The following is a 144,179-nucleotide window of genomic DNA, read 5'->3' on the forward strand; positions in this document are numbered from 1 at the left end:
TATTAAGATTTAAGAATATATTTGTCTTACATTTTTACAGAAACACGAGCGCAGCTGTGAAAAGGGAAATGTTATTATTGATATTATTGTGGCTGCGACATTGTGTTTTCTTAATCTCGTTATATGCACTCAAAACGATAATCAGTATTAACTTAATTACCTCTATCCATAATCTAATATTTGGCTTGCAGCGCTGTTCGCGTCTCATACACTAGAGGGCACTGTTCAGCATATTTGGTGAAAACTGCTCTGCTCTCAAACTGGTGTCATCGCGGGACTGAATTTTAATCGGATTTTCCACGTTGTTTCTTTATCAATTTTACTATGAGCCCCATTCACATAAAATACTATATAAAAAATGTTGATATTTTACACAATTTCTGCCTCACCAGTTCAGAGCCAAATCTAAAGTGGACTTCTTCTTCATGGGCGCGCGACGCTGTGGTCAAATCCTGACGCAATCTTAATTTAAGCCAACGTGATAGAGGTCAAAATCTTTGCTTACTTACTAATAATGGGTACATACTGTTTTAATACATTTGAAGGTGAACTATCCATTGACTTCCCCTTAATGCTGTTCTATTAGAAGACATTTTGCGGTGTCCATCATACCATTGCATTTAGTGCGTTGCCAACACTTCAATACTTCTACGAGACTTTTGTTCTTGCATGAAATCGAGACACGGTTCTCCTACCTCATGTTGTGATATGGAAAAAGATGTTTTTTAAAAAGCAAAATACGCTGCATCTGTACGTGTTTCTCATCATTCATGTTCACTATAAAGATGACATACTTGTAAATGCTTTTAGCTAATACCTCAGTTGTAAAACTAGTGTTTGTTTTTTTCTGTTTACCTTCCCTCTCCCCGATTTCAAGATCCTGTAAATAAAAAACCCTGTATAGAGACAATGAACTTGGATCAAATTCAAGTAAACTTCTGTAGTGTCAAAAAAAATCACACGTGTGGCTCGTCATTTTCTTATTTAAAGGGTATAATTCAGCATTTATTAAAGTGCATATGACACATTAGGCACAATGTTTGCTAAAACATAGTTAACACAATTATATTTAAGGTTTTGCTAAACATTTTACCCAGGTTTCTTTAGTTCGACCATTTTTGTGATGTTTAAAGTTTCACTTCCTTATTGGACACTGACAGGAAGTGATATAGATAGAGGCAAACAATTTTAAACTGTTTCCATGACAACCAAGCTGCTTTATCTATATCTGTGTCACTTCCTGTCAGTAGTTTAAACACACAAATAAAGATCACTTTTCTGCCCCAACATTTCTTCATTAAATTGCTGTGCACTGAAAGGAAATGATAATTATTACTTACAACAGATGTTATCTATACATGTGTTTCCAATGACATCACGCATATTTCATGCAGGTAACAATATCTCTACTCAGGATGAAAATGAGAGACAACTGACTGACAGTGGCATTTTTATGAGCTCGCAATCATTGCTCAAGAAGAAAACAGTTAAAACATGGCTCCAGAGACGCACGTTTATGTGATATGACCAGCAAATGTGGCACAGACGTAGCAGCGCTGTCTGTCGAGCTACAACAGGATTTACTAAAGATCTGCTTCTCTCCTCAGACTAAACACATCAAAGAGGAAACAGAAAACCTTTCTCTGTTAGTTTTACAGTTTGTCATGTCAGTCTCAGTCTGAGTCAGTGTTTAAACTGCTCAAGACGTTGGCATGCTACCGGTTAGCATTTATATTCAACCATTCGCTGGTGGCACAGATGGTAGAGAGGGTCGTCTCATGATCGGAAGGTCGGGGGTTCGAATCCCACCTCCTGAAAGTGCACATTGTCGTTGTGTCCTTGGGCAAGACACTTCACCCCAGTGTCTGCGTACATTGATGTATGAATGAGAGTATGAATGGGTGAGTGGATCCTTGCTGTAAAACGCTTTGAGTGCCTAATGTAGGTGGAAAAATGCTATATAAGTTGAGACCATTTACCATTCACAGCTGATTCAATCAACTGTCGATTCTTCAGCACGATAAACACGTGTGTGGCTCACATCTATGAACACAGGAAATAGTACAGTAACAGCTCAGCTCTGACCTCTCACATGTTGTAGCCAAGGTTTGGAGTTTGGTTCAGGGCTTTCTCTTGGAGAGGTCAGAGCTGAGCTGTTGAAGCTACATGCTAACCGGTAGCATGCTAACGTCTTGAGCATCTTAAACACTGACTCACTGGTTTCTTCACATAAACATGCGTCTCTGGGGCCGTGTTTTAACTGTTATCTTCTTGAGCAATGATTACAAGTACATTGAATATAGATATTGTTATTTGTTGTAGTACTGCATAATTCTACTTCGGTATTCAAAATGGCTGCCAAAACAACAATGAACTAATATCACGTTCAGCCCAAATTTATTCCTGGGTCATTCGTCCAGTTTCACTGACATGGATAGAAAGGTTTTTTGTATAAGAGACATATCACACTTTTTCCACATACGTACGTGTCTTTTTAAAGATACTGAACGACAAAACATACCTTTTGTTCTGGTGCGGTGGGTATTCAAATCTGTCATTGCACTTTCAGGCAAATGTCCGTGAGATTTGAATACATTTGACTTGGTTTGGAAATGAAGGGGTTTTGCACTGGACAAAAACTAAGATAAATAAAAGAAAATAAATGGGGAATTCCATTTGTGTCAGTGGTTGATGAGTTTTCACAATCTACCATCAGTTGTGGTTACTTTGAAAATGGCATCATACGCAAATTGTTCATGAAGTTCTCTTAGTTTGTGTGAAACCATAAAATAATATTTGCATTCACCTCCTGAAAATGAAAACAAACAGAGAGAGCTGGATTACTGCGCTCGCCACACTTGTAATAACCACCTCAGTGTGATATCGTGCACAGGAAATGAGGTTAGTAAATGTAAGACTATGGGCCAATATGTGACCACATCCTTATAATTTAAACACAAACTGAACTGAAAACAGCAGAGCAGGCGGCACGAGTCAAAACCTTTTACACAAAATTATATGACACAGCAATTGTAGCTTCTTTCCTTTAAGTCAGCGGTGAGGGGGCAAAATGCCGCCCCCTCAGTCTTCTTGCTGAACTGGCACACATCGCCAAAGATGGTACGTTTAACTGCAGATCTAATAATTCCGAGCTAAAATGCATTGTGAGACAGAGCTGGGATCATGAAGGTGTGGGGAATGGTAGAACCTTTCCGAAATGCACCCAGTTGAATGTTTGAATGCATTGACCACCGATCTGTGGCCCTTCATGCCCTCAATGAAAATAGTTTGGACACCCCTGCTTTAAGTGTAACAACATTAAACTGGAATGTTGAAGCATTCAAGGGGACAAAAATGGTTCACGATTAAAGACTAACCAAGTCCAAAGCCAAAGCACCAGGTTGAAAAGCACTTTTACTCAATATCAACAGGGCATTCAAGGAAAAGCTGTTGTGACAGTCTTAAAGGATTGTCTTTGCCGTGTTATTCTGTTAAATTCTCACGGTCAAAAAGACACAGTTGGATGATTGTTGAAACGTTTTAGTTGATACAACGACAAATCAAAATAAAGTCCAGTTGAAATATGTATATATTTGTAAGCACACTAAAAAAAAGAAACTAAAAAAAGATTTAAAAAAAAAAAATCTTCAAAACAAAACAAAAAAAAGAAAAGTGGGCAGTGATATTCTGTAGTGCTAAAAAGCCACAATACCCCCATTCAGATTTTAGGTAGTTTGGACAAATGTGTAACACAAAGTTTTATGCAAAGAGTTTTTAATCAAAATGTGCCATTCTTAGATATATAAACAATTATTTTGGTTTCAAAAAAAAAATATCTATGAATGACAATTGAAATGAACGGCTCCTAAAGATTTGGCTCCCATAAAAGAGCCACAAATCCCATCACTGAAAAAGACCAGCGCTAAACTGTCTAATGTGTTCTTAATGATCAGCTGACGATCTAATGTATTTAAAGGGACACTGTGTAACATTTTGGACTAAACTGCTGCCATTAGTAAAATAAAACATGCTCCTCATGACCAGCTCAAAGAAAATGCTGTTACTGCAGTGTGTAATCAAAGAATGGATTTGGATGAGGACCTAACCTACATAAATCTCAAAGTCGGCTGCCTTTAGTCACATCACCATGGAGACGAGCTGGAGACACACCCACTCCTGGTAAAGTTACAGTCATGTCTTAGGAGAGCTGAGACGCTCACAGCAAAGGCACAAGTTTGTTTGTACATTCATGGTGTTTTTCAATGATGAAAATGATCTGTCATAAAACCAATGCTTGCGGTGTAGCTTTAAGGAGGGGGTATTATGCTTTTTGCAGGTATTTGGTAATACTGTCACATCTAACACATCTTTATCACTATAAAGGAAGACTCAAAGATCACTAAAACATGGCACAAGTGGGTCGAAACACTGACCCAGTATGTTTTTAATGAGAGAAGAACATTGTAACATTTGAACACTTTGAACTCATACTTGGCTACCAAAAACGTAAAGGTCTGGGGAGATGGCAAAAGGTTGAATTAAAGGAGCTATACCTGATTTTACTTCTGGAAATGGAATGAAATTTATTTTGTACTCCTTTAGTAAAGGGCTGAAAGGGCTGAACGATATATCGTCATCGTATCGATATCGAGATATGAACATTGAAGATATCAATATTGCAAAAGAAAAATATATCATTATCGTGTTTATATCGAGATATTTCAAAATATTAAAATCGAAAAAGCAAGATATAAACAATACAGATTTTCATCAATAAAACTGCACTCTTTTGTATTATGATTTTATGTTTCTGAAAAATGCTTAGTTTTCACCTAACCCAAAGTTATATCGTGTCATATCGATATCGAGATATCTGGCACGAATAGCAAGATGTGAAATTTTGTCCATATTGTTCAGCCCTACTTTAGTACATTATAAACGGAAATGTTTGTGGGGAAAACAGCGTGCATCAAATGATAAAACATTTATATACATTTTATGAACTTTCAGGCTGGTTTTCTAGCATTTTTGTGAAAGTGACCCTGAAAAGTGACCCCGCAAGTTGTGAAATGTGCCTATAAACGTGTCTCTGTAAAGAATTTGGAATCTACATTAGGAAAGTGACGAATGGGTTTTGACCACAACTAACATTTTTATTAAATGGCTTCCCCTTTCATTTTTTGCAATAAAAAAATCAGGCATAGGGCCTTTAAATGTCTCCATTGTCTTTTAACTGTGATAGCTCCAGCCCACTTCTACAAACTAAAATAGCTGTATCTTCTTTTCCTTTCTATACACGTACTTATTAAGTCACTTTCAAGGCTAAACTCCGTCTTCCAGTCACAAAAGCTATCGGGAGGGACGGCAGCCAAGCCCTGTCCAAGCTCCGGGGCCGGACTCACCACACACAGAGCCACTGCTATTAAGAAGCTGTTCAGGAAGCACAGCCATGCGCAGTTCAGCCCCAGGTGTAAGGGCATCTTCATGGGTATTACAACGTGGGAAAGTAGGAATAATAAGAAGAGCGCCCACGTGTTGAAAAATATCCTCGCGACTTTGCTGATGAACATCACCCTTGGCCGAACGTGGCTTATCAGAGTCATTGAGTTATTTGAATGTGGGTTTCTGGCCATCTGTATGAGGTATTTCAGTGAATGGCAAAGTATCAAGGGAAGACACAAACAGACGGTAAGGATTGCAAGTTCGGAGATTACAGAAGAGCTTGAGGTCCAGCAGTGATGGATTTGAAAATGGGCAACATCTTCCAAATAGGGTCGTACGTTTGAAAGCTTAAAAACATAAAATATGGAGTAAAACCATGTAAAAATCGACAAAAATAGTTGAGAAATCCAAGTTGGCTTCCATATGTTGCGTCGCAATCGCCGCGAAATGACAGAGAGGTGTTCCAGTACGGTTATAATGAGGATGCCAAAATGCTGCGCGCTGTAGATGTATCCAAGGATTTGAACCAGCAAACACACGTGATACCGAGTCAGTCTGCAGCCCAGGACGTTTGAGTCCCCCTGCAGGTGAATGAACGTCACTGCAAGGGTCAAGGCGGTGTCGACGATGGCCAGAGAAAGGCTAAAAAAGCACACGAAGCTCCTGCAGATGTGGTCCCTCTGGAGCAGCACCAGAGCCCAGTTGAGGATGCACTTGGCCCCCAGCCCGAAGAGCACGGAGAGGATGGGGATGCTCATGTCCATATCCATATCCATCCAGAGACTACAGGAGAACACCATGCATGCTGAAGACTCTGGAAACAAAGAGAAATATGTTTTTATTCAGTATATAAATATACTAAAAATTCCAAAACATAGACGACATGCAAATAGTCAAATATAAAGAACTGCATAAATAAAGTGTTGATGATTCTGGGTTGATGAGTCACTGTGGAATGAATAATGAATAATTAATGAATAATACTAACAAAACAACAAGACAAGACAATTATGTATGTTCCTTTTTGTTAATCAAAGTTTAAACTCCAAACAGTGACTTGAAGACGGGGCGTGGCTTTGTCAAGTAGGAAAGTAGAAACTTTTGAGAAACACAATTTTCCACTCTTTTCTGCCATTTTCTGATGGAATATAAACTTAATTATTTATTATATATTTTCTCAAAGCAAATTGTTCAGAAGTGAAAAAACGGCAGTCGTAGCTAGCGCTAGCACGATGCTAACATGTAGCATCATGTTAGCATTCTCCATACGTATGTATTTATGGGCTGATGAACCACTTTGCTCCTCCCCATGTCTTTGTATCTTTATTTAGTTGAAAACTTTGTTTAAAAGTTTAAAAGTTTAAAAATGTTATAATTATGTATTTTCCTCCCCCTACATGTTCCAACAATGTCCTATGGTGTAGAATGAGTCCAGACCTGTTCACCACAACTGCCTCTGAAATCCCGCACTTTCACTCAAAAATGTGTTAATTCGGGTCTGAAGTGCCGTCATGCACATAACTCTAGTATTTTAACTTTTAACATCTCCATTAGTTTACAATTGCTGCTAATACCATAATGCTAAGCGATATGACGTCACATTCCCGAACTCTATACCACAATCAATATTTCTGAAACTCAACAGAGAGTTACTGAACATACTTATTTATCAGGCTCATTAGCCAAAAATGCTGTACCTACTGCTATAAAAGTAACATTTACCAAAATCGGTACATCCGGGTTAGCGGAGAAAAATCCTAACGGTGCAGCAGCTACGCTGTTGTGGTGTCTTGGTATTTATCAATCACAGAGAGTTGTAGTATCAACTGTCCCATTTTTCCAACTTTTATTACAAAGGTTGTTGACATCAACAAAGGTGCATTTTAAAAACAGACTTATAAAAGAATTTATGCTGAACTGACACTTTCAAAATGATCTAATGTGGCATTTTCTTTGAGTTAACAAATGAATGATGTAAAGTCACTGTTGGCACTGCAGATACAGGTGTTGTTGTTGTTTACATTTTGCACTATATTACTAATTATTGATTTTGTTGTACTAAAACTTGGCTAAATTAAATACAATACACATATATTTATAAGATATATTTTTAGTTCACAGTTATTTTGTTTTAAATTGGGGGGGAAAAATAAATAAAAAGGAATCGTGAATCGAGTGGGGAAAAAATTGGTCTACACCGAAGTAGAAGTATCAAAGCAATTCATGAAGCATTTTTCTGTCCTTGGAGCCCAGTAAAGAACTTTTTTTTAATTATCATTATTATTAATATTGGCCACATCAGCAAATCCATCCAATACAACATATTTCTTGAAGTGCCTGTATCGGCTGATCATTTTGGGGTGAAACCTACCCTATATCTGCTACACACTAGCAGAGTGTTAGAATGTCACTCCACCTGCCTGCACTGCTGTTCATATAAAAAGACACTGCTCTTACCTCATTGTTGCAGATGTAAGTGCCGGTAACTGTTTGGTTGAAAGCTTTTGGAGCATTTGTATTGATGAGAAGTATCATTTTCTCTAGGTTCCCTGTTGTGCTTCCCTACTTGCCCTTCTGGCTCAACCTGCTCCACCAGCAATATTGTACACCTGAAATAATCTCGGCGTGCAGTCACACATCCTATTGGACAGCAGTCGGTCCTGTTTTAATACTGAGTAAACTCGACTTCTGGATTCGTCTGTCAACTGTCAGCTGTTTATATGTAAACATAAGATAAACTAAGACAATCCTTTATTGATCTCACAACGGAGAAATTCACTTGTTACAATCTGCATTCAATAAGATCACTCAGGCTGTGCAAAACAGACAGGAAATGTGCAAACAGTTAAATAGTAGAAAAACGAGTACAAGCAAAAATCTTAAGGAGCGGAATTAAAACAATAAGGAAAAAAGAATAAATAAAAATAGGTTAAAAATTAGGACAGAGAGACACATACCTAGTTTATTTGATGAAGGCTGATTAACAATAGATTATGATTAAACGAATTATAAGGGGATGCAAACAAAAAATAAGCTAAGAAAAAACCCAAGATATAGTAAGTTACAGACACAACCTTCACTCTCATACAGTGGTGGAAAGTAACAAAGTAAAAAGTACAAATTATAGATACTTTTACTTTACTACAGTTTAGAGCCTGTATCTGTACTTTCTACAACACTACATTTTTAAATTGGGTTAAAAGTAAAAGGTTTTTTTTTCAAAGTCACCGCTTTACGACGAACTGGTTTAGTCCCAGTTTAGACTTGGTTTAGTGGTTTACTCCTTTAGACCTTGCTTAGATCTGGTTTAGACCCAGTCTAAACCTGTAACTGCAGGTTTAGTCCCAGTTTAGACTTGGTTTAGTGGTTTACTCCTTTAGACCTTGCTTAGATCTGGTTTAGACCCAGTTTGGTCCAGGTTTAGACCAGGTTTAGTTCCTGTTTTTGACCTGAGTTAGTGGGTTACTTGTTTAGACCTGGTTTTATTCAAATGATTAAAAAAAAATCTTTTAGAACATTTTATAATCCATACTTTTATACTTTTACCTAAAGGGGCTAGATGCAAGTTGGTCATTTTATACTCACTACTGCCACCTCAGGTCTTATGTGTAACTGCAGCTTCTATATTAAGCTCGTGCATGACGGCACATGGGACCCGAATTAACACCTTTTTGAGTGACAGTGCAGGATTATAGAGGCAGGTGTGGCGAACAGGTCTGGACTCATTCTACACATTAGGACATTGTTGGAACATAGGGGGAGGAATATACATAAATTGGACATTTTTAAACTCTGCACAGTCCCTTTAAGTAACATTTGTGTTAGATACTTTTACTTTTTGGGCCTGTATCTTAAGTAAGAATGTTGCTCTCATATTTGTTAAATCATCAATTGAAAATGTGTGCACTGCTCACCAATAGAATCTAACATTTTTACTTTTGCCTATTGTCAATCCATCAACGAGGGCTGAGCAATTAGTTGGAATTCAATTACAATTATGATTATTACAATAGTGAATTACTAAAGTATATACGTAAAAAATAATACTAACGTTGAGTCGTCCACATTGACACGGGCTTGTGAAATCATATCTGCTCCTTCTCATGTGCTCAATAGTCAGTGCGAGCTCAGCTACAGTTGGGAGGAAGTTTAGGATTTCCCTCTGCACACACAACCACAATACAAACGGCTCTGTACCACACCCCATCCCATCTCATTAAAGAACAAGAACAACTAATGTGATGTGCCAAGTGGTTATTTTTTTTTTTTATATATCTGTTATCAAATTTCTCCCTCGGGTGACAAAATAACAATAGTGAACGAAACATTGCCCAAGCAAGATCCCTGCCCCTCCTAAAACCTGCCCTCACTTTATGGTGATCTTGATGGTTACGCAACTTGTGCTCTACGGTGTATGCAGACATGGCATTGTCAAGATGTGGATTTAATTTGCACTTTAACAATGTCTGTTGTTGTTAAGGAAAGAATAAATGTGTGAAAGGGGTAAGCGTTATCAAGTTTTATACTTCAGCTTACTCCTTTTGAGCTTTTCTGTGTGCCCTGCTTAAAGGAGCTACACCTGATTGTACAAAGAAACAGGGTCAAATTTCAAATGGCTATTTTCTGGACCAAACTCATCACAAACTTTCCTAATGCATTTACAACATCAAAATTCATCACAGGGACTGAGTTTAAACCAGGTTTCACAACTTTCAGGGAGGAAAACTGTCACTTCACTGTAAAAAATGCCTACAAGCCTGACATTTTATGACTGTTTAAAAGGCTTTAAAACCAGTGTTTTTTGGATAAATGTCTGCTTTTACCATATACTAAAGGACAAAACAAATTTTATTCCAATAACAGAAAATTAAAAAATCAAGGATAGCTCCTTTAATCCTTGTATATTATTATATATATTGTAAATTATGCCTGTTTATTTTTTACAGAAATATCTCAAATAAACTAAATTAAACGTTAGTTCATTTGCAGGGCACAGCATTTGTTAAAAAAAGTTAACATTCTTGAAATAATTGTCCTTTTTATTTTTTATATTCATTCAAACAGCATTGTTATGTAAAAAACAACAACAACCCAGTCACCAACATCATAAAACATAAATCAACACCATATCCAGTTACCAGGTGTTTTCACCAAATGCATTTCTTATTTGAGTAGTTCATTCAAGTTCTCAGAAGTCGACAATATTGACAAGTACAAACAAGTCCAAACAAGTAATTTGAAAGGAGCGTTAAAAACCTGAGTGAAGTCTGAAATATGAAATGTTAAACTAACGCAAGGATAACATTAATTTCAGAAGATGTGTGCAGAGATGTAAACTACAGTGTTAGCAGGTTTAATACAAGCCTGCTCCATCTCTGCACGTGTGACTTACCTTTGCTCGAACATAAGCCTCATGGTCTTGCACCGTCTGGTTTCACCTGAGCTTTTCCTTCATCCTCTCTCTTTAAAGGTGTGGTTTACCCAAAGGAAGTACAAGCACTGCCGGAATAAATCATTTGCATTATTGAAGGCTAATCGTCGTAAACAAATGCATACAACCTTAAGCAATAGTATTAGTGAAGAATTCATTATAGTTTTACAACCGTGAAGTGAAATTATGTCAAGTTATTTAATGCATTTGCACTACTTTTTGAGCGTACTTGTGTGTCCTGGATAAGACAGCATGAAAACATCCCCTATATCGGCAGTTTGGCTAGAGAAAAAATAGGTCTGTGGAAAAGTAAACAAAGGCAAATATAAAACCTATAAAAGCAATCGTGCACACACAAAGCCACGGGTCCATGTACTTTTGAGTTCATTGTATTTTCGATTTTAAAAGCAATATGTAAAATCCAAAATTGAGTTTTTACATATTGTGTACTGTTGAAATATAAAAAATGCGGACTGTTTTGTTTTTTCATTTGTCTATATAAGACATTCACTTGATAGACACTGCCAAAACAGAAAATAAAACAATGAACCTTTATTGATTTTTAGCTGACGCAGAAAATGACGCAGAATCATTTTCTGCGTCAGCTAAAAAACCCGGAAATGAAACTTGCTCGTTGAGGAAAACAGCACAAATAAAAGTTTAGTGCATCTCATAATACATCCATGATCAAAGTACATCAATAAAAGCGTATTATTGTATTTTCCTTTTTTGCATACTCGATTATGAAGTATTTGTCTGATACAGTGAAATAAAAAAACACAATGTTTATTTTCTCTATATTGCAACAGTGCAAAATACGTAAAACGCGCAATTCTTCATTTTGCATTTTCCTTTAAAAATCGGAAATATTATAAATGCAAAAGTACACGAACCGCCATGCAGTCAATTTGACAACTTCTAATTAAAGTAAACAACCAGTCTGTTATACGCACTGTCGTATTTTAAAATAAATATCGTTAAAATAGTTTGATAAACGGGGCTGACCTTTTCCAAAGAACTGCTGCTTGTTCTGTTCTGACCGCTAAGGGGGAAAAGTGCGCTGCTGTAAACGGAGGCGGGGTCCACGTAAATAGTGACGTAAACACGTTCATCCCGGAAGTGTCCGCTTTGCCGGTGGTCAGTCAGGGCTACGGTTATGTATATCTGTTTCGAAATCTCAGCCCCAAAGTCAGACCGTGACGTGTGCCTCTTTGAGGGTTGGAAGGTCTAAAGAAAACTGAAATAACTGTGCCTTTTGAATACAGCGAAAGTGTAAATGTAATAATTTTGTATGCTTTTTGGGCCGGGTGCTAATGCTAAGCTATTGCTAGGTAACGCTAGCTGTCAACATATGATCAGGTTTTATGGCAGTGAAATGACTGAGACATATGACATGGGCTTGAAAATATTTGTTTGGGGATGTGTCTTATTAATCTTTAGGTCATGCATTATCGTGTGCTTTTTATGCATGTATTATGTACTAACTCAATACTTACACTTACATACTTACACAAACTGTTAACTAAATCTTTTCAGTGCACAGTTTTTTTGTTTGTTTAAATTTTAATTGAAAGGCTGGTTACAAAAAGCATAATGATATATCACACATAGTGAAGAATAGAGTATGTAATATATATATACGAATAAATAATATCATTTTACCTAATCCAAGAGATTTTGCTAAATTACTACTTAACACACAATAGGAGTATGCGCTTATTTCTCACTCAGGCCTGTTTTTTTTTATTAACATCTTTGTACACTGACACACTTGTATAAAGTAACAGTTACTATTAAATATTATGGAAATAGGGCTACAGTCTTCAAAAATAAACCAAGGAAGATTTTAAACTGTAAACAGTTTAACAGTTAAGAGTTATTTTGTGGCTCTTTTCTCTATTTTTAGTTCCCCCTACATTTACATACTTCTATGTTAACATGTTTTATAACATTCGATCCTGAACTATGCAGTACACACTACACACACCATGTGCATTGTAAAAGTGGCTATACTGTAACTCCGTGTGTTGTCTCTCTCTTTCCACATAGCATGGATGATACTGCTAGCACGCCATCTCCCTCAACCCTGACCTCTGCAGACAGTGGGATGACCCAGCCTTTAGGCTCCTCTGGTCCTGTGTTGGAGTTGGACGGGTGCCCCGCACTCAGAGATGGTGCGGCCCGGTCTCCACGGCGACGGCGTGAAGGGAAGAGGACACAGCGACAGGGGGCTGGTCACCAGCAGCTGCTCCGTGAAGGCCGCAGGTTACCGGGCCAACATGAGCACTTGAAGGCCTGCGGGTCAGGGAGCGACGCAGCGGAAAGTTCTCCTAAAAGGTTTGCACAGAACCAGTCACAGGAAGATGCCACTAGTTCTGCTGCCATGGGCATGAGCTAACACCTCTGTCTCTGTCCTCACAGAAGAGCGCACTTTCTTCATGGACCATACCCTGCCACTCACTTTGGACCCAAAGCGTGCATACTTCCCAACCCAACTTCAATCATGTAAGCATAAGGATTTTACTTGCATTACACGGAATGGTTTTCACCCAACACATTGGTAACTTTTAATTTCTCGCAGACTCAAAATGATAAAAATGAAACACAATGCCAACTGATCTAACACCACAACTACTGCACCCATTTGAAGCATTTAGATACGTTTAAATTCCCCCATGTTTTTATTCTCTTTTGTTCTAATTGCGTAACTGTTTTTTTTGTCTTTATAGCCAATAAAATAATAATTAAATACAAGTTATACAAGTATTCTTGAATATCCAATATGATGGGCTGGACAGGACAAATAAATTGCATGTATTTTTACTTATAAAGGTTATATATTTAGCGTATTTACCCACATTGAAATGTTTAATACGTCTAATAGAAACATTGGGCTGTTTGAAGCAAGTATCGTATTTTTTATGAGGTGTTTTGACTTCAGTTTTTTTTTTTTGTTATATACGTATCTCTTCAAGGCTCTTTTCAGCCAATACAAATGCATCTGTACAAAAACATTTATTTTTATCTCTTCTACATCCCAACTGTACAACTCCTATGCAATATTTGGAGTTTGTCCCTCATGTGGTTAATCAGTGACACGCCTGGAATCACTGATCGTCCATTCCGGCAGAAGAGATTTAGAGCTTCTTGAAACTTCCAAATCTCTGTAATTAGATATCAGCTCACAGATGAAGATCGACTGGTTTGTTGTGCCCTTTATGTTTTCACTGTGGTAAGTATCTTTAGGTATTTGCACTAATGTGGCTCTACTTTACAGGCACATCCAGGACCCAGCCAGTCAGCGGCTCACATGGAACAAGCCTCCAGTTAATGTTCTTGTAATCAGAAAAATCCGAGATGAAATCCTTTTGGAGCCATTCAAGGAGCTCTGTCGGTTTCTGGTGGAGGTAAAGACTGTAAACTTTACTTTTGGATAGAAACTACTACTTCACTTTGCTTTTGTTTGGGATTCTTAGATGCAGTTTTACAGTTTACATGGTTTTACTTTGAAAAAAAAACATTAAGGTAATTAATATATTATTGCATTTCATATATTACACTTATTATATTGATTTAAACTGAAAATTATTATTATTTGCCTGATCACTTATCAAAATAATCCTCAGCTCAAATAACAAATCAATGCTTTCCACTCGCTGTATTCCTCAAGGTCCAGACTCCAAACAATGAGCTGTTACTGCCACAATCCTGTCCATAAAAAACTCCATGACGATAATGGAGCGTGACCATAGTTTCAATGACTACTTGATAATATTCTGATTACTCCCATAGCCTTAAACGGGCCTGAGTGTAAGTCTGGCTTGAAGTCCATATTCACCACAATAAATGTTATCCCACATCTGAGAGCTCGAACTGTATTTGATGAAGCAACGTCATCCACTACTATTTTATCAGGCCCATCTCAGTCTGGTAATAATCACGGCTTTGTTTTGGCTGGACGAGACGGGCCTAAGAACAGATTTTTTTGTTAAGTTTGACAGAGTGAACGTCAAATCAAACAAAACAAAAAAGTTGAGGAAGTGGAGGGGCCAAAGTTTAGTCTGGTTTCACTTGCGTCTTGTGATGTGTTTTATCAATTTGCTGTGTTTTGTTTGAGACAGCTCCTAAAGTTTTCCCCCCCTGCCATTTTTGTAGCATTTGCAGCTCAGAATATAATCATGATGAAATAATTTTAGAAGTAGCATTCACAGAGATAAAATGGTCCTAAATTGGGGGGAAAAAGCCAGTTTGCCATTAATCTTGAACATGACAGTTGTTCAGACCTCTCAAAACATGGTCTATTTTTTCTACTTAGTTAGCAGCTTCTAGTTATATATTTATATATTTATATATTTATATATTTATAGGGCAGCACAGTAGTACAGCAGTTAGTGCTTGTGCTTCACAGCTAGAAGGTCGGGGCCTTTCTGTGTGGAGTTTGCATGTTCTCCCCGTGTCTGCTTAGGTTTCCTCTGGGTACTCCGGTTTCCCCTACCACTAAAAACATGTACAATAGGCCAGGATGAACGAGAGTGTGTTTGAGTGTGCGTGTGTGAGACGATGGATGAAAATTGTGGCTTGTTCATTAACATGCACTGTCCCTACCAAATAAATCAATAAACAATTTCATTCAACTCTCACAACTCTCTCTGTATAGTCCCTTTAATAAATCCTTTTCGTTGTCCTTCTGGGGGTAATACAAGTGTTGATGGGATGTTTGAGGCGTCTTTCATCTCCCCCTCGTGTCTCTGGTCAGAAAACCAGTATTGCAACTTCGCTGCACCGGGTTGGAGGCGCAATAAACACCAACACAATCTCGATGAAGAAGCTAACAGGCTAATGGGCAAAGCTAACTGCGGGCTAGCACCACTTAAACAATATTTACAGCCAAGTTTGAGTGGAAAAAAATGATCTCCATTGTGTTTTTGGATGTATAATATCCCTTTGTCTTTTCTGTCAGCATAGTATTTACTCTCACGGACAATTAATGAGTAAAAAAACGCAACACGCTACAACACATGCAGTGGTGCTTATGGCCTCTAGGGGCATGAGTTACTTAGTTCTGCTTTATTTCTCCTGGGAGTGTTTAAAATGTATCCCGTTAGCTGAAAGTAGATTATAATATTGTTTAGCCCAAGCCACTAACCCAACAACAAATCAAATAAATAACTGTATTAAAATAAACCAGGATTTCACTTGCTGTTCGCCTGACCAGTTGTTCCTGCACCACAGTTTAGGCACCTCTGGCAGACTACACTATGGTTTTTTAGTATTATATTACATTGTGTTTACTCTCATGCATATGTTGTGGTTATCAGGCAAGGCAAGGCATAAAAAAACACTGTACTTCTTTGACCTTTTCTACATATTAGTTTTTGAACTTTGTGCCTTTGATCAAGTAAAAATGTGTGTAGATTATGTCTTCAGTCCTTGACGTCCTTGTATGTCTAACAGTCATATTTAATGATGTCCTTTTTAGGAGAAGCAGATGATGGTGTATGTGGAGCGCAGAGCGGCAGACGACGCTACACTGGCAAATGATGAGACTTTCGGGTCAATACGGAATCAGCTGTGCACCTTCAGAGAGGGTCAGACTTTCCCTGTTAATTATTCATTGTATGGGTTTAATCGGCTTCTGATCGAAAATATGTACCACATAAGTGTGTTTATGTAGATTAAAGTCACTTGGCAATTTTCACTATACATTTTGTAAGGATGGTACATGTTAATAGTTGTAGTTGATACTTTTTCACACTCACAAACACATTCACACAAACAATGGAGGCCTGGTGGGAGTCTTTACACAGTATGTTTTCCCACAAGTTTCTTCAAGTGCCTTTAATGTGTAAATATGTGGACACTTTTCAAAGTTGTGGTCCTGGTGTTGCCCTGTAGGTTATGATGATATCTCTGACTGCATCGACCTGATCATTTGTCTGGGAGGAGATGGGACGTTGCTCTACGCCTCTTCTCTTTTCCAGGTATAAGCGTTGGATAATCACTTAAATTGTTGCATTGTTTCTGAAATAACAGCCTTGTTTTAAGTTAAACGGACCACAAACATTTGAGCCAGCTAAAGAGTTGGAGTTTACTTTTTCAGCCTTATATCCTTGTGCTTGTTTAGGGCAGTGTGCCGCCTGTCATGGCGTTCCATCTGGGCTCTTTGGGTTTCCTTACGCCGTTCAAATTTGAATCCTATAAGACAGAAGTTGCCAAAGTCTTTGAAGGTACATAAAGAGGCTTTGTCTAACTTTCTCCAGACTGTTTGGCCATGATAATCACTGTTTGTTTTCATTCAGGAAACGCTGCCATCACTCTGCGCAGCCGTTTGAAGGTGAAAGTGGTGAAGGACATGCTGCAGAGGACGGGGAGAGACCAGTCCACGCCGTCCCACAACGGGCTCCTGTCCCAAAAACACGCCAGCACCGACACGGGCAAAGTGTCTCTGCAGCTACAGGTGAGACTTTAAACAAGACGCAGTGAATCAAATGGAAGCTTTTGTCCAATGACAAAAATAGAAATCTTTTGTCCAAGGACTAAAGTTTTCCATTTGTCGTTGGAGGTCGGGGAAAGCTGTTTTATCAGTTTGTGAGTTGCAGTTGTCGGAAAATGTACTGACAGTGAGACAAATACAGATAAAATGAGCTTGAAGCTGGTAAAAGTCATATGTATTTGTATGGATACACCTGATTAACTATTGTTCCAACGATGTAAATATTGTGACACAAGTCATTTGGTGAACAGAGTTACAGCGCGTTGTCATTTAAAAGTCATTAAATTAATTGTGCAGAAATTAAAAGGGCTAGATGCAAGTTAGCCATTTTATGCTCACTACTGCCGCCTCAGGTCATACGTGTAACTGCAGCTTCTATGTTAGACTCGTGCATGACGGCACTTCAGACCCGAATTAACACCTTTCTGAGTGACAGTGCAGGACTATAGAGGCAGTCGCGGTGAACAGGTCCGAGCTCATTCTACACCTTAGGACATGGCTGGAAAATGTAGGGGGAGGAAAATACTTAATTTGAACTTTTTGAAACTCTGCATAGTCCCTTTAAGGCCTTAAATGTTATTGAAATTAAAAGCATTAAATTATATTAAAACTGGCTTTAAATATACATTTATTGGAAAATAAAGACATTGCTCGACCAATTTTTCTGCATAAGTTCATCAGAAAGACAGAAATTATGATCCAAAGCACTTTCAGGCTCAATTCTTCCTTTTTCAATATACTTGTGTTTTACACAAGTATATTGAGATTTCCGTATCTCATTGAATGCAGTCAGAGCAGCTTGTGGTCTATGGTGTGAAGGGGAGTGAGGGGGTGGCGATGGGTGAAAGCCCGGGGTGGGGAGGGGGTGGTGCTGCAGCAGAGCAGAGTTCACTACTCCACCTTCTGACGAAAAAATTCAAAAGACATCGCTTAGGGCAGCTTATTTTGTGTGCGTTTGTGGCATTAAAAATGTAGTAGTTGGGCATTAAAATGGCATGAAAAAGCAACCATTAAACATGACTTGCTGCTGGATTGAGGACAAGCAGCAGTGAATAAGTAAAAGGGTTAGTTTAACAATATTTACATCTCATCGTCAAGTGTTATTATTTACTATTGCACCGCCCTTTGATTCTCATAGCTCGACCGTTAGAGATTCAGAGCAGGAAAACAGTCGTCCATTTGAAAGGTATAGCTGAAGCTCGGAAAACGTGACCTCTGGAGACAAGAGGAATGATTGCAGTGTTTTATTTTATTATTCCGGATTTGCTTTGAATCATTTCTCCTCTTGTTTGTTGATATGAAATTGTGCTGGTTTTAAAATGATTCAGTTCTGTGTGCACATTTTAAACGTCTCCAGGAGGGTTGATGTTCGAGGGAAGACTGAAACATGAACTAAAGCAAGGATCACATACATTTCAGAACATGCTTGTATATGTTTGTATATAATGAGACCACAGGGAGAAATGAGATCGTGCTGTTAGCAAAGGATATTGTACAGCTGAATAATTACTTTGTGTCTTTGTGATTTGTTGAATTGCATTTTGATTTGTTTGAGAAAATGCTAAATGGACTTGCATTGCTGCCATCGACTGAAGAAGATGCAACGACCAAATGTTTGCATCTGGTCGGATCTATTTGCATAAGTAATGTGGCATAAATGAGCCATAGAATAAGATTAATTAATCCCACTGTGGAGGATGGTTTATGCGCTGCAGCTGCGCTCACAGGTGAAGGCATGTGCGCACCTACAGAATAATGAGGAATTTCCCAAAGTGGATCGTCCTTTTCGCTGTTTAAAAGCTGTGTGCAGAAGGGGGAAGTACCGTGGCCTTCTGCTGTCGACACACTCTCTGATGCGGTCACTGTCTGGACATTCAGATGAATTGTCAGTTCGTAACGCACACCTGGACTGAGCCGCTGAGCTGAAACATGTGTGAGCAGCGGTGGCTCATGAGTCGGGTCGAGCTGCGCCTGGATCACGTCCCAGAGACGACACAGGGAAACGGCGCATGTTGGGGGATCATTTACAAAGCGTGGATCAGCAGCGGAGTGGATTTCCCGTTTTTTAAAAATTCGCACAGCATTCTCTTACTTACTGATTTGAGGGTTTCCGTGGGGCATTTAAAAGCAGAGAAGTCATTGAATTAATTGTATAAAAATCAAGAGCATCAAAAAGAAGAGCATGCAGGCCCTGACAGTGACATACAACACTACAAAAAGTAAATATCAAGCATTGTCTTAAATGACTTGAATTGAGGAAATGTATCTTGTTTTGAGCGGTTTTCACTCATTTAGACACTTTTACTGATCGGACCAAGTTTACTTTGCTTGTTTGTGGACATTTCAGACCAGTTCTAGGGTAAATCTCACTTGAAATAAGAAAGTAAAATTGCCAATGTGATAAGACCAATTTTCTTACCCCACTGGCAAAGAAAATGACCTGAAATAAGGACGAAATGTATCGAAACGAGTCAGAAACATCTCAGAACAAGTGAAATAATCCAGGACAAATACCTAAGAACTTCTTAACTAGTCAAAACAACTAAAATTTGGATTATTGTGCTCAAATTGAGATGTTTATACTGATCTAGTTCAATACTTTTTGCAGTGAATGACTCTTTGAGAATATTGAAAGTACCAAGGCACAGCAGTGCGAGTGCGTTGTTTGCTAACTGTGGAATAAGATCTGGTGCAGCTGCATAAGGCATTGTATCTATACGTTGATGTGTAGAGTCCAGAATCAGCCTAACTGTATTATACAAGCTTTGGTCTGTCCGAGGAAAAGCTTGGTTCAGGTTTACTTCAAGAATTGGCGCTCCTGCCTCTATGTGTAACGATGATGTAACTGTCTCTTATTTTTATTAGCATAATTCTTTTTCTTTGAATACTCTGGACCAGGATTCTGTGTCCTTAATAAAGCTTGATTGATTGATTGGAGGCCTTAAAGGGACTATACGGAGTTTAAAAATGTTTAAACTAAGCATTTTCCTCCCTCTACATGTTCCAGCCATGTCCTGACAGACCTGTTCACCACAACTGCCTCTAAAATCCTGCACTGTCCCTCCAAAAGTGCCGTCATGCATGACTTTAATATAGAAGCTGCAGTTACGCACAAGACCTGAGGTGGCAGTAGTGAGCATAAAATGACCAATCTAGTCTTAAAGGTTTTGCTAAAGACTGCACCAGCTTTCTTTAGTTTGGTCATTTTTGTGATGTTTATGACTTCCTTATTGGACACAGACAGGAAGTGACATAGATGAAGGATGACAATTATAAAGCATCAAATTTGACTCAAACTGGCATTACATCTAAGTTTCATTGATGACATGTTTTTACTGTACAAGTTGAATTTATTATTTTATTATTTATTATTAAATGATGGCCTAAAACATATTCAGTTGCAGTTTTGGCTGAAATTGTCCACATTTTTGGCCCAAACGTTTGCAGTTTTGTCCAATTCTCTTTCCTCTGTTCACAAATCACAAGAAATTACCAAAGCACCTTTTTCTTCTGCATTTGCGACATTAAAATATAGTATTTGAACATTAAAGTTGCATTAAATTTGACTTGCTTCTGCCTGTGTAAACCCTGCACAAGCACAAAATGTTTTCAAAATGGCGCCTTGGCTTTGCCCGATCCCGTCAGACCTCCGAAGCTGAGCAGGGAAGAGACCGGCAGGGTGAATGTAGTGAGTGAGTGGTGGTTGGAGAAGCCGATGGCACAGACTGGTTGCCTTGCTTCCGTCAGTCTACCCCAGGGCAGCTGTGTAAGGCAATACAAGTGTAAGGCATTATTATTATTCAGATGTTAATTAGGTGCAACATGCGCATGTAAAATATGCAATTTTCCAGCTTGCACTCGCTATTTAGCACCTCTCTTGATTAAAGACGCTCTTTGATTAATAAAGAAGTTATTTTTCTTCTCATAATTTGTCAGTGCACATACAGAGAGAGGAGAGAAGCCACAAATTAAAGCTTAAAAAAAAAAAAAGCTCCAGCAGTTTGAACCTGATGAGAATCAAAGAACAGCATTTTTCACACACATTTCTGTTGATTCAAGAATAATCATGAGTCTGACCATCAAAAACTACTATAACAACTACCTTTGAATCCTCTGAAACCTTTGGCTGATCTGACTTTCCTATTCATTTTGTTTTTGCCTTACTTATACATTGAACAGCTATTAAAAAGCCAGTCCGCTAACGTGAAACAACAGGTGGCCTCTTTGTGAGATTAAATGACTGACAGAATAATGATGACAGATTAAACAACTCTTCTTTTCTTCTCCTTTTTATTTTTTTTAAAGCCAAGTGAATTGTAACAGGTGGCATCTCACCGGGAGTAGATTTAACAGTCACCAGTTGCGGAGACACTGTCGAGGCTGTGCAAAACATCTGTGCTCTTTTTTTTTGTGCGTTTTTGAGTAAATTTTTAATGGACTGCTAAAAAAGTCCAGGTGTTGTTGGAAACGCGGAGACGGTGATGCTGGTGTGAGGCTGCGGGAGGATTACGTCTGTTCCTCTGTGACTGATGACGCACCACTCCTGGATCGTGTCTCCTTCTTGTTTGGGCTGCTCTGGTCTGGCTCTGTCCCGGGCGTGTTTATAACGGCGCAGGCAGTGAACATCAGCCGGTTGCCGTGGAGACAGTCATAATAAAGGTAACAGCGAGAGAGAGCGGCGGCTGCGTTCAGGATGGCAGGACTTTTGAGGTTTCGAGATAATTGTGGCTTCAATGAGAGCGTTTTCAACAGTTCAGCTTTACCCAAATCTAAAAGCTTCTGGACTGGAGTTTACAGCCTATAGATACAGACGACATCTCGTCATAGAAGGGGGCGTGGCTTCGCCGAGGGGGGAAATAGAATCTTCAGAGAAACACAATATTTCACTCTTTTTAGCCATTTTTTGGTGGAATATGAACTTATTTATCCCATAAATAAAATCAAGTGTAGTTCGGGTCCATATGGATATTTCCTCACAGCAGATTGTTCAGTAGAAGCGAAAAAAAAAAAAAAAACGGCAGTTGTAGCAAGCGCTAGCTAACAGTAAGCATTAGCCCGATGCTAACATGTAGCATCAAGTTAGCATTCTCCGTTATTTATGCATGTATGGACTGTTGAACCACTTTGCTCCTCTCCATGTCTTTGTATCTTTATTTAGTAAAAAACTATATTCATAATTCAGCGTTTGTTAAAGTAGTTTTTGAATAACTAGAGAAAGTTTACATTTTTGTTAAATTGTTTTCCCCCTTAACTGTTTTCAAACATGACCATATATGGGCGATTCCAGAGATGCCGAATACACAAATCAGAGTTAACTGTTAACTATTATAAACAAGTAGAAAATACTGTACATCCTGTTAATTCCCTTGCTTTACATTGGACTTGGATCAGGGCTCTTCACATTGGCTTTTAATTCAAACTGAGCAAGACATTTGGATTATGCTGCAGTTTTTTGGGGCTGGAAAGCACTTTGGGGCTGTACTGTTTTTAAATGTGCTATATAGATAAACCTTGACCGTGACTGGTTTCAAAAACAGGTACGGAATAAAAGCATTTCTTTAGATTAGAAGTTTAGATGCCTGTTGGGTTGTTTCAGCTCAAGCAAGTTATAAACATTTAAAAGAAATTTAATAGGACGGCTTATTGGCATCCCAAAAATATTATTGTTCAGGTGCTGATTGAAGTTCTTTATTCGAGAAAAAATAATAAATAATGGTACCCTGCTCTAGCTATAATTGTGAGATTAGTCACTAGGTGTTTTAAAGATTAAGAAAACCACTGCTCTAGGCCTGTGGTTCTCAACTGGTGGGTCGGGGCCAAAAGTTGGATCATGGAACCGTTTTCAGTGGGTCGCGAGCCTTTCCAGAAAACCAGAAAACGTTTCTTTTACAGTTTATGTATATATTTAAGTATAGAGTCACCACTTGAGTCTGTTGGCTGCATCAGGTTCATACATTATGTTTAGCGAGTCTGAGTTGTGGTTTGTCATCAAGCGAAAAGGGCCCATTGTATTAAGTCGTCATTCAGGCTCTACAACTGAACCGTAATTGCAATCTCAACTTTGGTCAGTCTTAGTTATAGTCATGGGTCAGGTCTGCAGCTCGAGCTGGATACTGTTAAACAAAACCAGTCTGGCATCGGAAAAAAGTTTAGGTGCTCCCAGTATCAAAGAAATCTGTTTAGATCCAAGCTTTGATGCTGTTGGTCCAGGGACAGCATTAAAGGAAGTGACTTGGTTGTTTCAGCTCAAATAAATGATCTTTTCCCAATTTTTTTTTCTTATTATTTTTTAGTTATTTTTTGTCAATTGTTTTTTGTGTAATTGCCCCAATTTTTGCCCCGTTTACAATTTTTTTTCCTAATTTTTGCCACCATTTCTCTCAATTTTCCACATTTTTTTCCAAAATTATTTTCTTATTTTCTTGACACTGGAAGATCTGAAAATGTACAACATCGGGTTCATCTCCAAATATTATTGTTCTGTTTCCTGGTTCTAGATGACATTGTTCAGGTATCTGAAGTTATGTATTGGTTAAGTAGTGGTAAAAAAATGTGACCGTAACAAACACCACGTTTGGAGTTTGGAGGAGATCATGGAGGATTTTTGGTTTGCTAGTTGATTCTGGAGTTTGGAAAAGTATAAATCTTTTTGGTTTGAGCTGAGGTTGATGCAAAAGGTCTGTTTGTCAAGTATGTTCATGAACCGTATTATTTTCTAACCTGGTTCAAGCTCGTCTCTTGACTTTCCGAGGACATCACTGGCCACAGGACGAAAATATCGGAGAAACAAAGTGAAGTCTGTTGTGAAGTTTGTGGAGCCAGTTGCCGAGGAAACCGTGCGTCAGGTCTTTAATGATGGGAGACTTTTTTTTTTCCCTTTTCACAAAGCACATACGCATGGAACGAAGAGAAGACGGCACTTTTGTAATACTAGGCAGGATCTCAAGTCTCTGGAGGGGGTGCAGAAGTTCGCCCGATCAGTGAAACGCACAGACAGATTGTTGTGGACCGGAGGGTGACCCCCGCGTTACGTCACATCTCTCTCCCGCCGCCGGGGGGGACGTTTACGCGCGGCTGACGTCAGTGCATCTGCCCGCGTACCCAGCACCGCAGTATACGCAAACGAAGGAGAAGGACGGAGGGGGAGAGAGAGAGAGGGGGAGAGAGGGAAGGAACAAAATCTGTATGCAGCCCGTGCCTCGCTGCAAAACGTGAGGAGCAGACAGAAGCAGAGTTCAAAAATAAGTGTATATGGGCAACACAGTATAGAACTGATGACATTTTATTATGAAAATCCTGTTGTTCTTTCCATAAAACACTGGAGCGGAATTCAGTGTTTGTTGTGTGAAACTTTGGTGAAGCATAAGTGTTTTATATTTCATGATCTTCCACAAACCATTAAAAGAAACGTGACTTTGTACTGCTTTAACATGTGACGTCAAGCCTTGAGTTTACTGATTGCTGTGTCCACAAACTCAATCTTTCAAGAGGACACTCTGTTCTGGCAAAAGTGTTGGGGATTATGTGTGGACACTGCCCTCCTGTGGCTGTTAAATGATCTACTTTGATGAACCTTGTATAACTTTTTGTGTGGTTTGTGCAGGTTTTGAATGAGGTGGTGGTGGACCGAGGCCCCTCCTCTTACCTCTCCAACGTGGACTTGTACCTGGACGGGCGCCTCATCACCTCGGTGCAGGGAGATGGTACGTCAAACACACAACTTACGTGCTTTTCTTAAATTGTAAAGCTCAATGTCTTTCTCTTAAAGTTAACCAGAAGCTTCTCCTCCTGTATCCATCGTGCCTTCTGTGTTTCTCAGGCCTGATCGTTTCCACGCCGACGGGCAGCACAGCCTACGCAGCGGCAGCCGGAGCCTCCATGATCCACCCCAACGTCCCGGCCATCATGGTCACCCCCATCTGCCCCCACTCACTCTCATTCAGGCCCATCGTGGTACCAGCCGGAGTGGAGCTCATGGTGAGGAGGCATCTATGAATCTGGTGTGTGTGACTGGTGGCGGAGCAGCTTTGGCACAGATGGCTGCTACGTTTCAGAGGGTGAAGCGGCCCAGTGTAGTAACATATACTTAAATCTAAGCCAAGTACAAAGCCAGACAGTCAGACGTTCAGTTTGTGATCATTTTTGCATGTTACAGACAACAGTTTTCACACAAAAGAAGAGTTTAACATAGTATTTTGACAGCCATTTATTTAAAGGGGGAGTATTATGCAAAATCGACCTTTTTCAAGCTTTACATCATGTTATTAAGTCATTCCCTCATTAAAAACATGCCTGAAGTGTTGCCTTGGCACATTCACGTATTTTTGAGTAATCTGTAAAAACTCTGATGGCGGCCATTTTAGGGATAGTTTTGCCTGAGTCCTCCTAGGAACGCCCCCACCTCCTGGAGACGCCTCCGACCTTTCGTCACCAGTCGAGTAACCAACCACTGCTCCTCAGCAGAACCCCCTCCCCACTGATGCCACAGACAGCGTGTGGAGGGGGCGTGTCGGAAAGGGTCAGAGGTTCTTAAAGAGACTGAGGCCTATTTCAAGACATTCACTACAGCCATTTTGAGAGAGCAATTTTATACAAGGCAGTTATTCTAATTTACTGCATTTACAGATTTGGTCATCATTGTAGTGTGATATAGACTGGTGCTATGTGATTGAAAAAAGCATAATACCCCCTCTTTAAAGCAGAACCAAGTAACTCATGCCCCTAGAGGCCATAAGTGCCACTGCAGGTGTCGTAGCATGTTGTGTGTGTTTTTTTTTAGTGCAGTTACATGTATGACCTGAGGTGGCAGTAGTGAGTATAAAATGGCTAACTTGCATCTAGTCTCTTTAATGAAGAAATGTTGGGCAGAAAAGTTGTTTTTTAAATTATTTTTTAAGCTGCTGATGGGAAGTGACATAGATAAAGGTAAAGTTTCATAGCAGTTTGACTCATTTCCCATTGACCTAACATGGTCGGCACGGCAACAGTTTAAAATTGTTTACCTACTTCTATGTCACTTCCTGTCAGTGTCGAATAAGGAAGTGAAACTATAAACATCACAAAAATGGCCAAACTAAAGAAATCTGGGGACAAAGTTTAGCAAAAAGTATGATTGTGTTAACTATGTTTTAGCAAAGAATTGTGTCTAATGTGTCATACGCACTTTAACCGACACTTTATTATCTCCCAAACCAGATCACCTTGTCTCCCGATGCCAGAAACACGGCCTGGGTTTCCTTCGACGGTCGGAAGAGGCAAGAAATCCAGCACGGCGACTGGTAACCATAAACTCAAGCGTATTTTGTTTGTTTCTGTCAAGTCGCTGATCCACATATTGTCCCCCTCTCTGTAGCATAAAGATCACCACCTCCTGTTACCCCGTCCCGTCCATCTGCTGCCATGACCTGGTGTACGACTGGTTTGAGAGTCTCGCTCAGTGTCTCCACTGGAACGTGAGAAAAAGACAGGCCCGGCTGACCGACATATCCGACTCCTCCGACACCGAAAACTGAGAACACTTCACGCAAGTTATGAAAAATATAGGGACAGCCAAGAGAGATTTCAACAGTCTCATTACTGACAGCATGATTTATCAACTGGCTTCAGAACAGAAGTGCCCTTGTTAAGCTAACAACACGTCCTATTTCCCAAAAGCATGTTGCACCTTATTAAAATGAAATCTAGAGAAGTTAAAATAAATCTTCTGCAATAATTATTTTGTTATACTGACTGAATAAAAGCAACCTTGTGTAGCTCGCGGCATAAGAAAGCCTGGCAGTTACAGTTTGTGCGAAGGTCCCAACTCTTTATATCATGGATTATTTCACGACCAAACCCCCGAAAAACAAGTTACAACATTAACAAGATAATGAAGTTTTTGTTTCTGTAGCCAGTGGTCTCCAAAGTGAGGTCCCTCTGATGGGCCTCAGAGGCACTGCAGAGCGGCCTTCCAAGGTCGACACAACAGGTACCCAGAAATAAATACGGTGCGATACGGTAAGCTGTTACAGCCACACTGCGTAGCACTTCACCCAGTACGTAGAGTAAAATCCAATTGTTTTTATTTGTGAAAAATACTTTATGAAGCATTGGCCTTGGACTCATCTTCCCTCAGACCACGGGACAGCACCAGACTACAGACTACATTTAGCCCAACAGGAGGAATAAACAATAATTCACTCTCTAAATAGCCATGTCAGTGTCTCGCTGACCATTAGGAGCATGTTAAGTATCGCTGGCATGTTTACGCTTTGGGTTTATGGCAGTTTAGTTGCTCTTGAGGTGTAGCAACATTTAAAAAAATAAAATTAATATACGCAGTGTGGCTTTAAACTCGTCACCCCTTTCCAATCCACTTTATGTATACAGCACGTTTCATAAACATAAAACATTTCCAAAGTGCTGCACATGGGCTTCATATCAAGCATTAAAACAACAAAGTTGCCTTACAATCAAATAATAGTTGCATTTCAATTAAATAATTTAGACACACTACAACTCCAAATAATGTTACATTTATTTCCAGTTGTCTTAAGCCACTGATGTTTCACTGATAGTTTGATGTTTTCTGAGCCTTAAAATGTGACTGAGCCCGTTACGGTGTTGTATATTATTCTATTTATTTATGCGTTTCCAGATAATGTGTTTTGTTTATGTGTTGAGTTTTAGTGATACATAATCATCAAGGTTCAATTGTAATTTCAGTTCTATGTGTTTTTGCTGATGATCTGGTCTGGTCAGTGGTTCTCAAACTGTGGTGCAGGCGGCGCTGGAGGTGCACGGCCTTGTTGTTGTTGATGTGGTGCATTTGTCTCGGTCATGAGGCGACAGCGGGTCCCGAGATATATTTATATATACATACTGAAAAAGTTAGATCCCAGCTTTAACCAGTACATACTGACATATTTGTGTCCTTGTGCAATAGTTGAATAAAAATGTAGAATTAAGTGCGTTATGTGGTAAAACTACAAATTAACTTTAAAACGTTACTGGAGCCTCTGGATTTGATTTGGTTTGATGATCAGTGATTGGTTACACTCTATTTTGCATTACTGTTACATGGTACCTACCAAATTTAGTACAATGTAATGTGCTCTGTAACAATGTGTAATAACATCATGGCTGTCCAAACTTTTTTTCATTGAGGGCTGCATTTTGAAGTTTGAACGGCATTGAGGGCCACAAACACAGTGAACAATTTTAGAGAGCTGCTAACTGTCTCACACCTTTATTTAGACTTGGAAGCTTCAAGGGATATTTCAGGATTTTTGACATAGGGCCTCATTTCCTAGTTATCCAGGGTGTTGCTGATTTCTGGAGATATGTTTTTTGTAATTCAAGCAGTTCTTATATTCGAAGAGTTTCGTGGCGCTAGGCTAATGCAAGGCTAGTGCATTTCTATGGTATCAGCTAGCCTGCATTAAAAACAGTCTGACCCGCTCCACAGAGCACCTGAGGCAAATCACTTATAACGCCAGACTAACCATATAAATGTCTGTGTCGATAAAGAATTATAAAAAAAAATATCTCCAGAAATCAGCAACACTCTGGATAACTAGAATAATGACGCCTTATGTCAAAAATCCTGAAATATCCCTTGAATGCAACTCTGTCTCTCAGAAAAGAAAAACTTTTTGTGGCTGTAAGTGTGTAGTATGATTAAATTTGCAGTAAAAACTACCATTTGATATGGCAAATTCAGCAAGAAGCCAAATACGCCCCGGGCCGTGCTTTGCGTCGGGCACCTCTGGGTTACATGCACAATGGAATAATATGTATTGGATTTTTTGTTTTGGTTGAAGGTACATAATGTAAACAGATATAAGACTCTAACTCTAACACTAACCCTCACCCTCCAAAACACTAAATCACATTATTCCATTGTGTCTGCACTACATTTGTACAACTTATCTGGTTAGGCACAATATATCAAGGTAGAGGGAAATAAAGTGTAACCTGAGGCAATGGCTTGTGTTCAGCTGAGTCTCAAATCCATGCATTTTATTCATGAAGTTCTTGAGGGGTCCCAGTACCTTTGGGAAAACGCTGATCTAAAGCAATGGTTCTCAGACTGTGGGATGTGTTCCCCTGGTCATCTGCAATTTTACACTTTATTTAAGCTGGTCAGGCATGGTTTTCACACGTTTATGTAATTTAAGACCTGGTTTAGGCCTGATATTGAGGTGATACATGTGCAACGTTTGAGAAACACTGACAAAAGCCAACATTTCCAATTTCTATCTCACACGTTGGAGAATCGCTAGTCTGCATTTCAGTCAATAAAGATTTCACAGAGAGTGGACAAGACCTGTGTGCTTTGTATATTTTTATTGCAATGATAAGATACATATATATTTCCAGACATCCAATCTTCATTAAATTATACTCTAATATTGCATTACAGTCTTCAGAAGGACAGAGAGAGATCGAGACCCAATTGTGAACAACTAGGTGATCGAAAGGACTCACAACATTAGTATTTTTTTGTATTTTTTCTCTTAAATTTCTCCCAGAAGTGTGCAGTGACAGCAGCAGCATAAAGAGTAATACCAAGAACAGACGTACAACGGACTGATACTGTGCAACATACAACCCAGTTTTGTCTATTGTGACAAAGCGCACACGAGTTTGACGGAACGATGACTGGCAACTTGTAGAAAGTGGCAAACGCGGACGCTGCCTTTAGATAAAAAAAAAAAAAAAGTTAATTAAAAACACGAGAGAATAAATTATAAAGGATGGTTGACGTGGCGTTGTCGGTCGATGGAGGATGGAAGAAGGCAAAGGTGCAGAAGGAAAAGTTTGGAAACATTTTTAAAGATGTGTGACTGAGAGACAGTTGTAAACATATTTCTGTACATAAACCCCGCATAACATGATGACCACTATATTCACTTAACTTGAGGGAAAAAAAACGTATAAATATCCAACTTTTAGTCTAAGAAAGCTGCCATATTTAGCGGCAGATTTAGCCCTTCTTATGCTAAATGTTGCCTTGGACTTTGCGTCAACGTTCAACGAAGGCGCCATTTTAGATACAGACGGCATCGCGTTAGAGAAGGGGGCGTGGCTTCGCCGAGGGGGAAAATATAATCTTTAGAGAAACACATTTTTCCACTCTTTTTAGCAATTTTCTGGTGGAATATGAACTTATTTATCACACATACATAAAGTGAAGTGTAAATCGGGCCCATATGAACGTTTTCTCACAGCAGATTGTTCAATAGAAGTGAAAAAACGACAGTCGTAGCTAACGCTAGCTAACCGTTAGCATTAGCCCGATGCTAACATGAAGCATCAAGTTAGCATTCTCCGTTATTTATGTATTTATGAGCTGTTGAACCACTTTGCTCCTCTCCATGTCTTTGTATCTTTATTTAGTAGAAAACTACATCCATATTTCAGCGTTTGTTAAAGTAGATTTTGAATAAATTAAGAAAGTTTAGATTTTTCACCAAATCGTTTTCCCCTGTTTTCAAACATGACCATATACGGCCAATTCCAGAGATGCCATCTGTATCTTATTGTTTATCATCTTTTGTTTGTTTTGTTTGTTGGGCCAGCAAACTATTTCATGAGTCGTTCCCTTCATCTCCTGAAAACAACTTCCTGGGCAATTTGGTCCCATGATCCGATCACCATTTTTCCTTCTTGCCAATTATCTTAAAATGTTGACGAGATGCCTGAACTAATACCACAGGCCACCATGATGTGATTTTCCGTGTTAATTTAGCAGTGGTCATAATGTTATTGAATGGATTTATTGTAATTGCACCTTTGTAGGTCCAGACGCGTTTTAGCCGGTGGGAAACGGGCAGTTGTGGTCACCGTTATGAAAGCAGATGGCAACAAGTTAAATATTGACCACGAGATGACAAGCAGTGACGGCGGAAAAAAACAAAACGCACATATAAGTAATAATACAAAAGAATCCCACTAAATCTAAGGTTTACATAGAAATTCATGACACTGAACGTTACAAAACAAAATTAAAGTCTGGGGGAATATAATGGTAGCTGTTAATGCATAGAAAAGAAAGATTTGTCAAAACTAAGCAGTGTAAATAGTTTTTCTCTCAATAGAGTTCATATATAAATGATCATATCTATGTTCATTAAATAGACTCATTAGTTACTAAAACCTTAGTCACTACTCGGACAAAAAGTGGAATTTGCTAACCTTCAAAAGTTAAATGTGTTGGGCAGGTGCAAAGAAATGAACAAAAACAAACAAATTAAACAAGAAAAGCACTGTGCTAAAAGCTTATCTGGTAGAATTGGCAGCACTTCTGTCTATAAACCCATTAATAATAAAATAAAGCATTTACGTAGTACAGCTTTTCTTCAAACCTGCCCAAAACCTTTAGCAAAGATTGTCAGTGAGTGAATATAAAATGAACTTCCATGATAATATGTTTGGCACGAGAGTTTGGTTAACCAGTCTGAAGGGGGGAAAAAAAGAAAACATAATTTTGCCTTTTTTCTTTTTGAATATAGATTAAAAAAAAAAGATCAGCTGTATCCCATTTATTCCTTGGAGACTTCGACTTGACGCCAAACACGAGACTGAGCAGAGATCGACTAAAACATTCACCGAAACTGCACCTCTAACTTTTGAGCGAGGGGGTTCAGGGGTTTTGGTCCGTGTGGTTTGGTTTGTGAAGCGCTGGTCCACGTGAGGAGCGCGGCCCGAGGGGGAATTCAGGCTCCACAGCTGTTTGACAAAGCGAGGGTTACGCGACTGTTGTGACCAAAGAAGACCGTAAAGACTGACTGCAAAATGGCCCCCTTCACACCAAACGTCATGTGGCATTGAAGTCCTTCAGCTTAGTAATAGCACAGTAACAGAAGCAGCTCTTGGACGATTATGATCCATTTTAAAAACGTATAAACTTAAACAGTGGCATCAGTTGGTTTTACAAACTGGGAAAACCCATAACCATTCATCGTACCATTGCCTGCCCATTTAAGCTTAGACGAGAGGTGGTATTGGGAAGGTCTGCAAAGTGAGAGACTTTCATCTTGACTAAATACACAATAGACTTCATGCCCTACAATAGATTGAATTTAGTGAACCGTTGTATTATTCTATGTAAAGTCGGAATAATATAGGGTTTGTCTTACATTGGCATCTACTGAGGAAATGCCTATGCAAGAGGTTATGATCCATAAAGATAATCAAGTTCATGTAGTTGTAGTAGTAGTAGTAGTAGTAGTAGTAGTAGTAGTAGTAGTAGTACAACTAGTAGTAGTGCACACAGCCCAACAGGTGAAGCAGAACAAAATTCTAAAAAGTGATTTGAACCATTTGCAAACTTGCCACCACTGTGTTAACCTATTTTTTGACTATACTTCAATAAGTGATGTAAAAAAAAACATTGCGGTGGCGCCATGTTATTTTGGTCCTAGCTCTTCATCTCCCGTGTGTGTGTACATTTTCCAGCGCCCTCTGGTGGTATTTTTTTGATAACGCATGCTGGACATTATAAATGTGTAGAAGCATAAACGCAATGACAGTAACTACTCTTGGAACGCAGGATGTATTTACGTACAAAAGAAGCTTAAACCATAGCACATGCTAATACCTCTTTCTTAAATCTTTAGTGGCAGATTTAAGATGGATGTCCTAGTGGCACAGCGGGACCGTGGTTAGCGCTCTTGCCTTACGGCAAAACGTCATGTCTTGGAATTGGTGCCTCTATGTGCAGTTTGCATGTTCTCTCCATGTCTGTGCATGTTTCCTCCCGCTGCTCAAGGTTCCCGTCCCGCCCAAGAACTCTGAATCTGGATCTCAGTGAGAAAAAAAACCCCTAGCTACTTCAATTTTAAAAATAAAGATATCACATGAACCCAATCCATCTCTGGTCTGAAGGGGGCCGTCGTCTGTGTCGTTTTACTGATCGCTATCCCACACCTCGACTCTTGCGCCTACATGAACGAGTTTTAAAAACAAAACACCACATTTTGGAGCTGAGTTTCATGTGTATAGTCTTCCTGGGGCGAACAGACAGGTGCCCAGTGGCAGTTTTAAATAACATTTGGGTGTCTAATCCACCATTATAAGGCTTATTCTTCTTTTCGTTTTCCACCATTTTGTCCTTATGGCATTGACTTTACACTTGCGGGTTGGTCTGGCGCGTTGGTCGAGTTTAGTGAAACATCTAAACACTTGCAAATGTCGTGAGGGGCTAGTGACGGCGAACTGGATTTACTTATTTTTCTTTTAAAGTTTATTATTGACAAGTTTTCGTTTCGCTCCCACTGCCCTCCCGCTCCTCTCCGTCCTCGTCTTCGTCCTCGTCTTCCTCCGTGTGCTGCTCCAGCTCCTCTCTGGTGATCATTTCAAAGTCGTTGCCGTTGCTGTGCTGCGATCCCTCGTCCTCCCGCCGGTCGCTGTCCGTGTCCGACTGCCGCTCCGGCTCCGCCCCTTCCTCCTCCGGCTCCGCCCCTTCCTCCTCCAGCCCCGCCCCATCTTCATCCTCGTCTTCGTCTTCCTCGTCCTTTTTCTCGCTGTCCGATTTGTCGCTGTCGGCTTTTACGGCGGCCGCTGAGGAGTCCGGCTGGTCGTCGCGCTTGTCCTGCAAGCTCTTCTTGTTGGATTTGGGGCCCTTGTACTCGTGCGTGTAGAGGGGCCTGAAGGAGTCGATGAAGCCCACGTCCGCCGTGAGGTTGGGCAGGAACCAGAAGTGGTGGCGCCCACCGGTGACCAGCCAGATGAGCAGGAACAGGATACAGCGGGCTAAGGGAGAGACAATTAAGATTCATATTTTAGAAATAGTTCAGTAGAAAACTGTACATACAATTTAAGGATATGATGTGCACGGTTTGCTGCAGTTTGATTGTAGCGACTTATAATAATGCAAAGGAAACTTTTGAATCAGCTCACTGTAACAATATCCAGGAAACAGATCAAAGCAGGTAGAAGAAGAAACAACCAAAGTGAGTACTCAAAACTGTCGGGATTGAAGTGAAATATTACCACAAGTCTGTTTTAAACTTTTTGGTGAGAGAGTATCATTATGACATAGTTAAAAGAGTGGATTTTGCACTTTAGACCCAGTGACTCCATTGATACATTGACTAAAAGGGTGATCAACACCACTGTTCCCACAGACAAAATGTAATAAAGAACTGCCACTGTTTTGTTTCATGTAAAGTCTCCAAGAGTTATTGATCAAAAATGTATTTTTAAATGTAAAGTACTTTGTGATGCACTTGTGTATGAAAAGCACTTCATAAATAAAGTTGATTGATTGAAAACATACTGAATAAATAAGTAAGAATGCAGAAGGGCCAACAACAGCATTAAATTGTAGTTCCAGAGGTAGCATGACCCACTTCCCAGTTTAACAATTATTTTAATGTGTAAAAAACATGCTAAATTCCACTGAAGTCTTTAGTTTTGCTAAAAGCTACATTGCAGTTTATTCCCCAGTCCTTGATTTGTTATCATTCACAGACGACCTGTGACATTGTGTGATAAACTGAATATTTTCAACGACTTTTAAAGCAAAGAATACACCTAGTCATCGAGTATCACTTCTAAACTGGCCAACGTGACCTTGAAGATATAAGAAACAATCAAAAACCTAAATGTTTGTGAAATAAACATAATTCGAGGCATGTGCTACATGATAATCGTGTGCCGTTGACTCACACACGCAAAAAAAGGTTTCATGAAAGTTGTTTTTGTCAGTTTGCGTTTGCCCTTTAAACAAGTTAGTTTAGTTTATTAGTTTATTTGAGCAGCAAACAAGGTACAGACGACAGATGTTTTCACAGGAAAAAGGAGAGCATTTGAGCACTCAAAGGAGTAGGTTGAAGTTTACAGAACTTATGTAAAACCTACCCTTGACTTATTTGTGACATTTTCACAAACTGCAAAACATCATGTTGTGACTACAGGCTGCCTCTATGTCCTATTTCTGTGATTTTCTCAAAACGTTTCCCAACTTCAGTTCATAAATCTAGTTTTTGAAGCAGCCGTTTTAAAAAGTTAACTTTTACAGCATAAACTCTGTAGTGTCTGTGCATTCCTTTGTTGTTTTAAGTATTGTTGTTGTGAGCAGATTCCTAACCACCTCCACAGCTGCACCTTTAACATCGGAACAGTTACACACTATCAGACACATAAAAAAAGAGCTCATAAACATCCCACAGAGAACATGAGAAGCAGCGTTAATCGGAGGTGAAAGTTATAAAGTTGGCTCTGAATGATACAGGGACATTTTAGAGGAAGAGAGAAGCGCGCGTACTGAACGACCATGACCCTGCATCGACACCAAACTTTCTAACAAACTCGAGGGGAAATGAGAATCTGAGAATATTTTGAAAGCCATTCGTTTGTATAGAAACAGTGTAGAAATTCAAACACGAGGGAGATTCATTTGTTCTTACCGACAGCGAGCAATAATATACTGGCCACAAAGCATCCCGCCGCCACACTGAGGTAATACACTCCCACTCTCATCTCGGCCGGCCACAGGGGGAACAGAGTGGCCGCTATCACCGCTATTACTGTCAGACACAAACATAAAAACAAGTGAGGACAGAACTATTTAATCCAGCAGAAACAGTGCAAATAAACCACAGTGGGGAGTGCTATTATGCTGAATTCATTTCTGTATCTGGGGCCAGTGAACCCCAAAACTCACCCAGTATGAGTCCCATGGCGAAGGTCTTAAAATGCACAGGATCGTAAATCCACACATACACCTAAAGGAGACGAGACCGCACGTGATATAGTTGTGTTTTTTTATACAAGTGATGGATAATAAGCAGCAGTTCTCACCTCGTTCCCGTCCAGAAACAGCTGGTCTTCATGAGGCTCGAGTTTGAACTTCTTCTTGGTTTCCTTTTTCTTTTTAGGCGTCCCAGGACTGTCCTCCTGTGCACATAAGAATTACATCGTATTAACACTACTGTATATGCACTTCACATTTTCAAGCTTTTGCCTCAAATTGTTTCTAGCTCACACAATGCCTTTCACAACTCAACATTAGTACATAAGCTATATATTAGCTCTGACCAATACAATGACAATAGTAGCAGTAGTTGTTGTAGAAGTAGTAGTAGTAGTGACATACGCTCTTCTCTTTCTTGTCTTTCTCCTCTGCCTCTTTCTTCTTGTCCTTCTTTTTCCGCTCGTCCTCTTTGCCGCTGTCTCCTTTCGTCTTCTCTTTGTCCTTTTCCTTCTTCACGTCTTTCTCCGGCTTTTTCTTCATCACTTTGAGAGCTCGGTGAAAGAACTGCTTCTTCAGGAGTCTGCACCACAGAAACCACAGAAAATACTTCAAAAACATTCTTTGTAAACACGGGGCCAGCTCACATGAGGCCAGTCATGTGTATAAAACCGCAGCGATTCATCTACCAGGCCTGTGTGTGGCGCTGCGACACTACCACAGATAATAGAACAAGATGTAGATGCAGTAAACTTTTGTGGAATGTAAACTGTGACAATGAAATTGATTCATGGATTAACGATGTACAGAAGAGACGAGGAGATGAGTTTATTCTTCAGACGTAACGGGACTAAAGCAGCTGTCAGTGACCGGACTTTAACTCTCAGTCCAAAAACACAGACTGAATGGAGGCTTTCACCTGTGGCTTGCAGACTGCGATGGCGTGTAGAACAGCGGAGTAAAGCTCATCATAAGGTCAGTAGATTATGGATAACAGACACAAAGCTGGCAGTGTCATGTCATCGTTTTAGTATTTGTTGCGGACATAACAATGGAGCCTCGTAGACGCCGCTCTGAGATCTTTCCACTCTGGGACCTGGTTTGGAAAATGTTCATTTACAGACCCCTAAAAGACCGGTTTTGCAAGGACGACACACTGGATTGATAAAATATTTTTGCGTTTAGTCCTGAGTGTGACTTTGTGTGGACAGCCTTAACCTTTATCGAAAAGCTTCATTCTGATAAAATCATTCCAAAAGTAGCTTTATCATGTAGCCCAGAACGTTCCGCAGTTCGACCCTACACATTTAGGGCAGCACGATATTGTAAAACCTTGCAATATGTGATACGGGTGTGAAATACTGCGATTAACGAGTAATTTGCTTTCAAAACAAGACTTTGAAAAACTAAAATCTAATCCAACTTCCGCAATATTGCACTTTAAAAACAACACTGTTGAGCAAAGTGCAGTACACAGCAGGACAAACAGTAACAAAATCATTGTGGAGGTCAATGTTTTTCAACCTTGTTTGAGCCAAGGCACATTTTTTTCATTGAACACACCACCAGGAGAAAATGTAAAGAAAAGGAAACTCTGACTGTAGCCTATATTCACCAGATAAAGTTGTTCTCATCAGAGTGTGAACACCGTATAGTCTCCCTCGCCTCACTGTCACCGCCACCTGTTGCATCCATGCTTCACTAATTCTCTTGTCTCAAAGAAATTAGCTGCCTGCGGCCACTTACTGATATGGTCAGAGTATTACATAGTTACTCGATCATTAGACAGCACAGTCTCTCGACAACAGCACATTATTTGTGTATAATAATCCATTTGATTTCAAAAAATATTTTTATACCAACTAGGTGAAATTGGATAATTTCCCACCAGACAGCATCTGACGGCACACACTAGTGTGCCCCGGCACAGTGGTTGAAAACACTGGTGTAGGTTGCACCCACCTGTTGCAGTAGTCGACCACAGACTCCCTGGTGGTGAACAGAGCCTCCTCCCCCTTTTTGGCCTTGGCCCATTTGGAGTCCATCAAACAGTCCACAGCTTTAGAGGCTACAGGACGAGAGAGAGAGAGACGGACTGCTTATCCACCCAAAACATAACAACACTGGAGTTCTGACATAGATACAACTTTTGCTTGAATATAGTTGACACTGTTAAACTAAATCCTTCCAAGAAAGAGCAGAAACCTTGAATATATTGTATGAAAAGCTTTGTTCTTTTGACCCGATGGCCAGAAAATAGTGCATACACGTTGCAGTCTGGATTATGAAGAGACAATACTTTGGCATATTTTAAGTGTTCCTTCCAGCCTCTGTGGGGGTAGAGACAGCAGACAGACAAACATGGCTGCCGTACGGTACAGTAGTAACGTGTGGGTGTAATGAGTGCTTCAGTTCCTCCCACGGCTCTTCCCTGAGTAAACAACAGCCTCCACAAACTCAAACAGATCATCCACCGCCACAGGGACATAGTTGTTTGTTAAACTGTGTGGGAGTGTTACCGATGAAGTAGTCGACTCTGTGGCCCATCATGTTGGTGGACTTGGTGGGGCAGTTGAAGCGGAGGTACTTGGCCACGGCCTTCTCCTCCTTGGTCGGCTCGCTCACCTCCTGAAAGGGTGTTGAACAGTCACAATAAAATCGCTTTCAGCAAACTAGAAAGGCTGGGGTAATAAATGAATGTCTCCATGGGGCTGTACAAAAGATCACAGCTGTTTCTGTTGTAACACGATCTAGGGCCATATTGAAGAACATTATGGTAATCACAAAAAGGTTTGAAATGTCAAGAGGTAAAATCAGGTGCAATGCAATCAAAGTCCCTTACAAATGTGGAGATTTCTTAGAACACATTATATAGCAGCTAGCTCTGGATGTTATCATTATTAACATCTGACCACAAGATTTTCTCATCAAAACTACACGAACAAGCTTAAATCCTTAATTGCGAGAGCACAGTGAAGTCTTAGTGAGTCCCCAAAGTTTATTAGTGACCCTGTCCAGCAACATGAGGAGGATGAAGCAATCAAAAAAGCCTTTGTTTAACATCGGGGTCCACAGTTCTACCAGATCAGGACAATGTGAGGCCTGTTAGAACAGACCATATGATACACCTGCCAACTCACACCAGGATCAGCCTCTGGGAGTCACACACTGGGGCAGTGTGTCCAAAACATAATTCCATTCAAAATGGTCTCTGAAATGGAGGAACTGTGCTTTCAGGTTTGAGGTACCAAAGAGCAGCATGTGTCGTTATGTAACGCAGCAGAACATAGTGTGCATCATCTTTGACTGATAGTGTTGAGGTAATTGTAGGGTCTGTGCTGTTCCACATGAAGGCCTTTGCGTAATACAAGAATTAAATGGCGTTACATTCCAAGTATTACCTGCAACCTGGTCTGCCTGTGCTGAAGACTCACGTTACCGCAACTTCAAACGCAGTAAACTTAGTAACGCAGCCTGACTTTAACTTAAAGTTCCAGTTAGTCCGGGCACCATCTGTTGCTGATGGGAGTGTAAAGGCCCCGCTGTGATCACAATGAACACACGCACCGTAAACAACGTGCGCACTGTTTTCAAACTAATCTAATTGATGAAAATACTTGTAAATGGTGCATGTTATGTAAACAGGTCTGGACCTGACGCAGCTTAGCAAACATTTATAGGCTGATTGTTGTGAATTAACCCACAAGGGCTTATGAAGCTCCGACTCAGCAACACTGTAAACCAGGCAGCGAGGAACAGACTGTTCTGAGCCGAGCACATCTTTCAAAGCCAAACACAGACATTTGTTGTTGCCCGGAGCTAACCGTTAGCCTCCGCTAACAGCATCAGTTCATGTGGATCAGGAGGACTGTCCCGGGACTCTGTGGGACACAGTCCGCTCGCAGCACCTCCCTGTCGGGCTCAGATCACCCTAATGTCCCATGGACACAAGGCAACGGCGGTTTATCTGGTTTAAAAGGTGTTACCTGGACCCGTTTCTTGTGCCTCCTGCGCTCCGCCATGATCCTCCAACTCAGCTCTGCACTACAAAGTATCGCGAGACTTGCGCCACAGACGACGTGTGGATGAAACATGAATGAATTTATTTTCTTTTGTTGATGAATGAATGCTCCCTGCTCCACACATATTTATGTATATATGTGTGTATATATGTATATGGGATTATTGGACCATGAAGTAGTTTATGGTGTTTTAACTTTTTAAAGACCATACACAAAAAACTTTTACACACACCTGCTGCAGCCTATTATAATGGTTTCAGGCTGCCATTTGGTGATTCAACAATGGAGGAATTTTCTTTCGCTTTCTCTTTAGCGTGTCAGCGTGTGAATGTAGGGAATTTTCCAGTCTCTAAAAATTGACATGGCAAGTCATAAAGGAGGCAAATGTGTATTAAAAATATAAATACAAAAAAATACAAGCAAATACTATTTATTTTATTTAGTTATAAAATTATTTATTATCAATCACATCATTTTAAAACATACAGTTGTATAAAGACGGCTGATGTAGCTTTGAATTGTAATAAATAGAACACGAAAAAGCAAAAAATATTTTACGCTTTGTCAATGCTGCAATATAAAAATAGCTCTAGTAAAGAACAAATTAATTCAATTCAACTTGGATCATTGGCTTGCACATTACTTTGGAGCACAGTAATATCATGGCAAGGGTAAGGCGTTTGATTGATTATATTACCATGACAAGTTTTTACACTTTACTAATGTATTTCTACCCTATTACCATACTATTACTGTGCTCTAAAGGAAAGTGATACCAATCATTGAACTTGCAATTCATAAATGTCCAGTGCACTGTCCTCCACCTCGCCCCCACATCTGCAAATATATTGATGTAGATAGTATACATTTTAAGCTGTCTCGCTGCTGTTTGAGGGGGGCGAGTGGTTCTCGGTCTCGTGAGGGTCTGAGGACTTGAGCAGGTCGGGATCTCGTGGACTGGCCACCATCTCGTCGCTGTTACAGTTCACAGGGGAGCCTATCTCAGAGGATCGGTCCCCGGCTTTCTCTGGAGGGCCCTGGATCCCCGCGGCGGGCAGAGGCATGTTCATGAGGTACAGGAGACTGCCCATGCGCCTGGACACCTGCAAGAACAGCAATAGATTTGGTTCCTGTTCTTCTTATATGTGCACTATTAAGCATTTGTAAATACTTAAATCATCATTCATAAAAAGCTTAGTTATTTTTTGTTGAAAGACGCTAAACTTTGTGCTGTGTATTAACAGAGATATTAAAAAAAACATATTAAAACATCTGCATTAGATGGACCATGTCAAGTAAGTACCTACCAAGAAAACTTCTGTTTTATTGGGTAATCTAGGATATACGTAGACCACAGGGCACACAATGCAAACTCTACTAGTCTGTTTTGCTCAGGCAAGGTCACACTGTGGTAAGAAAACTGTAAAGAACAGTCTCCTACGAAATAAATTCAGTCTGTATGTTTTTCATTCATGTATTCATGTTCCCACAGCTGCACAATGTGCTATTCTGCTGTGAATATAATGGATGAGGTGGATTTTAAATTGTGTGTTTTGAGGACGTTGTGATCCAAGGTGAGCGTGTTTTACCTGTGAGCGGATCTTGAGAGCTGGCCCCAGTTTCAGCCCCAGTGTGTCCAGTAAATGTTCCTCCGAGAGCAGAGGCAGCGTCTCTCCATCGATCATGTGCTCTTTGAACGTCTGCAAAGTCACACAGAGAGCAAATTAAGAAACTTTCAAACAAATGCAGCATATGTACAAGGAAAAGGAAGGTCGAGGTCAATGCTATCAAATGTTTGCATTTATGCCAACAGAAAAGACATTGCACTGAAAGTTGTTTCAAATGAATATCCTCAACAATTACAAAAATATGATAGAAACCAGAAGACTTACAAATTCTAGCAGAGAATTATAATGTATGAAAAGGTAAGGTTAAGACAAGCTACACTTAATGTCCTTGTAGGAAAATGTCCTCTGCACTTGACCCATCCTCCAGTGCCATGGGGCAACCTGCCAGGAGCAGTGGGCAGCTGCAATACAGTGAACCCACCCACTGAGCTGCAGGTTTATGGCCAGAAGTATCAAGGTTGTATGTTATGTCGCATGATTCATTTGACTGACCTGAGCGTATTCAGAGCAGGTGGGAATGCCGTTGATGAAGTTGTACACGTCATTCACAGTCCACTTTCTGATGTCCTCAGACACTTCATCCCCGTTCAGGAAGAGGTTAGAGTGCCCTGAGGAGAGAGAGCAAGTTAAAACCTGACCAAATATGTCTGAGTCTTTGCAAACAGTCCAGCTTCAGCACATTCTGGCGCCTTGTCCTTTCTTACAGTGAGTTTGAACACACATTTGGCCAGACAATTGCAGAATGAAATGGTGTTTGTCCCAATACAAAATAATCTGATGTGTCTAAAGTGAATGGGTTGATTAAGCAGTTAAGTACTGATATACCCAGGCTGAATATCCCGCGGTCTGGGCAGGTAGTGCATAATGTAGATATTCCGTAAAAAATGTTAGTATGTCATGTCCCTATGGAACCGTTACTGCTTTTAGGAATGCATACTTAAGGGTCTCATTTATAGTCCTTTTGTACACACCTGGTGGAAGGAAGCCATTGCCCATCATCGGGACCATGTAGGGCATCCCGGCGGCAGAGGGGTACATGAACTTGTCCTGAAACGCTGAGCTGGAAAGGTCTTTGTCGTTGGCGCTGCCGTTGGTCCCATCTCCATCCTGATTATTGACTTTCCTCAGCCCGTTCTCCCCATCTTTGTAAGTCTTCCTGCCTCCCGCCGCGAGCTCAGTGTCTATTTTCGCCTGATGGTGCGGCTTGTCTCCCTCCAGCTCTCCTTTCGCCTCCGCTTCCTTCTCCTCCCCGGAAGTCGCCCCGGGACTTTGCTCCACGTTTTTATCCTCCGCGGGACCTTTGATATTGACCGCTTGATTCTCTGACGACTTGTGCACAGCGGGGCGCCTGCCTGCCCGCCGGCCCCTCTCCCGGTGCAGCGTGCTGATCGGCGGGTACGGGCTGGCCGACATCAGGATGCTGTTCGAATGCAGGTCGTCTAAAGTGGGACGGTGCACGAAGACGTCGTGGCCCTCGGGGATTCGCTGGCGTCCCCTGTAGGCCATGGCGTTCGGGGGGTAGGCCATGGGGTTGTCGATGCCGATGAGCCCCTTCTGGTGGGCGTTCTCCAGCTCCTTCTGATGCAGGATGGCGTTCATCTCCATTCTACACAGGAAAGAAAGCAGTATCTCTGTCAGTTCCAACCTCCGTCTCCCAACCTCCTAACCCTATTGTCAAGTACCTGAGCAGATACTTGGGAAGTACATTCATTTTTGGTCAGATGAGGCTAAACAATAAGCTTCGAGGGGCCCTAGAAAATGGTAGGGTTCAGTATTCATGCCTTTCAGTCATGTGACCTTTGTTGTTATGGTGGCCATTTTGAATACCGAAGTAGAATTATGCAGGTACAACATGCAACAATATCTCTTCTCACAATGAAAATGAAAGACACCTGATTGACATTGGCATTTTTATGTACTGTGAAGAACCAGTGCGTCAGTGTTCAAGCTACTCAAGACGTTAGCATGCTACCGGTGAGCATTTAGCTTCAACATGATAAACACATGTGCACTGATAGTAACAGCTCAGATCTATTACTGCAGTATTTCCTCAGTGTTCATAGATGTGAGCCACACATGCGTTTATCGTGTTGAAGCCATTGACAGTTGATGAAAGTTGCTACCGGTAGCATGCTAACGTATTGAGCAGCTGAAACATTCACTCAGACTGAGACTCTGTTGACATGACAAACTGTAAAACTCACAGAGAAAGGTTTTCTGTTTTCTCTTTGATGTGTTAATTTAGTCTAAGGAGTGAAGCAGATCTTTAGTAAATCCTGTTGTAGCTCGACAGACAGAACTGCTACGTCTGTGCCACATTTGCTGGTTATATCACATAAACGTGTGTCTCTGGGGCCGTGTTTTAACTATTATCTTCTTGAGCAATGATTACGAGTCATAAAAATGCCACTGTTAATCACTTGTCTTTCATTGTCATCCTGAGTAGAGATATTGTTACATGTTGTAGTACTGCATAATGCTACTTCGGTATTCAAAACTGCTGCTGGAACTATGTGTGATGTCATTGGAAATGCATGTATAAAGTACTATATGTTATATATTATGTTATATTTCTGAGGCTGCAGCGAGAAATTGTTCCCTGATGCACAGATTGTAAATGCTATGTGTCTTTTCCGAAGAAAAGGAAGGAAATGGAGTTCATCAGCTGCATATGTTAGTCACACATAAAAGCAACATATTAAAAACTTTTAAAAATGGCTGGACTTAAAAGACAGTCAATAAATAGGGCAACGCAGACACTCTTTTATTAATAATATTCAGGAAATGTAACTCTATGGACGTTACTACCTGCTCCATGGTTGAAGTTGCCCATAACATTCATGTTGTGTGATCTCTATTCCACTATGCATATACATAAATTGCACAACATTGCTGGCCTCATCACTCCCTATCTAACCTGCTCGCCTCCTCACTACTTTTGTTCCCTCTGCAGCTGAATGGCCTTTGCTAATTTCACATTATTGCCAGTGAGATGTGAACTTTACCTGGCAATATTTTGCTTGTGAATCAGCTCCTGTCGCCGGGCAACTGTTTCCATGGGCTCAGAGGGCATGAAACCGTAACCAGCTGCGAAAAAGATGAATAAAACATGATTTTTTTTTAGCAAGGCTTGACATTAATTATTTTGTCCACTGACATCTACGGTTAGGCTTTATCTAAATTAGGGCACAATTAATCGCAATCACTTCAAAAGGAATCACTAGATCACAGTTATTATTTAGGCAGAACAGTATCCTTTGCCAGTTCTAACATTTTCCATCTCCAGCTTGACTAAATATCTTAGCTAGTTTTAAACCATTAGTATTATTTTCTTTTTCTCCTCCTCACGAGCTCTAACACTTATTGCTCACTTGAGGATGAGTCTACATTTCTTTTTCTCTTCCCCCAAATACATTATGTTAAGTTATAAAACCTGCAATACCAATGGAGGTGAATAGAGATAAGCTTTTAAATACTCACCAGCCCCAGGGAAGCCTCTCCCAGGCAGGACGTTGGCGTGTGGGGGTAGAGGAGGTCCTAGGTGAGGCGCCATGTGCATCTGTCTTGCCTCTGAAGACACCATTTCTGTGGGAGGAACCAGCTCTCTGGAGAAAGCACACAATAAAGCTTAGTATCATCATAAATATTTTTAATCTAAATTGTAATCACATTAAAGGTATTCACTATCTGTTATAATAATCTTTCATCTCGGTTTCCCCTCGGTCCCCTTACTAGTTTGCTTCCAGAGAAATTAGTCTCGTCTACTGTACATTAAGGGACAGACCTCTCCATAAATCGTGGCTCAAACTGCGTGGGGACGCCTTGTAGTCTCTGCTGCCCCTGGGCCAAGATCTGCGGAGCCATGGACATCTGGTTCCTCATGAGCAGTTCCTGCCTCTGACGCAGCTCTGCACAGACAACATTTCATTCAACTCAGAATAACCCGGCAAAACAGCAAATGGTAGGCTATATAACTGGCCACATTATGAGTTATGTTGTGTAAAGCAGAGATGTCTGGGTATTTTACAAGCCTCTTCTTGTGACTTGACATGAACTGGACTCAAACTTGACTGATTTTTGCTCTCAAGTCACCTCTGATTATACTCTTTAATAGATAAGACTTATATAACCAGAAAATAACATGTGACTGAAACCATAGTCGACCAAATTTAAGCAGGATGACACTCTTTGACTATAATAGATCAGTGGTTCCTTAACGTGGGGTCTGGGTGCCTCAGAAGCATATATATATGAGAAAATCATTACATATTCTTTAAAAAGAGGGGCTTTATACTGTTGGGGGCCATGTGGGACCTTTGCATCCCACGCACCAATCACACACTCTCTTCAATGTTCTGCCCTCAGGGATGAACAATAAAACTGGCAATAGAGTTTGCAATAAAATGTTTTTCTCATGCCCCGTCTTCCTATAGGGGGGGATGACAAGCTGGAATGATGGAACTTGTCATAACCCTTTTATTAACACTTGCAAATCTCCATAACTGCTTCTGTATCCCTGTATGCATGTGGTTGTGTGGGCTGGCATCTATATGCATGAGAAAAGGAGCAATCTCTTTGTATGAGAAGTTCATGCCTCAAATACAACTTAAACAAAAACATACTGTACAATTGGATGTGGATGATGCACTTTTGTTTTTAACTAACTTTTACGAACTGCAACTTCACCCTGAATTAATTGAGTAAGAAGCACAAGTTGAGTTTTCAAAGGTTATATTAAAGATAAATCAGTCCGACATTTTGAAAACAGCAAATGGCTCACGTATGGTATAGCACTGTGGTTAGCGCTCGTGCTTCACAGCTAGAAGATCTGGGTTCGATTCCCTGGACGGGGCCTTTCTATGCGGAGTGTGCATGTTCTCCCCGTGTCTGCGTAGGTTTCCCCTATCACTATAAACATGTACAATAGGCCAGTGTGTGGCCTATTGTAGAGTGTGTGTGAGAGTGCGCGTGGGGGATGACGAATGGAAATTGGCCCAAGCCTACAATCCAGTGTGGCTTGTTCATTAACATGCACTGTCCCTGCCAAATAAATAAACCAATAAACATTTTTTTAAAGTATCCTCTTTTTGTTTTTCAGCACCAAAATAGGTATTAAAGGAACAGGCCACCGTTTTTCCATACTGAGATATGTTCTTGCCTGAGATTAGACAAGTTGATATGTACCCCCACTGGTCTGTGCGTGCCCATGGAAGAGCTTGGTCGCTTCTTACTATACCACGTTTGGAGCTATAGGAACATACTGGGAGAGGCCAAATACTAACAACATCTTCGGTCGTTTTGCGTGACGGCACAAAGACAAGACAGGTACGTATCAACTTGTCTAGGCTCAGGTAAGAACATATTTCAGTGTGAAAAAACGGTGGCCTGTTCCTTTAATCAACTTAAAGTATTGGTTTGGCTTTCGATGTGATACGTATTGCAATATAGTGCTGTTCCAGCCCTACTGTATAATGTACCTGCTACATTGTACCTGCGCATTAATGCCAGTTTTAATGTATTTATTATTATTATTATTATTATTATTTATTTTTATTTGATTTGATTTGATTTGATTTGATTTGATTTGATTTGATTTGATTTGATTTGATTTGATTTGATTTGATTTGATTTGATTTTATTTTATTTTTAATTTTAATTTTAATTTTTATTGTATTTTATTTAATTTTAATTTTAATTTTATTTTTATTTTTATTTTTATTTTTATTTTTATTTTTATTTTTATTTTTATTTTTATTTTTATTTTTATTTTTATTTTTATTTTTATTTTTAATTTTAATTTTAATTTTAATTTTAATTATGTCGGTTTTTTGTTTTTGTTTTTATATATATATCAACAGCCAACAGAGGGCACTATAGCTGCGTGTTAAAACTCGCCAGTCTCCTCATCATTTGCGTCACGTCACCTGCCCAGGGCTCACCTCCTGCGGACATGCCGTTGACCAGCCGGTACCAGTGCTTCTCGTCCAGCGCGCCCTGCTCTCCCAGGGACGTCATCTTCCTCAGCTGCTCCCGCGGGGTCATCACCTCGCACCTTCCCTGACCACCTGGTGAAGAGCAAAGACACGTTATTAGTGAGTCTGCTGTAGCCGACACGCCTTGTACCGCTATCAAATTGCGTTTGTGCAGAACTGAGACACTTTCTGGTCCACGTGTCTCCAAAAGTGAAGAGTTTCAAATGTGAAGCCACTGATTGATTTCGGTCCTGCAATATCGAAGTACGTCCACTAAGCGGCAGCATTTCTCTACAGGCTACTTCATGCCAAATCACCTTCATTAGTGGCCAGTATTATCTTCTGTATTAATTAGCCTATGTGCAGTTTGGTTATATTCTGTTCAAAATTGATGGACTAATTGTATTGCATTGGAAATATTTCATAAACTTTCAAATGTTCCCATAATTGACAGGCAATGGGCAAGCTTAAAAAACCCCGATTGAATTATAAACCTGCAGTTTTATCATATAAGGCAGCTGGAAATGTCCTGTTTCACCACCGGATATCGCCAGTTACCAGGCCCTTCACCTTGAACCTTCAACTCCCATAAGTCTGTAATAACAATTGCACTAAACCTAATCCTGCTTACATTTGACCCTTAAATCCTTTCTGTGCCTTTGAAGTCTGTTGAAACAAATCAATTTGCATGAATTTCTTAGCTTTAACGCCATACGGGCTTTTAGTATTCACACCGCATCTCCGAATGCTCACAGTCTTTCAGCTGAGCCAGCAGACAATCGACTCAGACACTGCCAATTAGCTTTTAACACTGCAGAAATCCCATTACAGATATGATACTGTAAGTGCAATAATCCTTTGGGTTTAATCCAAGGGAGGCCCATGGGAAGCTTCGAGAAATCTCAAGACTGTCACTACTTCAGACTAACATAACAACTTTAACTTTATCTAGACAAATTTGTATCTTGAGACCCATGTTTACTCGAAACTAGGCTAAAATGAGCATTACTAATGAAAGGCCAAACAAAGAGTAAAGCAAGACGAAGCCAGGACTGGGAGCCAATTAAGACTAATTTAGCGAAACCAGGTCATAGTCAGGACTTAACCAGGTCTAAACTAAATGAGGATAAACAATGAGGCGTGCATGTCCAAAGCTAAATCGATTCCTGGTTCAAAAAGTTCAAAAAAAATTGTGTAAACTATAAGCCATACGTAGAGTTATGATCGTATATGGACTTAAAGTGATAGTCTGTAAGATTGCAAAATGAGGAGAGGGAGAGATATAAGAAAACAAGCTCACTACTCCTCCCCTCGTGATTGGACCTGAAAGCCGCCCCTCGTTCCCTGTGTCCGTGATTGACTGACAGGTTCACCGGAAAACTCGTCTCATTCGTCAAAGTGATGGAAACGGGCAATCTGATTAGTTGCATGTAATTTAATATTACTAGAGCTGACTTAACATTACATTTAATTGCAAGTCCATGTAAACGCTTTTTAAAGCTTAATATTAATTTTTTTTTAAAAGTCTGTGGGAAATACTAATGGGAAACTTGACCTGCAGACCCAGAAGTCCCACCCACTCTCATGGTCTAGCCTCAGGACCCACCTTTAACCTTTAACCCCTTAACCCCCGCCAAAAATTAGTTGTGTCTTAAGGTGCAAGAACAAGAGGAATGACATTAGAGACGATAAAATATAGCCCCGGGAATGTTTACAAGCAATTAAAGGGTCTATACCTGGATAATAATTGGAGAAACTGTGTTTGGTTAAGGTGAGGGTTAAAAGGTTAATGCATGCTAACCAGCTACCCAAATAAAAACATAAATTTTCTCTTTTTCTCTCATTCTGTGACCCAATGAAAATGACGCCCCAATCGACTAAACTACATACCAGATATGTTTTGTTTTATATCAAATGTATAATTTAGGACATGATTCATATTCTGTTAGGCCTAATCTAAGAACTCTCGTGTCCGCAGCCTGCGCTCCACACCTGTGACTCACACCCGCACCCCATCTTGAGAGGCTCCAGACATGTAAGCACCCTGGAGCTTTGCCCTGCAGCCCTCGCACCTTATCCCCAGTCTCTGCAGTTCCCTGGAGGACTAATCTGAGGTGTGTAATCCCTTAGCCTGCCTCAGTCTGTTAGCCACATCTGCTAACTGACCCGCTAACCTCCCCTCCCCCAGGCCACACCACCGGTCGCTCCACCTCCGGATCCTATTAGCTTAGTCCTGGCTATACAGCACTTTAAAGGGATGTGTTGGCGGTAATCCTCACGTTTAGAGTTTTACCCTCAACAAACCTTGCCTGTTAAGCATCCCGGACAATGCGACCTAAGTACTAAGCCTATTTGCCACCGTTAGCTCTGGGGAGGGGGGGGCATGTCCTAAAAACACCTTAGGTTTTACGCCTAATAGGAATTCGGGGGGATGAAATTGAGTTGGAAGATGCAGGAGGGCTTGCAGGGGGAGCATGAAGCAGATCTTGCATCAGCAAAAACTTAAAAATTTGTTATGGCATCTACAACTTCCGAGAGGCCACTGAGACTAAGGTCACTTATAACATAAGCCTGATTATAGTCCTAACAAGTGACTTACACTTCACCTCCACGTGTAAGATTTCACTCAGTAAAGAGCAGAATTTACAAACATTCATTACCTATAATAGATACAGACGGCATCTCTGGAATCGGCCATATATGGTCATGTTTGAAAACAGTTAAGGGGGAAAACAATTTTGAGAAAAAATATTCTCTAATTATTCAAAAACTACTGCTGAATTATGAAAATGGTTTTCTACTAAATAAAGATACAAGGACATTGAGAGGAGCCAAGTGGTTCAACAGCCCATAAATACATAAAATGAAATGGAGAATCCTATATGATGCTACATGTTAGCATCGTGCTAATGCTAGCTAGCGCTTGCTATGACTGCCGTTTTTCGCTTCTACTGAAAAATCTGCTTTGAATAAATATCCATATGGACCCGATTTAGATTTGACTTTATTTGTATGTGATAAATGAGTTTATATTTTGCTAGAAAATGGCTAAATGGCCAATAACCAGTTTCAGTGAAAAACTGTGTTTCCCAAAAGGTTCTATTTTCCCCTCGGCGAAGCCACGCCCCCTTCTAGTACGAGATAGATACAAACAACATGTTGTCATAGAAGGGGGCGTGGCTTTGCGGAGGGGGAAAATAGAATCTTTTGGGAAACACAATTTTCCACTCTTTTTAGACATTTTCTGGTAGAATATGAACTTATTTATCATACATAAAGTCAAGTGTAAATCAGGCCCATATGGATATTTTCTCACAGCAGATTGTTTAGTAGAAGCGAAAAAACGTCAGTTGTAGCAAGCGCTAGCTAACTGTTAGCAATAGCCCCATGCTAACATGAAGCATCAAGTTAGCATTCTCCGTTTTTTATGTATTTTTGGGCTGTTGGATCACTTTGCTCCTCCCCATTTCTTTGTATCTTTATTTAGTAGAAAACTATATTCATAATTCAGCGTTTGTTAAAGTAGTTTTTGAATAATTAAAGAAAGTTTAGATTTTTCTCCAAATTGTTTTCCCCCTTAACTGTTTTCAAATATGACCATATAAGGGCGAGTCCAGAGATGCCGCCTGTATCACGTGACAATGAACAACTGAAAATTCTCTGGTGGTAACTATGGTAACTGGCGAACAGCAGAATTTTTGTCTTTTTGGAGAATCCACATGAAAAACTGTCTTAAAGTTCATCGTCTTTTCTGTCAGCGCATATAAACTAATATCCAATTATTTTCTCTGAAAGGTCTCCAAAAGTCAATATTCAAAAACATGAGCGTGATGTTGGCCAGAAGAATGGACTTTCATTCATTCAATAATATGGCAGGTTTGCGAATCCAATCACTTTCAAACATTTGACAATTTTCATTCTGAAGATTTCTTTAAAAAAATGTATTTCTCCCATAGAGCTGTATTGGCCCTGAACGCCACCTATCTTTACTGAGTGAGCTCACCTCCTCAGATCTGACTTCAACCATATTTCCTGGGGATAAAAATGACCAAAGGACATTGTTAAATCTGAAATTGCCCCAGGACGTTGATGATTTTAATGAACATTGCACTGGATCTGCAATGTCGGTAATTTACTCAGTTTTACCTTTTTTTTTTCCAGGAACGACAGACAGATAATAGTAAAACTGACTGATGACTGTTATAGTGAGGGCTGTCACAAGGCTAACTAATACCTAACAATAACTATAGCATATCGACTTAGCGTTCAATAAATGACAGATACAAACAATAGGCTACATTTTGGGCCCAATATATATCGTTTTTCCAATTTTTCTAATGTAATACTGTATTTTTACCCAAAGTATGTCTGATTGTGTTTCATGTTTAGCGTGGGATATTTTACGATCAAGTACTTTACGAACAGAGCTTTACTGTCATCTTTAAGCTTTAGAGCTAGTTTCTGTTGCATTATATGTTCTTCAATAATATCCTTTATTGTGATAGTTTCCTACCTCAATATATCCAGCTCTAGATTTTGTTACCGTGACAGGCATACTGATGGTCACAGTCCTTTCATTCATTCGTGTTGCTCGCTCTACATCTACCTTTCGAATTACCAACATGGCAGATTTGCACAGGCATAGAAACTCCGTGGACATCAGTGTAAATACAAACGATCATTACTTTTATGACCCATTCCAAAAAAAAGCATTAGCTGACCATGTTCAATTGAAAACCTATTGATGACTACTTTCTAGAACCCTTACTATTTTGGCTGTACATCGGTTCCTCTGTCTACGGGTCTGGTCGGCAATGAGGGAATTCAGTTACAGTTGTTTGGTCTGGAAAAAATAAAATGGTGATGTACCTTTAAATATTTCATGTAGTAACAGCCAACACATTCCTATACATGCAATAAGCCAAAGCAAAGTACATTACAAAAAGTGAATATCAAGCATTGGCTTAAATTACTTGAATTGAGGAAATGTATCTTGTTTTGAGCGGTTTTCACTCATTTAGACACTTTTCCTGATCGGACCAAGTTTACTTTGCTTGTTTGAGGACATTTCAGACCAGTTCTAGGGTAAATCTCGCTTGAAATAAGAAAGTAAAATTGCCAATGTGATAAGACCAATTTTCTTACCCCATTGGCAAAGAAAATTACTTGAAATAAGGGACGAAATGTATCGAAACGAGTCAGAAACATCTCAGAACAAGTGAAATAATCTAGGACAAATACCCAAGAACTTCTTAACTAGTCAAAACAACTAAAATTTGGATTATTGTGCTCAAATTGAGATGTTTATACTGATCTAGTTAATTACTTTTTGCAGCGTAAATATGTGCCTGAATGCATCGTCGCTCTCAATGTAGCTGGTGCTTGAATGTGAATGGAAGTTACAAGTAGCTTATATAGAATTAATCTATTAAGAAATCCGATGTGTAAATAAAGTCTCTAATTACTGCAGCATTTTAAAGCGCACACATGAATAAGAAGGTTAAGTAGTTAATGTATACCATATAGTATTCCGTTTTTGCAGTCCTGATTAAGTGCGTGAATGTATGTACGGTCTTTGCGGCTCTTCAACTATTCATGTTTGTTTTTTGAGGGGTCAGTGTTAATGATGTCTCTTCTAAGTAAAACAAGAAAAAAAAAAATGCACACTTCACATAATCCCGAGAGTTTCCCTCTGAGCATCAAACGCGGGATTTTTTATTATGAAAAAGTCGCTTGTGGTGAACTGACTTTACAAAGCTTTGACTTGTACTTTGAAAAAAAAAAAAAATCGCGCTTATGCTGTTGGTTCTTTTGATATTTGCTGCAGTGCTCATTAAAGTTACAATCTTGTGAGTGTTGTGCAATATTGAGCAAAAGTCTTCCAGTAAATACAAAGAGCCAAAAGCAACATGAGACTGTGGACCTCTGCCAAGGCACTGCTCCTATCTCGCATTTCTTACCCTGATTTTTTGAGCTTTGAATGCCATGAAACAGATTTTTCCACTAATAAACGGTTAACACTACTAAGCAGTGTCAATGTATATGTAAAGGCTTTGTAAATAACCTATCCCCCCGCTCCAAAACACATCTTGACACCCCAAATCAAATCCAAATACTTGTCAGATTTTTCTCCCCCCCCCCCATAATTGTTCAGCCCTGCTTGTGTTAATATTTCCGAACAGGCAGAGGGGCCACAGCTGCCAAATCCCGGGATTGGTGCTGGTGGATTTGCAGTTGCCCGGTTAATCTCATTACAAGCGTGAATTAAAGGGAAAAATTGCTGACGACTTAAGTAAAGCCCAGAGGAGGTCATATCAGACAAGACTGAAGTATTGTCTAGCCCGGTTAATCCGCTCACACTTCATACACACAAGGCTAAACCCGTGCACATTAGCCAAAACACTATGACCACCTGCCTTTTATGCAGCCCCAACATCAGCCTGTTGGCCGATATCGTGGCTTCTATAACGGAGTCGAAAAACTACTATTTGGCCATTAGGGCTTTCGCAACACTGGCTGTTTACTCTCCCCGTGCGCATCTCAGCTGTGCACTTGTTTTCCTGCCTTGGGACAATTTTGAAGCGCACTGAACACCCCCCGATGAGAGCTGCAGCGATGGAAATGCTCTGCCCTGTTATAGTCGTCAGGCACTGAAATTTGTCCCCTTGTTAAACCCTTTTCCTCCTTCAATGTTCACTTTAATAACAATGTTTGCCTTGTCTAATATTGGGTGGTAATGTTATGGCTCGTTTTAACTCTTTACAGGTAGCGTGATCAGCTGCTTGTTTTCAAATGTGGCAAAGATGAAGAGATGGTCACAGAAAACGAGCTTTCGAAATGAATAACCACCATAGATATTGTCCGTATGCATATTTTACATTCACCACTAGACCTGGTAAGTGTTTGCGGCTCCTTACAGACGATAGACTGGCTGTTCGGATCCAGAGACTCGCTGTGTTCCTTAAAAAATATGCTGTTTATTCACTCATCAGAGCTATGATTTACCAGCAGTGGCATTGAGAGGATGTAGCTCATAATGAGTTTAATAGAGTGATTTCAAGGTGGTCCCTGTAATCGCATTGGATTTGTGCATTAATCCTTTCCACTGCTGCGAGTTCAGTTATGTTTGCTAACGTTTGTGTGAGAGGATTAGACGAAGTTTACAACAACAAAAATATCTACCAACGGGATATCTACATTTGCACAAAATTATGGAAATCCAGTTACGCGTAAAAAATGTGTAAAACTGCAACAAATGTTTACAAAAGTGGCGTTAGACGTGAGCACGGACGTTATTTTGAAGGAAAATGTTTTGTTGTCCTGAGGTGTGACGTGTTACTATTGTGAATGATTCCCTTTGAAAATGCACCTTTTTTGTCACTCTCTCTTGGCTCAAACCTTTTAAATTATGATTTATGCAGTTATGGGAAACACTTTACTTTAGTACTTTCTAAATTTAGTGCAATGTACTGTGCTCTGTAACAATGTGTAATAACTTGTACCTGTGCAGTACATACACAACCTGCACTGCTAATAATGACTATATACTTTTTGTCCCCACAAAGTCCTTGGTATTTATTGTATATAAGATATCACTATTTACTATTTAATTGTTTTTTCCTCACATTTCCTGCCTATTTGCACCCCCTGAGCGTTTCTAAGAGTAAGTAAATTTCTCCATTGTGAGATCAATAAAGGCTTATCTTATCTTATCTTAATGGAATAATGTGTATTTGTATTTTGGTGGTACATAGAAAGACATAAGACCCTTAAGGTTGGGGCTTAAGGTTAGGGTTAGAGCTCGGGTCTTATGTCTTATGACATTATGTACCACCAAAATACTAATACATATTATTCCATTGTGTATGAAGCATGTGGGTACAAGTTATTGCACAGTGTTACAGAGCACATTACATTGTACTTAAAATATATAAATAAATATATATAAAATATAAAGACAAAAACTGCACATACAGCCCCGCATTACACGTGTGATAGTCAAACCTTTAACATTCAGCTGTGCAAAAGTATGTTGTTGCAAGTGTAATGTTTCTGTGCTGCAGCAATGTCAGAATATGCACTGCACCTTTATAACACAATAGAAATACAATCTAACACTTTCTCAGGTTAAAAAAAAACTATTCAACAAGACTTTTTTTGGTTTGGTTGTCAAAAGTAGAAATAGATCATGTTTTTGGACTCACCTTTTACAGCTAAGTGCCTGCTCCGAGCGCAGACGTTGAGCCTCAAGTGCCCGAAGTGTTGTTATTGACCAGCTCACAGCGCCTTCTCCTGCACCTTTGCTCCCTGTCCTAAGCGCTGTCCTCCTCACCCTCTCGCCCGAAACTGGTGTGCAGGCTGCCACGCGCTAACTGCCTTAACTAAAAAAGACCCGTTAAACACAGATTTATTTCATCTCTATTAGCTGGCCTGATCCCCCCCCCGCAGTAAGCCGCGCCTGTCCTGACTTCACCATCCGCCACCACAAGTGTAATTACTGCAGCCGCACTCGTCCTAAACCTCTTTCAACATTTACCTCACTAATCCCTTGTTAGCACTTTAGGCCCTAGTTAAGACACCTAAATGCTTAGCTTCCTTTTCCACTGGCAAAATGGCCTCCCCTTTGCTCGACAAACCTCAGCTTTGAACAGCGGATTTGCGACCACATGCGGAGAAAGGCCAAATCGAGACGTCAACATGATCTCACACAGCTTGTTTTTGTTTTTTTTATCCAATGTCTAGATTTGCTTGGAGGACCCCGGGGGCGCCAGGTTTAGCCAAATGAAGAAAAAAAAACATGCCTGTTGTTGGGCATAATTTGGAGGGAACGCGGATAAAAGTTGTGCCGGATCATCTCCTCTTAATCTGACAGTTTGAGATTACCACAGTCCTGCACATTTCTGAGTCGTGTCGGTATTTGGAGCCCGCTGTGGAGAAGACAAACTCAAGTGGTGTAGCGTTAATAACACGCGGCTCCCCAAGCGCAGGGGGGGGCAGACCCGGGTTTTGAAATGCCTTTTGCAGGGAGCAGGAAGCACAGCACTGGCTCTACGCTTTGCTTTGTAACATTGGCAGACTATTTCTGAAGGGAGGCCATCTGGAAGAATGTGTTTATGCAAGATTCAGAATGCCTTGTGCGAGTTGTAGGGGAAGAGTCAGGATCTCTTATTAAGTTTGAATGAGTCCTTTTGTTCCTACTCTAGACGGGGCACCACAATTACACAATGAGGAGACTTGCAATCAAACAGATTTTTGAGTAAAGGAAACATGTTAATGATTCCCCAATATCGTTCTACATAGACATTATCTATCCCAAACGTTTCAGGTCGGGACCCCTGAAGTCAATCGTGATGATCCAGGACCCCCTTTGGTAAAAAGTAATTCGTAATGTAGATAATGTGAAGCAAAAACATTCAAAATCTGGTTTAATAATACGTGTTTACATTGTTTTATTTACTTGTTTACATAACTCTATGCTGTTTTCAATTAAGAATTACAGTTGTGCTCAAAGGTTTTCATACCCGGGCAGAATTTTAGATTTTTTTTTACTATTTTTCAAAGAATATGAAAGAGAATACTCATGGTTAATGATTGTGTGAAGCCATTTATGGTGAAAAAGCTGAGTTTGCTCTTTTTCAATCATAATGAAAAAAGAAAGTACCAAAAGTTTATGATCAAGACTTTACCATTAGATTATACAGAACCTTCTCCACAACTTCCATACACAAGCTGTCAGTGATGTTAAAAGGGGCAAAACACAGAACTGGAGTACGTAAACTTTGGATCAGGGTCATTTTGGTACTTTCTTTTTTCATTATGATTTCACCACAAAACTATGAGAGAAAAAAAACTTTTTGTGTTATCTTTCATATTCTTTGAAAAATTGTATCCAGGGTATCTAAACTTTTGAGCACAACTGTTCATCAATATTTTTCTTGGGACCCCCAGCTCAGTGACCGCCTGAAGAGGTCCTGACCTCAACTTCAGGAACCAATGTCTTGGAGTAAACGGACTTGACCTGAGTTACACAGGACGCAACAGCAAGAGGCAAGAGAATGTTTTTCTTTTGTGTTGAAGATGGCATTGACAACAACAAAAAGACAAAAAATAAATCCACATTGGACCAAATTTCAAAGTGATCATCCGTCCTTCAATTTTCTTTTGCTTTATCCGAGGCCGGGTCGCAGAGGCAGCAGTCTGAGCAGGAAGCCCAGACATCCCGTATAGTAAATAATAATAATAATGGCTTACACTTTGTGCTTTTCAAGCCGGTGTTACCAAGTATCTCAAAGCTCCACACTGTAGTTGTTATACATTCACAACATACTTGGTGGTGGTGAGCTACTATTAAAGTGATAGTCTGTAAGTTTCAATGTTTTACAAATCGAATAGATTGTGTATAATTGACCGCCTGGATCTGAAATTTGATGTAACATAAGTAATATTAAATAATTGTATTTTTTCAAAAGTCCTTCCCTTTGTTGATTTCAGACACTAATCAGAATCGGCGGGATACCACTTGACCAATGAGACGAGCGTTTTTGTGGCTCGTCCAATCAGGAAAGAAGAGGGAGGAGCTTGATCATTTACTTCTGAAAACTCTGTTCCTGCTTTCCTCCTTTTGAAAAGTGCTTTCTGCTTTCTGGTTAAAGAGGGGAGTAGTTTGACTATCTCTCCTCACTTTGCAAACTTACGGACTATCACTTTAAAGCTACAGCCGATACACACCACAAACACACAATCTCGTACTTCTATTTTAGTGAGGACTCTCATAGACATAATGTGTTTACTTCTAACCCCAAACCTAGCCTTAATCCTAACCCTAACCTAACTGGTCCTCACAATGTCGTAACTACAAGAACACACACACACTCACACATGTTTGTTATTCTATCTTAGTGAGGACACTCATAGACATAATGTATTAAACAGACCCTAACCCTGAACCTTAAGCCCTTAACATAAACCTAATCTTAACCCAATTCTAACCCTAACCCTAAAACCACATCTTGACCCTTAAACAGTCCTTCCAATAAGTGAGGACCACCCAAAATGTCACTTTCCAAATATGTCCTCACTCTGTTAGTTAAAAACCCCAAACGGGTCCACACAATGTCGTAAGTACAAGAACACACACACACACACACACACACACACACACACACACACACACACACACACACACACACACACACACACACACACACACACACACACACACACACACACACTAGTGGTAGGGGAAACCGGAGGAAACCTACAGGCACGGGAAGAACATGCAAACTCCACACAGAATTGAACCTGGGACCTTCTAGCTGTGAAGCACCAGCGCCAAAGGACAAAGTAATCAGCAAAAGAAAATTCCAAACCTTTTTTCCTCATTGTGAAACTTCTTCCCCCACACCTTTCAATTTCCATGTTAATTTTTCCTGGACCCTCAAAGCTTGGGGGTAACCTTAGTGAAACTGCACCAAAAAAAGTACAATTGTCTTCTGTGTAAATCAAGGAGATGTATTAAGGACTTGCAGATCATGAAGTCATTTAAACCACTAAATCAGGATTAGGTTTTGGGCTGGGATTTCTGCTCTTCTTGTGTGACCTGCGCATTAAAGAGGCACAGCGAGGTGAGTAGCTAAACGCTGGGTAAAAGCGCACGTCTTCTAATTACTGCAGGAACAATCTGCTGCAGTTTGGATCAGTCTATTTCCTGGACTCACCCCACGGTCTCCTAATCCTCCTCTGGACCCGCTGTCACAAATCCTGTTTAGGCCTTGATTAACGCTGAGTTTATGCACCAATCCTCAGAAAGAATAAACCCTCTGAGTTACTTGGCTCACTGGGCTTTGTTATAAACTGGATGACAAAGCAAATATCTCAAAACTAGACAGACTTGTTTGTATAGAGTGTATAGAGTGACAGCAGATGAAAACTTCTGAATTTGGAACTAAACTGGCAAAAATGTAGTTGATTTGAAAGATAAGTTTGTAGGATGTGCACCTAGTGGCTAAAAAGGGCACTACAACTGAACTTGGGTTGCATTTACATCTTAACCCCCGCATTAACCGAGCAGATTCTCTCCAGTTTGGCAACACTCAAGCAGAAACTTGAAAATTGCATCAAAATAGTGACAAAATCGAGATGAAAACGCAACAAAAAGCGACAAAAGAGCAACAAAAAAGTGACAAAAACGAGATGAAAATTAACCTACAATAACATATGACAACCGAAGATACAAGCATGTGACGAAAACACAACAAACAGCCACGAAAGAGCAACAAAAAACTGGAAAAAAAAAGAAAAAAAGATGCAAATGAGAATGAAAACAAAACAAAAAGTATCAACAACACAGCAACAAAGCGAGGAAAAAGATCAATTTAGATCAGTTTTGCCGGTCTTAGATCTCAAATGAGACACTGGCCTATAGGCTGTATGAAGCTTTTAGATTTGGGTAAAGCCAAAGTGGAGAAAATGTGCTCGGTTAAGGCTTGGGTTAAGAGGTTCAGCAGCAATTGAGGACATATATCCTTTCTCTATTATTCTGGAAGTTCGCGTGGGCGCCACCATGAATTGTGCCCGCCCCTTTTCTCCTATCTCTGAACATGGGACTGAAGAAGTCCAGATAAAACCAGTTACTACACGAAAACACAAAAGTCGTTTTTAGGCCGCGCAGAGAAACGGTGCAGTGTTGACATGTCGGTGCAAATGAACATTGGACATTTTACCCAAATCAATCGACCAAACATCAGATTTTAGCGGCGAACATTTTCCCTCGGTCTCCGTTTAAATGAACGGGCTTCGCGCTCGATCGGAAGTGTCAAGACAACGGAAGTGCAGCGACAAGGCAAAAAGAGGCAAAAGTGGGCGGGGCTCAATCAGGTGAACGGTTCAGTTCAGTCTCTGAGCTTTACCTGGAGGCTGCACCAATTAGGACTTGATTATGGACAAGTGCTCCGATAGTGATAGGAAAAAATACCTTTATGTTTATTTCCAAACTGATTTTTGCCAACCCAAACTGTGGAGCTCATCCTGCTTTCTCAAAACAGGAAACAACTTCTAAATCATGTAAAATAATTGTATGACTGTGTGAATGAATCGACATTACAATCGGTTTAATGAAGCTGACGTATCTCTGCTGATCTCCATGGCAACGCAGGACACTGGAGGATAACAGACAGCTTTCCATGGACTTAAAGTCGGCAGAAACTGATCAATATCTGTCTCTAAAAGGCTTGAATCACATAATTAAATCTAATTGCCATTTTTGCCAGCAGCACTTCCACACACACTGAAAGTTTCAAACATTTACACGGCATCTTTCAGTCGCCAGAAGACTCTTTATATTCCATTATGTTGGATCTGTAAGACCTTCACAGCTGCTCATCATTCATTAGCATTTTAGGCAAAGTACTTTCTCAGCTTTAAGATGTCGCTGGATTTTGTGCAGTGCCCCTTATGTAGTAATTCCTGCTTCCTCTGACAGTAAAAAAGTGAGAAACACTGGATAGATGAGCTTATTTACATTAGAAACATTATCCAATATGGAGGCCAGTGGTGTTTTTGCCACGTGACTCACAAATATCGCTTGTTATCAGTAAAACCTATTCTCAGGAAAACATAAATCTCATGTACATTTATTGTTATATAGTTATGTTAAGTCATTATATTTCATAACCTGAGAGGCCATTTCAGCTCAGATGTTGAGTTGTGTAACAAATATCTTACACGACCTCTTATCTGTTTTCGAGGGTCTTGACCAGGTGCCAGTTTTCGCACGTTTTTTCCTCAAAACAGTCAACGTCAATACAACCTATGAGCCTTTGCATCAGTATATAAACTCTACAGGTCCCATGCTCTACACGGCGCCACAGTACCACAGGTGAGGACACGTCTGCTGCTCTTGTTAACGGCATCAGTTGTTAGTGATGATACAATGATCGCTTTCTGTATTCTTCCCAGGTTGTTGGAAACATGAACGCTCTTCAGGTGATCTCTCTGGCTCTGCTGTCCGTCATGGCGGCTCAGGCTCAGGTCATCATGCCCGGGAGGTGCCCCCAGCCCGCCGTGCAGAAGGACTTTGACGCTGCCAGGGTGAGGATGAATTAATGATAATAAGCTCCTATATATGCAGGGGCTACAGAAGGTTAATCTGATCCAAAACGAAATAGGTTCAGTAATCAATCACATGTTTTGTGTAATAAAACGATAATTCTTCTGTGCAGTATCTGGGCACATGGTTCGACATCATGAAGCTGCCACACAGTTTCCAGAAGGGCGAGTGCAGCACCGCCACCTACAGCCTGCAGAGTCCCGGGGTGGTGGGCGTCCTTAATACAGAGATTCTGTGAGTATACGGGGCAGTCATAAGTCTCAGTTTTAGTCAGACTTACTGTCATTTCTACCATATGTAAAGCTCATGCAGAAAATCTAATTACTCTCAACTCCAAAGTAATACAAATAACATATGATGTAAGACTGTGTAGGCCAGTAAGGAGCAGTAGATGGAGGGAAGGGGAGAGCTCAGCCAGTGTTCATTGTTTGCCTGTTTTCTCCTTTCAGCGCCGATGGAACCGTCAACAGCATCAGTGGATCTGCTACTGCCAAGGACCCCTCTGAGCCCGCCAAGCTTTCCGTCACTTTCTTTGAGAGTAAGAAAACTGCACAGACATATCATGCAAAAGCAAACATGACTTTTAACCCTCTTTTCACCATGTCGTGACATTGTTCTGTTCTAAAAAACAAAACAACCATACTTGGAGTAGTATTTCACTTCATCCACACAGTTTAGAGGGGAATCCTGTTCACTGTAATTGTTCCTTCCTGGTTATCTTCTTCTGCTGCTCGGATTTATCCTTGGCTTTATTGTATAATAGGAGAAATACTTTGAAATCCTACTTCCACATTTTAAAGCACATAATCCAGCATTGGGTCCAAAGTGTCTACACTGCAACACCATGGAGTTGCCACTTTGTTGAATGAAAGAAAAAGTTTATCCCCATTTATCCCAAAGTCATTCCCACTGCTGCCTTCAGGGGGAGCTCCAGACAAGCTCCTCACCAGCCCTGTGGCCTCTGCGTTTTTGGAGCCACTGTGTTATCCTTATTTAGACATTATTTCAATGTATAAAACATATATCAGTGCTCTGGTGTGTTTTGAAACTAAATGGCAGCTACCCTTCAGTCAGTGAATGGTTTAGGTCTGATTCCCGCTGTATGTGTGTCTACAAAAGCTGTGTACCTCATCATTATTCCTCTTAACTCCCCGTCTCGCCTCCTCCAGACTCTCCTGCCGCTCCTTACTGGGTGCTGGACACTGACTACGACAGCTACTCCCTGGTCTACAGCTGCACAGACCTGGGCATCCTGCATGTGGACTTTGCCTGGATCATGAGCCGCGAGCCCACTCTCTCCCCCATCACCCTGGCTGGACTCACGGCCAAACTGGGCTCCATCGGCGTCCGTGTGGACAAACTGATCCCCACTATCCAGGACGAGGAGTACTGCGGAGCTGTGTGAAATATCTGTTGTAGTCATATCATGAAGGCTGTAATGCAATACAGATATTAAAAGCATTTCAGATTATACTGTACAGTGTGTTTTTAGTTCAGGGAGGGTTTTGAAGGAAGGGCATTTGGGCTTGTTTGTTTCAGTATTTATTGGATTGTTCCTCTGTGTGATCAAATAAATAAAAAACTTGAAATAACTGAAGCAAGTGTTGTTTTCTAAAGCGATGATGCATTTACAAAAATGTAGACATACTACATGTACAGCAGGTTCTCAATCTTTATATATATATAGTAGACCATTATGATATGCTTGGAAATATATGAATAAGCTGCTCATTATATTTATCAATGAAATCATCATGAATCATCAATCATGAAAATCACCCTAATCCTATGTAACCCTATAGCCCACAACCCTAAGCAGATTACTAATGCTTATTAATACCTTATTATTACTGAACGAGAACCCCTTAATGTAAAGCGATACCAAATTAGGTCATAGTCTAGCATAAGATAGTATTGCTGGGTTGCTGGTTCCTGAATGTAATGATGTCATCGGGCCCAGCGGGGGGCAGGAGCCAATTTTTCCTATTAACAGCATTACACTTTCACAATAGCTCAAAAGGAAATGTATGAATTACAAAAATTATCATTAATATCATTCACTGGGTCCATGATCTCTCTGTACAAGACCAAAAATTTCCTTAAAAACAAAACAATTTTTCCTCCATACAAAAGTATTGACCTTTAGAATGCTGTGATGTCACCTGCAACCCAGCAATAGGTTACATTGACTCTAGTTTTTGGTAAAAAAAAAAAGAAAAAAAGATCTATAGTGGACTAAATAGTGCTTAAACTGGGTGCACACATATCTAAAACTGAAAAACAAAAATCTAACTTGTTCTCCCTCATTGTTTTGTTTGGTCTTGTCCACCAGGTTAGTAGCCTCGCTCATGCTTGTTCACATTATTGCAAACTTTTAATGTAAATGAAGATGTATTGGTTGCATGGTTCATTTCTTCATTGTAACAACTCATTGTTTTGTTTGGTCTTGTCCGCCAGGGGTCCAAGTCGGAGTATGCCGACCGTTCAGCCTGGACCCCTGGAAAAGAGCCCTTCACGAAGCCCATTCAAGTTCCTTCATTCCATGTCACTATCAAGCTCCTCCTACTCCCCAAAACCAACACCAGCTGAACCCCATCCGACTTATCTGCTCCCCTCCATCAATTTTAGACTTTTATATATAGAAAATTTACTTGCGAAAGATAACCAAAATGCTGTTATTGCTCATTGCCACGGACCATTAATTAACAACATATTATTAGGGCAGGCGAGAGATGGACCAGTTGGAGGGCTCCCCCCTTTTCAACAGGTTCATAAACTTGTCTTTTAAAGCACTAGTATAGGTTACTTAGGTTACTAAACTGCTCACATCAACAACCTGGTTAGGGCAGCTGGGTGGGGGCACGCTGATGAGGGGGCTACTGCCCTCAACCAACAGGCCACATTACACCCTGGCTTTTTAATGCACCTCACAAAATCACTATTGCAATGGCAATGTGGCAATGGGAATGACAGCAAGAAGAAACATGATATTTTGGAGAATGCAATCACCATCATTGTTGTTAAGGTGATGGTGAAAATAGTCAAATAATATGCACCAATGATGTATGTATATGTGTGTGTGTATATATGTCTATGTATGTATGCACATATATATGTATATTATAAAAATATAAGAAATGCAATACTTAAAGAATGATGTAAATCAATAGAATGGTGACAGGGTTTTATAAGTAATGACTGGTTATGGTATTTTGTGAATGGGAAAGAAACATGAAAACAATAATAACAATAACAACCATAAATTAAAGCCGCGCGCGGCGATAAAGGCCCTCGCCCCTGGCGCACTCCCCGCTCGCTCTCGTCTCTTATGACCACCCGCTCGCTCTCGTCCCTTGCTACCACCTCCGCTCTCGTCCCTTGTGACCACTCTTCATCACACTAGGTCCTTGCGAGCCCCATGATTGAACTCGCTCATTTTGATGCGAAAATCCCTATTAAGTTGCATTATTCTGCTTTATATGTGAAAATCCCTATCAAGTTGCATTACAGTGCATTATATGCGAAAGTCTCTTTAAGTTGCATTACAGTGCATTATATGCGAAAGTCCCTTTAAGTTGCATTACAGTGCATTATATGCGAAAGTCTCTTTAAGTTGCATTACAGTGCATTATATGCGAAAGTCTCTTTAAGTTGCAATACAGTGCATTATATGCGAAAGTCTCTTTAAGTTGCAATACAGTGCATTATATGCGAAAGTCTCTTTAAGTTGCATTACAGTGCATTATATGCGAAAGTCTCTTTAAATTGCATTACTGTGCATTATATGCGAAAGTCTCTTTAAGTTGCATTACTGTGCATTATATGCGAAAGTCTCTTTAATTGCATTATAGTGCTATTGTGAAAATCCCTATGTAGTGGCATAATTGTGTTCCCTATTTTGTTGCAGAAACTGTAAAAACTGTTGAAATTGCAGAAACTCTTAAAACTGTATAAACTGTTAAAATCACAGACAGACTTCACTGTATCATAATCCTATTAAATTGCCGGCAAGAAAAGAGAAAGCATTAGAAAAGTGTCACAGCCATTTTTGAACCATTAACCTCCTACACCAAAGACAAGCTCACTATCACTGAGCTGTAGCTCCATAGTAGTTTGATCCTGATGTGCGCTACTTTTGTCTATGTTATCGAGCAGAAGTTAGTTCCCAGCATCCCACTGGAGGAGAGAGGTAGCTTCAAGTCATGCCTCCCCCATATATTTCCCCGATTGTTTTCGACATTTTCCCTAGTGTTGCCTCAATTGTTTTCCTACGATCTCCCCATTTCTAGCTCTTTAGTGTCGCATATGAAAGCGTTTTTCATGAGAGTGGGACCGTAGGTGCGGTTAAAAAAAAAAAAAGAGCAAAGGTCAAAATTGACCCAGCAATCTCATGGTTGGAAATCCAATGCACAAGCAATAACGCTACACGGGCACAGCAAATCTTATGAAACGTGCTGTACTCATGTGACAATGTGTGCAGTGGCCCATGTAAAAGGTGAAAGCAATAGAAAAGTGTCAAGGCTGTGTTTGGACTAGCAACCTCCTTCACTTGAAACATGGGCCTGATGACTGCTTGGGTTTTCTAAATTCACAGGCAGAAATTTGATCCCAGCAACACACTGGAGGGATCATTTCCCTGTTTTTAATGAGTGTGGAACCATCGGCGACGATGCATGTTCCTCCCAGAAAGTGCTGAGTCCAAAAGAAAAAAAAATGAAAAAAAGTCAAGGTCAGGATTTGATCCAGCAACCTCCTGTACACTAACCCAGCTCTCTACCAACGGAGCTACTTCGGCTGAGAAAAAAACAGCGGATGTGAAATAAATGTCATGAGAGACTGTGCACTTGTGTGTTTGCAGGAAACGGATTAACAGTTTAGAAAATAATATATTGTATCATTTTGTAATTGGGGTACATTCCTGGCTGCCCAAAGAATCGTTGAGAGGGGGTTTCAGCCCTGCAGCACCCTCGATATTGAAGTAATTATTTGGTAAGACCCATATAGTATGAGGAACACACAGAGAGACGGACAGGAAACAGTCGAATTGAACTTCCTGTTATTGTACAGTTGAGAAAAACGTGAATTTGGAGGCAAAAACGTCCAAATTAAAGCTGATGTCTGTGACAGAGGGGTAGTATAAGTATATACAAGTCCAAAAGTGTAGTTTTTGTGAAGAAAGGGGGAAATTTGGAAAACTGGCGAATTTCAGGAGAAACCTCTGACAGAAGCCAGCATGCTGCCAGGCTAAGACCTCTGGCGATTTTCACGGAGGATGGGCGGGCCACTTACAAGCCACTTTTTTATACGAATTTTTTAAGTCAAAACTTTGAGGGGGCGCCAGTGGGTCATTTTTGGTGATAGCGGCTGCGTGTGCACACCACTAGGTCCAGGTGGGGAATGTGCACGCGCGCCGGATTGGGTCCGTTCCAATCCGGCCGAGTCTGTGAAAGATATGAGGCTTTGAAATTTGCTGAAAATGGCCTCTCAGTTGCGGCCTGGTCATGACCACGCCCAATAGTTTAAAAAAAATGTAGTTGATGATTTTGAAAGCCACATGGGTTTGGGACATGTTGGCCAAAATTGGAGGCGTTCCATCGAAAACTCGGGGATCAGGGGCCAGAAGTTCAAGAGGTACGATTTTGAAGGTTTGAGGTTCGGGCCAAGATGGCCGACTTCCTGTAGCATTTAGGGCGGGGTCATAATATCATTTTTGACATGTCCTGACGTGGTCTATGTCCCTGGCCAATGTCACTTTTGTACGATGATTTTTTTTGCGACCGCTCCGCCATTGGGTCAATGTAAACTGCCTGTTTGAGGGGGCGCCACAGAGCCAACTTTTATTATTCTCTCTCGCGAACCCCACCCAAAATTAGAGCTTGCGGAGCACTACGTTTTGATCCCTGTTACTTGCATATCAGTTCACGTTTGCTACGTGAATTCTTGCGTTTTCGTCCCCCGTTAACGGTTTTAATGAGTCCCTCGCGGGACACTGCGTGTCCGTTGCTCGGGCCTAATAATAATATGTTGTAATGTGTGTTCTAACACTATTATCATCACCCCTATTGGGGACTGCAGCTGGAAAGTAAAACTAATCTTGAATTCGGGGTAGGCACCTATAAGCTTTCTTGCTTTAGCCTACTCCCTTTGAGTTTTTTCTGTTCTGTGACTATGTAATGTAAATAATGTAAACAATGTAAATATAATGACTCAAATAAATCAAATCAATCAATATTATATTATATAGTATATTCACCATAAAACTGATGAATCCACATATATTATGGACGTGATTATAATGGTAATAAATACAGTATCTCCTGTTATTATGGTGCCAAAAAAGACACAAACTGCACTTGTTTGCTCTAAATACATTTTTATCATTGCATTGCATTTCTACCACTGCTCATGCAATACTGATACTACAGTTAAATAAATCTACTACAGTTGAATAAACATGAATAAAGATACAGCCAGCACGTTTGTTTCCTGTACATTAACTTTATTGCTTTCCTCATTCCTCCATGGGGCTGCAGTAGTTCCTGTCCTGGTTGGTGGCGACCATCTTGCTGACGTCGACCCCGATGGCGGTGAGGATGCTGTGCAGCTCCTCCAGCGTCTCGTCCGGGATGGTGGGCTGGCGGCTCAGGATCCAGGACAGCTCCATCCGGAACAGACCAAAGTCCTGGCAGCCGTAGACCAGGGAGTGACCCTCGTAGTCGGAGGACAGCACCCAGTAGGGACCGGGGGGAGTGCCTGGAAAAGCATGAAATACATGACCAACGCTGGAACTGTGAGAATGCAAAATGTTACTGGCAGATTTCTTTACTTGGCTTGTCAAACTTACCCAAATATTCTTCATTTTAGGAATAATAACTTGTATTTTGAACTTGAATAAACTTTAGAAAATAATCTAATCTTAGCTGAACCTCTGTGACCACAGCCATTAATATTTCTAGTTACGCCACAATTGTTGGTTCAAATACTAGACTACTAGACTATGCTAAAAGACTATGGAAAAATATCTTATAGTGATTTTTCTGATTCTCTCGATTTACCGATTGATCTACGTTCCCGCCCTCACCTCTGGTCATGAGATTTGGGTAATGACAATGAAAGGACAAGATCACGAATACAAGCGGCCGAAATGAGTTTCCTTCGCAGGGTGTCTGGGCGCACCCTTCGAGATCGGGTGAGGAGCTCAGTTACCCAGGAGGAGCTCGGAGCAGCTGAGGTGGCTAGGGCATCTTTTTCTGACAAGTATGTGATGAGTTTGTCGATTTATGATATGAGATCAAAATGCAGGGCCAACAACAACATTTGACAAAAATGTGAATTGTTTAAGTCAATGTTCGTCTAAAATTACAGGGTTAACAGATTTTAAATGGACTGTACAGAGTTTAAAAATGTTAAAACTAAGTATTTTCATCCCCCTACATGTTCCAGCCATGTCCTAATGTGTAGAATAAGCTCAGACCTATTCCCCACAGCTGCCTCTAAAATCCTGCACTGTCACTCAAAAAGTTGTTACTGCGGGTCCGTAGTGCCGTCATGCACGATCTTACTATAGAAGCTGCAGTTACGCGTAAGACCTGAGGTGGCAGTAGTGAGCATAAAATGACCAACTTGCATCTAGTCTCTTTAAACATAACAAGAACCCATGGATATTGTTCTACCTAAACAATTTCTTACAATTTGGAAAGCCTAACTACTTATTTTAGCTGATCATTTGCTGTGCTGTTAAGTATTTGTAATGTACAAATCCTGTCATTACCATTGAAAGAGACTTGGAGCTTGGCGGGCTCCTCGGGGTCCTTGACTTTAGCACTTCCAGCGATGGAGTTAATGGTTCCATCATTCCTGAGAGAGAGACAAACATCAATGTCATGAAGTCATATTGTTGTGGCTGAAAATGCTCATTAAAGAAGGCATTGCACTGACAGCAGCTCGCTGTTGAAGACGCCGATGACTCCCGGGCTCTTCGCGCTGTAGGTGGCGGTGCCGCACTGTCCCTTCTGGAAGCTGGTGGGGAGCTTCATTATCTCGTACCACTTACCAATGTACTGCAAAGAAATGCACACCGAGGGGAAATGATCAATGGCAACCAGTGCAGAGTGTAGCTGTACAAATGGGGATTCTAGTTATTAGGTGTTGAAGTAAAAGATTTAGTAGTAGTAGTAGTTTTGCGCATTTAGCAGTAATTTTGCCTCAGTTTTCTCCGCAGCTGTTTTCACATCAGTTCAGACTTCATGTTGGCTTGGCTTTCAGCAATGACTTTCCTCATTTATTCTCTCATATGTGTTGTTTATCTGTAGCTCCAGAGTAGTCTGCACAGTGTCCATCTTTGCGCTCAGAGATCACCCATGCCATGAGTGCCATGTTGTCACAGTCAATTTCTGAATCTTTTTCCATCTGTTAACCGCCATATTTTTGGTTTGTAGCCCTACAATTTTGTTTCACTAGGAAAATTGTTCACCACAAGAGGTCTAACTCACAGCCATCATTTGCTCCATCATGAAATTTACTTAAAAAACTTACTTCATCTTTACTTTACTTACTTTACTTTTTCTCCATTGGTTTGGCTCATTTCTACATTCTTAAAACTCTAAGATCATTTGGCAAAACAGTCTTTCAGTCTTACAGTTCAGCACAACACCATGGTTCACCTGCAAAAGCTCATATCTCTCCCAAAACAGTTCCCTCATGCGTCAAAACCAAACAAACAAACCTTCTCATTTAAACAGTCAGTGCCCCCAAAGTGGCAAAGATCCTTCTCAATTGCTTTGGCTCATTTCTTGAAACATGCATTATGCTTTTAGAGGATACGTTTCTGACTCTATATGTGCTTTGTTTACCCTGCTGGAGTCGAAGTTGGCCTGGACGGCAGGTTTGGGGCATCTTCCAAACTTGAGCACCTGAGCACTGGTGGCCACAGCGCACAGCAGAGCCAGAGAGATCACGTGGACAGCCTGCATCTTCAACACCTGCAAACAATGAGAGCAGAAATAACACTGTGAAACTTAATGCAATAGTCAACTTCAAAATGAGTCAGTTCAAACCCTGCTCACCTGAGAGGGGTCAGAGCTGGATCGTGCCAAGGCGTTCAGGTTTTTATAGCCGTCCTGGACATTGTTTTGAGGGTCGATTTTTTTTTTTTTTCACCCCCTCCTCAACAGAAATATGAGAGAGTTGGCACCTGTGGCTCCTGTTTACACTGGCCCCTCGCTGAATACTCTGTGGTGATGTAATATTTCTATAGTGGGCTATTTCTAACCTCGTGTCTTCAGCCCATTCATTCATACTTTATAGATATTGGCACAAGGTTGACCTCTTTCAGCGTCAGATTTTAACATCTTTGTGCCATCCAAATCTCATACAGAGTAAAAACCAAAACCAATCAATATTTTATTTTTATCTGGATCAATGAGTATCTATCTATCTATCTATCTATCTATCTATCTATCTATCTATCTATCTATCTATCTATCTATCTATCTATCTATCTATTATCTATCTATCTATCTATCTATCTATCTATCTATCTATCTATCTATCTATCTATCTATCTATCTATCTATCTATCTAATCATTATATAAGCAGCTCAAAACAAATAGTCATCAAGGCAATCAGTGGCTTGTGAAGTGGATACAGGCTAAACAAATTCAAATTATGCATAGAATTAGTCGGTAATTTTACGTCAGTACCGTTTTTTCCGGACTATAAGTCGTACTTTGTCATAGTTTGGCTGAGGGTGCGACTTATACTCAGGTGCAACTTATATATCAAAATATGTCATTTAACATGTTTGTTATTTTCACACTGACTAGAGCGCTAGAGGGCGCTCTAGGCTTGTGTACCAGTATCTGCTACTCCTGCACTGAAAATTAAATTAAATTAAATGAAAAAATAAATTAAATGAAAAAATAAATTAAAAAAAGGGTAATCCAGCAGCAGAAAAAAAGTTTGGAGTGAGCGGGAAACTTGTGAGGGACTGGCGAAAAGTGCAGGTTACTCTTACTGCTATGAATAAAAAATAAAATGCTAGAGCTAGAGGAACGAGTTCGCAAACGAGAGCTTGAACAACATGATGCCGGGAGAGGCTTGTCAATGATGCAGTTACGCCTCCGTGCCCAGGTATCTGCCAAGGCTGGTGCGACTCATACTCCGGAGTGACTTATAGTACGGAAAATACAGTAAATCCAAACCTGATAAAGCCTCTGATAAAAGAGGTGCAAACCTGGGTGGCAGAATAATAATGAAGGGATGGCTTCTGCTTTCATACCGTTTGTTATTATATTACACCTTTACTCATCTGTGAAATGTTTTATCTGAAAAATACAGTAGTTTGTCTCGCTGAAAAAGGGTGTTGTGGCTGTTGCTGTATATACTGGTAAAAAAAAAAGTCACAGAGAGAAAAAGTATTTGTATAAACCTGTAGACATCTTTTCAAGTTTCTATGTAAGAAAAGAAAAAGCTCAGTTTTGGACTCAGCTACAGGCAAACCCATATAATAGTGACACATGTTTCATTCTTGTTTATTGCATCCATCGTGGCACGTGTTTGGACACATTTTTATGTTGTAACACTCTGAGAATTCACCTTTGGCCTTTAAATGTGTCGTTTTCTCAGGCTTGTGTACAACAGCTGCTTCTTTGGAATTATTCCAGAGTTTGTATCGGCCAAAGCAAACAGTGCCCCACTCGGATCAATGATGCCGCACAGATGCAGTGATGCAGGGTCAATCTGTGATAAACTATTGATTCAAGTTGAAAGTGACAATGCAAAATCAATTTAATGTGGAATTCCTCCTCTGTGACGCTGCTTTATGTTGTACACAGTTGATCGTAATCCAAAGTCAATGAGTTATGGCTATTCTGGCATTATGGAGCCCCTCACGATTTCGCAAACACTTTCATGTTCTTGTTCATTAAAAAACATATGCTTTTGAAACTGTAAAAATATCCATCCTTTCTTCTTTTCAAACCACTGACCAAGTTCTGTCCACCGGAAACCCAGAGTTCAAAGCCTTTGAAGTTCTGGCTCAGTCTCTTCTATGGAGTTAAATTAGCTTTTTTGATCTTCGTCTTCTTTAACTTACTCTCTGTGGCCTGTGGCTTCTCCGGCAGCTCATGTTGTGTGACTTTGGATTGGGAGTGAAAATGCTCATCTACAATGAGGCTGCGTGATGTGCTCCATCATGAAATTTACTTAAAACTTACTTCATCTTTACTTTACTTAAAGCAGTACTAAGTAACTCATGCCCCTAGAGGCCATAAGCACCACTGCAGGTGTCGTAGCATGTTGCGTTTTTTTAAAAAATTAATTGTCCATGAGAGTAAATACTACGCTGACAGAAAAGACAAAGGGAGAGAAGGATATTGTACATCCAATTACACAAAAATATCATTTTTTTCACTCAAACTTGGCTGTAAATACTGTTTAAGTGGTGCTAGCCCACGGTTAGCTTTGCCTGCTAGCCTGTTAGCTTCTTATTCGTGATTCCATTAGTGTGTATTGTGCCCCCGACCTGGTGCAGGGAAAGTTGCAAGTGTGGTTTTCTGGCCAGAGACACGAGGGGGAGATGAAAGACCCCCCAAATCATCCCATTAACATTTGTATTACCCTCAGAGGGATTTATTAAGGTACAACTTATCTAGTATTGCTTTAATTAAAATGTATGTGAAGTAAAAATTCCTCCATTCCATTTAAGAATATACTGTACAGTTTTTCTGCCTAGAACTGACAAAACCACACGTGACTCAGCGCAACAACAAATACAAAAGTAATTCATGTCAAAGTCAGTTGTACCAGGGGCGGAGCTCGAGGGGGGCCTCGGGTGGCACTTGGCCCCCCTTGTAGTTTGACTGGCCACCCCACCCCACCCAGGATGACTCTAAAAACTTAAAACTCATTGTCATTTATAATGGATGGGCTTAAAGTAAGAGGCACTTGATCCCCGCACTCGGTTTTAAGTGACCACCCCATTGTCCCCCACTTGGCCACCCCAGTGAAAAATGTCCAGCTCTGCCACTGCCCTGAACTCCGCTTTGAACTGCTGCACTCTGGAATTCAGTTTGGTGCTAGAAATTACCCAGTGCGTCAGCTGACCGCTCCCAAAGAACAATGAGGGTCAGTGACAAGACAATCACTTTATAAATACGGCTCAAAACAAGAGCTATACTTTCCATTTTTTGGTTCTTTTTCTATATATACTTACAAAACCAATAACAGAAAAGCTAGAAAAACCTCACCAAAAACAACACAGAAGTGGGTCTCCGTGTAGGTGGACTCCAGATTATTTGATAGCATTGCTTCCCCCCGTGACTCTAATTGACTAATGGTTTGCTTCATGTCTGAAATAAGCTGCTCACTTTACAAAGACGGCTATTGAGGAGGCGCAGTCACACAGGGCAGAGGCGCCGGACGACAGCAGCTCCATTCACAAAGCCTGAGAAACAAACCCTTAAAGGTAGGAAAGACGCAGATCCGTGGCCTTAAACCTGATATTGATTGTATATTGTCTTTTTTTTGCAGATAGTGAAGGTTGATCTGAAGTATGAAGTCCGTTGTGTTGGCTGTGCTCCTTGTCCCGTTTGTGGCGGCTCAAGTGCCACATTGGGGCCCGTGTCCGGAGCCCACTGTTCAGCCTGGGTTTACTCTTAAACAGGTAACGCCTTTATTATCACTTTTTGCTACACATATGTCAATTATTTTTGGTTTTCATGTTTAAAGTACAGCTTGAAAATGCATTATAATTGATTTTGATTGCATGGACACCTTTCTGAGCATGTAGAGGTCTGCCTTATCGAGTGAATTTGTCAATATCTTATCTTTATTTTGTGTCAAGCCTTGTTTGTATGTCCTGCTTCACACTACACAGCCACTGTACTTAAAACCTCTGAAATTACTTTGTTATATTGGTTTTCCATCTCCTATTGTCCAGTGTTAATTTCATCGACTAAAATATTTTGTCTTAATTTTAGTCAAAGTGTTATTTTGACGACTAAAATTGGACTAAAACTAAATTAAAAGTTTTTCAGGAAACTTAAACTATGACTAAAATGTCCAGATATTTTAGTCGACTAAAATAAGACTAAAATAAAAATGAAAAGGAGAGACTAAAATCAGCCAAACTTCTATTCACCGTCTGAAAGAGCCTCAGATCATGTAAATTCTCTGCCAAAGGATCAGCTCTGAGCTTTGTTCATGTGGAGCAGCTCCATGAAGCAGAGGAACAAGATTAAATATGATTATAATGAATATTATCAATGCAAAGTCAACTAAATTCGTCATAAAATTTAGTCGACTAAAACTAGACTAAAATCGAATTACATTTTCGTCAAAATACTAAGACTAAAACTAAATTAAAATATGTTGTCAAAATTAACACTGCTATTGTCACGGTATTTTCAGTCTTACTTGCCTGTCTTCGTCTCAACATAGGTCTCATGCCAAGCAATTACACAAAAAACACAAATTGTATTGAACCAAGATCCTTTTGTTTAGTTAAAAAAGTCATCCATTCACTAGATTAAGTTAGACATTATCTTGCAGCAGACAAAAGCCTTCATACCTTTTTGCTTATCGATTAAAAAAAAGCCCATTGTTTCTGCCAGTTTTCAACATAATCACTACTTTGTTCGCCTAAAATGCCAGCAACTCTAACCTCATTAGTTGAAGTTTCTTGTCTGTGCTCCAGTTCATGGGGAGGTGGTTTGAAATCGCCCGGCTGCCGGCTCAGTTTGAGAAGGGACGTTGCATCGAGACCAATTTCACCACCAAGTCAGACAGTTCCATCCGGGTGGTGAGCTCTGAGATCTTGTGAGCGCTTCTAAACACTCTAGTAACACTGTAATACTTTGGTGTTGCGCTGCATTTGATTAAACATTTGATGATTTGCCGGAATAGCAAAGGGGAGATCAAGAAAATCGAAGGCATCGGAGTGACTGAGGACATGAAGAACCCGGCCAAACTGGGCATTAGCTATTCCTATGGTGAGTGCAGCCATGTTTGATGAAGTATTAGAGCTTGTTACTTTAGGAGAGACACAGAAGCACAGGGGACAGGGGCGAATGTCCTGCAAGTAAGTTAATAGAAAATCCAATAAGTTTGATATTGAATTACAGTAATCTGATTTTGGGTCAAGCTGATGGTTCAAAATATGACGCCTAAACTGACTTAAATTGAATTATATTGTCCAAAAAGAGATAGCGGTGGGATATTTGGTTACTTTGCATAACCTAATAAAAGCAAATTTGGGAATTTTTAAGAGAAAGTTTGAAAGTCATCGGCTATAACACTTTTATTCAGCGTTTCTTGTTGTAAAGATGCAGAGTTACATCACCAGAACATTACCCACTTCGACAACAGGATTATGTGTATTCTATGTTCTACCCTTTTAATAATAATGCATCGGTTTTATATAGCGCTTTTCTGGACACTCAAAGACGCGTTACATTGCACTATTCATTCACTCCATACTTGGTGGTGGTAAGCTACTATTGTAGCCACAGCTGCACTGGGGTAGACTGACGGATGCGAGGCAACCAGTCTGCGCCATCGGCCCCTCCGAGCACCACCAACCACTCACTCACTCACTACATTCGCTAGGCTTCCTGGTGTTCCCAAACGGTCTCCCATCCAAGTACCGACCAGGCCCTTCCCTGCTTAGCTTCCAAGGTCTGACGGGATTGGGCAGAGCAAAGGCAGTATGGCCATCTTTTAACCCCCACTTTAACCGAGTGCATTTTCTCCAGTTCGACTGTATCCAAATCTAAAAGCTTCTCACAGCCTCCAGGCCAGTTCAACGCCTCATTTGAAAGCTAAGACCTGCAAAACTTATCTAAGGTTTTTCCTCATTTTTTTTTAAGAGGTTAAGCTACGACAATCAATGCAGACAAAATAAAAATCAGGGGGAGTCAAAATGTTTAAAGTATGTTATAACTAGGTTTAGAATTACAGCAGGTCTTAAAAAATATGCGGTATATATATTAAAAAGACCTCCATACAGCCCTACACACATCGCCTGTTTTGTAACTTTCCCCACTGCCCACAGTCCTGCCCTACACTCCGTACTGGATCCTCTCCACTGACTACGTAAACACGGCGCTGGTGTACTCGTGCACGGACGTCCTGCGGCTCTTCCACGTGGACTTCGCCTGGATCCTGAGTCGGACCCGCACGCTGCCCGAGGCCACGGTCCAAAAGGCGCGAGAGACTTTCGAAAACAACAACATCGACACCACGCGGATGATCATGAGCAAACAGCAGGGCTGCGACAAAGAGCTCTGAACCCGCCGGCAGAGGGCGCTGGTGTTGATGAGAAGGAGAGACAAAGCTGCATCAGTGCAAGCGTGGATGAGGATGGAAGATCAGTTTGTTTTATAGGCCTGCTTAGTTTGTTTACGATACAGTTTACTCTGTAAGCTGTGTTTACAATAGCATAATGTATTGGTTTTATAAAAGCGCTTAGAATAGAAAAGGTCTTCATTCTCATTGCAAAATGAATCGCAGCGAAATACTCTTTGCAAAACAACATAAAAAACTTTAAAAATAGGCTTGTCTACAGTAGCCTGGAATGAGAAACATAAAGCATAGAAGAGAAGATATTTGTACTTTTCAGCTGTAAGAAATAAATGCTAAACTTAAAGCATAATGTAATCATCTTCAATAAAAGCCACATAAGTCTGTCTGAACTTTTTTTTACAAATTATTTTTTAATCAGCATAAAAAAAACTTAACTTTAAACATGAAACGTTACATTTTAAATTAGAAAGATGTGAAATAAGAGCGGTGTGTGAAAAATATTAAACCAAACAGACGTCTCTGCAACATGGTTTAGAACAGGGACACATTTCCACATGTGCTTGATGATTTGCATTTTAGATGCTTTTTTTCTCACACAATCTACAAACATTGACCTTAATTTGACCTTTTACGAGAGATAGATAACATGAAGCCTTATACTTTAATAAGTTTAAGGACAAAACCAAAGTCCTTTTATTTGAAATGTCATCTTGGTTCAAACTCTCCTGGGTGAACTCCTCCAGTCACATATTACTCACGTGTTTTTGAAGCATGAGTCGCTCTGATGTTTTTAAAAAGAAAATGTTTGGAGACCCTGGTTTAGAGCCACATGCAGCTCTTACCCTGCGCTTGCTCTGAATGGTGGTCTGTTGATACTGACTGAGTCTGGCTTCGGACATGCTTTACTCCTAAATAATGGACTTTTGCTTGGCCAAAAATACTGTACCATTTCGAGAAGTATAAATAATTCTAACTTTTAATGAAAAGTTCTTCAGTTTGGTGCAGCTGGTGGCACTATACTAACATAATGACTTGCAAGTTGTAAGTTTCTCTATTTGTTTTTCTCCTTCTGTCTCACCAACAGAAAACATTTTTCAGCCTCATAATAACTGCTGGGCTTTTTAAATATTAGTGCGTCTCAAGGCCAGCTTCAGACATTGGCTGTTTACTACAACTCAGCTCATGTAAAATGTAGCCTGTGTCTCACTTTGGCATTGGTCCGTCTCTGAGATATTGATTTATCCGCCCTCGCCCAGACTTCACCGCATGCACTTTATATCATGGACAGATAAAATAAACATGTTATTTCCCCTGTCGAAAACAACACACATAATAATCCTGTTCACTTTAAAATGGACCTGTCACTGTTATATTGGGCGTATCATTGTGCCATAACGGGTACATGAATTAAGTATAAAATGAGCCTGTATAGAAAGCCTGTATTGAACATAGCCAGAGTCCGCCCCATTCTCTCTTGGGCCAACACGGAGACGCTAATGCATGCTTTCATCACCAGTCGTGTTGACTACTGTAATGCCCTGCTCTCTGGTCTTCCCAAAAAGAGTATCTCACGTCTACAACTTTTACAAACTTCAGCAGCTCGTGTCCTGACGAAGACCAGGAGGCGGGACCACATTACACCGGTTTTAGAATCGCTGCATTGGCTCCCCGTGTGTTTCAGGATCAACTTTAAAGTTCTTTTAATGGTTTTTAAATGTCTTAATGGTCTTGGTCCTTCTCATCTTTCAGAACTGCTTTTACCTTACGAACCTTCACGGCCCCTTCGCTCCTCTGGCAGGGTTCTTCCTCCGGTGAGGCGTCTTTCCAATATTACAGCCCTGGAACGACCCAGGGGCGGACTGGCCATATGTCCATTCTGGAAGAGCACAGAAGGGCCACCGATCTGGCCTCTCAATTTCCTCCTTAAGCTCTAACAGCTTTACCCAAATCTAAAAGCTTAAAAGAAAAGCATCAAAATAGCGTCGAAAACAAGGATGAAAACGGAACCAAAAAAAAAAATGTGACAAAAATGTGACGACAAAGCAATGAAAAAAGTGATGAAAAAGTAATGAAAAGCAACAAAAAACAATGACAAGAATGCGACAACAACATCACAACAAGTTACGATCACTTTTGTAAGTCTTAGCTTTCAAATGAGGCTTTACACTGTTGCTCTCCAGTCAAGAAGCCTCTACATTTGGGTAAAGCCGAACTGGAGAAAATGCACTCGGTTAAGGTTGATGGGAGGTTAACATTATGTCTTTGTGGAAGTGTGAGTCCAGAGCTGTTGTTCAGTCCCGGTCCGCCCCTGGACCGACCTGCCGGAGGAGCTCAGGCCGCAGAGAACGTTCATGTTTTTAAGAGCAGGCTCAAGACCCACCTTTTTAGCTTAGCTTTTAACTGACTAATCCAGGGGTGGCCAACCAGTCGGAGACCAAGAGCCGAAATTTTCAACCTTGATCCTGTGAAGAGCCACAAAGGCACCGACCATTACCGAGATCCCGGGGCGGTACTTTATTGTGATTAAATAGAATGTGACCGTTTTATTTAATCACAATAAACTATAACTTTATGCCTTTTTCTTTTTTTTTTAAATAATTGTGTTAGATTGAATGGTTTTACTCCTCAACAAGATTGAAATACATGTATATTAAATGACATTTTGTGTTTCCTGTTCTGAATGAGACAGAATTAGATTATTATTATTATTTTTATTTATTTTTAATGCTGGGGTGTGTTTGTATGTGGGGCCCTGCCCACTGAGCCCCCTTCTCTGATTCGCCCCTGGCCTGTGCGCTCAGTGCCTGCAGCTTTGTCCTGACTGGACTGTGCAAAGAACGCACTCTAGGCTGCACAAAGTTCATGAACTTTAACCAGGAGCCTCTGGAGGATCTGAGAGTCTGTTTTAAGTTGCATCTGTTACAGTTATAGCACGTGTGAAAGAAAAGTCATGACTTTGCGTATTTCCGCGTTACGATGTCGCGCTTCGCATCATACGCTTAATAAGAGCTCCGCTTTTTTCCATTTCCTAATTTTGATCTTTTTCTGTGAATATGTGGCCAAATTACATCAAATAAAGAGTAGCTGATCAGAAATCTGAAAAGCACAGAAGCTAATCCTAGTGCCACGATCTGCCTGCCTGTTGTTTAACCTACATCCCACTGCACGGACACCTTTTACACACTGCCTCGAAAAGGAGAGAGATACGGACTCTCATTCATGTAGAGATGGAAACATGGTCTGTAGGACGATGGTTGGATTTTTGGTCAAAGACTGTTACAGTTTAGGGAAATATTTACCAATTATTTTGCAAAGAGCCGCATTGTATTAAACATCTCTAATCATGCAAAGAGCCGCACTCTGATTGGCCAAGAGCCGCATGCGGCTCGAGAGCCGCGGGTTGGCCACCCCTGGACTAATCTATTTATTTAATCCTAATTTAAATATATATATGGGAGGTTGTGCCAGGCGTATTGTTTGTGCTTTATAAATAAAGTTTGTTGAAGTTTGATTGAAAGGAACAGCTGCTTTGGCTAACTATAAATCAATGTGTGGTACAGTGTTAATATCACAACTCCTGCTTAAGCTCTTGGATAGTTTCCCCTGTGTTCTCCGGGGCACACTGAATCCATTAGTCCGCAGCATCAGTCGTCCCGTTGGCGTCACTCCTCTGTTGCTCTCACAGCGGGACCCCACGTTTTACAGGCCCCTGAACATTCCTCATGTACCTTTTTTTACAAACCTTGTTCTAATGTAGTGCGATGTCTGTCCCCAGGCGCTCCACATCAAACGGTCTTTAGTCTTCCGCACACACGCCACACTTTCCCCCCCGTGCGCTCAGCGGGTGAGCCCCATAAGCTCTTGTTCCATTGAGATGAAGACGTGTCCGATGTGGGGGATTTATGTTTTGAAAATAAAGGTTCAGGTAAACATGTCCAGGAGCACCAACGTGTGAGAGAAATGTGCTAAACTGAGAATAGAAAAGTCTCTGAACAACATGATTCACAGGTTTAATGGAGACAGGATCAATAAATGCCAACATGATGAGGTCATACAGTGCCACAAACGCACTAATATTTGATGAAAATGCCAACAGGGAAGAAGAAATCCATGGCAGTGTTGGGGGTAACGTATTACAAAAGTAAAAAAGTCTGATCTCGATAGCGTTGCTGAACCTCGACCTGACCAACTGCAGCAGCTCCAGATCAGGACAGTTAAATCCAGGAGGTCACTTTTTTTTTCAATGCTTCCATTTGCCTTTGCCATTTGGTAAAATTGTGCAATTATACCATTTTTCCATCAGTGTGAATGGGGAGTTCTGGTCATCGCTACGATAACGCCATGAAACATATGACAAGGGTTTCATTGACTTTTTTGAGGGGAAACTACATTTTTTTACTCCCCACATACAGACGGCGTCGCGTCATAGAAGGGGGCGTGGCTTCGCCGAGGGGGAAAATAGAATCTTTTGGGAAAACACAAATTTCGACTCTTTTTAGCCATTTTCTGGTGGAATATGAACTTATTTTCCACACATATATAAAGTCAAGTGTGAATCGGGCCCATATGGATATTTTCTGTCAGCAGATTGTTCAGTAGAAGTGAAAAAACGGCAGTCGTAGCTATCGCTAGCTAGCCGTTAGCATTAGCACGATGCTAGCATGAAGCATTATGTTAGCATTCTCCGTTATTTATGCATGTATGGGCTGTTGAACCACTTTGCTCCTCTCCATGCCTTTGTATCTTTATTTAGTAGAAAACTATATCCATAATTCAGCGTTTGTTAAAGTAGTTTTTGAATTATTAGAGAAAGTTTAGAAATGCCGTCTGTATGATTATCACTATTATCGCAACTTTTTTTTACCTATCCAGGTCAAAAACGTTTTGTAAAATGTATAGTTTTGAAAAAACTATACAAAAAAAAAATCCGGCGAAATAAATAAAAGACCGATCTTCCTTCAAAGATCAAGACTCCTTTCCCGTGTCAAGTGCATCACAAAGTTAGTAGTTAGTAGTTCCTCATCTTGTGACCCATATTTAAAATCAGGTTGGTTCATTTAAGCTCTCAGTGTCAAACACAGCTAATTCTCTAACATTGACAATAGTGGTGCAGACTGAGGGATAATTGCTTCATTGTGTGAATCTATTGAGTCGTAATCCCCTTTTGAAAGTGCACCAAGGGCTCGTGTTCAGCCATTCACTTTGCCCCATTAATTATATGAGTTTTCATACTGGTTATGTTAGATATCAGTATGTGTCTGTGTAATGCCTCTACCTCATTAAAAAGTTACATTTTGTGCTGCCTCTTTTATGCCTATATCAGGGAAATGATTTGATCCGTTGCCCCTGGAGCTACTCCACAAAAACCTCACCAGCCAGACATTTACACTCACACTAAAGTTTCTGTGGAGAAGCAGGATGTGTATAAAATGTTAAAGGTTCTTATAATGTTTGAAGTACAGTGCAGTGTTATCTGTTGAAAGACAATCTCCAAAATTCAAACCATTGTTATACAGCTGTATGTAATAATGTCTTAAAATAGAATTGTTTACGACACAAGTTGGTGGATATCGAAGGAAATACTGTGTTGTGACTTCAGTATTATGGGCTCAAAATGTTAAATATTTTACAGTAAGTTGAAAAAGTAAGAAATAATCAAGTTGTCCGAGAGGGTGTAGCCTCTGTCAACCTCAGAGTAGTTGAGTCTGAACTTTTCGAGTCGAAGTCACCCTCAAGTGCTCATTGTTTATCTTCATGAAGTCGGAGTCCGAGGCAGATCAAACCATAGACGGTAAATTAAGAACTGAGTGTGGGTGGCTTCCCCGTAGCGTTCAGCGTGGGCTCGCTGAAAAAATAGGGAAAAGAAAAATAAGAGCGTGATGTTGATGTGACAAACACGGGGAGGTCGGGATGACAAACCCGTGCCCAATAATGACTTAAAGTGGAGCAGAAAAGTTTCAATGTTTCAAAGTCCATTAGAGCGAGACTCGTCCGGAGCCTGCCCCCAATTCCTCACGGCTTCAGCAAGAGCCTGGTAAACACGCACGTCCAAGAGTTAGAAGTAATGAAAAAATGAAGGAAACTCTGCACAGCATGAGAGCTCCCAACATTCACAATGATTGATTAGTTCATCATGTGAGAGTGAGTCGTCACGTGACCAAAGTTTTTTTGTTTTTGCACAATATGTCTGGCAGTGTTGGGCAAGTTACTTAAGAAAAATGTGAAATGGACAAATTCACTAAAATGACCCAAACATACGGCCTCTATAAAAGCTAATGTTAAAATAAAGTGATCAGAAAAACATATTAGACACAAAAGATTAAAAAAAAAAAGTCCTACCGTGTAATACCCCATGTGACAAATAACCCCATGTTTTTGTGACAAATAGCCCCGAGTGTCCAATTTACATCAGTGTAAGCTAGCTAGCAAACGGCTTTAGCATGTTAGCTCTAAAACGGCTCAAATCAAAGCTAGCATCTCAGTCTATCAGATCAGTGTCTTATATTTAAGTCAGTTAACTAAAGGAAAGCTCTCACTGCAGAAATAACCCAAATATTAAAGTTTGGAGAAAGAACTATTCAAATGTGCCCTGTCCTCATGTCTTCAGTCCAAATGAGAAAATGATTATTGGAAGAGAAAAGGAACACCAATACACATATTATATATCAGAACCAGCGTAGTGTGGTCTCCCGTATGCCTGAAACGTCACATCATGGTGCAAGCAATAAAACATTTTGGGAGCGCTCAAGCTGTGCAGAGTTATATCTTCATTTTTTCAGTGAGAAGGAAAGCATAATTAGTCCAATCTTAATTTACAGTTTATGCTCTGAGACTTGAGAGCTACATCTCTGGTCGACTCTGACGTGGTTGTGAACAAAGGTGTGTAGAAGTATAATAGTCAGTTTCAGTTACGTAACAACAAAAGGTCGTCAGTCCCATACGTGTTTGTTTACTTGCTACTCTGCACTTATTGCACAGCGCCGTGTCTCGTGAGAAAAACTCTTGCAACAGTTTGACAGAAGTAGCTTCATATTATCTGTCTCTCGTCGTAAGTAATGTGCTCGTGAAGGCTTTAATTTGGCTCAAAATATTGTTTTCTGCCATCTTGTTGTTTGTCGCGGCCTCTGTTTTCTGCCTTTGAGGAGGGCTTTAAAAAGCTGTGAAAGATCCCCGTGTTTGCACATTCAGCAGTATTGCATATCTCCTCTGATCTGAGTGAACGTGCTGTGTTTTAGCGTTGGCATATGTGCCGCTGCCGTCTGTTGTGGTCATGAACATACTTCATATTCCGGACCAGAAGCCACTAAACTTCCAAAGTCATTCCTAACTTTCATAACACGCTTGTCCACATTTTTCACAGGGTTTATCGTCAGGGTCACTGAAAACTAACCTGTGAGTTTAGAAAATTGATACAAATGCAGTTTTTACATGCAGTGTTTTTCCCTCAAATGTCGGAGTTTGCAATATACAAAAGGAGGACAAAAAAAATCAGGTATAGCGCCTTTAAGTCTTCTCTCAAGGTTAATGCTCCTTGATTTTTGGAAACTGCAACGCTGACTTCACATTAGTATGTGAGTCTCAAGTGACCGTTGCCATAGCAATGAATAATCAGAACAATACTCTTATCTCAGTGGTAGGCCAAGGACCTATTTAGATTAATTATGATGCCTTATTAGACGGCTCTTCACAACGTAAGTAGAAGCTCCGTTGATTTGAATGGGATTTCCCAACGTTCTACCGGTCATTATTTTCTGATAAAGGACCTCTGAAAAAAATAATGACCGCTGCCAATGGCAACGGAGTTCGTGCTTTCATATCACTCCGCGCGTACGTAGTAGCGACACTATCTCTGTCCCCGTCACTGCGAGAGAAGTTGGGGGAATTGCTCGTGAAGTTAGCGTGAGTCTGACTTTCAACTTACCCAGAGATTAGCCACCATTCCTCCTCTCCAACTGCGCCTTCAACTAAGTAGCTAGGCTAGCTACTAGCCTTGCTGCTTCTAGCCTAGCAAAACGTTGCCGAGCAACGCGCAAACTTTTGGGAACTATTTGTCGCGGAAGTCATTAAATAAACCTTTCGACCTTCATAAAAGTGTACGAAGTTTATGTTGTGTGTGTTCAGTTGGCAAATGGCCGTATAATAAGCGGGATAATGTATAGAACGCTGGTCATTATCGGTAAAATAAGCACCGACAGGGCGAACCGGACCCCGACACGAAGCGTCCGCACAGTAAAGTGCATCCGCACAGTAAAGTGAAGATTACTGCTCAGTAAAGTGAAGATTAATGCGCAGTAAAGTGAAGATTATTGCGCGGATTTCGAACTACTCCTGGTATTATTACGCCTTACAATATAGTTCCCCCTTTTATCCGCTTAGAAAATCCACATTGTTTAATTTTGTGTAATTATACTTTGTAGTGTAACACTTCACGTAACCATATTTAAATAGGGAAAACGTGGAAGAGCTTGGTAGCTTCTATCTTGACCTGTTTTGGAGCTATAGTGGAGAGGGGGAGAGGCTAAATGCTAACGCCGTCTGCGCTGTGTTTACGTGATAGAAGGCACGGGGGAAGACCAGACAGGTCCTAAAGAACTTGTCAAAGCTAAGGTAAGAACATATCTCAGTATGTAAAAACGGTGGCCTATTCCTTTAAAGCAGTACTAAGTAACGTGTTTGCCTTAATAAATCCGTTTCGTAGTCCCTGTGGGGGTAATACAAGTGTTTATGGGATGATTGGAGTCTCTGGTGTCTCTGGACAGAAAACCATGTTTGCAACTTGACTGCCACCGGCCCGGAGAAAGCAATACACACTAATGGAATCACGAAGAAGAAGCTAACAGGCTAACGGGCAAAGCTAACTGCGGGCAAACGTCACTTTAAACAGTATTTACAGCCAAGTTTGAGTGAAAAAAAATATTTCCATTGTGTAATTGGATGCACAGTAACCCTCTCTCCCTTCGCCTTTCCTGTCAGTGTAGTATTTACCCCCCAAGACAATTAATAACTTGCTACTACACCTGCAGTTGCGCTTATGGCCTCTAGGGGGAAGAGTTACTTAGTACTGCTTTAAATATTTTTTTATCAAGTCCCACCACTAATTATCGATTAAAAGTCCTGCGAATGGAGTTCATAACATAAAAGTCAAGTGAGTGAAACCCATGAATAGACGTACACAGATCACGTGCTTTTGTTCCAAGCCCCACAATGTTAACGCCGCCACCAGGCAAGCTTATTCTTTCTTTGTGTGTTGTGCATATTAATATTTTTCCTAAAGGTTCCTCCTTCTGTAGAGTACACGACGTGGTTTGTTTGAGGATAAGCCATTTATAAGCACTCTTTCTCACTCAAATACAAACTGCCTACAGCTTTTCGGCTCAGTTTTCCTCGCGGAGCTACTGTCAGTCCCTTTTCCCGCTCTTCACAGACATGTCCCCGCCGGGCTGCCGTAGATTTTTTTTTGCCTGCTCTAAAAATGTCAAAAACACAAGACCTCACTAACCATTCTCTCCTATGTGATATGAGCTGTTTCTAACGTCTCTGTTCTGCCCATAGTAGTAAATTTCATCTTGAATTTTTACTCGTGACTTGACAGCAGGGGCGGACTGGCCATATGTCCATTCTGGAAGAGCACAGAAGGGCCACTGGCTCTAGGGCCACCGGTCCCGCCTTAACCGAGCTTTACCCAAATCTAAAAGCTAAAAAGAAAAGCATCAAAATAGTGAGAAAAAGAGGATGAAAACAAAGCAAAAATGTGCCGGAAAAGCAACAAAAAAGTGACAAAAAACGTAATGAAAAGGCAACAAAAACAGGAGAAAAACACGGACAACAAAAAAACCTGTTACAAAAAATAATGGAAAAAAACAAAACAAAAATATGACAAAAATGTGGCGACGTGACGAAAAGTTTCCATCACTTTTTTAGGTCTTAGCTTTCAAATGAGGTGCTACATTGTTGATCTCCAGTCGAGAAGCTTTTAGATTTGGGTAAAGCCCAGTATAAAAAAACATGAATCTAAAAGGAATTCCGTGGAGCATGGTGCACCACAAGGTTCAATTTTGGGACCATTATTATTTATTATTTATATTCATGATTTTGCTTGATTGATTTTGTTTCTACGACCACCTTTCCCGTTCTTTTTGCTGATGATACCAGTCAAAAAAATAATAATAAAAAGCCGAACTGGGGAAAATGCACTCGTTAGTGTTAAGCGGGTGGTAAGAGGTTAAAATATGTATTTGTGGAAGCGCACAATTACGCTAATTTGGGCCAGGCTGGTCAGAGTCCAGGGCTGTTTTTCAGTCCCAGTGCGCCCCTGCTTGACAGAGTTACTGCGCTGTGCAATGTCAAGCAGATGTGTAGCCTCGATTTAAGTAGGTCCACGCCCCAAAAAAGGGACAGGATATATAGTACCCTACTTAATGAAACTAGGCTACCCCCTTGAGCGGTATAAGTGGGAGAGATGCAGGCTTAAGGGAGAGACATGGATACAACAGTATTCTCGTGCGTGTTGGTACAGTTCACCCTGGGACCTCTGACCTCACAAACCAGAGAGCCCACAGGAAGGTCAAATACATTCCCAGATCGCCTTATTTTTTAAAGGCTTTCCCCTTTTGGACCTGCCGCCCCATATAAGTCTGTTTTATGACATCGGTGCTTCAGCTTTTGTAGACCCCAGGAAGAAGAAAGAATCCCGTGCTAAAAACTAATGAAGAGAAAGATGAATGGGAATAAGTAAAAGCTGGAAAAGGTCGGCTCTTTTAACCTCTTGACCCTCACCTGAACCGAGCACATTTTCTCCTGTTTGGCTTTACATAAATCTGAAAGTTTCTTGACAAAAGTGTTAAAAAAGTGAGACGAAAACAAGGATGGAAATAAAACAAAAAAGTATCAAAAGGTGATGAGAATAAAGTGGAAGAAATTTGACAAAAAAGCGATAAAAAGGCCACAAGAAATCAACAAGAATGTGACGAAAAAGCGATGAAGGTGCAAATAAAGCAAAACAATAGTCACAAAAAACAATGAAAAAGCCACAAAAGAATCAACAAAACTGTGATGAATGTGGGACAAAATAATGGAAAAAAATGAGATGAAAAAGAAAGTGGAAAAAGTGACGAAAACATGGCAGTAACGCGAGGGAAAAGATCCATTTAGATCAGTTTTGAAGGTCTTAGCTTTCAAATGCGGCGTCACACTGGCCCAAAGACTCCAGTCCAGAAGCTTTAATTAAGATTTGGGTAAAGCCGAATTGGAGGAAATACACTCGGTTAAGACAGGGGTTAAGAGATTTAACCAAGATGGGACAATGGAAAACTAGCTAAACAGTTTAATATAAATATATCAAAAAATCATTGTCTGGTTTTAATTTTGTATTTATTTATGTGATATTTGTATGTACCACAGCATTTGTAGCCAAGGCTGATTTGGAAATGTCCGTCCAAAAGGAAGTGCATTTTGAAAAGCCCCCAGATCCTGTTTCAGCTCAGGAGACGAGGAGTCCCTGAGTAAAGGCCGACTGTCCAAAGGTCTTTTTTCTAAGGGGCACTTTCACATTTCTATCAGCAGCTCCATGTGTGATGGAGCCCACGGAGCGAAGTGGGACTACGAGCCGTCTGAGAACATCAGGGGCTTGAAATTATTTTTTATTCAAACAAACCACTCCACCGCCTCTCGTAGCGCCACTACAGTTCAAGATTTAGAGCAGTGATTCTCAACTGATGATCGATTTTCATTTCCAGGAAACAGAATTTCAGCATTTTCCATGAAACTGCTTGGCAACACTAGTCTGTTGAAATGAATGTTATTGGGTTGTTTGTTTGTTTGTTTTTAGACTTATTTTTATTAAAAATCTTAGAGCAGTACTAAGTAACGTGTTTACCTTAAAGACACTTCAAAAACAGAAAGTTACGATTAGTTTTGTAGGCCTTAGCTTTCAAATGAGGCGCTGTTGCTCTGCAGTCGAGAAGCTTTTAGATTTGGTTACAGCCGAACTGGAGGTAAAAAAATATATAATGTAAAACCCCGCATATGTAGCATGAAGCTAGCATTAGCATTGTTATCATGAAGCTAGCATTAGCATTGTTATCATGAAGCTAACACTAGCATATGTATCATGAAGCTAACATTAGCTTATGTAGCATGAAGCTATCATTAGCATATGTATAATGAAGCTAACACTAGCATATGTATCATGAAGCTAACATTAGCATATGCATCATGAAGCTATCATTAGCATATGTATAATGAAGCTGACACTAGCATATGTATCATGAAGCTAACATTAGCATATGCATCATGAAGCTAACATTAGCATATGCATCATGAAGCTAACATTAGCATATGCATCATGAAGCTAACATTAGCATATGTATAATGAAGCTAACATTAGCATATGTATAATGAAGCTAACACTAGCATTTTTATCATGAAGCTAACATTAGCTTATGTATCATGAAGCTAACATTAGCATATGTATCATGAAGCTAACATTAGCATATGCATCATGAAGCTAACATTAGCATATGCATCATGAAGCTAACATTAGCATATGTATAATGAAGCTAACACTAGCATTTTTATCATGAAGCTAACATTAGCTTATGTATCATGAAGCTAACACTAGCATATGTATCATGAAGCTAACATTAGGTTATGTAGCATGAAGCTATCATTAGCATATGTATAATGAAGCTAACACTAGCATATGTATCATGAAGCTAACATTAGCATATGCATCATGAAGCTAATATTAGCATATGCATCATGAAGCTAACACTAGCATATGTATAATGAAGCTAACACTAGCATATGTATCATGAAGCTAACATTAGCATATGCATCATGAAGCTAACATTAGCATATGCATCATGAAGCTAACATTGGAAAATGTAGTGTGAAGCTAACACTAGCATTTTTTATATGAAGCTAACATTAGCTTATGTAGCATGAAGCTATCATTAGCATATGTAGCATAAAGCTATCATTAGCATGTGTCGCTTGAAGCTAACGTGGCTTCCTGGTTAGCATGTGTTTTGGGCCTGTTGTCTCTGTATCTTTCTTTAGTATAAAAAAAAAATCATAATTCAGCGTTTGTTCGTAAGTAAGGGGAGAAACATGACCATATTTGGGCGATTCCAAAGATGACGTCATGTTTCTCATTTCCTGTAGAGTGGTCGGTTTCCACGGCGACGTTCAAACAACCACATTCTATCCCAGCCTGGCGTTCAGAGTCAAACACAGACAAGGATTTCTCTGCTCACAGACAGCACTTACATCAGAGTTTATTCACATCCGCTGGAGAGACATAGCTTCTCAGGACAGGAACTGGACTAAGACTGATTGAGAAGCAGAAGGACTCAACAAAGACGTCCCAGACGATGGAGGAGCAACAGAAACAAGGTCTCAAACCACCGGACGAAGTGGACGGTGTTCGGGCAAAGTTAACGGCCACGTTTGAGAAAGAGACGTTTGTGGAGAGCGAGTCGGCAGCGTACGAGATGAGGCAGCAGGAACCCACCCACCTCCAAGGAGGAGTCGCAGACATGAACGGCTCCATTGAAACGCTGACCACACGACTCCAGGACTGCAAACAGGAACTGGTGAGGTTTGAGGTCAGACAGTGCAAGTGGAGGGAACAGGAGAGGTTTCTGGAGGTAAAGGTTATGAATTACCAAAAGCAGATGAACACAGAGCGAGGAGACGATGTGGAAATCAAATCCAGTGAAGGGGTCGTCAAAGAATCCAGCGCTGAGGGCGAACGATCCATGGAACAGTCCGGCCGAGTCCCAGATCAATCTGTGCGTCAGGAGCTGGAGGAGAGAGTGACCGTCTCTGAATCCAAACTGAAAGCGGCCGAGGAGAGTTTGGCCGCGAGAGACAAAGAGTTACAGAAAGTGCGTGAAGAATTGTCACTGGAAAAGGAGAAATCCAGGCAGAAAGAGTGTGACGAACTCAAAGAGGAGAGTTTGAAGGAGAGCCTGGCGATGGGTGGAAAGGTTCGCGTTCAGGAGAAAGAAAGTCCACAGAAAACGCTTTTGAAGAACGAGTCGACCCCAAACTCTCCCTTCAAAGCTTTACTAAGAAAATGGGAGAAAGTGTCAACGTCTGGAACTGCAGCCACGACAGAGACTCAGTCAGAGCTCTGTGCAGACGACAAAAGCAAAGAGCACGACTTCGAGAAGGAGAGGGCGAGGTTTAGTGCTCGCGAGAAAGAGCTGGAGATGAAAATACAGCTTTTGGAAAGTCAGGTAACAGAGCTTCGAGAAGAGACTCAGAAAGATTGTTCTCAAAGAGAAACCGTGGACAAACCGTGCACCAAAGAGATGGAGGTTCAGACGATCGACGATATGGAGCAGGAGGTGGAGGACGTGCAAGAAGGGTTTAAACATTCAGTCCAGAGCCTTCAGAGCGAACAGCTCACCTTTAATAAGGAAAGAGCGGAGTGGAGGGAAGAGCGACAGGAGCTGGAGGAGAGAGTGGCCGTCTCTGAATCCAAGCTGAAAGCAGCCGAGGAGAGTTTGACCGAGAGAGAGGAGGCGATGGAGAAACTGTGTGAAGAGTGGGTACTCGAACAGGAGGAATCCATGCAAAAACAGTGCGAGGACCTCAAAGAATACCAGGAGACTCTGAAGCAATGTTTGGCCATGGGAGAAAAGATGACTGTTCTGGAGAAGGACCGTGAAAGTCTTGAGAAAACTGTGGCACGTCTGAAGGAAGAGTTGACCCAAAAGGATGAAGCCGCACAAAGAAAATGGGAGGAATTGTCAACGCCTGAAACTGCAGCCACGACAGAGACTCAGTCAGAGCTCTGTGCAGACGACAGCCAGGCCAACAAACAACTCACGCCCAACAAGAGCAAAGAGCACGACTTCGAAAAGGAGCTGGAGATGAAGGAGGAGCATTTGGCCGAGAGAGAGGAGGCGCTGGAGAAAGAGCGTGAAGAGTGGTTACTTGAAAAGGAGAAATCCGCACAGAAAGAGTGCGAAGAACTCAAAGAACACCAGGAGACTTTGGAGCAATGTTTGGCCATGGGACAAAAGCTGATTATTCTGGAGAAGGACTGTGAAACTCTGGATAAAACTGTCGCACTTCTGAAGCAAGTGTTGACCCAAAAGGATGAAGCGTTTAGTGCTCGCGAGAAGGAGCTGGAGCTGAAAATACAGCTTTTGGAAAGTCAGGTAACAGAGCTTCAAGAAGAGGCTCAGAAAGATTGTCCTCAAAGAGAAACCGTGGACAAACCGTGCACCAAAGAGATGGAGGTTCAGGTTATCAAAGACATGGAGCAGGAGGTGGAGGACGTGCAAGAAGAGTTTAAACATTCAGTCCAGAGCCTTCAGAGCGAACAGCTCACCTTTAATAAGGAAAGAGCGGAGTGGAGGGAAGAGCGACAGGAGCTGGAGGAGAGAGTGGCCGTCTCTGAATCCAAGCTGAAAGCAGCCGAGGAGAGTTTGGCCGAGAGAGAGGAGGCGCTGGAGAAAGAGCGTGAAGAGTGGTCACTCGAAAAGGAGAAATCCGAGCAGAAAGAGTGCGATGATCTCAAACAACACCAGGAGACTCTGAAGCAATGTTTGGCCATGGCACAAAAGTTTACTGTTCTGGAGAAGGACCGTGAAAGTCTTGAGAAAACTGTGGCACTTCTGAAGGAAGAGTTGACCCAAAAGGATGAAGCGTCTAGTGCTCGAGAGAAGGAGCTGGAGACGAAGATTCAGCTTTTGGAAAGTCAGGTAACAGAGCTTCGAGAAGAGGCTCGGGAAGATTGTCCTCAAAGGGAAACCGTGGACAAACCGTGCACCAAAGAGATGGAGGTTCAGACGATCGACGATATGGAGCACAAGGTGGAGGAAAGGTTTAAATATTCAGTCCATCGACTTCAGAGCGAAAAACTCACCTTCAACAAGGAAAGAGCAGAGTGGAGGGAAGAGCGACAGAGGCTGGAGGAAAGAGCGACCGTCTCTGAGGAGCACCTGGTGAAGTACCACGCCATGGAGCAAAAGCTCATAGTCCTGGAGGAGGAACGGGACAGTCTGGAGAAAACGGTGGCTCTTTTGAAGGAAGAGTCGACCCAAAAGGATGAAACCGCACAAAGACAACAGGACAAAGCATCTACGTCTGAAATGGCACCGGCAACAGGCGATTTCGACTTGATCACAAAACAGCAGCTGGATGAGATGGAGATGTCGAGGGTGAGAGCGCTCGTGCACAGATTACATTCACATTGTGGTCAAAGAGCAGACGCTTTGGAAGAAGAAGGCGAAAGATTGAGTCATCTTGTCCAAACGCTGAGCGTAAAACTGGAGGAACGCGAGAGGAACGAAGTCAGATTGGAGGAGGAAAGGAAAGAGTTTGAAAAGAGAGCCGTGGAAGCTGAAGTGCAGCTCGGAAAAGCGCTGGGCGACGCGGCTCGAATGGAAAAGGCCTTAGGAGAAGAACGGGACATGGTTCAGGAAATGGAGACACTTCTGTATGATCAGCAGAAGGACAACGTAGATCTAAAGACGACTGTGGAGAATCTGAAAGAGCAACAACGTGAACTGGAGGAAAATGAGGGGACGAGTGGAGCCAATGAGGAGCTGGTTTTGGAGCTCAGGGGGAAGTTACAGAATGAACTCACGATAAGGTCGTTTCAGTGGGAGAGAGAGAAATCTTTGATGGCCCAACAAGAACGTTTGGAGGACGAGAAGAAACAGCTGGAGAAGAGAGTGGAAAGGTTTTCTGATGGGGCGACTCGCCTCAGTGCGAAGTTGACGGCTGAGAGAGAAAAGACATGGCGACTGGAGGAGCAGGCAGAAGAGATGAAGCAGAGGGAAGACGACGCTCTCCACCAGATATCGGAGCTGACGGAAACCAAGGAACAACTGGAAAGGGTGCTGGAAGAGGCTCGTGAGAAATACCTGGACCTGTGGTCGAGGGAAGTACTGTGGAGAGAAGCAAAGAAGAGGCTTTTGCATCAGATCGAGTCTCTGAAAGACACCAAGGACTTGAACAAGACAAGGACGGAGAGTGACGGCTTCTTCTCCAGGGCTTTTGGGAGAAGGAAATAGGAAGATGGTTTGTCGGTGTCACAGGCTGAAAGCTGACACTGACCAGACATTTCCAGTCAAGAAAAGCAACACATTCATCGTCCTGGAGCTTCAGACGCGACTGTGTAGCTCCTGAAGCATCAGTGAGAAGATCTGAAGCCCCGAGAGTCTTCATCTGTACTCTGCAGTTTAAGTGTCAGACTTTAACTACAGACGCAGATAAAGGTTCGAGAGTCTTCATCTGTGCTCTGCAGTTTAAGTGTCAGACTTTAACTACAGACACAGATAAAGGTTTCGAGAGTCTTCATCTGTACTCTGCAGTTTAAGTGTCAGACTTTAACTACAGACGCAGATAAAGGTTCGAGAGTCTTCATCTGTACTCTGCCGTTGGAGTGTCAGACTTTAACTACAGACACAGATAAAGGTTCGAGAGTCTTCATCTGTACTCTGCAGTTTGAGTGTCAGGCTTTAACTACAGACGCAGATAAAGGTTCGAGAGTCTTCATCTGTACTCTGCAGTTGGAGTGTCAGACTTTAACTACAGACAAACAGACTCCAGTCAAGGCAGGGGCTTCAGATCGTCGTCTCAGTGATGCTTCAGGAGCTGACGGTCGTGTCTGAAGCTACAGGACCATTAATGTGTTGGTTTTCTTGACTGGAAATGGTCGATCTCTTAGTCATTGGTCGATCTCTTTGTCATTAGTCGATCTCTTTGTCATTGGTCGATCTCTTTGTCATTGGTCGATCTCTTCGTCATTGGTCGATCTCCAGCGTCGCCTTTTCCCTTTTCTATCTCCATAAAACAAAAAAGGCGTAAGTTTTATCACCAGCGTCTAAAGCAGAAAAGTTTTCATCAATAAACTGTATTAAAGTGACTTTTGTCTGAGTCTCTTCATGTTCATCCCTCAGCATTTGTCACGAGAGGAACTGTCGACCAGAGGAAACAAAGCTCTGACTTTATTATGAAAAGGTCAAACTGATCTGTTTCACTTGATCTTAGTTAGAACTGTTGTAATGCTCTCTTTAGAGCTGCTCCAGCTGATCCTCAACAGTTTACAAATGAGTTTTGGTCAAATATATATTTATTTATCTCATACAGAGAAAACATGTCTGAGTCTGTATCAGTCCATACGTACAAACTGAAGCATCATTCAGTTTGTTAAGCCCTTAACTCCCACCTGAACCGAGCACGTTTTCTCCAGTTTGGCTTTACCCCAATCCAAAAGCTTCTGGAAAAAAGGTGAGAAAATAGCAACAAAACTGAGACGAAAACAATGATAGAAATGTGACAAAAAAGTGACGAAAATTGATGAAAAAGTGGCGAAAATGTCACTAGAAATTGACAAAAAATAACCAAGAAAAATGACAAAAAAATTAAAAAAAATATGATAAAAATGTAACAAAAAATGAAAAAAAATTGACGAAAAAATTACGAAAATATGACAAAAAATGACACTGAGATCCCTGAAGAGGAAAAGAAAGGGTTTTAAAATACTAAAGTTACAATCACTCTTGTCGGTCTTAGCTTTCAAATGTTGCTCTCCAGTCGAGAAGCTTTAGATTGGGGGAAAACTGAACAGGAGAAAATGTGCTGGGCCGGTCCAAGTCCAGGCCGGTCCGAGTCCAGGCCGGCCCTGCCATCATACTGAGTTTATCTGAGTGTCGTGGGTCTCTGTCTTGGACATCTCTGATGGCCTGGGTGTTTCTCCTACAGCCTCATGTTTCCATAGTGATGAAGGTCGGGGAGGGTTCGTGTCTTTATTTATTAGTTTAGTTTAGTTTATTTATTTATTTGAACAGGGACAGTGTACAATATACATTAACCTCAAAGGGAGAGATGCATTGTACCAGGTTATAGCACTTGTGCTAATTTCCACCTGCAGTCCCTGGGCAGACTGCTCCTGTGTCTCTGGCCTCACAGTCAGTGAGGAACACAGAGTTATTTATATTTAGTTTCTTTCTCCTGAAGGACACTGAGCTTCACCAGAGAAGTCTCACACATCCAGGAAACTACGTCACATCTTCATTAGGACATTTTTAGGAATTTTTCCTCATTTTCCAGTAATTTTGGATCATTTTTCTCTGCTCGTCTCATGAAGCTTTTCTCTCATGTTATTAGACATGACACAGTGTCATATAAAAGACTCACATGTGTCATGTTTGTCATGTTTGTCATGTTTGGATAGATAAGTTCTTTGTATCAGGTGGATTTTCTCACTCGCCATTAGTGATGGTGTTTTGGATTTGAGCGATAATGTTCTAGGGCATCCGGCCCTCCAGCACAGAACCTCTGGCCCTCAAGATGATTTTGAGAATCATTATTATGCAAATAAGAGATTAAATTCCTTTTACAGGACTCTAGGCATGCAATAAAGAGTGTCAGTATTTTAAAAATGGCCAGAATGTCCCACTTGGTCCTACAGTGTGGAAAAATAATCTATAGTAATCTATAGAGCTTTGGAACGTGACGTCACGAAAGTTTCCGGCGCCATCTTCAAAGGTCACTCACCCCAGCGCTAACCAGCGCTAACATGGGGCTAACAGCCACGAGTAAACATACGGCAGCTATATCAGCTTTTTCAGCGATGGTGTGGATTTCTTGTGTTGGGTGCTACGTTAATAAATTCTTTCCATAGTCCCTGTGGGGGTAATACAAGTGTTTATGGGATGATTGGAGGGTCTTTCATCTCCCCCTGGTGTCTCTGACCAGAAAACCATGTTTGCAACTTGACTGCCACCGGTCCGGAGAAATCAATACACACTAATGAAATCACGAAGAAGAAGCTAACATGCTAACGGGCAAAGCTAACGTCACTTTAAACAGTATTTACAGCAAAGTTTGAGTGAAAAAAAATATTTCCATTGTATAATTGGATGCACAGTAACCCTCTCTCCCTTCGCCTTTCCTGTCAGCGTAGTATTTACTCTCCATGACAATTAATAAGTTAAAAAAATCGTAACTTGCTACGACACCTGCAGTTGCGCTTATGGCCTCTAGGGGGAAGAGTTACTTAGTACTGCTTTAACACATTCAATCCGGACCCTGACTTGAAGAGCACAAATCCCTGAGTATGTAAAAAATAGGTAAGTCTCTAGCCCATCCCTGTGCAGATTTATGATTTTTTTTTTTTACTAAATAACCAGCATGCTCAGTCCAGCCACTAGGGGGCAACTTAAATAAATAAAAAATAACTCCACAGTGTCCAGCAGGGCCACTGACATAAGAAATCAGCATATAAACAACACATTGTAGCCATGTGGTAAATGAAGCTTACCTCCACCAGGGTGGAGTGAATGAATAATGGCGACAGTACTTTGAAAATCTTTTGACACAGGCTTGTAAAGCACAATTCAAGTGTAAGCAGTTATTACTTTGGTCACAATGATGTTTTATTTGAAAATCAAAATAAATAGAATACTGTGGTATTTTCAAATTAAAAGAAAGTTTGAAGACTTGATTACTATTTTTGCAAATCACTACAGCTAAACAAATATGTGCCTGTTCCAGGTTTGTTCCACCTCTACTTCACAATGAGGCCTTTTAGTTTGGGTCATACAATTATAGCCAACCCGACCCGGCCCCCCATCACAGTCAGAAACAATAATGTGGCCCCCAGAGAGAAAACTTTGAGGACCCCTGCCCATTGTGGAATTATGATTTTTTAAGGAAATAACCAGTATGCTCATTCCAGCCACTAGGGGGCAGCTTAAATGTAAAAAAAGGAAAGAATTCCACACATGTCCAGCAGATGGCACTGACAAATAATAAGAGATCAGGATACAAACAACACATTATAGCCAAGTGGCAAAGTGTGAGTCTGCCCCATGTGTGACACAGGCTTGTAAAGCGCAATAGAAGTGTAAGCTGTTATTATTATTTATTACAGTCCTGTCGGGCTTTTGACCAAATCAGCACTGTTTTAAAATCACAGCTCATTATTATTCATTTATTGTTCCCTCAATGTACTCAATATTTTCCTGTTTACATTATATGTGGCCCGCGACCTGCCGAGGAAGTTGGAAGCTATATAGATAATAAAAACTTTAATCAGCAGTGTTCTCTGAAATAGTGAATGGCCATGTTTTCTGTTATGTAAGTCACTTGTACGTCTTGTCTTGGTTTTGAAGCTCTGTCTGGTGACGGCGACATCCTGCAACAGAAGCTGAACATCCTCTCCTCGCTGACAGACGATATTCAACCCTTTTTTCCCCTCTTAACTTTTTTGCGGACGCCAAACCGTCCATTTTCCGCCCTAATAACATACAATTTGGCTTTCATAGTCGGCCCATTTCTGCTCGGGTTTAAAGCATCCTTGAAAAAAAGTGGCCACGAGATCCAGATGTTTTGAAATAGTTGACATCGCAGGGATTCCTTCATATGGTGAAATTATGAGGCTGAATCGCGCTCGCGGCTCGCGCTCGGGCTGGAGCCGGATTGTCGGTTTGTGAGCGGCTTCAAACACCTGTTAGCAGCAGCTGTAATTACATGTGATGGGCCGAGGCTCCACGGCCTTAAACCCGCTGCAGATGGGACGTGATATATGGGATCTCTGTATCTCGGAAACATTCAAGATGCAGTTTTACTATGGAGAGATTCACTCGTTGACCTCCTGACCCGAGCACAGTTAATACAGTTCAGCTTTACCCAAATCTAAGAGCAATCAAAGCAGCAGAACAGTGACTCAAATGCAACGAAACAGGCGACAAAGAAGTGATGGAAAAGCAACGAAACAGGCGACAAAAATGCAACAAAAATGTAACAAAACAGACAACAAAAATTTAACAAATAAGCAAAAAGACAGAGGACAAAAATGCAACAAACCAGGCGACCAAAAAGTGATGAAAAAGCAACAAAACATGGGACAAAAATGTAGCAAAACCGGTGACAAAAATGCAACAAATAAGCAAAAAAAAACAGGGGACAAAATGTAACAAAACCGGCGACAAAAAAGTGATGAAAAAGCAACAAAACAGGTGACAAAAAAGCAACAAAACAGACAAAAAAGCAACAAAGCATGGGGCAAAAATGTGACAAAACAGGCGACAAAATGTAACAAACCAGGCGACAAAAAAGTGATGAAAAAGCAACAAAACAGGCGACAAAAATGTAGCAGAAATCCAACAGAAATGCAACAAAAAAGGCGACAAACAAGCAACAAGAAAATGAAAAAGTGGCGACAACACAGTTTTGTAGGTCTTAGCTTTCAAATGCGATGTTACACTGGCCTATAGTCTGCAAGCTCCAGTCAAGAAGCTTTTAGATTTGAGAAAAGCCGAACTGGAGAAAATGGAGAATGCACTTGGTTAAGGTAAGAGGTTAAGGCAGCTCAGAATACAAAGTGCAGTGGTGTGTGATAAAAACCTTTCTATTCTTGATACCTGAGCCACACTGGCTTTGTGACGTCCAAGGACTCAGTGATATTGTGGCCTGTGTCAGTATATTTAAAAGCTTCTCCGTCCAACACTGCAACACTCTTTACTGAATGCATTATTGACAGACTGATAATTACTGATCAACAAAATAACCTTATAGGAAATAACTTACTTGGAGATTTTGACAGAGCTGCATGAAAAAAGCCAGCGAGTGCTACACTGGATCAAAAAGAGTAAAAGATCTTCGTAATGCTTGCAGGCGCTCTTCAGACCTGGAGGGCTCATAAGAGGCGGCTCTTTCTCACCTCGGTGTCTTTCTTTGAGCACAAAAACAGATGTCGAAGGGAAAATATTCAAATCAACTGAATAAATGAATATTCTGTCATAGTTTGGACACATTTTCAATGGTGTTACCGTTATTACCAATACAAGTAAAACATTTTTGAAAAGAATTATAGTCTCTTATACTTAGCACTTTTCAAAGCACCAACATCAGCTTTTGTGCTTTATTTGTTGACTTTGGGAAGGACAGCTACAGATGTAGGAAGAGCTGCCCTTGGTCTGACTGATGGAAAAGTGGCGGCCAATCTGCCCAAATGACTTCTGCAACCACCACCTATTGAGGAGAACGTAAAGTCAGAAAACTGTGTTTGAAATACACTGGTTGTTCTTTGCTCTTGTCGGTCAGAAAAGAATAACAGAACCAGAACACTGAGTTTCTACAGATTATGAACGTTTTTAAAGGAACAGGCCACCGTTTTTCCATACTGAGATATGTTCTTACCTGAGCTTAGACGAGTTGATGCTTACCTGTCTGGTCCTTGTGCGTGCGCTCAGTCACGCAAAACGACCAAAGATATTGTTAGCATTTGGCCTCTCCCAGTGTATTCCTATAGCTCCAAACGGGGTGAAGTTGGAAGTTACCACACTCTTCCACGGGCACAAACGGTGGTCTGTTCCTTTAAATGAATAACAAGTGTTGGGGAGTAACTAAATACATATATTTAGAATACTCATTTTGATTAACTGTATTCTTGTAAAGTGATACTTTTATTTGAGAGCATTTAGGGTACAGTTACTTTCCAAATAACAAGGGAATACATCCCAGTATTTAATCATTACATTTTAGCTCCATATTGCACATCATTATTAAGAAAGAACTTCTAATGTTGACCTGTTTTTCCTCCTAAAATAAAATAAAGATTTAAAAGGCCTTATGCCACAGTTCATACAAACTCTGCACATGAGTCACATGAGTCACATGATGCTGCTGCTCCATTTGCCAACATGAGTTAAAGAGTTCATCATTAATGGTAACTAAGTTTATATCAGGTGTTCCAACAATCGTAGTATTCATTTTTGTAATTATATGCCATATGTACACATAAATATAATGACAATCAATGTGAAAGTATTATAAAAGCATTCAAAGTATTCAGAATAGAGTACTCTGAGTAGACAAAGCAATGGAAAATGTTACAAAATACTTTTTAAGGCAAGTATTCAGTAACTAAATGGTAAATGGGCTACATCAAGGAACCAGTCACCCATTCACTCTCTCATTCATACACCAATGTACGCAGACACTGGAGGCAAGTAGGGTGAAGTGTCTTGCCCAAGGACACAACAACAGTGTGCATTTGTGGGAACTGGGATTCGAACCCACAACCTTCCAATTCACGAGACGACCCGCTCTACCACCTGTGCCAACGTCGCCCCAACCAAACACAATTTCAAAGCATTCTCCCCAACACGGTGAACAACATAAACAGCTTTTTCTTTTTACTCAAATATACTGAGAGTTTGGAACACATTTAACATATTCTATTGATCAACCTTAAAGAGACTAGATGCAAGTTGGTCCTTTTATACTCACTACTGCCACCTCAGGTCTTACACGTAACTGCAGCTTCTATAGATACAGACGGCATCTCGTCATAGAAGGGGGCGTGGCTTCACCGAGGGGGAAAATAGAATCTTAAGAGAAACACAATTTTCCACTCTTTTTAGCCATTTTCTGGTGAAATGTGAAGTTATATACCACACATAAATAAAGTCAAGTGTAAATCGGACACATATGGATATTTTCTCACAGCAGATTGTGCAGTAGAAGTAAAAAAAACGGCAGTTGTAGTAAGCGCTAGCTAACCGTTAGCATTAGCCCGATGCTAACATGTAGCATCAAGTTAGCATTCTCCGTTATTCATGTATTTATGGGCTGTTGAACCACTTTGCTTCTCCCCATGTCTTTGTATCATTATTTAGTAGAAAACTATAATTCATAATTCAGCGTTTGTTACAGTAGCTTTTGAATAATTAGAGAAAGTTTTCATTTTTTCAAAATTGTTTTCCCCCTTAACTTTTCAAAAATGACCATACATGGCCGATTCCAGAGATGCCGTCTGTATCTATATTAAGCTCGTGCATGACGGCACTTCGGACCCGAATTAACACCTTTTTGAGTGACAGTGCAGGATTTTAGAGGCAGTTGTGGTGAACAGGTCTGAGCTCATTCTACACATTAGGACATGGCTGAAACATGTAGGGGGAGGAAAATACATCATTTTAATATTTTTAAACTCCGTATAGTCCCTTTAATCAACCAGTTTTACTCATGAAGTCAACGTCTAGCACAGCAACACATTTTTGTCTTCACGATCTCTCTTGCCATTGAACTGACATCCTGATCTTCTATTTGAATAGTGTTTCTTCCCTTTCATGACACTTAAGATGCAGGTAGACAGCCATCTCTCCTGCTGACGGCTCTGCAGAGACAAACATTCATCTTTTCCTGCGACAGCTCGTACTGCACACATTTCAGGAATCACAGCAAAGACATCGCTCTTATTGTCACAAAAAGTAAGCTTCTATTATGAAACATTTTGATACGGAGCCCACTAGTTATGATCGTAATGCTGGCAAATGCAACTAGATAATTACTTTGCCTGTGCTGTGTAGGATCCAGCAGCCCAGGGCCACGTGGCGGATCGACAGCCCAGAAGAGGAGCGCAGATTTGGGATAATGCTTCGAAAGCCGCAGCCTGGTTCATTAGTGCTCCTCCGTGTGACGCCTGTTTCCACTAATAACTGCAGCCCTCACTAACGGCGGGACACGAGCCAAGATCTGCGCCAAGTAGGAAAAAGAAAACCATTAAAATCCACTGACTTTTTGACAGTATGCGGTAAAACTATTGGATTTTTTTTAACAATGTAAAAACATCTACTCAGTAAAATCGTTTAAAAAGTTGTGTAGCTCTCCACAGTTAGATTAAATCAGAATAAGTCTGGGTTGTGCTCATTTCAGGCGGCCACTGTCGGAGCTTGTGGGACACAGTCAGGATCCAGATCAGGAGGGAGCTTTGTGTTTTGTCGGCTTTTAAGTTAAGATGTGTTTGATTTATTGGATTTCTGATGTGCCCCGGGCCCCCCCTCTAGATGTGCCCCTGCTAAGCCATAACTTTAGTCCATAAACTTCTTACTGAAGGCATAAGTGCTCACTCTGGCACAGTTCAAATAACAATCGTAGATATCTAGCTAAATAACCCTCCCACCAAAGTGTGAGACTCTCCTTTCTGTCTTTGGACTTTGGATCTTCATTCATATTTTAGTCAGTTTTTCTGATGTAACACAGAAGTCTTTTCAGAAATCTTTGCCGTTTCTTTTCTCCCTCTGTGATGAAGCGGAGATGCAAAAAAAAACAAAAAAACAAGAGACTTTTTCATCTGACGCACCTCATTAGTTTCCCTCCACAGTCGTCTACAACTCAATGTTTGGAGAAAATGCTTTAATTGATCCTGTTTCCCCCATGCTGCTGTCACAATGAGAAGGTTGACAGTGAAAAAAGAGACTTCTACTTTGACTACAAGTTGTCTACTACTACTTCAGGAAAAAAAAAGCTTTGATGAGCGGATCTGAGCGGGCTGACAGACTCACTGGGGCAGAAACTAACTCCACCTCCATGTTGTCCACGATGAGGTCGACCTGATGCCGTTGGTTGAACCAGGGTGTTGTCGCTCTAATGTGTAGAATGAGCTCAGACCTGTTCACCACAAATGCCTCTAAAATCCTGCCCTGTCACTCAAAAAGGTGTTACTTCGGGTCAGAAGTGCCGTCATGCACGAGCTTAATATAGAAGCTGCAGTTACGTGTAAGACCTGAGGTGGCAGTAGTGAGTATAAAATAGCTAGCTTGCATCTAGTCTCTTTAACTGTAGTAAGTCATTATTAAGTGTTAATCACACTAAACTGATGAATTGTTTTTGATGAATTAAGCGCCAATTCATCATTTATTAACCCCTTAACCCCCACCTTTAATCAAGCACACTTTCTTCTGATTAGCATTACCCAAATCTAAAAGCTTCTTGAAAGAAGCGTCAAAATAGCACTGAAAACAAGACGTAGATGAGGATGAAAAAGCATCAAAAAAGTCGTCCAAAAAGTGATAAAAAAGCGTTAAAAAATATGACAAAAGAGTGACGACAACAACGCAACAATGTGAGGAAATATCTTAGATCAGTTTTGTAGGTCTTGGCTTTCAAATGAGGCTTTACACTGGCCTATAGGTTGCAAACTCCAGTCGAGAAGCTTTTTAGATTCGGGTAAAGATGAACTGGGGAAAATGTGCTTGGTTAAGGCGGGAATTTAGAGGTTTAGACTAAATGAGGTGGAGGATTATATTTATTGCCTTTAGATATTTGCATGACTTCAGATTTGTTTCACTCCTCCTGTCACAGAATCAGAAAGGTTTTTGGAGCTGCTATGATTTTCCTGATCATGGATTCTCAATGTACTTGCTCTATGACATCACATATTGTGCTCACTCTGACACATTCATACAGAACAGAAGGGTAAGGTGCCCAGGAACACAGTGACAGTAAGTTTGTAGCAGAGTTTGGGATTAGCAACTGGCTCTCACTGCATTCACCAATCTTCAATCTATCATTTTCTTGCTTTACAGTTTGCACACGTTGACATATCCAAATAAATCTGCACATGCAAATGAGCCTAATCTAAATCTGTACTGAGCGTCTTGTTGCACGATGGGCCTAAATTCCTGCCCCGCGTAGGAGAAGTTCTTGGGCTAAATAGCACCTTGTTAACGCTCCTCTCACCTCTGGTAATTACAGGACCCCTATTGGTGGGACAGCGGCCGAGCAGGAGCCAATCCCGGAGCGTGGAACAGCACGCGGCGGCCCCTCCGCAGGCCTGTTTGTTTTTAATGATGCAGAGGGGCGCCTTAAAAATGTTGGCCCACCGAGGAGTGTCCCGTATAGGGGAGCAGAGAGCAGAGCTGCAGCGCCTCCTCCACAGCTCACAGGGGGCCACGACTTCTGACACATCCACAGGTAAGGAGGGAGACGCTTACCAAACAATAACTGAGCATTTTTACGTCTTTTGTGATTATGTGTTATGATAGTGGATGTTACCTGTCACTCAAACATCAGCTTGTTTGCATTGTTGTTTTGCATTTGGGTAAAAACTACGAAGAATTACACTTTTTTTCCTGTTGTTTCTGTTATGAAATTGAGAGCCACGATGTCCAATCTCAATGATTTCTGCTCGAATTCAAATTTCTATTCACTTTAATGGTAATATCCATGTCAGTCCACTGTCACAGATATTACCACCATCCCAGTATTTGACAACCGCCGCAATTACCCAAGTTCCTTTCACTCTTATCCAGCCCCGCTCTAATGAAGGAGTCTATCCCGGTCCCGTGGCAGCTCCATTGTGCCTCTGATATTTTGATATTCAGCTCTCACTCGTCTCTTTCCTCCATTGCGAATCTCTGAAAACGTTAAATTATACGACTTGTCCCGAATCCGCTCCATTGTCTTTAATGCAGACTGTAATAAAAGGATGTCTGTGTGCCAAGCTTCCCTTCAATATAGGCCTTTGGGATCTGAATAGAAAGAGTAAGTGGCGCCAGACCAGCTTTAGGGTTTCTGCACGATGAGATTGGCGCAGTGGTTGAGTGGTGAGCGCTCGTGCCACAAAGTGAAGGGGCTTGATTCATGGATTATGTGGGTCTGTCTGTGCATGTTCTTTCCCTCTCTGGAGGGGATTCTATCAAGTGTTCTGGTTTTCTCCATCAATTTAAAACCTTCTCTGTAGCCTCGCACTTTTAATGTGTTACATGTAGGCCTGTCACGAGAACATAGTCTAAGAAAATGCCAATAAATGCACTGACGATAAATATTGAGCCTAAGAATGTATTGTGCATCTGTCATTTATTGAACGATATCGATATAATAATTATTGTGAAAGCCCTTGTTAAAGGGGCTAGATGCAAGTTAGTCATTTTATACTCACTACTGCCACCTCAGGTCTTATACGTAACTGCAGCTTCTATATTTAGCTCGTGCATGACGGCACTTTGGACCCGAATTAACACCTTTCTGAGTGACAGTGCAGGAATTTAGAGGCAGTTATGGTGAACAGGTCTGAGCTCATTCTACACATAGGACATGGCTGGAACATGTAGGGGGAGGAAAATACTTAATTTTAACATTTTTAAACTCCGTATAGTCCCTTTAAATATAATGTCAAAAAAACGTATTTCCACACAGTGTAGTGTTTATTTAAGAATTGAATGAGCCCATAGCTTTAATCATAATCAAAACTAGAAGTGGTCTCCTAATTTCAGCAGTATATGTCATCGTGACCCAGGGGCGGATCTCAAGGGGTGGCACAGGGTGGCAGTAAAGGTCTTGCCACCCCAGCTGCCACCCCATTGATGTGATGTGATGTCTCACAACTGCTCTAGAAGCTACCTGGTTTTTCCAGAGCGCACTCTCAGTTAGTATTTGTGACAACAACGTTATAGCTAAATAAGGAGCCAGGTGCCAACTCCTGGGGCTCCCAAGATGATGATTTTCATTTCATTTTTACAAAAGTTTAAATTTTACCTGAGTTAGGAACCCTCTCCTTATATTATGGACAATGCTACTATTTCCTATCTCTGTATGATATTGAGGAGCTCAGCCTACACTTAAAGGAAACATTGCCTTGCGATCAAGCAAAACTTGCGTTCCCCTGAACATTTATCCCTGACCCTGCTGCTTGCCACTCCGTGATTTTTTTCTAGATCCGCCCCGTCGTGACCTTCTGGAAATAGTTCACCTAAACACCTAAATCCTGATAATATTAATAAAAAATGTCACTGTGAGAATACCACACACAACAATAGAGAATAACAGAAGATTATGTTCATGTTTTAAATGTTGTGGTTTGTTTCTTCGTCTTCCAGGAGGCACAGAAACTGAAAATGGCGCGAGTCTCTACGCTGCACACCTTATTACTGCTGGGGCTTGTCGTGTTGCCGGGTAAGAATTAAATCATTATCACACAATTGAGCGTTTATCTTAAGTGTGTGTTATCTTAACAATGGCAATTAGCAGTGCAGTGTGTAAAGATTGCACTGTTTTCCCCAAAGTTAATGGTTAGCATACGCCTATTTGAAGAGTCCAGTAGATTGAACCATTTGCAAATCTGATATAAATTTATTGTGCCTTGCCATGACATTGAGCGTGTAAGGAAGCAAATACTCATTACTTTGTGAATAATGGTGCATATTAGCAGATTGCAGGGAAACTACTTGAGTTATGGCCCTTACTTGGAGTATCACCTCTATTTTTTCAAGTGTTATGTGGACGTGGATAGACGTGGATAGACGAGAGCCCCCCCCCCGGCGTCTTTTTACGTGGGTTTGTGTAGGGGCCCACTCTTTGTACTTTTACAGGTTGGGGTTTAAACAGGCTCCCGTAGCTGCGTTTCAAAGCATAGGTCTGTAAACAGGAGTTTAATGTACAGGAAGCCCTGCGCACCTGCTGAGCGCCTCCACACGGGCCGCCCTATAGCCTCTGTGTGAGGAGGAGGGCGAGAGTCAAACCCTCTGTGTGTTTTACAGAGCTCCTGAGGGCGGTGCCAGTCAACCAGCATGAAGAGGAACAAGGTGAGAGGCTGAGACGTGGCACTCAAAATGAAATAGTTAATAGTTTGCAAATGTTTTAAAGGGATGTTTCAGGATTTTTGACATAGGGCCTCGTTTCCTAGCTATCCAGAGTGTTGTTGATTTCTGGAGATATATATATATATTTTAAATTCATGCAGTCCTTATATTTGAAGAGTTTAGGGGTGCTAGGCTAGTGCTAGGCTAGTGCTAGGCTAGCGCATGTCAATGGTAACTAGTAGCCTGCATTAAAAACCTCTTCAAAATCATGGGGTAGTCCTCTAAACGTTGCCATATCTGATTTGTAGCAAGCTCCTTTGTAAATTCCACGTGTAGTAATGCCGGCCACAGGTAAACAAACTAGTGTAGATCCGGTAACCTGGCAGATCACTCCGCCGCTGTGTAGCTTACAATCAGGAAGCTAATGCTACTCAAATATATGTTATTTTAAATGCAAAATGGTGATATTTCAAAGATTATTCAGTCAACACAGACATTTATATGGGTAGTCTGGTGTTATAAGTGATTTGCCTCAGGTGCACTGTGCTTGGGTCAGACTGTTTTTTATGCAGGCTACTAGTTACCATAGACATGCACTAGCCTAGCATTAGCCTAGCACCACTAAACTCTTCAATTATAAGGACTGCATGAATAATAATTTTAAAAAAATCAACACTCTGGATAACTAGGAAATGAGGCCCTATGTCAATAATCCTGAACCATCCCTTTAATGTATTTTTGTGAGAGATCATTTTAATTAATCTTAAAAGTGCATTTAATGTTTCTTTCTTAGGCATAGTTTACACATAATTTAGTCCTATCTGGATCTTAAACACAGACAAGACATGGTTTGTAGCTACCAAACAACCGATTCGTAAGATTGGGGATCTGGTGCTCACCACTGACGGCAACAACATCTGCCCGTCCCCATCGATCCACAACCTGCGTGTCATATCCTGGATTCCACCCTTTCCTTTGAACCACACGTACACTCAAAAACAAACTCAGCCTTCTTTCATCTCAGGAACATGTCACGCCTCCAACACTCAAAAAAACACTCATACACGCCTTCATAACCTAACGACTGGATCACTATTCCTCAAATACATCCAAACCTCTGCCTCCAGGGTCCTGACTCACACCGGGCCCAGGCAACACATCCCCCCCACACTGTCTTCCTGTGAAATACCGCATTCAGTTCAAAGTCCTTCTCCCTACTTACAAATCCCTCCACTCTCTGGCCCCTCAGTACCTGTCTGACCTCATCCACATTTACACTCCCTCCCGGCCTCTCCGCTCCTCCTCAGCTCAGCTCAGCTCACTGTTCCCCACACTCTGGAACTCAGTCCATTCACACACACGAACAGCTGAGGATATTGGTCATTACAAATCCGCTCTCAAAACACATCTGTTTAAATTGACATGCAAACTCACTTAGTATCTGTCCAACAACCCAACCACTATTGTGTGTGTTCCTGTACTTACGACATCGTGAGGACCAGTTTGAGTTTTTAACCAACAGAGTGAGGACATTTTTGTAAAGTGAGGGCATTTTGGGTGGTCCTCACTTATTTGAAGGACTGTTTGAGGGTCAAGTGTTTTAGGGTTAGAATTGGGTTTAGATTAGGGTTAGGATTAAGGTTAGGGTTAGAGGCTTAGGGTTCAGGGTTAGGGTTTGGGTAATACATTATGTCTATGAGTGTCCTCACCAAGATAGAAGTACAAGATAGTATGTGTGTGTGTGTTCGTGTACTTACGACATTGTGAGGACCAACATGAGTTTTAACCAACAACAGTGAGGACATTTTGGAAGGTGAGGACATTTTGGGTGGTCCTCACTTATTTGAAGGACTGTATGAGGGTCAAGATGTGGTTTTAGGGCTAGGGTTAGAATTGGGTTTAGATTAGGGCTAGGATTAGGGTTAGGGTTAGGTTTAGGGTTAGGGTTAGGGGTTAGGGTCTGGGTAATACATAATGTCTACGAGTGTCCTCACTAAGATAGAATTACAAACGTGTGTGTGTGGCTTGAAAAGCGCTATATAAATCCAAGATTATTATTCCACTTTATTCTACTTGATTTGACATGTATCTATTGGATTGGCAAACTATTCTATAATGTAGAACTTGGAGTTTGAGAACAACTTGCATATCCTATTGATAAACACTTACATCTTTATCTCCCTCTTTATTTATCTTTGACACTTACTATTTGTTAGAGAAAACAATAGTGTCGGAGAGGATAGAGGAGATATAGGCAGGAGTTTGGTTGTCTTTTGTAAAGGAAGTTTATTTCCCCTCAGAGCAGGACCTGAACTTAAGACATCACTAGTCTGACTGTTCAAGTCTGGCATTGCTTCTACATGAAGAAAGGATAAGTAACCCCTGCTGTGCGTCATACTGATATGCAAGTAAAAACATACAGGGCCTGAGAGACAAAGTTATGGCTATACGACTATTGCTTTAAAAAATATTAGTCGGGACTAGATGATGTGCTATGAACATATGAGAAAATGCCATATAGCTACAATATAAAAAGTAGTATTATTGCTTCTTTTCTGCATTTGGATTGAATTATTGCTCTTCTGTTTGGTACATAAAAATTTCACAAATGTGTTGCGTTACTTAAAGGCTTATCCACCAGATGGGAAACAAAGAATCGGTTTCCATCCATTGTTGCGCACATGTCATTACAGCAAAGGAAGTAAAAGAATGGAAATCATTTTTACGTCACGCACTAATCCTTTTAGAACATTTTGTGTTTGGTGCTAAACAATACATCCTTTTACGAAGCGCAACAAACGATATTTTACAGCCGTCACTTGCCTTTTTTTATGTGTCAGTAAAAAATATGGCCCCTTTCAGTTACATTTTCTTACTGAACCTGACTTTACCGTGTCGTATATTTTAATGTAATATAAGCAACTTTTGGCTTCTGTCAGCACCGCCTCCACAGAGGAACGCTCAATTAGCACATGGCTTTAACTGCGTGTGCTTTTATCGTTTCTTTTGACTCGAGCTTGTTTATTTTTTACTGCCCATCTGGCCACATCAGTGAGTATACTCTCTCCTCCTCCTCCTCCTCCTCCTCCTCCTCCTCCTCCTCCTTCTTCTTCCTGTTTAGTGCCTGCCGATGTAACGGAAGTGGCCATGGCTAACCTGAAGACGTTGGTGCGGGACAGGAGGCACGCCCCGGCAGTGCTGGCTGTGCCCCAGTACAAACGGCTCCCCGACTTCTGGGGCTGGTACAAGTACTTCATGGACTCTCACAACCAGGAGGGAGTGAGTGCTTTTAACATTAACAAATAGATTTACAACACAAGTACAGTCACACTTCTCTCTGTAACAGCAAAAGGAAATTAGCTCAAGTGCATGTTGGGCACACGATATTTTACAGTTTGAATTTACAAGCGCAAAAGCAAACTCTTTGTTTTGTTTTCTCGAGTTCTTTGAAAACTCCGCAAGGTCAAGGCAATAACGAACACATTCAAGCAGTTTTAATTATGCATTATCTTTCGGAGAGTCGTTGTGTTTAGCATAATGCGCTTCCTCTTTTCTAACACTAATGAGAATACGTTTTGGATGTCCTTCTTAGACAGTCAAATTTCGAGCAAAAAGCATGAGTATTAATAAATGACTGAGAATATTTCTTGGTATATATATGTCGTTTTCCCCCCAGTTATTTCTTAACCTTTCTCCTCTGCCATCTTAGGTTTAGGGTGATAGTTATATTGTCCAGTTATGCATATTCAAATCTCAAAGCGTGTAGGTTGCGTTCATGTGACATCACAACTTTCTAAAGAGCCAATAGTTTAAAATTGGTGGCATGATAACAGTCAAAATGCAGATTTCTAGTCTTAGTTTATTGCTTATTTCTCTGTAATTCCAAAAAACCAAATGACACAAAAACTGTTACAAAGTTCAAAGTCATCTCTTCCAGCTCATATGAACCATGGTCCAAATATTTCCTCATAAAGGCGTCTGAAAGTGGAGACAATATTCAAAAACATGTATGTGATGTTGACCATAGAAAGGCCTTTCAGCCATAAGGATGTTATGACAGGTTTGTGAATCCAATGAAATATTTATATCAGGCAAAATATTTTCTTTTGAGAAATTTCTGTCAAAAACATTTTCTTTCCCATAGAGGTATATTGGCACCTGCCTTTCACCTGAAATAGAATTCAAGAACATGAACGTAACCTATTGACGGGAGAGCTTCCAGCCTACTATGCCAGTGTGATGCCTTTCATGCCTTATTTGGAAGGAAAAAAACCTTCTAGTTTCTAAAAATATGTGTGAGATCTGTGTGGTTCATGATATTGATACAAATGTTCTATAATCACTCCATTTTCTACAAATAAACAAATAAACACATATAAAACAATTATAGATCCTTTAAAGGAACAGGCCACTGTTTTTCCATATGAGATATGTTCTTACCTGAGCTTAGATGAGTTGATGCGTACCTGTCAGGTCTTTGTGTGTGCGCTCAATCACGCAAAAAGACCAAAGATGTTGTTAGTATTAAGCCTCTCCCAGCAAATTCCTATGGGGCAAAACGGGGGTGAAGTTAGAAGCAACCAAGCTCTTCCACGTTTCCCCTATTTAAAAACGGTTACGTGAGTAGATTCAAGTATAGCTACACAAAATTAAACATGTTGATTTTCTAAGTGGATAAAAAGGGCTACTATACTATAAGGCGTAATAACACCTAAGGAGCACTTCGACGTTGGCGCAGTCATATCTTTAGAAGTGGTCGCTTCTAATTTCACCCCCGTTTGGCCCCATAGAAGAGAGGAGGAGAGGCTAAATGCTAACAACCTCTTTGTTCTTTTTGCGTGACTGAGCACACGCACAAAGACCAGACAGGTACACATCAACTCATCTAAGCTCAGGAACATATGTCAGTATGGAAAAACGGTGTCCTGCTCCTTTAAGAGAAAATAGTTTGTGACGCCATGTTCAAGCAGTGAGTGGCAACATGCCTCTCTGTGTTCAGGTGGAGGACTTGGACCGCCTGTACCTGGCTTACCTGCAGAACAAGCACCGTTCTGAGGAGGGCCCCACCTTCAACCACTACCTGACTCACCTGAGCGAGATCTACAAGAGCTGCGCCAACTCCGACGACCCTGAATGCATCGCCGAGTTCACCAGCAAACCCAAGGCGGCCGTGGTCATGCCCGCGCCCATCAAGTCCGCTGCCGTCCGCATGTGCAACCCTTACATCGACCCCTACTGCCTGTTCCCTCTGCTGCCCCACGCCGCCGCCGCCGCCCCGGAGCCTGAGCCCGAACCTGCCCCCGCCCCTGTCAAACTCCCCGCCCCCATCCTCACCCCCTTCCTCCCCATGCCACACAAAGCCCCCACCGGCTACTACTACTACGCCCCGGTCCTGGAGCCCTTTCTGGGCGCAGAACAGAGGTCCGAGCTCCTCCGCATTTGCAACCCAGAAGACGTGGAGTGCCTTCAGTACCACCTCAGAGCCGCCTACGGGTATCGCCCCGCCCCTGGCCCCGCCCCATCCTACTCAGCCCTCAAATGTGATCCCAAAGACCCCTACTGCATGCCCCTCATGGTCCAGAAAGCTCCCACCGGCTACTACCACCTCATGTACCCCGGGTGTGACCCAAATGTTGACCCGCTTTGTGTAGTCAACGTCGCCGCTCCCCTCACCTCAGATGAAGCGCCCAAAGAGCAGCACTGCAACCCGCTTTTCGACGCCGGGTGCAATCCGCTCACCGCCTCCAAATTGTCCGGCATGACCAAGCCCGTCCTGGAGTACCCGATGAAGGATGCCCCGGCTGAACCCGCCCCAGCTGCTGCGTACAGAGCCGCCCCGCTGTCTTGCGACCCCCGTGTGGACCCGTACTGCCTGCTGACTGTGGCCGCCGCCCTGCGCAGACCCGCCCCACAGCTGCCCGAACACCAGGTCTGAACCGGGCTCTTCTTTGGGAAATATATTGGGTACTCCCTTTGGTGTAACCTTTTAGTGTCTATGAACTGTTCTTTATGCCTTTCAGTGATTAAAATGTTAGAGAAAACGGATTGGTTTCGTATGATGCTTGTTTTCAAGAGTCAAACCAATCACCAGAACCAATGGAGTTATGCCACTGTTGTCTCAGATACGCCAAAGCTTTTTGTCATTGTCTTTTTTAAATACACTAGGAAACTAAAACACAAGTAGGTAACTAAAGCACCGGTTTTACAACTGCAATTATTACAAACATGATGCTCTTTCTCTCTCTTCATATCATTTTATGTTCTGAATGATCCGCCAGAGATCTTAAAGTCGTACATTTTTCACACATTTACCACAAAGAAAGATTAACAATTGAGTATTATTTATATGATCGAACATCATTTATTCAATTTCACTTTAAAGGACCCATCCTTTGTTCTGAAACACGCCTGTGAGTGACTAATGTCAAGCTACGTACATCAACATTGCCCTATATGTTCAATGAAGTGCCTTCAAAGATTCATTAGAGTCGGTAAATAATACACTGCTGCAGGGAGTGTGGACCTCCATTAAGGCATCAGTCTTGTCAGTCTATCTAGCAATACTGTAGATATCGTATATGTTCAATACAGAAGAACAGTCTGAAACACTCATTGATTCATGCACTGCAAAAAGTAATTTACTAGATTAGTTTAGATGTCTCAATTTGAGCATAATAACCCACATTTTTGTTGTTTTGACTAGTTAAGATGTAGTTGGGCATTTGACCTAGATTAGTTCACTTGTTCTCAGATGTTTCTGGCTCGTTTCTTGTCCCATTGGCAGTTTTACTTTCTTTTTCAAGCGAGATTTACCATAGAACCAGTCTGAAATGTCATCAAACTAGCAAAATAATCTTGGTCAGTCCAGCAAAAAGGTCTAAATGAGTGAAAACCCCTCAAAACAAGATATTTGCTCAGTTCAAGTCATTCAGTCATTAAGCCAGTGCTTAATGTTTACTTTTTGTAGTGTGCATCTTACATGCAGTGAAAGACTCACAGCTGATACTTGTCTTATACCCTTTGCGATGATGGAATAGCAACAAAAGCAGACAAGGAAACCAGAACAGATGAAAAACACATTCCAACTCCAATAATATCTATTTCTTTAGTTTATGTGGTGCAATAGACTGATCAACCGTGCACTGTACTTAAAATTATGTGTTTAAGAACATATAATAAGATTGTTTTGGTCACGGACTTGAGGTGCCTTCCAACATCCCAAGTCGTCACTTTTACCTTTACCATAAAAATGCTTCCTTTGTCTCTTTTCCATGTGTCTGGGTGTTTGCAGAAAGCCAAGTAACTGCATTTCTTGTGGTGATTGGATTGACATTCTTTGATATACGTCTATTTGAACCCCACCACTCATCCTCCAACCGTCGCTCCCAAAGGTGCGCTACCGGCTGGGCGTCCCGGGCAAGACCTCCGAGGGCTACGACTGCTTCGTCCACTACGACGCCGACTGCATCCCGCTGGACTCCAAAGCCCAAAAGGCGGATCTCCGGGCCGCCCCCAAACCGGCCTGCCACCCTTTCGACCCCAACTGCGGTAAGTTCGTCGTCCCGCCCGGCCCCGCGTCCAAAACCATCAAAGACGGCATCATCTTCCCCGACCCCCACTGCGACCCCGAGTACGACTTCAACTGCCGCCTTCGGAGGGTTGAAGACGCCCCGCAGGCCGATGACCCCGCCGTCCGAGCCGAGGGGGAACCTGCTGCGGACGAGCCGGCGAAAGAGGAGGCCAGTCCGCCACGATTCGACGACTTCCTGAAAGGCGTTATGAGCAAAAACAAATAGAAACTCTTGTATTTTTCTGGACTTTTCATGGCCATAGTTCTCATATAGCTCTCATTACATTTTATCGACCAAAATAAACTATTGTAGCAGAGTGAGTACGTTGTGAGTTGGATAAAGAGGGCAATAGAAGTGTATCAAATGATGTATGTAATTAAGTAGAAGCTAGTTTAGTGTGTATAGAACCGTATCTAGATTTAGTGGTGGGTGAGGATGTGGGAGTAGACTTGTACATTTGTAGCTTACTGTAGGTTCATCCATGTATTAATTATGTATTTAATGCTGATTTTTCTAATGTTTCACGCCACTTTTAACCTTGTTTCATAAAGTTTGAATTAATAATAAACCTCTTTATCTGAGTTGGTAATGTTTATTGCGTCATCTTGGAGGAGGAAACAAATTTGAATTATGTTTTGATGACTCATAATTTGACACATTCTAAAGCTACATTTGCTCACGCACATAACGCAAAAAGAGCGAAGGCAATGGAGGTGAAACTTGCACATTATTCTTTTATATAGCCTCAGATTCCTGATTGAAAAGGAGGCGCTTTTCAGCCGCCTCCCCCTCCTTCCTTACAGTATCTAACAGAGAGCGCCATCATAAATCCATTTTTGCCGTTCTGCCCCGTCATCTTAAGGCTATCGTAAAAGAAAGTTTGCCTCAAATTTATCAATGTTTGCAGTGTAGACCGTTTTGGACAGCAGCATTTCCTCTTCCTTATTTCTGAAAGGTTATGTTTGATAGATGCCTCCGTGGGCTAGTCCTGCCGCACTGTGTTTTTCAATAAGGAGGCTTTTCTTCAGCACTCAGCAGCATCCCCCCTTCTGTACTGCAGCACTGACAGCTTTACTGGCTGAGTAATGAGCAGCTTCCAACACAAAACAGGCCAAAAGTATGTCTATAATTGTAGTGGTCTTAAAATGCACTTTTGGGGATGCAGGTTCGTTCAGGTTTAGGTATTTAAATGGTTGGAAAATGAGTAGATTTTGGTGAATGGTGGACACAGGTATTTTGACAACAGGAGACTATATATGTTGAAGTTGGTAGAATAGTTGGTTTATGTATTTGGATTAAATTATATTGATGTGAAATTTTTAATGTTGGATTCTCCATGGAAATTTACAGGAATTAATGGAAATAAAATGGGAATTGACACGACTAAAGGTACCTTCTTTACAGACCGAACTGGAGCATAACAATAGGATTTGACTGCTACACTGAAATATCTTTAACAGCAGAGATGAAAAGTCTCATAGAAATCATGCCCCATCTGACACCAGGGTGTGAAGAGGACAGTGTTTTTGGAAATGCAGCTCCCTGTGTGTCCGACACAGGCCCCGCCCACTCCTCGTACAGTAATAATCAGCAACTGTCATGATCTGAGTTAGAGACAGGAGAATTTAACCTATCAAAGTGTGATGAAACTAAATCATTATATAAAACTTTGCCACTCATTAGAAAGAGTATTAACCTGTTACTTGCCGTTAGGGTTAGGTTTAGGGTCAGGGGTTAGGGTTATGATTGGGAACAGCAAATGTGATGTAAGTTGTGTTTCACTCACACAGATCTTACACATGGTTTTAGAAACTAGAAGGTCTTGGCTTTCAAATGTGATTTCACACTGGTATATAGGCGAACTCTAACCCTAAGCTGGCAGGAAACAGGTGAAACAGAATGCAGGTTTAGGAAAGTCATGTTAGAGATACAGACGGCATCTCGTCATAGAAGGGGGCGTGGCTTCACCGAGGGGAAAAATAGAATCTTTTGGGAAACACAATTTTTCACTCTTTTTAGCCATTTTCTAGTGGAATATGAACTTATTTCTCACATACAAATAAAGTCAAGTGTAAATCGGGCCCATATGGATATTTTCTCACAGCAGATTGTTCAGTAGAAGTGAAAAAACGGCAGTTGTAGCTCGCGCTAGCTAACTGTTAGCATTAGCCCGATGCTAACATGTAGCATCATGTTAGCATTCTCCGTTTTTTAATGTATTTATGGGCTGTTGAACCACTTTGCTCCTCTCCATGTCTTTGTATCTTTATTTAGTAGAAAAGTATATTCATAATTCAGTGTTTGTTAAAGTAGTTTTTGAATAATTAAAGAAAGTTTACATTTTTTCAAAATTGTTTTCCCCCTTAACTGTTTTCAAACATGACCATACATGGGCGATTCCAGAGATGCCGTCTGTATCTATGTTTTGACAATATGGAGCCTTCTTGTATGGGTCGGGGCTGTGACATCACTCATATGCATGTTTTATGATTCAAAAACATAATTAATGAGTAGCTAATAGTTTACCAAAGTGCTGTTTAAAACTTAAACATATTTAAAGCAGTACTAAGTAACTCATGCCCCTAGAGGCCATAAGCGCCACTGCAGGTGTCGTAGCATGTTGAGGTTTTTTACTCATTAATTGTTGAGGTTTTTTACTCATTAATTGTCTGTGGGAGTAAATACTACGCTGACAGAAAAGACAAAGGGAGAGAGGGATATTGTACATCCAATTACACAATGGAGATAACTATTTTCAGTTGACTTTTCAAGTGGCGCTAGCCCACAGTTAGATTTGCCTGTTAGCCTGTTAGCTTCTTCTTCATGACTCTATGAGTGTGTGTAACGCCTCCAACCCCCAAGCATGGTTTTCTGCCCAGAGACACCAGGGGGAGATGAAAGACCCCCCAATCATCCCATTAACACTGGATTACCCCCAGAGGGACTACGAAAAGGATTTATAAAGGTAAACAAGCTACTTAATATTGCTTTAAGCATTTTGACAGTTTTAAATTTTGAAAATTCCCAACATTTTGGAGCTAAATTTAACATTAAAAGTTTCTGGACATTTATCGTGAATCTTCCACCCTTTTGCAATACTAGTGTCGATGTCTTATCATCTTATCATTGCTTATACCATGGTCTGGGTGAATACTCGATTCTGATTGGCTGGTGGGTGCTAACAAGCGTGCATTATTTTCGTATAACCGCACACGTAGTCCGGTAGTTAAATCACTGGGATATCACTCTGCTGTGGGCATCGCCATAGCAACGATAAACGCGTATGAGATGGATTTTGTGGTTAATTTCAACGCTTTTGGCCAAAACAAAACATTTGATAAATGGGAAGTAGAGGAGAGTAAGCAGCTACGTAGATTAGCCTATTCTATTGAAAACGGTTAAGGCACTATTTATAATTTTCAGGCGTACATAAAATGATCCCAGCATATAAGCATATTTGGCTGGATTAGTAAAGTCAAACATAAAAGTTTCAGTTCGTGGGGCCCAAGTGTAAGCGGACTCCACCGCAGCTGTTTCCATAAACAGTTAAACAGCGTAAAAGTGAAATAACTCCTGCTCACGAGTGCCGCACATCGGTGTTTACTTCCACGGAAAAGTGCCGGGTTGAGCTCCTCGTAATAGCTGCGGAGAATGACTCGCTCTGAGACGAGCCTTCAGTGACCGGCTAATAACCCACATAAAATAGTCCCGGTGGTCTGGCATATTTAGTGAGTTTAGTAAATGAAACAAATATTTATTATAAATGTTACGTTTGTGGGACCATGGTATAAGCGTATTAAACAACGAGGAGCATTGCATTAGACGGTTATAATGCACTTCGCGGAGTAACAACACGCTGCACGTCGTGGTGTTCTTGACTCCGCGTCGTCTAATGCACGGCTCCTCGTTGTTTAATCCTTACAGAATATGGACCTAAAGTGGGCCTATTACTACACCGCATAAACTCACATCTGTCCCAGAGCCGCATTAAGATGTAACATAACCTTAATCCCCGTCATCATAGACCATCTTCGCATTGTTAATCCAAGAGTTCATCAAGACATCCCTACAACGTGTCAAAAGCACCTTAATTTGATGTTTATTTCCCTCCATTTGAAGCTGCCTCCATGGAGCAGAGATCCAGCCGAGTGAGAAGAGTTTGGATCAATTTCACGCCTGTGGCCAGAATAATTGGTTTGGGTTTTAAAAAATTTGATCTAAGGATAAGTGGCTTTCAGCTTGTCACAGCACAATGCTCTTGGTTAGTCTGCTGCGTTTCTCTGTGAGGCTTCAGTGATGATTATTCAGCAAGCAGAGAACCCCCCTGGGCTGGAAAATTACAATCTGGTGCGGGTTTACACTTGATGGCTGATGAGATTAGGTAATAATTGAAGGTAAAGCTGGAAATTATTATACCTTAATCAAACGTTCATCAACCTGTGCAGAGCCAAGAAGCCGGGGTCAGACCATAGACTGCAAAATTAAGGATGGACTTATTGTGGCTCATATGGACTTTCCATTGAAACTTCTTGTGCCTTCCTGGTCAGTATTGAACACAGGCTTGTCATTCTTACCTCCACGTGCTTGTCTTAACATGCACAACATCGTCCTCATTTTATTATTTTCCTATTTTTACTTTCGCCCCATTCTAAATAATTAAACTGGCTCCAAAAACCCAGTCAAAGTACTAGCATGAACGTGCTTCAGCTAGCTCTCGCTGAATGCTATGGATCCCTCGCTCCCTCTGTCCATTCTTTATTTTACAGTCTATGGTTGAGACAGACGTAAAGTTTTATTAGCTTTTAAGGGTGGGACTTGAACTAATTCAGATTTTTTAATTACAAATATTTTAACGCGTAATTTTTTTTAAAAACAATTAATCGTTTCCCCCCCACCAGAATCTAAAGTTGTTTTTAACGTGTCTAAAGTCCAATGCATTCCAATGGGAGACTAGCAGCTATATGGAGGTACTACAGCAATGGCGGAGCACTGGCGGCCTCTAGTGTCGTCGTCACAAAGCAGAGCAGCCGGCGGCCGTTGCTCTGAGCCAAAATAACCCTAACCCTTTTCTGTATAAGAAATGGCACTTTGATTTCTGGTGACAGCAATTGTTAAACACTTAAATTATAATTACTGTTTAATGAACGCTACAAGTTACATGAGTGATCACAGTTCCTAAAACACCTGAAAGCTAAATAGCTATAAATGCACTTTGCCTCTGTTACTTGAATAACTATACAGTACAGATTAACAATAATAAATACTTTTCTTGTTGAACTCATGTTTCTATCTAATTATTGAATAATTTAGATGCAAAAAATGCAATAATTAATTACAGACCTGTAATTAACTTGATTAAAAAAATGTAATCGAGTTTGACCACTAAAAACATAAAAACGAAATTACGTTTCACACGTATCGAGCAATTTAGTGCAATCTAAAATGAATATAACAAAAGTTAATTAAATAGAGTCCATAGAAGGTTTTCATCCATCAGTCTAACAGCTGTGGGAAAGAAGCTGTTTAGCATTGGAGTTTTCATCGTCAGTGAAGATCTGCAGTGGTGGTAAAGGGGAGCTTATGATCTTCTCCTGATCCGACTGAGCCTCTGCTTCTCCTCAGCTGCTGAACCAAGACAGCATCCCATACGTCTGCAGGCCCTCCACTGTCCCTCTGTCGAGCAGGGTCAAAGCTGGGATAGGTTTCGGGTTAGCAATTATGCATTTACAAATCTCAAAGCGTATTGAGCGTAGAAGAGCTTATAGCCATTATGCGATACCTCATTTGAAAGCCACAACTTTAGTTTCTAAAACTATGTTTAAGATCTGTGTCGGTAAAACACATCTTACATCACATTTGCCATTCCTGACCCCTGACCCTAACCCAACCCGAGGTAGTGGCAAGTAACATAGAGGTTAAAGGTCTAAAATGTCTGAATTTGCTGATTTCGAACACATTCTTGATCCAAACATTGCTATCAACAATAATTCCCTCTTGATTTCCAAACAGCAGAGAGTAAATACCGCTGCACTTCTCTCTTATGTACTTTTATTGTGTTTGGATTCAGCGGTGGACCACGGCAGGAGCTCCGACATAAACAGACCCCCTCCCAGTGAGCAGACAAGAGACTGCTGTGTTTTCCTCTATAGAGTCTCGCTGTAATAAATACAACCTTTGGACCTTTTGTAAAAGAACAAGTGGCTTTGCTGAGCTGGGAGCGAAGCTGTTTTTTCTTTCTCTCGAGCAAGTGGGGTATTGTGGAGTCAGGAGGCCATTTCATTGTTTTGCAACTTAATTTATGCTTTTAAAAAGGTCAAGTCAATTGTGATGGTGATTGTCGCCTGGTGGTTATAAAACCAAAAATGTGTGATTAAAATTTCACCCTCAATCAATCAATCAATCAGCCTGCTATTCTTGATCAGGAAATAAAGGCAAATTAATGCATATTGGTCAGAGAACAGGAGGCTACATAAAATTAAATTACAAGCAAAGAGTGCAGTACTTGTACCTGCCATATGTACAGCTAAATACAACGGTTTTAATGCTTTTTGAGAAAACAGCTCCAGATTTTTGCAGGACATAACTGAAACGCCAGACGCCATTTTTAAAAATGTATAAAAACACTTGGAAACATCACCCCGAGCTCTTTGGAAACGTATCTCTATCTATCGCCTTAATCCTCAAAGCTTGGTCCCTGTACGTTGCTCTTAAAGTGCTATCAGATAAAATATCGAGCAGTGAGCCTAAATACTCTCACTCGGCCGTATCCGCCCGCTCTCTCCTCCATTAGTGATCATAAAACACAATCTCACCGGTGCTTGTCAGCTCATGTGATCAGTGTAGCCGAACACTTGTTTCATCCATTACCTGTGAGCCTCGTGGTCTGTCAAACAACACAAGCAGCTCTTAACAGGTTTGTTATTGATCGGCCTCAACTCAGCGGGCCGAGCTGCTTATTCCAATTTTGAGCTGGAGAGAATGGGGCTCTGATCAAGCGGTGATCCACAAAACGGGCTGATAAAACCATCGCATTACGAAAAGTCTGGTGTGGCTCGATTGGTTGGTGATTATCCCCTTTTTACCAGTGGGTTGTGACACTTCACCTGCCACTTGAGCATTAATTTTGTCTCAAGTCGAAAGGAGACAAAGATTCTGCACGGCGAGTTTAATTCTAGAGCAGAATTCATTCATACACAAAGTCATTAAAAGTGATTTACAGAGCAAGGAGGCTACGTAAAACTGCAAAACTAAAGAGGAAATAGAATCCATTCATCCATTTTCTTTTGCTTTCCGGCGTCAGATCGTGGAGCGGTTTGAGCTGAGATGCCAGACTTTCCAAATCGCTAAATACAGGTTACAAGAACCTATAGCTGGAGGATTTAACCTACTGTATATACTGAAAGGTTTATGTTGATAGGGCTCTGTGGAAAACCCACAGAGAATAACTCACACAGACACTAAGGCACCACATTCCTGTTCAAAACTATTAGTGAATATAAAATGTTCCATCAAGGCTGTTCTTGCAATATATACAAAACATTTTTAAAGCCTTTGCTAAGCGTCCTCCTCAAACCGCCATCTTAACGTGATGGAGAGGTTTGAGCACCCGAGAGTTTGCCCATCAACATCAGTTACATGGTTCCCCTTTAGCAAACATGTCCTATATGATGGCTCAGGTGCAGAGCAGTTAAAGGAACAGGCCACCATTTTTACTGAGAGGCAGTATGTTCGTACCTGTCGTACGGTCTTTGTGCATGCGCTCAGTCACGCAAAACGACCAAAGATGTTGTTAGCATTTGCCCTCTCCCAGTATATTCCTATAGCTCCAAACGGGGGTGAAGTTGGAAACTACCACACTCTTCCACGGGCACAAAGACCAGACAGGTACGCATTAACTTGTCTAAGCTCAGGTAAGAACATATATCACAGTATGGAAAAATGGTTCCCTGTTCCTTTAAGAAGTCCCGTGTAGAGACTGCCATAATATACCAACCTAATTTAATGTATAAAGCACTTTAAAAACTTTACAGCTTGGCCAAAGGGCCGTACACAAAACACAAATTATACAGGCAACAAAACATAACCACAGTCAATATACATGAGATCAAACATGTTCAAAAACAAGAGAAAAAAGACGAGTTTTGGGAAATGTCCCTGAGCCTGTCTAATCTCTATGGGCAAGTTTAGCAGCAACTTTAACTTTTGCTGGTGAAGTTTGACGCCTGATTCCATTTTGACACTGAAATTTGCCACAACTGTCTTTATCAATTAGTTTAACCTTTGAACACCCACTTAGCTTTTGAAAAAAGCGTCAAAACAGCAACAAAAGCGAGACTAAAATGTGACCCAAAAAAAATCCATGAAAAGGAGACAAAAAAGTGTAAAAAAAAACCTGACAAAAGACCAACAAAAGAGCCACAATAACGTGACAAGAAAGCCAGACAGAAGAGTGATGATAAAAAGCAACAATGCAAGGAAAAAGATCCGTCAGTTTTGTAGCTTTCAAATGAGGCGTCACTGTGGCCCAGGTAAACTGAAAGGGGCGTGGCCAGAGCTGCTCATGCTAAAAACCATCACCTCAGATTTTTCCTGATTTAGCTTCCAGAAGTTCAAAGACATCCAGGATCTCGAATCGTTCAAACAGTCCACGAGAGCGGCCTGTGAGTCAAGCTTCTTCAGCGGCAAATAAATCTGACTATCAGCATAAGAATGAAACCCAACTCCATGTTTCCTCAGCATGGACCCAAGGGGGAGCATAAGCGAGAACAATAAACAGCCAAGGAGTTGCGTTGCTCAGATTGGCAGCAGTTGGTTGGTGCTGAGGTTAAAAGAGCATCATGGGGCCAACTTCCCCTGGACCCACCACCTGCAATGGGCAATGATGAACTGATGCAGGTGTGACCCACAGCCCAGCAAAAGCTAAGTGGAAGACGACGGATGGACAGACAATATCTTTTCTACTTTACTGAGAAATTGCATTGCCTCAAGCCTTACTTTCTCCGGGTTTGACATGTGGCTTCGCTTCCTTCACCTCTCTTTCAACATCCCGTCTATCTCCACGACTGCTGTCAATGGAGGTGAAGAATGCCCAAAATAAAATATATATAAGCATGACGGATGTGGAGGCAGCTCTGTCTCACACGGACAGGTGAGGACTCGGGAGTGACTGACGGGAGAAACGGAGGAATGGGGGAATTGTCAAGTGAAAGGCACAGAGGGGAAGGGGAGAGTGTGAGAAACGGTCTGGATAATGGCATTCACATGACGTAAGAATAAGTGGGCATTGTGATTCCGGCGATAAGGAACCGCAGGCAACAGCTCCTGGCCTTGGCGGGTGAAATGTGGGAGGCAGCGCGGCACTGTGGGAGTTGGAGTCAGCACAAGTGTAACGTAATGCTGACTTTGAATCACCCCACCCCCAGGAAACAGCCTATATCATTAGCACCAATCAAAGCCATGCAAGGTGAATGGAAACACGGGAAAAACTGGACTCGGCTGAAAGGCAGCACCTTCTTGTACAAGTGAGGGTTGGATTCAAGCAATGTTTGAGATTCAGACCGTGTGCGAATACCCCTGGTTTGTTCATGAAAAGGTTTGGGAAACTTCACAGAACTAATCCTATAGGGAGGGATGTGACAGTAGCTGTAAACGGATTGATGTGTGATTTTACTAAAAATGTGTTAAAAGGATGTTTTGTATTGGTGTAAGGTGTACATTTTTAGACTAAAGTTAATTAGGCCACACCCAATTTTGTATTCCCAGAGTGAAATTTGTGCATATGGAATTCACAGATATTTGTGAAAAAGAGCACACTGTCGTCTTCTTTGCATATTTTGAACAATTTTCTGAAGCTCCACTTTGGCCCCATGAAGAGTCAAGATGCTAGAAATGGATGCACATTAATAATTACGACAAACATCAAGGCTGTGGGAACCCAGGGTGCTGAGGGTGCTGCAGCACCCCCTGGTGGATAGTTTACCCAGCACCCCCGAACCACAATATGTTCCCACGGCTCTGACAAACATCGCACTCAGTTGGACTAAAAGCTGCAGTGGCTCAGGAGGTTGGGGCCGCTCTCTCCTACCACAGTCTTGTCCTGAATGGATGGTGCATACAGCCATTAAGACATAGGGCAAAGATTCTCTTATTTTCGTCTCGTGTACCCCTGGGGCTAATCATTTTGAATGTGTTACTGATTACTTAAAAAGCAATAAACTTAATCTTGTGTTTTCTTTAACTTTTCATTACCAAGTATCTTTTTAAAGTCAAGTTAAGTGCTTTAATTGTCATCGTGCAGCTGTATAATGTAATTGCGTTCAGGTGTTAGTCCTGAGCCGCTGTGACTGAGCGCTCCGCCATTGTGGGTGAACCTGACCAGCATGTTTTTGGAGGTAGAGGAAACCGCAGCACCCGGAGGAAACCTGGCTGCCTACATTAAGTGCTCGACTGAAACAGTGCACCGCCTCCTGAGTTTGTCCCTGTTTTAGCGCGTGGTGTCCTGCACTGGTCAGCTCATCCAATCTCCTCCTTCTTCTTCCTCCTACGCAGCTCCCTCCGCTCCACAACAACTTTCACCATCTTCTGGGAATTTGTTTTATTCTCCAGTGAGCGTTAGCCAGAGCAATAGGGATAGAAGGAAGCTTTCATTGAAAATAATATTCTAATTCTGCTCAGTTTCACTAACTTTTTTATCTAGAACACAACTTTCAATGTGATTGTGGATCCAGAAGGGTCCCCTCACCACTGATTGGGAAGCTCTGCTATTTTCCATGTTAAACTGATTTGGTGGTTGGAGGCGTATAGCTGCCACCATATGTAACTGTTTTTTATATTTTGTTTTATACGCACGCCGTGTTGGAAAGAAACTAAAACGTCCATATAAATGGTGTAGCCTTGAACCTTCCAGATTCATTTATGTAACTCTGAGAATCACACTTTACTCCATATGGTCTTTCACACAATGCATATCTCTCTTCAAGGTCGCACCCTGTGGTTTACACTTGTTTGCATTTGGAGTGAGCCGCCACATTTTCACGGAAGGCCGACATCGACTGGAAGAGAAGGTCACAGGAACAAAAAGGACATTTTCTCTTTAGACACAAAGATGAGGCAGCGACACAACCATCACACTCGCACATCAGCAACGGAGAAGTAGGTCTGCGGTGTGTTGTTTTGCTTCTGTTCGACGAGCAGCAGGGATTCACGATTTCCCAGAGGAGCGCAGCCTACATGCATTACTATAGTCTTTGTTGTGGTTGTCTTAAGGGCTAAGAAGCTGTTCAGATCTATGTGAAAACAAAGGGGTGTCTTACATATGAGAAATGTGTGGAATATGGGTCATGCAAAACGTAACAGGCGATAACAAGCTTAGTGTGCTTGAGCAAAACTTATATATTCGGCCAAAAGCAACAGATAACTGCTTCAAGAACAAGATGATAGGAAAATAGGCAAGTTTATATGTAGAGCACAATTCATACACAAGGCAATTCAAAAACAGAGAAAATCAATCAATAAAAACATCAACATAAAATTGAGTGCAGATAAAATACTTGGGCATGGGCAAAAAGAACTGTTTTCAGCCTGGATTTGAACATTGTCAGAGTCGAGGCCTGTCTCACATCCTCATGAAGACTGTTCCAGATTTTAGCTGCATGAAACTGAAACACAGCCTCACCGTGTTTATTATTGACTCTGGGAACCACCAGGAGAAATAGGATACACTTCTCAACAGGACAATGCTAGTTTAAACTATTTCAAACTAACCCTAATCCTAAACTTAAGGAAAGTGGAGTTTACTCAAGGTTTTTTATAAATAAAGTAGTGGTGATGTCATTTCCTGTGGAGGTCTGGAGCTCCACTGATCATGTGACCCTCCATCGGCTGCATTCAGGTGGAGGATCAGGCCCATAAACTCTTTCTGGGGCAACAGCAACAGGTTTTTAATTTCACTTTTTCAATTCTTTGTATTTGAAACTGTTTCTTCTTTTGGTTTATGAAGAGTATTTTTGTGAACATTTTAAGTTGAAATGAAAGCAGGTCAAGACTTACAGTTGCCAGAAACAGAAATAGATACAGACGACAGAATCTTTAGGGAAACACAATTCTCCCCTCTTTTTAGCCATTTTTCTGGTGGGATATGAACTTATTTATTACACAAGAATAAAGTCAAGTCTAAATCGGGTCCATATGGATATTTTTCCACAGCAGGTTTTTCAGTAGACGCGGAAAAATGGCAGTCATAGCTAGCATTAGCATTAGCACGCTGCTAACATGTAGCATCATGTTAGCATTCTCCGTTATTTATGTATTTACGGGCTGTTGAACCACTTTGCTCCTCCCCGTGCCTTTATTGGGCAGAAAACCATATCAATAATTCAGTAGTTAAAAGTATTTTTTGAATAATTAGAAAGTTTGCATTTTTCTCCAAATTGTTTTCCCCTTAAAGCAGTACTAAGTAACGTGTTTACCTTAATAAATCCTTTCCGTAGTCCCTGTGGGGGTAATACAAGTGTTTATGGGATGATTGGAGGGTCTTTCATCTCTCCCTGGTGTCTCTGACCAGAAAACCATGTTTGCAACTTGACTGCCACCGGTGCGGAGAAAGCAATACACACTAATGTAATCACTAAGAAGAAGCTAACAGGCTAACGGGCAAAGCTAACTGCGGGCTAACGTCACTTTAAACAGTATTTACAGCCAGGTTTGAGTGAAAACAATATTTCTATTGTATAATTGGATGCACAATATCCCTCTCTCCCTTTCGCCTTTCCTGTCAGCGTAGTATTTACTCTACAAGACAATTAATACGTTAAAAAATCGTAACTTGCTACTACACCTGCAGTTGCGCTTATGGCCTCTAGGGGGAAGAGTTACTTAGTACTGCTTTAACTGTTTTCAAACATGACCATATATGGGCGATTCTAGAGATGCCGTCTGTATCTATATGACATTCTTTTGTAATACGTACACATGACATGAAACATATACTGAAGTCTCAAATTCTTCACACCATACCTGCCAATCAAGAGTCTTTTGAATGAAAGATGTCCTACAATATTTCTTTTTGGAGAAAGTCGAGGTATTTGTTTTGTCATCAGAATGTAAAGAGTCGGTCTCAAAAACAGCCTTTGCTAATTTGCATGTAAACCGTCGATATTGGACACTGCGTGGGAGCCCAGCCCTGTAACTCGCAGAGAAAATAATTACCAAACTGCAACTTAGTCGAGTTGAGCGCGCACTGGCTGTTCAGCTCATGAGATTTACATTGATTGCATGCATAATCAGGTCATTATTTTTTACATTGTTAGCTCTAGACACTGCAGGGGTTTTTCTTTCATCCATCTCTATATCATCTATTCAGTCCAATGCTTTTAATAAATACACACAAAAGCTATAGTTACACTTTGATCAAACACTTTTAAAAAACACTCCTTCCTTTCTGTTTCATTACTTAAATCAATAATGAGTGGCATCTGGGGCAGTTTGAGAGAAAATTGCAGAATGATTTGGAGCTGCTTGTGGGTAAAGCTTCGTAACATAACTGCGGTAAAACTAATCCCATCTGGAATTGTTAGGTCTTGACATGAGCTACACCTTTGTCATTTTGGACAATCGAGTCCCGCCTCGCGTCTCCGTCTGTGCTATCGTGGGGTGAGTGCGGGTCATAAATCAGACTTTTTCAGCTTGCGTCAACTTGTCCGCCCTCCTCTAACGGGACACGGGGGTCAGAGCCTCCCTGACCAAAAAGAAGACCACAAACCAGGATCTGAATTATTAAAACATGTTCTCTGGGACTGACCTCACCGCAACCCAGAGCGAGGGCAGAGGAGTACAGGGGAATTAGGGCCAAATATATGAATAAAATATCACCTATAGGACAACAGCAGATGAGCCAGAGTGTATGTGATCAAGTTTAGTTTGTGACATTGTGGCATTGGGGAGGCACGGATTGGAAGTTTTGAGGTGCGGTTTTGGACCTCCCATAAACATCTATGTGTTGCAAAAGTGAAGTTAAAGTGGCCTAGCCCAGTTGGTAGAAAACCTGTCATGGAGATTACAATTTTCTCACTATTTTTTCCCGTTTTCTGACAAACTTCATTTATTCTACACCAAGAAAGTCAAGCAAAAATCGGGTCCATATGGATGTTTTTCACAGCAAACTGTTCAGTAGAAGCTAAAACGGCACTCGTTAGCTAATGTAGCATGAAGCTAATATTAGCTTTGATAGCTTCCTGGTTAGCGTTGTCTGTTTTTTAAGTATTTATGGACTGTTGAACCACTTTGCTCCTCTCCATGTCTCTGTCTCTTTGTTTAGTAGAAAACTATATTCATAAATAAGCATTTGTTTAAAGGTCCTATATCATGCAAAATCAGGAAGTGCCCGACGTCTGTAATATTATGCCTTACGGCCTACTTTTAATGTATAAAGCAGCTTTTTCATTAATCCTTTTGTAATAAATAAATAAATAATAATAATTTTAAAAAAAAGGAAGTGCTCGAGGTGTCCGAAAACAAACACACCCCCTGAGCGTGTGAACAGATGTCATGTTTGCACCAAAAGCTGTGAAGAAGCAGGAGCTCTTTCCAACCTACTCTGGACACACCTGCTCTTCCTAAAGAAGAGGACACTCGCCAGAAGTTGGAATTTCTTTCCGGGAGTCAGCGACTATCAGCCCAAATAGTGTTTGTCTGTGACTGTCACTGATTCTTGGTGAACCAAAGTGGATCAACTTTTATAACCAACACGAGTCCCATGATGTAAACACACGATGGACCAGAGCGGTGAGTCAATCAAAGCGCGTGTTAGCTTGTGTGTTAGCCATTTATGAAGCTGTGTTGCAGATGTCAACTCCTTATAACTGCATTGTGAAGTAACTTTGCAAAGATGCCGCTTTTTTCGCATGACAATGATGATTTCTCATTGTTGTTGTTTCTTACCCCAGATGCGCTTCATAATTCAACAGTTGCTTATAGGGATACTTTAGGATTTTTGACATAGGGCCTCATTTCCTAGTTAGCCAGAGTGTTGTTGATTTCTGGAGATATATTTTTAAATTCATGCAGTCCTATAACTGCATGAATTTTTTGGAAAGACGAGCTTCCTCTCAGGTAAAGCTTCAAAAAAAGATCACTCCTTAGTACCTGGCATCTCGAATACATTTGTTACAGGAAAGTTTTGGCTTTTTAGGATTTCCCATGAACTTTTGCCCAATTCGTCTTGTTTTTCGGAATTTCTGGTTGTGAAAACTGTACCGAACATATCAATTCATCTTCACTAGGTTCGGTTATACAGATATAGAACCAGACAGCAATACTGGACAATTAAAGGGATATTTCAGGATTTTTGACACGGGGCCTCATTTCCTAGTTATCCAGAGTGTTGTTGATTTCTGGATTTATACTCAATTCATGCAGTTCTTATATTTGAAGAGTTTAGTGGTGCTAGGCTAGTGCTAGGCTAGCGCATGTCTATGGTAACTAGTAGCCTGCATTAAAAACTTCTTCAAAATCATGGGGTCGTCCTCCAAATGTCGCAATATCTGATTAAGCTCCTTTGTGAGTTCCACGTGTAGCAATGTGGCCGCAGGTAAACAAACTACTGTAGATCCGGCAACCTTACAGATCACTCCGCCGCTGCGTAGCTTACAACCAGGAAGCTGATGCTGCTCAAATATAAGTTCTTTTAAATGCAAAATGGTTGTATTAAAAAAATGATTCAGTCGACACAGACATGGTGTTATAAGTGATTTGCCTCAGGTGCACTGTGCTCGGGTCAGACTGTTTTTAATGCAGGCTACTAGTTACCATAGACATGCACTAGCCTAGCACTAGCCTAGCACTAGCCTAGCACTAGCCTAGCACTAGCCTAGCACTAGCCTAGCACTAGCCTAGCACTAGCCTAGCCTAGCACTAGCCTAGCACCACTAAACTCTTCAAATATAAGAACTGCATGAATTGAGTATAAATCCAGAAATCAACAACACTCTGGATAACTAGGAAATGAGGCCCCGTGTCAAAAATCCTGAAATATCCCTTTAATTGTCCAGTAATTACTGTCTGGTTCTACATCTATATAACCGAACCTAGTGAAGATGAATTGATATGTTCGGTACAGTTTTCACAACCAGAAATTCCGAAAAACAAGACGAACTGGGCAAAAGTTCATGGGAAATCCTAAAAAGCCCAAACTTTCCTGTAACAAATGTATTCGAGATGCCAGGTACTAAGGAGTGATCTTTTTTTTGAAGCTTTACCTGAGAGGAAGCTCGTCTTTCCACAGTAATAAAAAAGACAAGTGATTTCCTCAGTCACTGTCAACATGAAGCAGACAGCCCCACACGGGACACAGGCAGGATTTTCTTTCACAGCTCAGATTTCTGCTCACTGCAACATAAGTTCAAACTAAATTTTCATCAACTTTCTATTCGAGATGTGGCGTTTTCAAACATTTGTATTAGAAACCTGCAGGATAGGATCGACAGGAGTTACAATAATTGTTCAGTATCAAACCCAACACTATAGTTTTGATGATCATGAATTGTGTTTTATTTTTTTATTTTCTTAAATGACAATAAATGGCAGTGAAGTTAAGTCAACGTGGTGAATGAGGGTCAAATTTGAGTTTAAGAAGGCACAAATGTTCAAAACGGAAATGGCCTGCCCTAAAAATAGGACTCTTTGAAGGGGCAGCGGGGGCCATTAATGCTGCCTTCATGTGCTCTGGTAAAAAAGAACCTTCAACCTCTTAACCCCCACCTGAACCGGGCACAAAAGCTGCTTGAAAAATACAGCAATGAAACGAGGATGAAAAGTGACAAAAGAGTGACCAAAACTTGACAAAAACATGTATGAAAACGCAACAAAAAAGCGATGAAAAGGCAACAAAAACAGGACAAAAGAGAGACGAAAACACAACAAAACCGCTTATAAAATGTGACAAGAGTGTGACGACTTCGCTTTCAAATGAGGCACTACACTGCTGCTTTCCAGTCGAGAAGCCGAACTGGAGAAAATGCACTAGGTTTAAGAGACTAGATGCAAGTTGGTCATTTTACGCTCACTACTGCCGCCTCAGGTCATAAGTATAACTGCAGGTTCTATATTAAGCTCGTGCATGATGGCACTTCAGACCCAAATGAACAACTTTTTGAGTGATTTTAGAGGCAGTTGTGGTGAACAGGTCTGAGCTCATTCTACACATTAGGCAGTGCTGGAACATGTAGGGGAAGGAAAATACATAATTTTAACATTTTTAAACTCCATGTAGTGCCTTTAAAATGGGGGGTAAAAGGTTAAAGTTGTGAAGTGGAGAATGCGAGTGCATTGTGCTCAAGTGCCTTTGTGTCATAACAAAGTGAAACATTGAAAAACACCAATGCTGTCCAAAATAATGCGTTATTAATGTGTTAAAGCAATTTTAACGGCGTCAATTTTTTCATTGTGCGATTAATTAGTCTCAATTTGACGCGCTCCTGGCTGTGACTGAGTTTACAGGGGAAATAGGACGTTGGTTTGTTTTGCTACTGCTCCGCTTATGGACTTATCAGGAAACGAGGAGCAGAAACTTTGGACATCTCACAAAAAAAAGTGTGCTTTCTAACCCGACCGACCCTCACAAGTTTGCTGTATATTTGAGGAACCTGATAGGAGAATTAGAGTATTAAAATTCAAGGGCCATTTAGAATAGATAAAAGCTAAATAGAAAATATTTAGAGATTCAATATTTTTAATCGATTGACAGCACTAAAAAAACACATGTGAAGAAAATTAAATTAAAATGCATGATTTACAAAACACACGCACTCGGCTGAAAGGCATGAATAATATTATCTCTGTTCTCTGTTGTGTTGAAAGGTCAAAGGTTTTCTCATCTCTGGAACTTAAAATTATTTCCCAGTTTCCCGGTGGAAAACACTATGAGCTTGTGTTCATGTGCAGTTTTCTACTCGGCAAGTGGTATTTGCTGTAATTACATGAGCACATGAAGTCATCATAAGATTTGTCTCAATAAAGCAGTCCATCTGATGTAAATGTCATGGTAATCAGTGGAAGTGATGTTTCATGAACTCGGTGCAACTCTCTATAAAGAATTGTATTTTTCTTAGGAACATTTCGTAAATCCGACTGATAATGTTCCAGACACTCCTACAAGTGGTGCTTTTGAATCTTTTCTTAGAACATTCATAAAAGAAGCCCATTTTCACATGTACATGACATTTGGAATATTTCTGTGATAATTGCGGAGACTATTTGACATCGTTCAAGTGCTCATAAGTTCACTCTCCTCAAACCTCTTCAACAGCAGCAGAAAGCGAGAGTGAGTGAGAGAGAGACTGGGAGATTTAATGCAAGGCCAAGAGCTCAACTTGGAGTTTCTCCCGGGAGCACACAGCAGGGCATATCTGAATTTAAATATGGACCGAAGAGACCAACAATGCAGCTATCATTCATTGAGATGAGGAAAGGTTTATACGAAAAGAAGGCCACAGGTGGAGAGCAGCTCCCACGACTGTTTTCAGGTTAATAACATGCTGAAGGTCTAACTATGACACTCCTGTTTCACTATAAGTTTAAGTTAAAACTCTATTGTCCCTGTAGGAACATTCATCCTCTGCACTTCAATCCTTCCGCTGAGGCAGGGATCCATCTCTAAATCTTCAGCTATAGGTCTGGCCAGGAATAAGCTTGAGAATTAGCAATTGTACATGTTTTAGTTTGATGGGGGGAAACTGGAGCAAAAGAGGAAAACAGATGAGGGGAGAAGATACAAACTCCACACAGACAAAGCCCCACACAATCCAAGAATCAAACCGTGGTTAGACAAGATCCCTGACCACATCTACTCTCTTTACTGGACTAGCAAGACCTGGACTAAAAGTGTGCTAGGACTAAACCAAGTCTATATCCACACAAAGATGCTTATATTTTCAGAAACTTTCTTTGTAAGCACGAAGCCAGCTCAGTAAATGTGTGCGTCCACATGGGTCGACTCAGGTCTGTGAAAATGGTGCAATTCATCTTCCAGGCCTGTGTGAGGCGCTGTGACGCTGACACAGATAACGGGGTGTAGAGGGCACATGCGCTGCAAACTTATGTGGAATGTAAACCGTGAAAATCCATGAGTAAACCTCATCATAAGGTCAGAAGTTTATGGATGACAGACACCACTCTGGTGTTGTGATGTCATCGTTTTAGTAAAGGTTGTGGCAACGTCGTAACAACGCCACCACATTAATAGAGTTTTGAGATCTTTTCTAGAGCTAGTTTGGAAAATGTTTGTTTACAGACCCCCAAAACGCCGGGCTCATATGGACTATACACTGGACTGATAAAATATCTTTGTGTTTGGTCCTCAGCATGACTTTATATGGACAGGGCCTAAACCTAAACCAAGTCTAAACAAGGACTGAATACTAAGACCAATCCCAAGTCCAAACTTAGCTACAGTGCCTCTCGTGAGTATTCATACACCTTGAACTTTTGCACATTTTGTCATGTTTACAACCCTAAACATAAAGATTTTATTTTGATTTTTTTACTTAACGTTCACACACAAGTAACAGACAACTGTGAAGTGAAAGCGAAATGATACTTGATTCTGTTATTTTTCAAAAAATAGAAAAGTGAAAAGTGGGGCTTCCATAAGTATTCATACAGCATGCATGAATCCTTTTTGAACACCCTTTTGCTGTAATAACAGCACAAGTCTTGGGATCTGACTCTACAAGATTAGCACATGTAGAAACTGACATTTTAGCCCATTCATCTTTAAAAAACAACTCAAGCTCTGTCACATTAGAAGGAGAGCGTTTGTGAACAGCAGTTTTCAGACGTTTCCACAGATTTTCAATAGGATTTAGGTCAGGACTTTGACTGGGCCATTCTAACACATTAATATGTTTTTATTGAACCATTCCATTGAAGATTTAGCTTTGTGCTCCGGGTCATTGTCCTGCTGGAAGGTGAATCTCCGCCCCAGCCTCAGTTCTCTCAGGTTTTCCTCCAAAATGTCTCTGTATTTGGCTCCATCCATGTTCCACACTATTCTTACAATCTCCCCAGTCCCCGCTGAGGAAAAGCAGCCCCCCAGCATGATGCCCCCCCCGTATATTTGACACTGGGGATGATGCACTCAGGACGATGAGCAGTGTTAGGTTTGCTCCATACATAACGTTTTGCATTTGGGCCAAAAAGTTCAATTTTTCTCTCATCTGACCAAACCACATGGAGCTGTGTCCTCCATATGACTTCTAGCAAACTTCAAACGGGATTTCTTATGGCCTCCTTTCAATAATGGCTTTCTTCTTCCACTCGTCCATGAAGGCCAGATTTGTGAAGAATACGACTTATAGTTGTCCCATGTACAGATTCCCCCAGCTCATCGGCAGGACTTCACAGCTCCTCCAGAGTTATCATGGGGCACTTGGTTGCCTTTCTGACCAGTGTTCTCCTTGTTCGCTCTGATATTTTAGGTGGAGGACCACGCCTTGGTAAGTTGGCAGTGGTGCTACACTCTTTCCATTTCCGAACAATGGATTGAACAGTGCTCCGGGAGATGTTCAAATCTTGGGAAATCTTTGTATAACTTGTAGAGGCCGTGTGGCCTTGTGCCACACAAACCACTAGGATGCAAAGTTTTGAAGGCTCTCAGACGCGTGTTCCAATCAAAAAGGAAGCACAGTAATCTTGTAATATGTTCCTTTATTTACTTGAGCTCAGCACGGTCAAAAGACTGTTCCTCCTCACTTTGCAACACCTGGCACCACTAATTACCAGGCTTAAATAGGGCCAGGGCAAGAAGCATGAGGAGGAATCAGCCACAGTGACTCCTAGAGGTCAGGCAGGCATTCTGGCCGCTACACACCGGCCCCTTAATTGTCTCTGCTCAGCCAGAACAATTACAAACATTAACAAATCATCAAGGAAAACAATTGATTTTTTTTTTTTTTTTAGCAATCTACAATGACATTTGGAAACATTTTAGAGCTTCTGACCAGTGTTAGCAATGCACATTTCAGTCACTTATAGATGCATAGATACAAATATTAAAAAAGATAACATTATGATTTCCACCGTTTTCTCTTGAAAGCCTTTGGTCGTTTTAAACAGAAAAGGCCTTCCACTTTGTCCAGACCTTGCAATGACCAAAAAACATCATCCAAGTCAGAAAACAACTCATAAGCAGCTCTCATCATGTCCATGTACAATGGTCCTCCATCAGCCATTGCCAATCTCTTCCTCTTCCCTCTGTCCACAAAACCTAACACAGGGAGACCTATTCTTCCCTGCTCTTTCCCCAGAGGGCCTCCTAAACCCTTTTCCAATGGGGTATTAACAGCATTTGGCCCTGTGCCTGCGCTGTTGACCACATCTGGGGAATCCAACAAATCAGAGGGTTCAACTTCACTGGAGATTGAGGTGGTTATTTGTTCCTCTTGACATGCAGAAGTTACATGAGATGTCTGATCAGATGTAATGGATGTGTGTAGAATTGTCTCTGCAACAGTCGAGGGGTCACATGTCCCGGCCCCTGTATCTCCACATACCAGAGGGGATGACTGTTTTGTAGCAACTGCATGTTGATCAGGTAGCTCCACAGTTGGTTTCTTCAGTTCCTTTAAACCGGGCGTGGGCCTCTTGCTCCTTTTTGTAGCATTTAATAAGGCAAATTTAGCATCTGCAATTTTTATTTCAAGATCAAGTTGTTCCTTTCTTCTTCTGATGTTTGCCAGTCGTTCTTCCAATGCATATTTCTCTTCAAACACAGCCTTTCGGACCAAAAGCGCTGCGATTTCACTTTCAACTTGTAATTGAGCAGCAATGGTGGATTTTAAACAACTTTCCCTTTGGAAATAGTTCATCGCAAACATTTGTACATTTAAACTTAAATATGCTGTAAACTTTGTCTTTGCAAGAGTTCCATTGAAAGTTCAACAGCTTTAACATGAACACATTTGCAGTTTCTTGCATTTAACCGTGTAATCAGTGTCCAGATCCAGCGGTGAATGACTCAAAATGGTAATCTTCGTTCCAACCTTCTGCACTGCTTGTCCACAGCACCAACTCGAAAGATTCCACGCCACAAGTGGTCCAAATCCTGCCTGTAGCAACCCACACGGCTGTGTCGAACAGCTCCAGCTCTCCACCTTGTCGTCTGTTGTAACCAAACGAGGAGTCTTTTGACTAATGTAGAGGCCGTGTGGCCTTGTGCCACACAAACCACTAGGATGCAAAGTTTTGAAGGCTCTCAGATGCGTGTTCCAATCAAAAAGGAAGCACAGTAATCTTGTAATATGTTCCTTTATTTACTTGAGCTCAGCACGGTCAAAAGACTGTTCCTCCTCACTTTGCAACACCTGGCACCACTAATTACCAGGCTTAAATAGGGCCAGGGCAAGAAGCATGAGGAGGAATCAGCCACAGTGACTCCTAGAGGTCAGGCAGGCATTCTGGCCGCTACATAACTTAATGCTGCATTAAACTTCTCCACAGCTTTATCTCTGACCTCTCTGGTGAGCTCCTTGACCTTCATTATGCTGTTCAGTGACCAATACTCTCCGACCACAGCTCTGAGGGCCTAAAAGAACAGCTGAAATTATACTGAGAGTAGATTACACACAGGTGGCCTCTATTTAACCGTTAGGCCAAGGAGTGAACATTCTGGAGTCATGAGGAATGTTTTAAAGGCAATTTAATGCACTCAGAAAATGCTGTATGAATACTTATGCATGCCCCACTTTTCACTTTTCTATTTTTTGAAAATTAACAGAATCATGTATCATTTTGCTTTCACTTCACAGTTGTCGGTTACTTGTGTGTGAACGTTCAGTAAAAAAATCAAAATAAAATCTTCATGTTTGTAAACATGACAAAATGTGCAAATGTTCAAGGTGTATGAATACTCACGAGAGGCACTGTATGTCTATCTATATGTGCTTATTTCTTTTTCCACAGTTTCCATGACTACATGTGGTGACTACATGCTTACTTCACTCTTTCGATGTTGTTCAGTCATTGTGATTGACACTAAATAAAGTTGTCCAGCCCTACAACATAAAGTAGGCTACACATGAAGCAAAACACCGTCTTCTTTACCTCCTCAATCCCATCTCTCCTCGTGTGGTAAAACCCCGCTTTGCTCACATATTGCATGCATATTCCCCAGTGTGCTACATTATACAGTTTTCGCAGCAGGTATCGCAGGCAGTCAATTTGCAATTCATAAAAGGAGCAGCACCCAGGTTGGCTCCTCTCTGGGGAAACGAACCGGTGTCAATGATGAGTCCCATAGGCGGGCTGCCTCTCCTCCGTCCCGTCGCCTTCGATCACCCGTGTCCTCGCGCCTGATTTACATGATAGACAGGGAATCGGGATCACAGCCAGCGCGCTTTCCAAATGAGGAACTCCAGGGACTCGCTGCTGCAACAACAGATGCTGAGAGAGGTAAACAATGACATTTATATCGACGGGAGTGCGGCTGAGTAAGAAGACGCTCCTCCAATGTGGGAGTGAATGTATCCGCGAAGTCTCCAAATCAACTGAATAACAAATGAGTTGATATTTTGGAAGGAATGAACAACTATTTTTCCGTGTTTTGCTGTTTCACTCTGGAGATCATCAGTAATACTGCACAACATTAAAGGATTTAAAAGCAAGATTGCACAATGTTGAAATGGGAATAAAAACAGAGATGGATAAAGAATGGAGTAACGCATACTAAAACAATGTTACTTTAGATACATGAGTAAGTAAGTGCTTCATTTGTTATTGTCCAATTGTGTTAGGGTCAGTCCTGACTTGCTGCGACTGAGGCTACATCCACACAAAGACAAAACGTTTATATTTTCAGAAACCTTTTTAACAGTTAGTAAATGTAGTAAATGTGTGCGTCCACATGGGCCGACTCAGGTCAGTGAAAATGGCGCAATTCATCTTCCAGGCCTGTGTGAGGCGCTGTGACGCTGACACAGATAATAGAACAAAATGTAGAGGGCGCATGTGCAGTAAACCAATGTGGAATGTAATCAGTGAAAATGAAACTGATTCAAGGATTTACAGAAGAGATGAGGAAGCGAGTTTATTCTTCAGACGTAACAGGACTAAAGGTGCGTACAGACCAAACGCTTTTCGGGCGTCTAAAACGCGCCTAAAGCCCGTAGTTAGATGCGCGTGCTTACCTGTAGTCAGACGCTTGACACACCGACGCTCTGGCCGCATGTGTGTTCGTAGCCTACAACATTCATCCTCGAGGCCCAAACACATTCCCAGTGCAGATTCAGCCACTGATGTAAGTTTTCTTGTTGCTGTTTTTAATCCTGGGAGTTTAGGTAAAGAAACACTGAAGTGTGTCATTGTAAAAGTCCCAGAGCTGCTGTAGCTCCGGTTCACAATGAAGCTAATGACTTGTTTACATCTGCGGCCGTCACACCATCTTTTTTTTTTTTTTTTTGTGGGCCGGCATAGCATCTGCCCCGGTGGCTCAGCTAAAACGTACGTCACTGTTGGGGAAAGCTCCTGATTGGTCGACGCTCGCATATTTCTCCTAAAAGTTCAATATTCCCAACTCTAGCGGGGGCCGCGCTGGACGTCCTGGAGGCGCGTCAAAAGCTTACCACGCATGGAAAGCTTCAAAACGCGCCACACAGGAGGCGCGTGACTCGCTGAGGGATTTTGACGCTCCCCGAGGCGCGTCCTCCATGCCTTTTCAATGGAAACCTGACGCTTTGCCGCGTTTGGTGTGAACGCACCTTAAAGCAGAAAAAACTGTGACCGGACTGTGTTTTTGTCAGTCCAAAAACACAGACTGACTCGGCCGTGTTTTTCTACTTGTCACCTGTGGCTTGTGGACTGCAGTGGAGCAAAGAGGAGCGGAGTAAAACCAGTCAGTAGATTCTGGATAACAGACACCACTCTGGCACTGTGATGTGTTAGTAAAAGTTGCTGAGACGCAACAACGCCACCACGTAAACAGCGTTTTGAGATCTTTCCACTCTGGGACCTAGTTTGGAAAATGTTCGTTTACAGACCCCTATAACGCCGGGCTCGTATGGACGATACACTGGATTGCTAGAATATCTTTGCGTTTGGTCCGGGACAGGGCCGAAGCGCGCTGCTATTGTGGGCCTTCAGTTCTCCTCTGAAACGGTGCAGCAGCTCCTGGATTTGCCCCTGTTCCACAGCATGGTGTCCTGCACTGGTCAGCTCCTCCACCTCATCCTTCCTCTTCCTCCTGCGCAGCTTCCTCCGCTCCCTCCACTCCACAATGGTCTTTGACCATCTTCTGGGAAGAGTGTAGCAGACGAGTATAATCTGTCTTATTCTCCCGTAAACGTTAGCCAGAACAATTGTAGGGAAAGAAGATTTGTGTGGCTTAGCTGCTAGTCTTACCTCCTCGTTTGTCCCTTTTTTCCTTCTCTATTGCGTTTCTGTGTGGGAGACTCTTGAAGATGCTAAAAAAACAGCATTGCACGTGTCAGAAAAACAATTTTTTGCTTACATTTTTCAACTCTAACTTCTTGTTATTCTCACAATCCCTGCCACAAATCCATGATATTCAAGATCTAACGTGACCGGAAGTTCACCCTCCCAGCTACACCACGACTATACTCGGTGCGTGATCATCACAATAAAAACCACAATGAGGACGCTCTTGCATCTGCCCAAAAAAAGTAAGTCTAGTCGAGTTGTTTCTAAACCTAGAAGGACAGATTGTTCCGTGGATTACTTATCTGCATGTTTCAGGCGTGAATTGCTCTGTCAGATGGTGAAGCACAGACAGCCTGCACTGTTAAAAGTCGTATGCCCATTTTGTTATTGTAACGTAATAGCATAGTTTGTTTTCACATGATAATGATCGTTTTAAATGTTTAACTTATGTCAATAAGTTCAAAGGTGAATAACTCTTTGAGGTGTGTTGGGGTAACATACATACATGAATTTGACTTAGTTTGGTAAGTTTTAGAAAGAGACCGGATCTTGTAACCTCACACCCATATTATTGCGCCACACATATAGTGCTGGAAATGCAGACTAAATATTATACAGACTTTTGAGGGGTGAAAGCGTACTTTAAATAATAAATCTAACGCAACATCTTCAAAAAAGGCTGTTGAGATTAATTAATCTCGATAAAACTGACGTAGGGCTATTAGCGGAGGGACGCACGTCAGTCCGCGCTACGGTCCCTACACTTTGCTTTGACCTCGCGGCAACAATCCAGCCTTTTCTTAGCGGTGGAGATTCGTCTTCGAGGAGCGTGTTGAAAGTAAGTACATTATATTTTACTTGGGTTTTAGACAAATGAAAGATTGGCAGAATACCACCTAAAGCCATGGCTGTACACACATATAAACATGGTTATACTTTGGTCATGTTGAGCAAGCCATGTGGTGCTCTAGCTAGCTTGGGGGAGGGGGGCGTCGGCGCTCTGGTTTTTGAATTTGTATTATTATTACTTTTTTAAAATTAATCTATATATAGGGACAGCATTTGTCATGTGCATGGGCATACTTGTTCATTTGCCCAAATGCTTCGTTTTTCACATTTATGGGAAGTTTTCTCTGCCTCTTGCGACAGACAAGGTGGAGTTCAGTTTCCGGGTCGCAGAGAAACAAGTCCAGGTCGGGAACAGAGTTAGCAGCTACACAGCCCCGTCCTTGCAGAGGTAAACTTCTAATCTTGCCTTTTTTGCTGTCGAGCATGTATTTTGGTACATACACAATTTCCGCGCCGCGTAAATGCTGTTCCACGCAACATGTGGACTCTGTTCGGGCGCGGACACAGAACAGGGTCTGCGGTGACTGTGCAGTCGAGCCCCGGCACCACACGAAGGTTTGAACTTAACCAGGTGGACCTTTTCACCTCTTATCTCCCACCTGAACCGAGCACATTCTCTCCAATGTGGCGTTACGCAAATCTAACAAAAAAGCAATTTAACAGTGACTAAAGCGTGACAAAAAAACGATGTAAAAGTAATTATTAACCTCGTTTTCGTCGCTATTTTGACGCTTTTTTCCAAAAGCTTTTCTTATTTTGGGGTTAAACCAAACTGAAGTGTGCTCGGTTCAGATGGGGGTTGAGAGGTTAAAGACTATTTTGTCTGCGTTTTGGCCAAGTTTCACATTCAGTGTATGCCGATCGTATGTGCTTGTAACAAATTTGGATTGAATTGATGATTCTGTTTTCAATCTGAGGGCACGCTTTGTATGTGTGTGTTACGCATCAACGTGCATTTCTCTTGAAGAACATGCGCGTGCATGTCTCAATTTACAACGTGCATTCACGGAGATCTGGAAGTGTATGGAAATCCACCTGCACCTTACCATCTTGAATCTGCCCCTCATACTAAAATTATATGTCAATTGTGTGCGGTAAACTATTTGGCTTGTGCCGTTCTAGCATTTTAGATATTAATGATTCTTTTATCTGATCGGAGGTCACCCTGTCCAATATAAAGCTGCAAAACATCTGCTGTTTTGTGCTGTTCAGTTTTAAAATATTACAAGGTTTAAAGTCTTAGGACATTTCTAATGCTTGATTGTGTGTGTCTCATTACCAACAGTCACACCATGCAATGAAAAATTAATATATATAAAAGCCACAGGAGCAATATATAATTAAACGGCAATTATTGATATAATCTTTTGGTCTCTCTTCCATTTAAATTTGTGTTAAAAGGAGGTCTAGCTCAACAGAAGTAATGAGGAGAGTAGGGACTTTGGTTTTTTAGCACTAAGAATTAAGAAAATGCATACATAATTGCTATTTTATACTGTCTTAACCTCTCAACCCCCACCTGAACTGAGTACATTTTCATAGATCTAGGTAAAGCTGAACTGGAAAAATTGTGGTTGGGTAAAGCAGTACTAAATAACTTGGTTTGCTTGGTTACCAATACATATTAATGGAATCATTAAGAAAAAGCTAACGGGCAAAGCTAACTTTGGGCTAGCACCACTTAAACAGTATTTACTGCAACGTTTGAGTGAGAAAAAAAAAGATCTCCATTGTGTAATTGGATGTACAATATCCCTTTGTCTTTTCTGTCAGCGTAATATTTACTCTCACGGACAATTAGGAAAAAAGCGCAACATGCTACGACACCTGCAGTGGTGCTTAAAATTTCATTTTGTGATGCTGAAATAAACATTTGTTTGACCAGGACTGTCTTCAAATTGGAGTCATTAAATATGCTTTTTTTTATTACATTTTGATTTCATTTCTGTGTTTCAGGTGGAGGAACGAGCCTTACCCTTTAACCAAGTACATGGATGAAGTGGATCTGTAAATTTTGCAGTTTCTCAACTGACATTGAACATAAAATACTAAATCATTACAAAGGTAAACATGGACACGGAAGAAGAGGTTTGGTCTGCATTTATCCAAACTGCACAACAATTGTAAAGTCATATGTGGCTCTAACGGTGCATTTAAAAACACACAAAGTATTCAGTCCAGTCCAGAAACTACGGTGTGAACTATGTCGTTATTTGGAACCCACCAACATCAAACGCTACCTCATTCATTTAAGTAAACATTTCAAAACTTCAGAAACGGTTAGATGTCCATTTTCCGGCTGTCCTTACAAGTCAAGGCTTTACGGAAGCTTTTCAAGTCACAGAACTCGTTGTCACAAGTTTGCTACCTTGGATGATATCAGACCAGACCTAATTGTTGGTAGTTTACCACAAGCCTTTGGAACTGGGGAACAGGAGGATTTGGATTTTGAGTTGATTGACGCAGAACCTGAGAATCCATCTGTTGAAGACCCTATACAACATCGAATTGCTTCTCTGCTCCTGTGCATGCAAGCTGTCCTTCATGTGTCAACAACAGCCATTCAACATATTGTAGATGAACTGTTTGATATTGGAGGTTGTGCTAGTCAAAGAACTGAGGAAGCTGTGCTTGATGTTCTAAAGGCCCATTGTACCTCTGAGGAATTAATATCATCTGTGACTGAAGTGTTAAAAAGTACAAATTCCTTTACCTGGTTTTCAAGAGCAGGTCCACTCGGTACGGAGTTTAAAAGACAGGCGTTTTATAGACGCCATTTTTGTGTTATTGAGCCTGTTCAGTATGACCTGAATTCATTGCAAAAGTCTCATAAATTTGTGTATATCCCTATTCTAAAACTACTCACTGAACTTCTTCAGAGAGATGAAATATTGGAGGCATTGAGAAACACAGCTGAG

General features: G+C 41.1%; 8 protein-coding genes across 9 annotated transcripts; 4 read left to right on the forward strand and 4 right to left on the reverse strand.

The window, feature by feature from the left end:
• Positions 1-5,255: 5,255 nt before the first annotated feature.
• Positions 5,256-11,905, reverse strand: gpr160 (G protein-coupled receptor 160; the record flags this gene model as incomplete). The annotated part of the gene is made up of 4 exons (XM_079569861.1): positions 11,879-11,905; positions 10,835-10,941; positions 9,494-9,604; positions 5,256-6,256 (listed from the first exon to the last, which is right to left on the reverse strand). Exons 3-4 carry the CDS (start codon positions 9,507-9,509, stop codon positions 5,256-5,258), a joined length of 1,017 nt encoding a protein of 338 aa, XP_079425987.1. The 5' UTR covers positions 9,510-9,604; positions 10,835-10,941; positions 11,879-11,905.
• Positions 11,906-11,980: 75 nt separating this feature from the next.
• Positions 11,981-27,085, forward strand: nadkb (NAD kinase b). 2 transcript variants are annotated; one of them, XM_079569800.1, is made up of 12 exons: positions 11,981-12,151; positions 12,923-13,210; positions 13,295-13,378; positions 14,151-14,280; positions 16,353-16,461; positions 16,769-16,854; positions 16,998-17,100; positions 17,173-17,330; positions 24,970-25,069; positions 25,186-25,343; positions 26,562-26,644; positions 26,719-27,085. In XM_079569800.1, the coding sequence occupies exons 2-12, from the start codon at positions 12,924-12,926 to the stop codon at positions 26,876-26,878; spliced, it is 1,458 nt and encodes a 485-aa protein (XP_079425926.1). In that variant the 5' UTR covers positions 11,981-12,151; position 12,923; the 3' UTR covers positions 26,879-27,085. The 2 variants fall into 2 exon arrangements, with proteins under 2 accessions (XP_079425926.1, XP_079425927.1); XM_079569801.1 differs by having other exon boundaries at positions 11,981-12,145.
• A 5,810-nt stretch (positions 27,086-32,895) lies between these two features.
• sec62 (SEC62 homolog, preprotein translocation factor) lies at positions 32,896-40,098 on the reverse strand. Its single transcript, XM_079569829.1, has 8 exons — positions 40,032-40,098; positions 38,565-38,673; positions 38,008-38,113; positions 36,451-36,628; positions 36,156-36,251; positions 36,019-36,079; positions 35,762-35,881; positions 32,896-34,103 (listed from the first exon to the last, which is right to left on the reverse strand). The coding sequence occupies exons 1-8, from the start codon at positions 40,065-40,067 to the stop codon at positions 33,598-33,600; spliced, it is 1,212 nt and encodes a 403-aa protein (XP_079425955.1). The 5' UTR covers positions 40,068-40,098; the 3' UTR covers positions 32,896-33,597.
• Positions 40,099-40,712: 614 nt separating this feature from the next.
• samd7 (sterile alpha motif domain containing 7) lies at positions 40,713-47,748 on the reverse strand. The gene is made up of 8 exons (XM_079569273.1): positions 47,635-47,748; positions 45,480-45,603; positions 45,176-45,300; positions 44,701-44,782; positions 42,667-43,301; positions 42,188-42,303; positions 41,657-41,767; positions 40,713-41,170 (listed from the first exon to the last, which is right to left on the reverse strand). Exons 1-8 carry the CDS (start codon positions 47,735-47,737, stop codon positions 40,937-40,939), a joined length of 1,530 nt encoding a protein of 509 aa, XP_079425399.1. The 5' UTR covers positions 47,738-47,748; the 3' UTR covers positions 40,713-40,936.
• A 13,887-nt stretch (positions 47,749-61,635) lies between these two features.
• Positions 61,636-64,363, forward strand: LOC306972863 (apolipoprotein D-like; the record flags this gene model as incomplete). The annotated part of the gene is made up of 5 exons (XM_079569570.1): positions 61,636-61,755; positions 61,887-62,008; positions 62,224-62,312; positions 62,944-63,173; positions 64,232-64,363. The coding sequence occupies 5 exons, from the start codon at positions 61,636-61,638 to the stop codon at positions 64,361-64,363; spliced, it is 693 nt and encodes a 230-aa protein (XP_079425696.1).
• A 3,922-nt stretch (positions 64,364-68,285) lies between these two features.
• On the reverse strand, positions 68,286-70,751 carry apoda.2 (apolipoprotein Da, duplicate 2; the record flags this gene model as incomplete). Its single annotated transcript, XM_079569571.1, has 4 exons — positions 70,627-70,751; positions 69,713-69,834; positions 69,546-69,631; positions 68,286-68,527 (listed from the first exon to the last, which is right to left on the reverse strand). Exons 1-4 carry the CDS (start codon positions 70,744-70,746, stop codon positions 68,286-68,288), a joined length of 570 nt encoding a protein of 189 aa, XP_079425697.1. The 5' UTR covers positions 70,747-70,751.
• Positions 70,752-74,171: 3,420 nt separating this feature from the next.
• apoda.1 (apolipoprotein Da, duplicate 1) lies at positions 74,172-77,157 on the forward strand. Its single transcript, XM_079569007.1, has 5 exons — positions 74,172-74,241; positions 74,307-74,439; positions 75,472-75,593; positions 75,681-75,766; positions 76,828-77,157. Exons 2-5 carry the CDS (start codon positions 74,329-74,331, stop codon positions 77,061-77,063), a joined length of 555 nt encoding a protein of 184 aa, XP_079425133.1. The 5' UTR covers positions 74,172-74,241; positions 74,307-74,328; the 3' UTR covers positions 77,064-77,157.
• Positions 77,158-110,563: 33,406 nt separating this feature from the next.
• and2 (actinodin2) lies at positions 110,564-115,212 on the forward strand (the record flags this gene model as incomplete). The annotated part of the gene is made up of 3 exons (XM_079569572.1): positions 110,564-110,695; positions 112,416-113,345; positions 114,808-115,212. 3 exons carry the CDS (start codon positions 110,564-110,566, stop codon positions 115,210-115,212), a joined length of 1,467 nt encoding a protein of 488 aa, XP_079425698.1.
• Positions 115,213-144,179: the final 28,967 nt, after the last annotated feature.

Source organism: Gobius niger, assembly GCF_951799975.1.
Source record: "Gobius niger genome assembly, chromosome: 13".
NCBI lineage: Eukaryota > Metazoa > Chordata > Actinopteri > Gobiiformes > Gobiidae > Gobius > Gobius niger.

Coding starts and splice junctions, on each gene's coding strand:
- nadkb (XM_079569800.1), top strand. CDS start 12,924: ATGGATGATACTGCTAGCACGCCATCTCCCTCAACCCTGACCTCTGCA. Junction 16,462..16,768: donor GCTGTGCACCTTCAGAGAGG/GTCAGACTTTCC, acceptor GTTGCCCTGTAG/GTTATGATGATATCTCTGAC. Junction 16,855..16,997: donor ACGCCTCTTCTCTTTTCCAG/GTATAAGCGTTG, acceptor GTGCTTGTTTAG/GGCAGTGTGCCGCCTGTCAT.
- sec62 (XM_079569829.1), bottom strand. CDS start 40,067: ATGGCGGAGCGCAGGAGGCACAAGAAACGGGTCCAG. Junction 36,080..36,155: donor TGTTTCTGGACGGGAACGAG/GTGAGAACTGCT, acceptor CGTCTCCTTTAG/GTGTATGTGTGGATTTACGA. Junction 34,104..35,761: donor TATATTATTGCTCGCTGTCG/GTAAGAACAAAT, acceptor TCTCTCCCTTAG/CCCGCTGTATCCTGTTCCTG.
- samd7 (XM_079569273.1), bottom strand. CDS start 47,737: ATGACCCCGCGGGAGCAGCTGAGGAAGATGACGTCCCTGGGAGAGCAG. Junction 43,302..44,700: donor CACAAGCAAAATATTGCCAG/GTAAAGTTCACA, acceptor TTTCCTGTGTAG/AATGGAGATGAACGCCATCC. Junction 41,171..41,656: donor CTCTCAAGATCCGCTCACAG/GTAAAACACGCT, acceptor CTGTTCTTGCAG/GTGTCCAGGCGCATGGGCAG.
- apoda.1 (XM_079569007.1), top strand. CDS start 74,329: ATGAAGTCCGTTGTGTTGGCTGTGCTCCTTGTCCCGTTTGTGGCGGCT. Junction 74,440..75,471: donor CTGGGTTTACTCTTAAACAG/GTAACGCCTTTA, acceptor TCTGTGCTCCAG/TTCATGGGGAGGTGGTTTGA. Junction 75,594..75,680: donor GTGGTGAGCTCTGAGATCTT/GTGAGCGCTTCT, acceptor TTGCCGGAATAG/CAAAGGGGAGATCAAGAAAA.